The sequence below is a fragment of the Squalius cephalus genome (genome assembly GCF_949319135.1).
Source record: "Squalius cephalus genome assembly, chromosome: 8".
Classification (NCBI taxonomy): domain Eukaryota; kingdom Metazoa; phylum Chordata; class Actinopteri; order Cypriniformes; family Leuciscidae; genus Squalius; species Squalius cephalus.
In genome coordinates, this window is record NC_137129.1 from 30,188,454 (window position 1) to 30,320,121 (window position 131,668).

The 131,668-nt window shown below is 37.5% G+C and overlaps 5 protein-coding genes across 8 annotated transcripts in view; 2 read left to right on the plus strand and 3 right to left on the minus strand.

The window, feature by feature from the left end:
• creb5a (cAMP responsive element binding protein 5a) overlaps positions 1–2,203 on the minus strand; it is a 14,522-nt gene extending 12,319 nt beyond the window's left edge. For both annotated transcript variants that reach the window (XM_079878947.1, XM_079878946.1), the window contains exons 1-3: positions 2,108–2,203; positions 792–864; positions 439–532 (exon numbers count right to left, since the gene is read on the minus strand). In XM_079878947.1, coding sequence (XP_079735073.1) covers positions 439–532; positions 792–845 — 148 coding nt within the window. In that variant the 5' untranslated portion in view covers positions 846–864; positions 2,108–2,203. The remainder of the gene's footprint in view (positions 1–438; positions 533–791; positions 865–2,107) is intronic.
• A 3,921-nt stretch (positions 2,204–6,124) lies between these two features.
• On the plus strand, positions 6,125–24,962 carry jazf1a (JAZF zinc finger 1a). The gene is given in 6 exon segments (XM_079878464.1): positions 6,125–6,332; positions 6,335–6,523; positions 17,780–17,852; positions 18,667–18,863; positions 20,187–20,356; positions 22,328–24,962. Coding segments are annotated over 6 exon segments (912 nt in total). The 5' UTR covers positions 6,125–6,196; the 3' UTR covers positions 22,475–24,962.
• Positions 24,963–24,987: 25 nt separating this feature from the next.
• On the minus strand, positions 24,988–55,796 carry tax1bp1a (Tax1 (human T-cell leukemia virus type I) binding protein 1a). 3 transcript variants are annotated; one of them, XM_079878461.1, is made up of 18 exons: positions 55,664–55,790; positions 55,124–55,256; positions 53,754–53,980; positions 51,296–51,398; positions 50,604–50,794; positions 49,412–49,519; positions 42,499–42,620; positions 41,796–41,886; positions 41,551–41,706; positions 40,190–40,429; positions 39,880–40,056; positions 39,659–39,734; positions 38,692–38,927; positions 35,688–35,774; positions 34,761–34,941; positions 32,075–32,226; positions 30,194–30,279; positions 24,988–26,515 (listed from the first exon to the last, which is right to left on the minus strand). In XM_079878461.1, exons 3-18 carry the CDS (start codon positions 53,946–53,948, stop codon positions 26,305–26,307), a joined length of 2,412 nt encoding a protein of 803 aa, XP_079734587.1. In that variant the 5' UTR covers positions 53,949–53,980; positions 55,124–55,256; positions 55,664–55,790; the 3' UTR covers positions 24,988–26,304. The 3 variants fall into 3 exon arrangements, with proteins under 3 accessions (XP_079734587.1, XP_079734588.1, XP_079734586.1); XM_079878462.1 differs by lacking the exon at positions 55,124–55,256 and having other exon boundaries at positions 42,499–42,617; positions 55,664–55,796; XM_079878460.1 differs by lacking the exon at positions 55,124–55,256 and having other exon boundaries at positions 55,664–55,796.
• An 894-nt stretch (positions 55,797–56,690) lies between these two features.
• hibadha (3-hydroxyisobutyrate dehydrogenase a) lies at positions 56,691–94,245 on the plus strand. Its single transcript, XM_079878463.1, has 8 exons — positions 56,691–56,918; positions 57,606–57,769; positions 57,904–58,013; positions 59,018–59,139; positions 69,831–69,964; positions 72,818–72,894; positions 78,914–79,070; positions 91,816–94,245. The coding sequence occupies exons 1-8, from the start codon at positions 56,849–56,851 to the stop codon at positions 91,972–91,974; spliced, it is 993 nt and encodes a 330-aa protein (XP_079734589.1). The 5' UTR covers positions 56,691–56,848; the 3' UTR covers positions 91,975–94,245.
• A 27,127-nt stretch (positions 94,246–121,372) lies between these two features.
• Positions 121,373–125,176, minus strand: evx1 (even-skipped homeobox 1). Its single transcript, XM_079880041.1, has 3 exons — positions 124,457–125,176; positions 123,319–123,551; positions 121,373–122,990 (listed from the first exon to the last, which is right to left on the minus strand). Exons 1-3 carry the CDS (start codon positions 124,953–124,955, stop codon positions 122,454–122,456), a joined length of 1,269 nt encoding a protein of 422 aa, XP_079736167.1. The 5' UTR covers positions 124,956–125,176; the 3' UTR covers positions 121,373–122,453.
• Between the last annotated feature and the right edge of the window lie 6,492 nt (positions 125,177–131,668).

Sequence of the window (131,668 nt, forward strand, 5' to 3'; positions counted from 1 at the left end):
AATGTTAAAAATTAACCCTATGTCATAAACATGAGCCTGATTTTGCTCGTGTTGTTTTGGTAATTTAGAGGTAGTCTAAACGAAACTGCTTTTTCTAGACTACTATGAAAGGGGTCAGAAGGTAAAGTTCTTCTTTTGTTTTTTATGTAAATGTTTCTGTCGCTGCAATGATGGCTCACAGACCCCGGAGGTCAAGGGTCGGGCTGATGTTTATATATCAGACATTGGGTTTCCAGGGTAACAGACACTGTCTAAATCCTAAATTAAAGGAGATGGAGAGCATGACCTATCATTACACTCACACACACATTCACTTTTCACAGGCTATTATATTACTGACCTCGATCTGTAGATTGATACTGGTTGCTTAGAAAATGTTAATATTTGTTGATGATAAAACATGTGTTTTTGTGTGAATAATTGCGTACCCACCCTTACCTGAAAGCATATTGTCACACTTAATAGAAGGGAATTTAAGGGTCATCTCATGTTTGTGTCTGTGAATTATTAGGTGATCTTCTCTTTGAAAGCGCTATGAGAACAAGAAACATGGTAGGCCGTGACAATACTGAAAAAGCACAGCTGCTGTTTTACATGAAAGATATTACATAAAAGATACACATGTGTTTTCTGATATGAATTGTAATTCTTCAATTTACTGCACTCCAAGTGATGGCTAAAATTTATGACAGCATAAAACACATTGTTGTTGTGGCTCTTGTCTAGATGTCATATGGACTAGAGTCTAGACGACAAGACAACCACCAGCAAACTGGACGTTTGTCACTTACCTGCGAGCATCCAGGAGCAGTGCACACATATGGCCTGTCCTGATCAATATTCATCACTGTGATCTAAAAAAACCTAAACGTACATATACACACACATGCACACAGACATACAAACACATGCACACATGGGAGATGACATTATAAAATGCTCATGACAAATAGACAAACAAGCAAATAAAACGACACAAGATAAATATAGTGTCAAATACAGATCTATCTATCTATCTATCTATCTATCTATCTATCTATCTATCTATCTATCTATCTATCTATCTATCTATCAGCATACTTTCATGCAAATAAACGACAGATATACAGAAAGATGACACCTAGTTATTGAAATGTAGTTTTTAAAACGCACGAGCTATTTACATTTCTCTCAGTTCTCTATATTTTGCTCACATTTCCTTGTTTGGGTTTGAGTTCTTTTCTTTATGAGTTCTGCGTATGTAATACGTCTTACATCATAGTCGCGCCATATATATATATATCAAAACACCCGCTACTTGCCCAAACCCTCATAACGTGAGCATTCCTCCAGTCATGACATCATCATTTAGTTCAGCCGGGCCAGAGTTTGAATTGGCAAGACGGGTACGGTGCTAAAGCGTCTAACCGGCCTGCAGAATGACGTAATGTCGAAACCGGAGGACTCACGCGGTGTCAAGAATTTTACAAACCCAAACAACTGAGATCAGACATTCTAACCAGGGGCAATAATGTGACATTTTAGCGGTGAAAACATCGTGAAGTTGTCTGAATCACTTTGGAGTAGGCTATAGGCGACGTGTCGGCAGGTGTCATATTTGGAAAAAAATTATAGCTAATAATTATAATAGCCTAATAATAATTTGATTAACCCAAAGTAAATGCTAAGGCTTAGCCTCCTACTCCCTCAAAACATGCGCACGTGTCCGACCAAACATTTAAATATATTTAAAATTCAAACAGACTTTGAACAGTTAACTGTCAAACAGTCATTCCCCTCAAATGGGAATGTTGACAAGTTTGTTGACAATCTTTAGACTACTAAAGATTTACAAAGACACCCTTTTCGGATAGTCAAAACCTTTTTATTCTAATACTCGTTTTTAATCTGTTTTTGGTGGTGTCACACCCCCTCAAATAGACATTCACACAGTTTACGAACAACTCAATGAAACCGGCACTTTGACAGACACTAACTTGATAGTAAAACAACAACAACAGTAACAAACAAAAATACCAACGGCACTGTACAAGAAACGCGCTCCAATTGTGTTCGGAACTGTGGAATCATATTCACAAGCGAGTGTAAAACAGTAATACTAACTTACCTAAACGCACGCAGACTGAGACTAGCAACGCTCCTCGCGCTCAGACGAAGCACGCTGAAGTGAAACGCGATTACAATATGATCTATTTACAGAAGCATTACATCACCTCACGGTGACGTCACGTGGGATTCCTGAACTTCTAAATCATTGCGGTCCGCTTTTTAAAAAGAGGAGGGGTTTTCAGACCGCGCGCAGCCGCCCACCGTAGGATGTAGCGGGCGTCCGATGCGGACATTGGCGCGTTGAGAGAAAAAAGGGAAATGGGAGGCGCTTCGCTCGGTGCGTGCTGCGCCAACAGCTGTCTGGAGCTGTGCGCGGGACGGTCCCGATGAGCGAATGATAGAGAGGAGAGAGAGAGAAAGGGCATGTATGAGCGTGTTAGCTCTTGGCTTAACTCTTTTAATTCCAATTTATTTCCAGACAGTTGTTGTTTGGTTTTTGGATGGTCAATGAAATGAACTGCTTGCCTTTTTTTAATCGGTGGAAAACTAGTCATCATAGTCACACAAAAAAATAAAAAATAAAAAAAAAAAGTCAAAAAGACCCAACAGAAAGTTACAAATCATAAAATAACATACATTTTTTTTATATATCAGTACCATTGGTTAGCCTAATATTTCTTTAAATTTCTTTTTCATTTTATTTTGTTGCCTGTAGCAAAAATGTAGATTTGAGATATTGTTGTGAATTAATCGTTATTAATTCAAAATTGGGCTCTTTTTATTAATAAATTAATAACAGCAACATAGTGTCGGCCCAGATCCGGCCCACATCCGGTACATGTGGATTCTACGCGTACCAAATGTGGGCCGGATCATGGCCGACACTATGTTGCTGTCTGGGAAGACATATAGAACTTTGACACTGATATCAACTTTTAGAGGGGTAAACAAAAATCAAACAGCTCTGATCATGTGACAGTTTATTGTCATATTGTTTATTGACTTATGCTATAGTCAAAATGGCAGAACTTAAGGCTTCACAAACAATAAATGTAAAGCCACAAAGTGTGACCCCATCTGTCAGAGATGCTTTATATGATGACATTAGCCTGATAATGAAAACAGTTTTTACATTTAATAAAGGTTTTCAGTTTGACAGTGACTAGCCATGTTGTGTTAAAGATGTCATGTTTTCATTCGAAAGAATGTGGATTCATTCAGATTAGAGGGGTGTGTCTGATGTTTCAGAACAACGTGGTCCTTTCGTGGTTACCGCTAGGGAAAGAGTGCAAGGAAAAGGCAGAACAAGTGGGAGGGCGAGAAAGAGAGAGCGTGATTCATTAGCCTGCTGTAACTCAGAATGCTAGTAGCTGTTTCCTCAGCAACGCCACAAAACAGGAAGTGGTAATGATGTCACATCAAGCCTCAGCCTTAGCTGACTCCTACGTCTTTGAGTATGAATCATTCACACACAGAGACAATGCAGCGGAGGGCATGCACCCACAGGTCTCATATGACATCATCCCTGTTTCTCCCATGATATAATACACTGTAAAAAGGAACTGTGTCAAGTTCACCTTTTGTTTCACCATTTAAAGAATACAAATTGGGGATTTTTTTAGGGGCTAATTAACAAAACTATTATTAAAATGATAATAAAATGCCTTCCAATGTGACTTACAAAAGAGGAACAAAACCAGACAACAATAATAAACAAAAATAAACATTTGACTCTGATATCAGATGTTTATTCTTTTAATGTCTTCTTTAATGGTTGGACATGTGAATGTGTGTGTGTGTGTGTAGCAGGTCATATGTCTGTTTGTAATTTTTCCACATGATCCTTTGTAAGGTCTCAAGGTAGATCTTCAAAGGTCTTAAGGATTTACTGCATATTGCACTGAATCAGTCAAGAATTTGGAACTATATAAATCCTCAACTCTTTGATATTGTTCAATCATATTGTTTGACCTGGCATGTCCTCCTCACAGTTTCTAGCATCTGGCATCGGCTGCTTATGTGTATCTTGTGTGAAGCAGATGGTTGAATTTACTAACATCTGACTGGCTTTGCATTATGACATTATAAGGTACGTCCCAAACAGATGTCTGTACGTTAATGAGCTTTTCAGTACAATTTGAGCCTGTATTTGGGAGTTAATCAAATTATTAAACTGAAGAGAAAATATTGTATTTCATGAGCACGTGTTTATGCAAGTCTGTTTGTTTGAAAACAGTGCCGTGGAAAATATTTGGTCATTTAGTCTCTCAGGTATTTACATAGCCCAATGGCAGAGGACGTTTATAACAGGGAGATTTAACGGATGATTAACAAGTGTTGGTCAGCACACGGTCACTGTCACAGGCTGATCAAAAGGACATTCCTCCTGCTCTTTGTGAACACAGCACCTTACATGGGTGTATGTGTCACACCTGACACATTCTCAGTCTTTTCAGGGTTTGAGGAAGTCAAAACTTTTCTTCAGTAAAGAAATGCCAATTAGAGGTCTAATACTTATGTCACAATATAGAACATGATGCTGTTGTGTTTGATTCAAATATGCGTGTTTACAAAGTATTTTCTGTAATTGTGTTTTTGTATAGAGCTGAAAAAATTTACCAAAGTTACTGAAAAGATAAATATGCTGGTCATACATTTACACGTAGCAGACAGCATGAATCCAAAATAATTAGTGGCACAGAGAGCTGCATCTGAAAAGTGAATTTACAGTTTAATGCTGCAGAGAGAAGACATAAATGTAAATGATTTAGTTAACAAAAATATAAAATGAATGTATATGGAATTATGAATATAGAAAAATCAAATGAATGGGCCTGGTTTCACAGAGAGGGCTTAAAGCCATTGGAATAGGCCTTAGCCCTCGTGCATCAATTTAATATCCTTATAGAGGACATTTGGTCTCATTTTAAAGAAGACCCTTGACTGATTTTTGTTAAAGTAAAAAAAAAATAAAAAAAAAAAGTAAAAAAAGTGAAACAAAAAAAGTTATAGAGGTTTAAGTTTATGAAAATGATAAAGTTTATGAACATTATTTTATATAAAATTACATTTATATTTGATAAAACATGTTGAACTCAAAAACTGCTAGAAAATCAAAGTCATAAATCTAAACAAGTTTGAGGTTGATATCGAGCTTGCCAGCAAAGCTCTGCTAACACACAGTGGTTGGATTTGTGATTTGCAGTACAGTACAGTACAGTACAGTACAGTACAGTACAGTTTTTCTCTCTCAAATATTACATGCACACACACACATATTTTTTTTTTTATTGCACACATACAAACCACACTCTGACATCCATACTAACACAGGCACACAATTATAGCTGCATAATTTATCCAATCGGCTCTATAACAGAAAACAGGAATAAAGCGAGTATTTGCTTTATATAGGCCAAACCTGAGAAAATTGGCACCATCTGGTAAAAAAATATTAAAATTCAACAGAATGAAAGTTTTTTGGGTTTCAAAGGGGACATTTTTGTCCTTAAGGTCCTAACTATTTTGTGTATAGGCCTACTACCTATGTAAAATAGATTTATTAAAGGAAATAGGGGTGAAATAGTAAAATTCCAATAAAAATGCACACTTGTGCCAACAGTTGGCATAAACACGATACAGATACAAATGATAATAACAAAAATGACCATAAGGACACACAAGAGTTAGTTAAATTAGGACACTGACAGATATGGCAGTGCAAGTTGCTTTAAGTTAAGACAGCTCAAACATGTTGCTTATTTAAGTCTGAGAATAGGGTTTCAGCCATGTCTGTGAAACGGACATCATTTTTTTAAAGATAGGCTACAAAAGCTGTGAAATGAATGACCACTGCATTACAATTCCATTTGAAAAGATATGCAGAAGTAAAGTGCTTAATGTATGAACACTTGGAAGAATCACACAGCCCGTGTAATACCTGTGTAATGATCATTTTAAGTTTATTAAGTAAAAAGTTAATCGGGATTGTTTCTGCATTCCCAGGCAGCGGGACTATTAAACCTTAGACATTTAAAGACAGGGTAGCAAAAGATGCACTGAAATAATCTATAATATAGTAGCTTATGTGTCCCTTCTCAATAAAGCATTCCTCGTTTTTCTCCGCTCAGGTGAATTGAACAGCAGCATGTTTGTTTGGCCGGTTCCTCCTCCTCCTCCGTCATGCTGCTTTGCCCCCCATCCCCCTCCCATTGGCTGCCAGCCGTCTAAACAGCTCCAGCTGCAATCCCCGCTGCCGCTGCTGCTGCAACGAGCTGCCGGCTATTAGATCACCTCATCCCGCACAGCCTCTGCCTCCGCCGGTCTGCAAGCTCACGGACCATTGCCAACACATCCATTATGACGGGCGTCGCGGCTGCCTCCTTCTTCTCCAACGTTTGCCGGTTTGGCGGATGCGGGCTGCACTTCGAGTCCCTGGCCGAGCTCATCGTTCATATCGAAGATAACCACATCGGTGAGTAGCGCTCCGCTTTCGGCCTGCTGTCGCTCTCAAGCGGCGAGAAGGCGCGTCTGTGCGCTGAGCATTTGGCTGGGTTGTATGCAGTGACGCGCTAATTCACTTGCATGAACTCGCTGCAAATTTAAAAACATTAGCATCGACTCAGTTGAATTAAGTGTCGATAGATAGTCATAAGCAGGTTTCAGCGACGGGTGCACGGTTACTAGACGCTGCTCTGTTTAGATCTAGGCCTGTTTGTGTGTGGCAAGCTGTTTTAACATGTGTTGCTTGACAAACTAGCAGTGTTAGTAATTTTAGGGTTTTCAATAGGCATTTATATTATGAATAATCATAATTATAATTTTTGGTGTTACTAATTTATAGATTGACTACTAGTACTTTTTTCAAGAAGTGAATATGTATTCATCACATAATAGAACAGTTACTATCTGTTCCAGTTTTCTAGAACTAATTAAATGGACACTAATATCTATCGATCAAACTTTATTAAAGTGTATTCCAGCTAAATAGTTGCTGGTATGTAACATGAATACTAAATATATAAATAAATGGAATGAATATTTAACCACAGATGCAAATAGAATTTAAAAGCAAAGTTTTGCTATTTATTACCAGGTCAAAAGCACTCGGTTTCAAAGCTGCACTGTTCCGGTGTTAAATTAAACTTGACAGCGCTTAATGGTGCACGTTCACAGCTATCATTAAGGCCATTTCACACAGGACGCGGCAGTCTCAAGTGTCTTGTTCGTTTTCACAGAGAATGCGTTTTTGCATTCCACTGCAATGTTTTTCTATGTTAAGATGCGCTAGACAGACATGGTTGACCGTTTGGCTCGCGTCTTTGGCAGCATCTCGTGCAAGACGCAGGGTTATAAGCATGCGGTTAAAAAACTCAAGTTAAAATAAGTTCAACTTTTGAAAAACACGCCTCTAGAAGAATAGATTTAGCAGCAGAAATGGCCTGTTGAGGCATCTGTGCCTTTGTTCATATGGACATATGACTACTAAGTAGGGTTTGTGTTTTTCAGCAATAATGTACCCCTTTACTTTACTGAGAAAGAAGGTCAGGGAAACATCTGAAGATGGAAAATCTTAATATAAGTGCCATTTGTGCATTTTGTGTTTGTTTTTTCCTACTTGTTACTTTGCACAAGGTTTATTCAAGTTTTTTTATTTAGGATATTGAATTTTTTGGCACTTCAATTAAAGTATCTAAATATTCTTAAGAAGTAAACTTTCATGTCATTTGAAAGTGTGTTGGCCAACTTGCATTATTATGCAGTTATATATTATGATATGATTATATAATCAGTGGCATACAGTGGTCTTAAAATTACAATAATATTGTTTATCGCTGTTATTTCTGGGACAATATATCGCCCAACTAAAAGTAGTTATCGTGACAGGCCTATAAATGTATGCTAGTAACTAGTAAAAATACATTCTTGTTAATGGAATAAATGTAAAAATGGCTTGCCATGTCTATCGTAATTAGTGCTTGCTGTGGAGAGCTATTGTTTATGCTAATGTTGTGTATTCAAACTGTCTGTCAACTTCCACAGGAATGATTCTCTGTTTAGGTGCTTAACAGCTGCGTGAAGATTTACATGCAACATTTTTTTTTTTTTTATATTAATCTAAAGTTAGCGATCACTATATGAAACAGAATTAACTTTAGGTTTAAGCGGTGTGCACTGCAAAACTTGGTACACTAAAAGAAAATTCAAGTGCACTGTGATGCCAAAGTGATGCCAAAGTTACCACTTTGAATCGAATTATTGATGTAGAAATTCAAATTGAAACTCTGAAAGCACATATAGTTGTTATAACATGATGATGAAAAAGTATTGTCTCCGCATCAATGCAAGGAGTGATGTTAAATATATATTGTCTATGGTAATTATTGTTTTAGTATTTAGTGACCTTACTAATACCCCTACTAAGACCTTTCTTAAAATAATATTTTTATGCATTGCTAATCTGTGATGGAAAAATGCATGTTTATATTTAACAGATATGCAGGGTTTTTTGTTGTTGTTGTTGCTGTGCTTCTCTTATTTTGATGGCTGTGCCACACTTGTCTCCATAGTGACTGGCTGCAGACGTCACAATGGAAGGCCTCTGTCAGAATGAAACACACCTGCACCCCAGTCTGTGTCTGTCACTGTAGCCTCATAAAAGATCAGCTGGCCTGATTTCCCTCAGGGGTCACAGATCTGACATTTGGGGTTAGGGATTTGATCTCAGAGCTCTTGTTTTAATGAGCACAACAATGAGAGACCCCTAGCCTTCCACAAAGATCATTAATACTGCTAATCAATAATAATCCTATTGAGTGGAAACCCCATGCTGTGGCTTGGTTTGGCAGTTTGCCAGTCATGAAGGAGATTGTTAAAATTAAAATTAAAAATTGTATGTGTCATGTCATGATAAAATTATAACTTTAAATCATTAAGCAGCACCTTTATGCTTTAGTTAGTGTTAGTTTGTTCTTAACTATTAGTGTTGGGAGATTAATGTGAAAGCCTGACTGAGACAACCTATATTTTAGACAGCTGACATAAAAAGCAGGATACAGACTCCGTCTACATCTCCCGAATTACATCCCATGATTGTCTCCAAATCTCCAAATCCCGCTTTAGGAAAGCGCACACACATATTACAAATGAAGTGTTAGTGATGGTAGGTCATTGCTCATAATTTTACTGATATAAATGCATACAAAATGTGAATTGATAAAATAGCTACTAACAATAAAAAAAAAAAAAAAGGTTATTTGGAAAAGAACTTTGAGTGACTCTTGATCTTAAGTCACATCAAGAGCCCTGGTTCTGTTTAGTTCAGTTTTGTCTCAGCAGTGAAAGCTATTTAGACGCATTTTGCATAATATATCAGAACAATATCAGTTGACATGGCCCTAAACTTTTTTATTTTTTAACAAAATTTTTGTGATTTTTAAAACTGCATTTACTGTGTTAAAACTACTTAATACTGTGAATCAGTTATCGGTCTTGACAGTTTGGTTTTTTAAAACCAGTGCATTTCTAATATTAAATGTATTTCTTTTCAAAAAGTCTTCATGCTATATCCAATATAACTTTATTTAAATCATTTATTAATAAATAAAAAAACAACAAGGACTTAGTTGAACACTCTTTTTGTTGCAATAGTGTTTGTTGTGTGTATCATGTGTTCACCAGTATTGTCTTGACTATGTGCCATAGTTGTTAATGTGAATACACATGGATAGTTAAAAATAGTCAAAGTTTGTGTCTGCTTGTAAACATTTACATTTTGAATAATTTTACACTAATATTCTTCAGGGAAGCTGTTTGATATGTAGATGAGATTTTTTAATGTCTTTTTATTTATTTTTTGTCCTCAAGGTCATTTAAGTGATGTTAGGCAAACAGACAGATTTACATAATTGTAGTTATACTATGTAGTTATAATAATATGTAGTTATTGTTATTCCAGTGTTACAAGCAATATCATCTCAGATGTTAAGACGTCATGTTGGTGTTTGACCAACTTTTCTTGTTACACTAAGTACTGCAATTTGATTTTGCAATGTTGTTTCTATCAAAGTGAATGCACTTGATCTGAATGTGAATGTTTTTCTGCATTTTCATTCATTTTGTTATCAAGTAGACTGTAGATAAACTGCCTTGTCCTAGATGTTTTTCAGATTGACCACTTATCTGTGGGCTACAGTTTCAAGCAGTCATTCTTTCTTTACGCTTTGAGGGAGTACAAAGTTACATGAACTTATGTAATATTGCCTCCTTGTGGTAAAATTGTGGTGTTTTTACCACATGACACACAGGAGAGACGTTTGTTGACTGTCAGATCTGTGCACCTACATTAGGTAGCCTAATCAAATGGTACCAAGAAAGAGCTGTCATGTTGCCCCAAATAGAAAACTAAATTATATATTTGCTTTATTGACATATGGTTTGAGTAAAATATATGGATAATTTGATATGAGGATCAAAGCTTCCTCAAAACACAGCTGTGCGTCTTGATACTGGTCAGGGTGAGTTTGAGAAAGAGATGCATGCATACAAACAAACACAGAAAGAGAAAGTTCGTTGGGTATATCTGTGTTAGTTGCCTAGGCCGAAAGGAATTTTGCATTATGTCATACCCTCCCCGTGTCAGCGAGATGGTCCTCCGGGTACTCAGACATGTATTTTGGTAAGGTGTTGTTTAGTGTTGTGACTGTGGAAAATTGTTCAGACATGCCTGTCTCATTTGCTCTCTGTATTTACATGTCGTTGGTAACAGGTGACATAATTCTAAACAACTGAGAGCCGTACGGCCTGTGTTTGTTGTCGTCTCTTAAAGGGGACGGGAACCTATTATGCCCCTTTTTCCAAGATGTAATATAAGTCTCAATTGTCCCCAGAATGTGTCTGTGAAGTTTCAGCACAAATTACCCCACAGATCATTTATTATAACATGTTGTAAATACCCATTTTTAAAGTTGCTCTAAGCGATGTTGAGTGACGTCACTTCTTGTTGACGTTCGAAGTATTGTCAAACAAAACGGAGGCTAGCTCGACCCTCCCTCCCCTTTGCTATTTGTTCATCGGAACGTCGTCTCTTTGGTCGTGTGTCGGCCATATCAAAATTCAAGAGAATATAATTCCAACGTTAGTCGTTGTCGTTGTCTAGGACATCTCTCCTCTAGCTAACTTCCCTCTTCATGCTTCTCTCTCCTCCACTGCCCACACCCCCCTTCATGTGCACGCGCACTAACCCCCCCAACCCCCAACCCCAAATCATTCTTGTCAGTTATTGGCTGAAACACTGTTTATGTTTCGTGGTCCAGGCTGGGCCAATTTGTTTTTGTTGCCGTTTGTGGAGCCTGGGCTGTCTATAGAGACCGCGTTTTTTTACAGTGTGTTCAGGGGACAGGCAGCTAGCGGATAGTGAGGAGATGTTTGTTGTATGTGACAAAAAATGTTTCGGCCTAAAAAACGCATGACATCGCTTAGAGCACCTTTAAGTGGAAGGAAAAACATGCTGTCTTTGTGCATGTATCTTTAAATGCAAATGAGCTGCTGCCCCCCACCCTGCATTCCAGAAGAGGGCGAAGCCTCTACAGCCGTGCCTCCAATACTCTGTCAAAAACTAAAACATCTGTTTGGTTTTGGTTAGAGGTGGGAAAAACCTTGAAATTGATTTAGTTTTTCTTCCCATTTTAGTCAACCCAATATTATAAAACAAATGCCCTTTAAGCTGACTACAATCATTTTACACAGTCTTCTGTAATAAAGCAAGGCAGGCAATTTTATTTTATTTTTTATATTAATAGGAACAAAGAAGTAAATTACAAACAATAGGACAAATACAATAGAAAAAATATACAAATTAAATACACTTTTAAGTTTATTAAGTTATTTAACATGTAGTAAAAAATAATCAAATGTAAAAATAAAACACTGTATAGTCTTCACTGTATGAATTAAATATAAATTGATTAATATCAAAGATAAAAAAGTGATTCAGTCAAAAGCAGTGTTTTTTTTTATTAAAGCTGCAGTTGGCAAGTCTGGCAGATTGAGTGGACAGCCAAAATTTTGAATGTTTACAACTCTCATGCCCCTCCCCCACTACCAACGAGCACCCGCCCATCGTCAGTGCGTGTGTACCATAGACTGTAAAAAATAGGTGTGTACCTGATTTTCTGTGAACGCGTCCGTCTCTTCAGCATCGATCAACACCATGGACTCGGAGGTAGGCTGCCCTGTCTAATCTATCCATAGATGGCAATAACCGAGGAATTGGAAGCTTGTTAGTAGATTTTCTCTCCGCCATCACGCTTCGTACAATCTTCAGGCGAACTTCAGGCGTGTCGTGTGCATGTGATATTGTAATGTGCGCGTCTGCGCGAGGGAGAGGGGATCTGTGGCGTGTGCACGAACTGTGATTGATTGACAGTCAGATCTCACACCCCCCTGCGCTGATTGGACCCGATGAGACGGGAGCGGTGGATTTTTGCAAAACAAATAACACGCTCCAGGTGGAGTTAGAAGCTCGGGTTTTTTTCTAAAACCACCTTATTTATGTTGTTCTGTCGGATTATAGTGTCAATTTCACTGAATTTGATCAAAAAAATGTTGCCGACGGCAGCTTTAACATTAATGAAATGGATGGCAACAGTTTATGAGGCTGCTGTCCCTTTAAGAATGAATGCACAGATGTAGTTACACATCCGATTTTCTCCCATTTGTTTTCGTTCGCATAGGACATAACATACTCTGTTTACATTGAATACTCCACATTCCACAAGATGTGCATTTTGACATAATTGTGTGTGTAGCTGTGAAAGAGAACTGAATTCAAGATCGCATGCATGTGAAAAGGAATCTGTGTGCATACTTCAGCTGTGTGTCTTTAAGTAGTACTGCGAAGTTAAAGAAGTGTAACACTTTAGAAAATCGATTTGTGAAATTTGTGAATCGATGCAAATCGATAGAATTGCGATTCATATATTAATAAAAAAAATTCCCTGCACCCCTAGTTTTGGGTATCATCTCTATCGCGGTCACTCTCACGTGACATTGCAGTTCTTCATCATCACGAAAGATTATTATCTGCATGCGTTTTAAAGCCATATCAATCTAAACTTCTGATATATGGTTTTCTGAGCACACACATCCGAAGCACACACACAGAAAGCTAGATATCAGACAGCGCATCCTGTGAGTTTTAAACCAAGTTCTCTTTCACATCTTATTGCGCTTAAACACTTGTCAAATACACACAAGGTTATGTCAAAAACACACGAAGTTCAGGTAAACACAGTCGGTTATGTCTGTGAACGTAAATGGCAAGTAAAGAAATCACATGTGTATACTAAATCTGTGTATTAAAGTGAAAGCAGCGTAATATACAATACCTACTGCTATATATGCTGTTAATATGAATCAGAAAAAAAAAAAAAAAAACTAAAATCACTCTGCTCTTGATTGAATTAACTTTAGTAGCTTTAATAAGACTACATTTCTTACTTGAATGCTGCTGTTAAATGCTCTGGCGAGGAAATAAACATGGCGGACTATTTACAGCTCATTCAGGGCAGGGTCTAGGCATTTGCAATGTCACAAAAGCAAGAATCTGCAAACGGCTTGTTCTGAGACTGCTTATGATTTATGGGAATTAACAAAAGAGTGGGTGGATTTTTATCATTATAAGGTGGTTGTGTACACACACTGCCGACACACATTTATGTTCAAACACCATGTAAAAGTGAATTTTCCATAATAGGTCCCCTTTAATATTATCTGAGCATTGCGTCAATGCAGGTTACTAAGCATTTTCTGCTGACAGTGCAGCCATGGCAACAATGAAACTAAATTAAACTTTGGTGAAAGATGAAGGGTTTTAGTAAAACACTGGAAGAGATAAGTAACAAAACATCAGCCCGAGCAGTTTTTAATAGTCACCGCTAGCATAAACAAAACTCTTTCACAAGTCACTAAACCATTTAAAGCTAAACAATAAATCAGCACTGTTTGGAACTGTTTAAAGAAATTGTGTTACCCTAGCATACTACTTTAAATGCTAATGTTATTTTCTTAATATAACCCTAAATATAAAACTATAAGGAATTTGGAGTAGACAGAGTGAATTTTGAAACTTGGGCGTGTTTCTTTCAGTGACCAGAAGATGTCAGGCTTGTTACACAATATTTGTTTGCCCTAGTAGCTCCAAAAAAGTATGGAAAGGCTTGTAAATGTCCAAGTTTGATTCTTTTGAGGCCCAAAAAGTAGTATAACTAATTGCACAGTTCTCATATAGCTTTGAGGTTTGGTTGAGGTTGGTGATGAATAATCATGGCATATCCATATAAGGGAAGTGTTGCATCTTTATTACTCAGTATTGTTTCTGTTTACTGAGTGATATTATGGGGCGTCTGTCTGAAATAATAGTCGCAATAATTGCTATAGGCTAATAGTTTATGAAACTAATATCAAGAAATTACAACTATAATTTTAGAAGTAAATTCTGTTCTTCTCTGTTTAGATCATTATGATTTAATTGTGTGTGTGTCCTCAGGCCTCTTTATGAGGCAATTAGTGAGATCCAGTGGAAAATCCATTATACCAGCTTTCCTAGTCCCACCCAAAACACCCCCCAAAAAAGTGCATGATTTGTGTGTGAATGCTTATGTTTTTGTTTCCTTTCTCATATGTGTGCTCGTCCTTGAGCTTGCTTGTGTTTGCGTGTACATACGGAAGTGTTTGGAGCGTTGTATCCTGCTGAGCTCCGAGAAGTGTAATTACAGCCTCGTTTAGAGTTCTCTCCATCCCCTCCTTCCCGCCTGTCTTCCCCTCCTCCCCCCTTCCCTCCATCCGGAGACCTGCTGCTCTCCAGCGCATTAAAACACTCCCCTGCTTTTTAATTAGCCGTCTGGAAAACAAACCCAGCATTCCTGCAACGCCGCTCCACGCCAGGCTCCTCTGACTTAAGCACAGACTCACACTAACAGGGACACACATATTGCTTTCTGTTGGTTTTTGTGCTGTTCTCAACCACAGGGTGGCACATTTGCTCTTCTTGTGGTTTCAGCCCTCTTAAAAAGATTCCAGCTAATCCAAAATGCTCTTACAAGGATGCATTTCCGTCTAATTTAGATCCACCTGATCCCATATCAGTATTCAGGACAGCAGTAAATAGCCCTGTGAGGTTTGATAGGAGAGGATTTAATGATATGGCTGGGAATAAAAGGCATGTTTATGGGAGAAAGTTCTTTAATGTCCTCACAGAGGGCCCAGTATTATTAGCCCTACATAAAGATTTCATAGGGATTTAATACTGGTCATGGCCCATTAAAATGCAATATTACTGCTACTGGTTGTGACGAGTGGTGCTTTCAACTCAAGTTCCTGCTGCCTTAAGGATGGTTGTTGTTTGTACTGAATTATGACGGCCGCTATTGCTAAATGTGAAAATTAACTCCGGGGCGTTCAGTTTAAGAGGCACTGAATGTTAAGTGTGTGTGTTTCTTTCTGTATTTCCTTGCTACTTTTCCTGTGGAAAGACCTTGTGTGCCTCCATTTTCTAGGTGAAGGGAAATCATAAAATTGGAAAACATTAACTCTGCCCTCCCGTCACTGTTCTGCACCTGGCACACATAATTACACTTCCCCCACGCATAATACCAGAATAAAGTTACGAAGATTTAAAGGAGCAGCTCAACCCACAAAAAAAACTCATCATTTTCTCACCCTCATGTTTTTGAAACCTGTATGACTGACTTCTTCCATAAAACACAAAGGAAATATTAATAGCAGAACGTCCAGCAAAAAACAGCTCTTTTTCACATAATGACAGTGAAAGTGAACCAAGGCTGCCAAGTACCATTTAAGTATGTTCCTTAAACAAATCTATCACACCACTTAAAAGACTTGCAATATAGTGTTTTATCTTGTAATAAATGAAACGGTCAACTTTTAGGATACTTTTACAATGCTTTTAATATATTAATCAGATCTTGACAACTCTGGGGTTCCATCCACTGTTTTTGTAATGAAAACGAGCAGCATAAACATTCTTCAAAATGTCTCTTTTTATGTTCCATGAAAGAAAGGAAGTCATACTAGTTTGGAATGACATGAGGATGAGTAATTTCTTTTTATTGTAGCTCTCTAAACTCTTAGTTCAACTTTTCAACAAACCCCAATATACAATTGTGATGTTTTGCAAGGATGTCACTTTAGAAAACTCATTGAAGGTGAATTTGCGACTCTAATTTGTGTATCTTGTATGAAAATTTTAAGGGAAAATAAATATAGAATAGGGGAAAAAATGCTGATGTGTTGGTTAAACGAAAGATTCAAGGTTAAAACTATACTTTCATACCAGTAGAGTAATTTTTGATAGGTAGTCCACAGATAAGTATTTACTATTTGTTGTATTTCATTTGAACCATTTAGTTGAATTTTTCACTTATTTTTCATTTCTTAATTGCTAAATGTGAAGTATGTTTAAGATTGAAAGGGCACACCACACCAGCAGGTAAAATGATTCGGAAACGCTAATAAACCACTGATTAAGACCACCTCAGTGGACCACCTGAGATACACAGATGTGTGTGTGTGTGTGTGTGTGTGTGTGTGTGTGTGTGTGTGTCCTCTTTATGAGGTGAGGAAGGCCTAATCCATGCACTGCCGACACCAGAAAGCACTCTGATGAGATTAAGGCAGAAGCAGACACAGGTTGACTGGTTTTCTTTAAAGACGTCAAGGAAACTTAGCTACTCTTCTATTTTTACCATTCATTTGTCTTTTGGGATTCAAGTCATTCTTATTACAGATTGTGTGAAATGTGACAGAGCGCAAAATATATTTATTCACATGCAAAATCTGGCACATTCTACAAAGCATTAAGTGTGCGTAGAAGTTGCTCCATTTTAAAGGAGAATAATGGTTAAGTGAACATGTTGGAATGCTTTTAATGACTTTGAGGAATACCTCATTTAGACATATGGGACCTATTATATACACTGCCTGTTATACACAAATATAACTGTGCACACACATGCAATGCAACCCATTTGAACGTGAAAAACCCTGCTTTTCTTTTTCTTTTTTGAAACCTCTGTAAAATAATTGTGCAGAATGTGCCAGCTTCACTTACACACACTCAGCAGTGTCTCTATTTTTCTCTTTGTGAGGTCTTCTGTGCACCATTTGTGTTTTAATGAGCTCTAAGCAGCAATTAACATCCTACAATTCTCTCTCTCACACACACACACACACAAACACATACAGTGTATGGTAAACAATAGCTTCGTTAATTAACATTTTGTGTAAGTATGTGCACACATGTAGAAATAAGACACATACTGATCAGTCATCATAAGGGAGACTGCCACTTGAGGGCAGTCTCAGGCCATGAAACATACTATAACCACACACACACACACTTGGCAGAGGAACGTTTGAAGCATTGCCTGGTGTGCCTCAGGCACTGGAAGCTGCCTGCTGTCACAAGCAGAGTGGAAAAAGTGTGGTGGTGGTTGTGTTGGGCCTGCAGGGCATTAGGGGTACTTGTTTGACTAAACTTACAGTAAGCACAACGCAAAATAATGTTTCAGGATGTTGCAAGATGTGATCACCAATGTAATACTGCATACACAGTGTTTGCCTTGACCTATATGTGTACATCTTTAACTTCAGCTTTATCCTGTGTGTTTTACGGTGATATATGTTTGTATTTTCTCTCTTCTTCTCTCAGATACAGATCCCAGAGTTCTGGAGAGGCAGGAGCTGCAGCAGCCCACATACGTTGCTCTGAGCTATATTAATAGGTGTGTATATTGAAATATGTAGTATATACTAATTTGCGTAATAAAATATTGATAAAATTGTAATTATATTGTAAATTTTAAACTATATTATATTAATATAACATTCAGAAGTTTGGGGTCAGTAAGATTTCTTTCTTTTTTTTAAGAAATCAATAATTTTATTCATTCATAGTTACAAAATATTTCAATTTCAAATAAATGCTGTTCGTACTTTATATTTTTCAAAGAATCTTCAAAGTATCAAAGTTTCCACAAAAAAACTAAGCAGCACAACTGTTTTCATCATTTATAATAATAAGAAATGTTTCTTTAGCACTAAATCAGCATATTATAATGATTTCTGAAGGATCAAGTGACACTGAAGACTGAAGTAATAATGCTGAAAATTCAGCTTTGCCATCACAGGAATTTTAAAATATAGTCAAATATATGTGTTTTTAAAATTGTAATATGTATATTTAATTGTAATAATAATTACTGAAATTTTTGTTCAAATAAATTTAGCCTTGGTGAGTATAAGTGACTTCCAAACGCATTAAAAAAATCTTGTCGACCCTAAACTTTTGAATGGTAGTTTATTGCTTGCATATATAAATTCAAAATAACATGTATATGCATCAAATATAAATAAATAAATGAAGCACTTGGGAGGTTAGTACAGAAGGAGGCCATAGTATTTGACACCTACAATTGTAGTTTTTCTGTTTTGCATTAAAGATTTAAATCACTGTAATTCCATGAACATAGTCCTTAGGTACACCAGTACCTGCACATTCAATCTCTTAATGTTGCTTATTGTTTGTTTGTTTTTTAGATTCATGACTGAAGCAGCCCGCAGAGAGCAAGAAACTCAGAAGAAGAAGGTCCAACCCAAAATTGCTATATCAGTCACGGGAGGTGTATCGCGTAACAGTACAGCGACGCCTCCGCGGCATAGCAACGGCAGCCTAACTCCACCCGTCACCCCTCCCATCACACCCTCATCCTCCTTCCGCAGCAGCACACCTACAGGTTATTGGAGTTTGTGGGATTTTACATGATTCTAAAGTTAGATTTATATATGAATATACACTAATATGAATATGCACTAACTGAATGTCAGTGTGCATGCTCTCAAAAGTTCCCATTGGTTTAAATCCAAGCTTTTGGTGACATCCACACTTCCTGCACCTCAGCTGCTCCATTCCCTGTTTGTTTTATGCTGTTTAAATAAGCCAGCCATTATATCAGTTGATGCCTAGTGTCAGAAACATGTCCTAAATAGTAGACTGTCATTTAGTTTCAATTGCATTGAATCTATGATGCATAAAAAGTGGTTATTTTAGAAATATTAAAGGGGTCATGAACTGCATTATTTAAAAATCTTATGTTCTCTGAGGTCCACTTGTAATGTAAGCAACATTTTATATTTAAAAAATCATAATTTAGAAGCTATATGCTATGTTCTATCCAATTTTTGACCCTTTCTTTAAAACACTCTTAGGCGGGCCGCACTCAAGTCTTGGAAGTAAACACCCACTGCTATGATTGGGTAACAGTTTTGCATTTTAAAATAATTTTCAGTGCCATTACACGTTTCTGATGTTGAAAAATGGCAACTGGTGAAATTCAGCCTTACATTGTATATTGAGTTACAGTTACAGTTCACAAAGGATAACTTGTTTCATGTAAACGAATTATGAATGAATGTATCATCGTTTGTCTCACTGTTATTCTTTCATCGTTTTTTCAGTAAAGTGAAAATAAAGTGAGTACATATCAAACGATCTGTATCAGACAAATCAATAGTGACGCATGGTAAAAACATTGTTAGTCACACACACTTGTGAGTTGCGACATAACTGTCGAATCCAAATAGGGTAGTCTCTCTGAAAAGCCTGCGTCAAACTGTGTCTTGTTTAAAAACGAATCCACAGTAAAATGAAGTGAACAAACGAACTGTCTGCAGAGGCAGTCTTTCGTTGCACTAGGATGCCATACTGAGACAAATCTGAAACGAGTCATTTTGACAGCTTGGTTTATATAAAAGCTGTTTTTGGACTAATGAGGAAGTTTTGAGTTCTGAAACTTACAGGATATTTTTAAGAGGTCATTTTTGCTATGATCTATTATATGTCAAAAGGTCAAGGAATATTTGATTTCTTAATTCATGACCCATTTAAGTCTGAACTGAACTGTGGCAATAAAAACACATTAGAACCCTAATGAAGAAACATTGGATAATTGAAGCAAAGGGCACATTTACACTCTCAGTTCTCATTAGTTCTTTCATCAGCTAATATATGAAGCAAATAAATGACTAATTAAAGAGTTTAACTTTTTGGTGCGCCTCAGGCAGTGAGTGTGATGAGGAGGAAGTGGAGTATGAAGACTCTGACAGCGACGAGTCCTGGACTACAGAAAGTGCCATCAGCTCAGAGTCCATCCTCAGCTCCATGTGTATGAACGGAGGCGATGAGAAACCCTTCGCATGCCCTGTTCCAGGATGCAAGAAGAGATACAAGGTACTCCTCTCACAACTGTATACATACTGTATATATATATATACTATATGGACAAAAGAATTGGGACACACTTGAATTTTGGCTTTTCAATCAGACCCATTGCCACAGGTTTATAAAATCAATCACCTAGCCAGTGAATTCAAGCGTGGTACTATGACAGGATGCCACTCTAGGTCAGTCCATGAAATTTCATCCCTGCTAGATATTCGATGGTCAACTGCAAGTGGTATTATTGGAAAGTAGAAGCGTTTAGGAACAGCAGCAACTTATCCACGAATGAGAAGACGCATAAAGTCACAGAGCGGGGTCACGGAGTGCTGAGGCACATGGTGCGTAAAAGTTGCCAATGCTTCGCTGATTCCATGTCTGAAGAGTTCTAAACATCCATGGCATTAATATCAGCACAAAAACTACGCAGCGGGAGCTTCGTGGAATGTGTTTCAGGGGTTGGGCAAGGCTTCTTACTTCCAATGAAGAGAAATCTGAAAGTCCCCCTGTGGTGAAAATCAAGTTTTTAATGTTGTTTATATGTCTATGCGGTGTTTTTAATGTGCTTTAACACAAACCATGTGCAAATTCATAAGTCAACACCATTGCTGAGTGTTTTCTCAATTTCTCAAAAACGTGGTTTGAAATTGCTAGTGTTTCTGACGTCACAAACTACCTTGTAACCAATCACGTCAATGTGCCGGCGGGCTTTAGCATATCATTAACAGCGAAGTAGCAGGGGAGTCTCGAGAGATGTCAGGCTATCCCGTTATATATTTTCTGTTGATATGAAAAATCGGCTAGATTTAGCAATGTAGTGGGTGTATGATGTATATTACGATGTTATGATGAACTATATGCCTTTCTCCACTGACGTTCTGAGTTGTTCAAAGCGTTTCTGATGATTGTTTGAAGGCAGACTGAGATGGCGAACGGGAACATAGTTTGTGTAACAGTAGCAACACATTATAAGCTATTTGATAACAGTCAAGCAAAAGGCCAATCATATAAATTACCGTTATGTGTCCGACGTTGTAAAGAGCGACACCATTGTGCAGCGTTTACCTCAGTAAGTTGGCCGTGTGAATCTGTTAGCTGGCGTGAGTGGAGGCGTGGCTAATTAGCATATTCATGGCTTGCGTATACTAAATGAAGCAAGGGTGTCAAGTTACATTCAAGCTATTTTAAGGCATGAAGAATTTTCTTCACAGGAAAAAAACATTTAAATATGTCCTTTTGGTGATCAAAGATGAGTTTTAAGGGATACATTTATTGGCTACAGGGGGACTTTAATGCTTCAGCATAGCTAGTCATTTTGGACAAAGCTATGCTTCCAACTTTGTGGGAACAGTTTGGGGAAGAACCTTATCTATTCCAGCATGACTGTTCCCCAGTGCACAAAGCAAGGTGCATAAAGACTTGGTTGGATGAGCTTGGTGTGGAAGAACATGACTGGCCCGCACAGAGCCCTGACCTCAACCCCATCGAACACCTTTGGGATGAACTGGAACGGAGATTGCGAGCCAGGCCTTCTCGTCCAACATCTCACAAATGCTCTGTCTACTGGATGAATGGGCAAACCTTCCCACAGAAAAACTCAATGGCCCAAGTGTTATGATCAGGTGTCCCAATACTTTAGTCCATATATAGTGTGTGTGTGTGTGTGTGTGTGTCTATATATATATATATATATATATATATATATATATATATATATATATATATATATATATATATATATATATATATATATATATACACACACAGTAGTCAACATTTGAAGTGGATCAAAAAAGTTCATCAAAGTTGTCCTAAGACAAGAACGGGTATTGTTCAAAATTCATGTATAACCTTGATGAAAAGTATTGATCCACTTCAAATATTGACTACTGTATACATATACTCTAAATGTTCTTGATTTCTGGAAAGTTCCTTAGGCTTGGTCTCATTCTCGCTTTTCCCTCTAACTTCTCTTTCTTCCAGAATGTGAATGGTATTAAGTACCATGCTAAAAACGGACACAGGACACAGATCCGTGTGAGAAAGCCCTTCAAGTGTCGCTGTGGGAAAAGCTATAAAACCTCTCAAGGCCTTAGACATCACACCATCAACTTCCACCCACCCCTGTGATACACACAGCCATTTTCACGTTTACCTATTCATCATTTCATTTACATTTCTGGATCATGTTAACTGGGATCAAATGCTGATTTCGTTATTTTTATTCTCTCTTTCTTTCCTCTTTTATGTGTGTGATTTTATGTATGTAGATATACTTGTACATTTGCACATTCCATGTATATCATTTCTTTTTTAAAGTATCCTTTATTTTTATTTAATTTTTAAGTGGCACAGCCACTGATAAATGAAAATTACTCGGAAGATTAGGACAACAAACATTTGTTTCTGATTTTAAAGTCAATTCAGAGAAAATGGTTTTAAATCAGAAAAGAAGAGTTGAGAGATTCTAGGTAATTTCTTTTTGTTCATCACACCTACTTCAAGTGAAAACTACAGTAGGTACGCTGAAACGTGTACATATAAAATTATATAAAGACATTTATATATATTAGTAGCTAAGTTGTATTATCCAAATATTTTATTTTCCATTATATATTTTGCAGAACATTTATATTATGTTTTATACAAGAACGTTATCTCCTTTTTATGGACCATTTCATATTTTTATTTGCTTTGTAGAGAACAGTCTTTTATTGTCTGAATTGGAAGGACATTGATCTCAGGTCACAATACAGCTGCCAACTTTCTGACAAACAAACCAGGAAACCGGAGAAACTCACTTCCACTCACTTCGTTCCAGAACATTCCACACACAATATCAAAACGGCTGACATTACGCAGTGTAAAGTTACCTTCCCAGAGTTTGTTTTGCATGCGGCTAGCATGAAGACAGCACTTTCAGCGTAAAATTCAATTCTCTGCATGAGGCCTTTTCCAGACGACTGCAAGCAGTTATGTGACGTAGACGTGGTTTCTGGCTCATGCGTCTAGTTGTATTTGAGTTCTGAGCAATATTTTGTATCACGATCCCCGAATGAAATCACACTTTTGTTGAAGCCAACAATAATCGCATTGGAAATGCGGTGCAATGTCAGCCTAAAGAGAGACAAAGGGCAGATTTATTCTGCCCTGTTACCCTGCTGATATACCAGCATTGCAGAAGTGCCAAGTTATTCTTCTCCAACTGAAAAAGAAACATGGATGATCTGCCAAACACAACGGGTCACATCTGGCTATCCGGTTGGTGCCTGTTAGTGGAGGAGCCTTAAAGAGGACCTAAACTTCTGTTTGTGTACTCAGCCTTGCAGTATTTTTGTCAGTTTTTAGCTCGTAAGATCCTTATTTCGGTCGTTGCTGTTGATTCGCTTTTATTTTTGACACATTTGGGACTGTCTTGTGGTTGTTTTTGTGTAAATGTATTTGTTAGCCCTCTGCTTGCCTTGTATTCTAGGCTTGCTAGCATGACACGACTTCTGGCTTAGCTGCTCTGCTGTCTCTTGGCTTGTAGTCTTACTGTTACAATCTTTGTTGTCGAAAGTGTTAAATCTTTACTTTATATTGTTACTGCTAGTATTACAGTTCGATAGTGCCAGATGCATAGCTACGCCTGAATATATTTTCTCAACTTTAATTCTTGAACGCTTTTGCATCGGTCCTGTTGTCGGCCAAATAAAGCATACCACAGTTTACAATAGTCAAATGTCTTTAACAACTTTTAAGAGCTTCAACTTTTGGTGCAGAGAAGGACCAAGTAAGCTTTCCTATCCACTAGTCTGTTTTTCTCGGCAAGGGTCGGTCAAATTAAACAACACGGACCAAAAATGGCACTGCCAAATCTCCAGATATGAAGCTTGGAAAAACAAGGTGCTGTTCATGGTACACTGATGGTATCAGATTGTGTTACCATGGATCTTTGATATGTATACCTTGGTATTTAAATGGTACTTTAAGTTATTATCAGGGTACATGTCTAAAAACATGGTGATACATGGTACTTTTTTGTCAGAGGTGCTAAGATGGGACACAGAAAGAAAAATTGAATGAATGGATAGTTTCTATAATTCAGATGCCAAAAACTGGAGCTAGGTAATGAAGACAGTATTGGATGCCTATCTGTGAGTGACTCATTGTTGATGACTCACTGTCCTCTTATTTTCCAATTCATCCGGTGTCATGTTTGTTTGTATGTGTGTATTTTTGGACGCTGTACCAGTAACCACATTTGTACCTCTTTTTGGCTACAGAGTCATTTGGTCTCAGCTTTGACACACAAACTAGAACCTGTTAAACATGATTTTACTGGATAGGATCCGTGTGATTCCTCACACCTACAATGTAGTAATGTGACTGAGATGCATTTATTTTGGAGGGAGTTTGATATACTATATAGTGAATGTATTGTATTGCAAGTCTTTTGTAAAGTGCTTTTGAAATTATATTTTCGTACTGTATGTTTTTGTGGAAAATGTTTTGTGGAACCGAGGCAATTTGTATGCGAGATGATGTATAATGTGTGCGTGTTTGTGCGAGCGAGTGAGAGACTCTTTTGAGATGTCTTTATCCTTAAGCTGCAATGTAAACTTTAGGACAATGTTACAAAAAATAAAGAAAAGCAAACAAGTATGGTGCCTGTTTCTGCGTTTTATTGTCCATACAGTGTTGACGTGATGATTGGTGTGTAATGTCTTACAGTTGCAAGGAGAAACGTTCAGTTTAATGAACTGCTGCTTGTAGCATTCTTTATTAATAAACATACACTTGATACACACAGACACAGAGCAACCCTAGGTTAAACATCCTGGCATACTTACAGTGTGAAGCATCAGCGGTGTTGATAAATGGATTTTAAGCAGAAAATGTGCGATGGATAGAATGCTGAAACTGATAACTCCATCTAAATGTTTAAGTTGTTTAATGCAAGATGTTTGAACCAATGATGCACTGAAAAGTTGCTGCTGAATTCATAACTATAGTTTTAGCACAGTGGTTCTCTGGATTGAGCATTTTTGTTTTTGTTTTAGCTGAGCTTCAAGGAAGAGTTCACCTAAAAACTAATATTTCGTCATAATTATCATGTAAAAAAAAAAAAAAAAAGACATTTTAAAGGTCACTGAATTATTGAAAAAAGGTTCCAGTAGAATAAATGGAGACTGGCGCTTTCAAGCTTTATAAATGAAATTAATTCCTTCAAAACCGGTCTGAATGATTCATTCACAAATCTGACTGATTCAGTTCTTTGGCTCAACCTAAATATGTTTAGACCACTTTTATGATATTTTTATGGTGTTTTTGTGTCCTTTTTGAAGTTTAAAAGCTCCAGTTCATGTGTGCGTGGTAAAAAGCACAACATTTTGTTTCGCAGAAGAATTTCATATGGTTTTAGAACGACATGAGGATGATTAAATTACAATTTTCATTTGTAGGTGATCTGTGCCTTTAAATTAGTGTATTAGTAAATGGTGTTTCACACAGAAAGGCTTCAATGCCTCTGAGGTAACAGTTTTAGAGTCATTTTTAGTGATTAGGTTTATTAATTATTGCCATCTCTTTTTTTTTTTGGCCGAATAAACTTACATCATTACATCATTGGTCCTTTAAAATAAATACTTCATTTTCATAAACAATATCCTAAAGCTTTCTGCTCTCATTTTACAGTAGTACACAAAATTTACAAAAAAAAGTGCTTTTCATTTTTTTTTCACATCTATTACACCTGAAGACCATTAATGTAGTATTCTGTCCCTTAGAAGTTTAAATATCTAAATTAATGCTTGTTTATGTGCAAATCAAATATTCTGATGGCGAGTCCTCCTGACATGAGTTGTTCAGCAGTTACAACAAAGTGACAACATCAGCGTGTTTCGAACAAAACACTGAAGCCCCTGAATCACCTGAGGCGTTTTATATTGAACTAAAAGCAAATATCTATTTTTTCATCTCTAATCCAAGTTGTCAAAGTTGAGAACATTGGCATCAAAGTGTGTGTGCACATGCTTTTCGTAGAGATGCTGTTGGCAGTCAAGAGGAAACTGCTCGCTGCAGACGGGACACACCCTCCAGTGAGACTCGACGTGTCGCTCGAAACTGCTTTGCTCAAAGTGTGGTGGGAAGATCACCTCACAAAGGGGACACCGCTTATGAACGTCAGGTCTGAGTGAGGATGACAGAGAGAGGGCGTTTTAATCAATACCTACTAAGGTGAGAAGTGTTTGGAACGATTGCTTATCGTTTACTGCATACTACACAGTACTGTTTACTGCGTACTGCAAGTTTACAGTAGAAACTATGACAGAGTAAACAATTTCATCTAGTGCTGTCAAATTGATTCATCGCGATTAATCTTATCTTATTAAACACACACACACACACACACACATATATATATATATACACAGTCGTGCTCAGAATTAATCATACCCCTGGTAAATATGATCAAACATGGCTGTAAAAAATAAATCTGCATCATTTATCCTTTTGGTCTTTCATTAAAAAAATTGGCAAAAATATAACCTTTCATTGAAAGTGGGGGGGGGGGGGGATGGGGGGGGGTCCAAAACACGTTGGCCACAATTATTAATACCCCTAGAATTTTTTATGAATAAAATATCTATGAAGTATATTCCCATTAATATTTACCTTTTTTAGCACACCATAGTGACTAGGAACATGAAATTGTCCAGCTATGACTTCTTGTTTCACAGGAGTTTAAATATGAGGAAACACAAAGGCAAAATTCCCTTAATCATCCATCACAATGAATAAAACCAAAGAATATAGTTCTGATGTGCAGCAAAAGATTGTTGAGCATCACAAAATAGAAAGTGGCTGTAAGAAAATAGCTAAAGAATTGAAAATCCCCATTTTGACCATCAGGGCAATAATTAAGAAGTTATAATCAACTAAAAATGTTACGAATCTGCCAGGAAGAGGACGTGTGTCTATATTGTCTTAATGGACGGTGAGGATGAAAGTTTGAGTGGCCAAAGACTCTCCAAGGATCATAGATGGAGAATTGCAGGGATTAGTTGAGTCTTGAGGTCAGAAAGCCTATAAAAAAAAAACATCAAACAACCCCTACATCCCCACATGTTGTTTGGGAGGGTTTCAAGAAAAATGCTCCTCACTCCTCCAAAAACAAACTCCAGCATATTCAGTGGTCAGACACGACTGGAACTTCAAACGGCACAGGGTTCTGTGGTCAGATGAAACAAAAAAAAAGGGCTTTTTGGCAGCAAACATGCTAGATGGGTTTGGTGCACACAAGGATAAAAAGTACCCCATGTGTACAATTTAATATACCATTGGATCTTTAATGTTGTGGGCATATTTTTCTGCTGGAGGTCCTGGACTTCTTATTCAGATACATGGCATTGTGGATTCTATCAAATATCAACAGATAAAAAATCAAAACCTGACACCTTCTGCTAGAAATCTTATAATGGGCCGTGGTCGGATCTTCCATCAGGACAACTATCCAAAACAAACATCAAAATCAACACAAAAATGTGTTAGGGAGCACAAAAAGAAGCTTCTGCCATGACCGTCCCAGTTCCCTGACCTGATGAGTGGAGTGAACTGAAGAGAAGAAGCACCAACATGGTTCTGGGAATCTGAAGGATCTGGAGAGATTCTGCATGGAGGAATGGTCTCTGATCTCTTGACAGTTGTTCTCCAAACTCATCAGGCATTATAGAAGAAGACTCAGAGCAGTTATCTTGGCAAAAGGAGATTGCAAAAAAGTATTTAATAAAAGGGTATGAATAATTGTGGCCAACGTGTTTTGGAGAAAAACATTTATTTCATAATGTGATTTCCCCCCCACTTTCAATTCTTTTACTTAAATGAAAGGTTAGGATTTTGCAAATTTTTTGAATGAAAGATCAAAAGGATAAACGATGCAGATTTATTTTTTGCAACCAATTTTGATCATATTTAACAGGGGTATGATTAATTCTGAGCACGACTGTATATATATATATATATATATATATATACATACAGTATATACAGACACACACACACATATATTTACAAACTTTTATGTTCGATGCGATTAATCACAATTAATCGATTTGACAGCACTAGTTTAAACCATAGTATGCTAAACTGTCACATCTCACTATGTTGACTGTTTATTCAGCAAGTGGTACTCAGTTATTATCTCAGATGGGGGGAAAAAAAGCATTTTATCCCCATTTTGTTTATAAAATGTCTTAACTTTTAGCAGTCAGATAAAAAACTAAAAAAAAATATCAATACTCATCAATTCCAAGGCTGTTTCGAGTTACAAACTAAGCTAATTGGTTAATGCATTACATGGGTAATTATTATTAACTAAAACTAAAATAAAAACATTTTCATTACTTGAAATAAACTAAACATTAAGTGAAGAAACACTTCTTTTATTCAGTTACAGTGTAGTTGCCAAGGCAACATTTCTCATTTTCATTGATTTCCACAAAAACTGCTGCACACTACAAATAATATACTGTAGTATCTACAATATAATAAAGGAGTTAGAACAAACTATTCATCTGTAAAAATTATATGCTTCATTGTCACATGGCCTCAACCTGCATGTTTATTCAGCAAATGACCGTTCTCTGACAGTTTTCATCTTAGAAATAGGCATCTATCTAACATTTTTAGATTTTGGGTAAAAATATTTTAATACTAATTAAAACGTTCAATACTAATCAAACACACCTGAACCAGCTAATTAAAGGGTCAGTTCACCCAAAAGACGCATGTCTTTCCAAACCTGTAAGACTTTCGTTCATCTTCGAAACACAAATGAAGATACTTTAAAGGAAATCTTAAGACATTTGTGTCCCTTCATTGACAGTCTACACAACTACCAATTTGACGCTTCAAAAATTTCATAAAGAGATTGTAAAACTAATCCATATGAATTGAGCGGTTTAGTCCAAATTTTTCTGAAGAGACACGATCGTTTTATATGATGATTTGTATTAACAGATTGAACACAAATCAGTGAACACAAAAAGAAGCTCAACCAAACTTGCTTGACGTGCGAGAAAAAAAACAAATTTATTCTTGCGAAAGTTTTGAACACTTTGAGTTTGATCAGGATTGGAGCTGAACTCTGAAGGAAAGCAGATCTAAGGGACTGAGTTGCCCAGCCCTGACCTAAAGCTTTCTGCTCTCATTTTAAAGCACAATTTTAGTTTAATTTCAGTACACAAAATAAAATAAAACATTAAGTTTCAAAATAAAATAAAACAAAAACTGTTATTACTAGTCATTTGTCACTTTGGAAATGGAAAGTCAAGTCCATAGCATTGCAATGTTGGATACAGTAGTTCACGCAGCGTGCTTTGTTGTATACCACAGATTTCGGCAAATATAGTACTTCTAGGTAGTCTGGCTATCACCAGAACAAGCTCAATCTTTTAAGATTGAACATTAGTCTGGGTAGTCTGCTCTGTATTTTCTACTCCACAAGAGGCGTGATCAACAGGCATAGTTCAATTGACTCTGTACGCAATTGGATAGTCCTTCAACCAATCAGACCAACGATCCGGGTGACGTACATTGCTTCTCTATCGTCATTGTGTTAAACACGGCAATAGGGCGCCAGGTGGATAAGCTAGTTTGTGATTGGTCCCTGCAGATTTGTAACGGTAGCAGGATCGAAAAATGTACGGGTTTCCAGCCTGAGCTGCAGGGCGAAATCAAATCGCCGGCAGATCGGGCTGGCTTTACCCAGTCTAACTTCTAGGTATTCTGTGCATACGAACGCCATACAGTATACATACTGCAAACATAGTATGAGTAGTATGGTAACATGCAATTCTAAACATTTACCTGGTGTCAAAGCAGAAGCTTGTGTGGCTCTCATTAGATTCCAGGCTCTGATGATCACAGACTGCAGGGGCCTCACCATCACCTCCCTAAGACATAAAACCAAAATGAAATAATTTCTTCTTGACTGAGACATAACAATACTATGTTCTTCAGCGGACACATTTAGCTAGCTGTCGCCTCTCTATTAAGACATAACAGCTATGATCTCTCAGACACACACACACACCCACACTTTCGACGAAAAGCCACGCCTGTCTGCACACAGCCGGCTTCCTGCAAAGGTTAATGGGCTTTTAACGCAGCAAACGAGAAAGGAGGAGAAAGGGGTCAGTGCCGATCTGCACCCTCAAATATCACAGGCCGGCACCCCCAGCCAATTAGCATAGCCCTCGTCAACATCTCTCTCTAACGAGCCTCTACCCTCGTCACTCTAATCCACTAACGAGCTCAAAAGAGAAAAGCTTAATTGCCGTTTCATGCAAATTAACCACCTCTGTTTTCACCTATGAACTGAGGTCTGAGGGTGCGGGGAATGCAGAGGGCAGTGAGGAAGAGAAGACGGAAAAAGAAAAAGAAAGGGAGAGAGTTTGAATCAAAGGACGACAAGGTGCAAGTCAAGAGGAAGGGTTGAAAACGGAAAGAAAGGAAGAAGTAGTCACAAGTAGTTGCTGAAGAGTTACAAAAAAAGAATTGCCACATATCAATTGAAAGACTGACACAATAACACCCAGTTATTATCTCTGAAGCTTACATAAAGCTTCAACATCGATGTGGATAGATACGTTGATTAAATGACTAGTGATACAATGTATCGATGCTACAGTATAAAAATCGATGTTTATTTTTAAGATGCACCTTTATTTCTTTACATCTACAAACAATCTCTGTCAACTGTTACAACACATTTCTCTCAAAGTGCGTGTTCCAACAGGTTGTAAAATCTAATTGGCTGTGTAAAATAGGCACATAATATATATATATATACATATACAGTGGAGCAGGTATGACGTCAGATTCTGGAATTCTAGTTCCTTTTAGATTTTCTATGGGGTTTTTCAATTTATATGTAAAATAAAGCCTGTGGTAAACATAACTTGACTGTACTTTGACATTAAATTGAAAAACCCCATTATAAAACCCCGTAGGAAAAATCTCGAAGGAACCAGCGGCGAATTAGACTTCCGGGTTCGATCGTCATACCTGCACCACTCTATATCGTATCGCTGTCTAGGAGAATTAATGTTGGATCCTACTGTGAAAAAACATCTGATTTAAACCCTTATTAATTAAATTAAAAAAAATCTAAATAGTTAAAAAATTATAGTATAAATTTTAAAATACGTTTTTACTAAATTATAAAATTAAAATGAATTTAAAAACAAATCAAAATAAAACACTAAAAAAGATGAAACACTAAATGTCATATGGCCGATAACCAACGTAAGAAAACCACGAACATGCAAATGTATTGTCAAATTATTGAAATATTAATTTAAAGCAATTTATGTCAAATGGTAAAAACAACAGACAAAAAAGTTTGAGAATTCTTGCAGTACAATATTAGTAAAAAAAAACTTGAGTGTTATCAATGGGGCTGTAAAAAAAGAAAAGAAATCACTGATCTAAAGTTTTAACATCGCAAAAACATCTGCTAAATGTCATTCTAACATCTGACAGGATGTGTTTTAACAACGTACTGCAGATAATAAAAAAATATATGCTGTCCAGATTAAAACACGCTCTACCCATCAAGCTCTACTTATAGCAGTCTGAAGAGACATTAAAATCAGATCATGTCTATTGTACATATATGTAGCTGCCAAAATAATGTACTCAATAGAAGCTGTTGTGGTGCTTTCTAAATATTTCCACTGTCCTTACATTGGGCCGTTCTTCAAGGGGATTCTCCAGGCCATCAGGGGGGCTGAGACTGCGTGATGGCTGACTGCAGACCACAGGACCGCCCCAAGGTGGTGGAGCCAAGGGAGGGGGGCGACAGGTTTCTTCTGGGGATAATGCCCCATCTGCTCCATCTGAGGAACAAGAATTCAGCAAGTTTTGAACAGGGCTGTCACATTACATTACATAAGTAGTTAGATACTGATACCACTGAAACTTTCTGGTCAAAAACAATTATACTTCACTTATATAGACCACCGTTCAAACTATTGGTGTCAAAAAAATTTAAATGAAAACTTTTATTAAATTAAATTGATCAAAAGTGACAGTAAAGACATTTATCATGTTACAAAATATTTCTATTTCAAATATATAGTGTTCTTATACTTTCTTTTTAATCAAATAATCCTGAATACTGGTTTCTGAAACACCCACTGGTGCAATTTAGACACATCATCAGTGATAAACTTCTTATCAAATGTTTATTGAGTAGCAAATAAGCATATTAGAATGATTTCTGAAGGATCATGTTTATTGAGTAGAAAATAAGCATATTAGAATGATTTCTGAAGGATCATGTGACACTGAACACTGGAATAATGGCTGCTGAAAATTCAGCTTTCAAATAAATACAGCCTTGGTGTATTCAAAAACATAAAAAAAATCATACTGACCCTAAACTTGTGAACACTAGTGTATGAATAATTAGGGATGCACCAATTTATAGGCCAATAAGCGATATCGTCCGATAAAAGTAATTATTTTCGCAATTGTTGAAAATTCGTTTAAAAACAGCCAATCATCAGGGCCGACTATATTCTGTCAATCAAAAGGGGGCGGGGGAAAAAAAAACCGTGTCACACTGCAATTTATACTGTGTGTGAAGAAAATGTCTCATGTTGAATTCAGAGCTGTCGAAGTTAACGCAACAACAACGCATTAGCAGTTAAAAAATAGCGACAAAAAAGCAGGCTCCATTTGAACCTATGAATCACTCATAGTTCAAGCCAGGGTTGCCAGGTACCCAGTTTCCCCTACATAACACAATTATTTGTAACATCTAATAATCACCAAGAGCTTTGTGCTTTGTTACTTCTGATAAGAACGAAGTCTGAGATTTCAAATTCTGTCCATTTTATCACGAGATTTAAGCAATAAATAGTGTCTTGACGCCCTTAAAAGTGACACGACAGATTGCTGTAGCACCTCAGTTCAAGCGGCAGCACGGAGCACGAGTCTTTTCTACCACTTTAATACAAGTTATAGCATGAAAAAACATGCATGGATATCAAAAGGTGTGTTGAAAGTTACAGTACAACTTAGTGAAATGTATCATGTCTCATGTAATGTACAGTTACTCAGTTCTTATGTACAGTTAATTATAGTAATGTACCAAATGAGAGAGTTCTCTGTATAGTTTACAGCATTAGCTTTTTTCCCTTAAGTAAATATTATATACTTTAGAAATATATTTCCTAATATTAGGGCCCCCAGAAGTCTAGGACTGGCACTGAAGGTTAGATAATAAAAATGTTCTTGTTCATGTTAGTTGCAGTAACTAATGTTAACAGACGCAATTTTTGAATTTTTAAATGCTGTAGAAGTATTGTTCATTGTTTTTAACTAATTTAGTTCACTACTAGTAAACTAATGTGTTAATAAATTAAACATGTTATTATTTATTTACAACCCCATTTCCAGAATAGTTGGGACATTTTGTAAAATGCAATAAAATCAAGAATCTGTGATTTGTTAATTCTCTTGAACCTTTGTTTAATACGCAAGTCAATATTTCTAATGTTTTCACTGACCAACTTAATTTTATTTTGTAAATATAAACAAACTTTGATTTTGATGGCAGCAACACACTCCAAAAAAGTTGGGACAGAGGCATGATTACCATTGTCTTTGCCTAATCTCACCTAATATAAAACATCTGCTCAACAGTCCGTGGTCGTCGTTGTCTGATTCTGCTTTGGATGATAGGCCATACATTTTCAATAAGAGACCGATCTGGACTGCAGTCAAGCACATCCACTCTAGAGTGTCTAAGAAACCACTGTTGTAGAACATGCTGAATGAGGCCTGGCATTGTCTTGCTTCCCAGGAAAGATGTCATCTTGATGGCCAGAGGTCTCTGTACAATCCAAATATACGCCTCCACCACATCAATGTACATACAGTACCTTCACAATGGTGAAGTCAAAGTCAATGGTGAAAGACATAAATTCTTTGCAATCTTGCATTGAGAAATGTGATTTTTGAATTGTTTGACAATTCTCTCATGATATTTTTGCTTGCAAAGACTGAGAAGCTCTTTTACAGTCAACCACGATACCCTCACCTATTACCTGCTCATTGTGGACTGTTTTAAAAAGTTTAACTTGGATACATTCTATAATCTTTTCACTTTTATTTTGCCTCTGTCTCAACTTTTTTGTAGTGCGTTTCATCCATCAAAATCAAAAATTGTTTATATTTGCTAAATACAATTATGTTGGTCAGTGAAAACATTGGAAAACTTAATTGAAAAAAAAAAAAAAGTTCAACAAAATTTACAAAATCATTGATTGTGGGTTTCAATGCATTTTACAAAATGTCTGAACTTTTCTGGAAATGGGTTTATAAAATAAAAAAATAATAATAGCAGACTGAAGGGTGCACCCACCCCGGGTCTCTTGCTCTGAATAGGGGTTCCCGTACTGCAGTTCAGCAGGCTGTTGGGGCACCAGTGGAAGAGGAGGCGGGTCTTGTGGATACGGCAGTGGGTAACGCAGCACCACTGGCTCTCTGACCTTTGAATTCCGACTCCCTGCTGTCTCTCCTCTGTTTATACACTGCCGCAACTCCTGTAAGAGAAACAAAGAGTCAACAAAATGATTTGTAGAATGCATCTCATATGATCACAAAGAGAGTTCTCAACATACCCGACAGGAAACACTTATAACATCAGTAAAACTAGCTAATACAAATTTGTAACCACTAAGAAATGACTGAAATTGCAAAAGGTTTGCTGAAAACTGCAATAATCTCATTATGAATGTTACAAATGAGACACCGGCTATTTAAACACTACACGAAACTGAATAAAACTTCTTTTGGCCAATAAATTCCAACCAAAGAAACTGAAATGTTGAGTACTAATGTAATACATATTCAATATTACCAGTCTTTAAATACTACTTGCACAGAATATAACTCATTTTCCTTTTTTACTCTTTCTCGTTTTCTTTCTTCCCCTCTCCTTTGACCCCATATCCGTAAGCCATGATTAGAAGAATTATTCACACATTTAACATTTAACACAAGTGCTGATGGGTAATCAGGGAACCGAATGTGGCATTTAGCTATGACTCTTGGGGCTCAAACATTCACACTCAATCTGATTTCAGTGTCTTACCTGCTGAGAATCAAATTAAAGTATTTCATATTTAAATATACTCGTTAACATTTAGCCGATAGAGCTAATAATACCAGCTTTGGAAAATATTAGAGCTTTCTGGATTTTTGAATAGCAAATAAAGACAAGTATACAGCAACAAACTGTTCATAAGAACAAAAATGACAAGAACAGGTTTGTACTATAAATGCTTACCTTTTCCAGTCTCTCCTTCTCCCTGGTCACCACCACAAGACTTTCCCTCAGAGCGGACACCTCTCTGTCCTTCTCTGACACCTGAGTCTATGAAGGAATTTATATGATTTCATTTGTGTGACATCTGGACATATATTTTATAGCTGCACCTGAAAGTGAAGTGTGTAGTTCTAAATCACTAGAGGCACCAATTAGAGTTGCAAAAATTCATACATCAATAACTCATCATTGTTTGAGCCAATGTTGTTATGGTCGACCCGGTTGGCCAGCTCAAACATACAGGCTGCCGCGAGTGTTACAGAACTTAACCAACACACCTTTAAATTACAGAATTTGTGTAAACATGGACAAGAAGTCGTTATAGAAGTTTAACCTTGATATTTTATGTATCTCAGAATTTGGATGGCCTCTGACATTTTCTGACCAACAAATTTTGATTAATTTTCCATGTCTTTTGAAATGACTGGTTCAAGTTTTTTTAATAAACAATTTTATAGAGGTCACACTCAAAAAGTTCAAAAGCTGGGGGATGGCAACCCTCTCCGTACGGACACACTGAAGCTCGAGTCGCCATTGGCTAGTACATTTGTTTATCTTGCTCGGCAGAGTTTTTACATGAAATGCAAGAACAATGCAAATAAAAAAATTCTACATAAAAGTAATATTAAATATAAATATAAAATATATATTTAAAAAACTATTAAAGTAAACAGTAACAAAATAACATAAAATGAAGCTACAAGCAATAGCACAAATAAACACAACAGAACAAAGATGCAAAAAAATAAAGTTTTTTCAGGTAGATTTAACAGTAGTTAGAAACAGATTAGGTAGATTATGTAGAGAGATTTAATGAAGTAATCAAATGTAAAAAAAAAAAACACTGTCACTGCATAGTCTTCACTGTATAAATTAAATATAGATGAATCCTTGTTTTTTTGCAGTGAGTCTGTTGTTTGATTAACATTAAAAACACAGACAGCAGCAGGAATATTAGGCTGCTGTCACTTTAAGATATAATGCAGGGATCCAACATACTGATACTGTACACATGCGTTTTATTTCTCGACTGTATACGTTCAATTAACACGCAACCGACTATGTTTACTATGATACTCACCAAGGCTGGCATTTTGACATAATTCAGTGTGAAATTGTCCGATCAAGTGCAAGAAGACGTGAAAGAGAGCTCAATTCAGCATTTGCGTGATGTCATACGCTTTATTGGCACGTGCTCCAGATGTGCAGTTTGCTCACACAGCGTGCACAAGTTATCTTTTGTGTCTTCTTGCGCTTGAATGTTTAAATTGTCAAGGCTTAAAAACGCATGCATTTGATAAACTTTCATGACGACACAGCACTGTTCCGATCGGGACAGAGACAGTTCAGTCAACAAGCCCTGCATGTGGTCTCTCTATCTCTCACGGTGAGTGCGTGTGTGTGTGTGTGTGTGAGAAAGCGACAGAGGGCGCTCTCAGCCAAGCAATGGTGCGTAAAGCTCAGCAGGCAATGGAATTAAATCTGCGCTAAATTTATTTTTTGTCTCTAACTCAATTACAGGCAACTGTGCTTGTACAATTTACTAGCCATTGGTTACTTAAAGACATTTTTTAGTAGCCTCTCGTGAAATTTGGTCACATATGTGAGTAATTTACTGGCATTGTAGAGGGTTGGATGGTAAAGACATTTTTATGTTTTTGTTATGCTCAACAAGGCAGCATTTGTTTAATCAAAAATACAGTGCACACAGTTATTTTTAATATATTTTAAAATGTAATTTATCCCAGTCTTTAGTGGCATATGATCCTTAGGAAGTCATTCTAATATGCCTCTTAAAACATTTAATTATTATTAATGATGAAAACAAGTGTGCTGCTTAATATATTTGTGGAATCCTTTTTTTAGGATTATTGGATGAACAGAAAGTTCAAATGAACAGCATTTAAAATCAAATTTTTTGTTACAACTTTATTTTAAGGTGTCTTTGTTACGCTGTAATTATACATTTAAATACTTAGTAATATTAAGTAACTACATGTACTTACCAAAGGGTTAGGATTAGGGTTTGGTTTGGTTTAGGGTTAGTTGCATGTAATTATGTATAATTAATAGTTATTACTATAGTAAATACATGTAACATATGTAACAATGACACTGTAAAATAAAGTGTTACCTAATTTTTTTTGTAACGTTATAAATGTCTCTGCTGTCACTTTTTGATCAATTTAATGTGTCCTCGCAGAATAAAAGTATTCATTTCTTTAAAACACACTGACCCCAAACAAAAAGAGTCTGGACAATCTATTAAACATCTCTTTTTGCATTTTACAGAAAAAAAAAAAAAAAGAATTCATGGCTTGCGAATTAGGGTTCGTATTTAAAACATTTTTGGTGAACTGAGACGTCAGGTTTGAGCTGATAGTATGTATAACTGAGACAAATTGATAAATGGGCTGCCTGCAACCTCCTTACTATGTCTTTGTAACTAGAGATCTATCATCTAACGGAGAAAGAAAGCAAACACTACAAGCTTATTTTCTGCTGATCTCATTCTCTTTCTCTCTTTCTGAGTTATCATCTTGTAAATGCCTGTTTGGGTTTGAAGTTTAGTTGAAATGGCTTTACTAAGATCTTACCCTGCTCTGAAGTAAACAGTCATAAAGCATCCGGTGAGAAAGTGTGTACGCGTTTAAACACGCTGTAAATAAAAGACTTTCCTTTTGATGGTGTCTCCAGCTTTGTCTAAATACTCAGACAAGAAGAGACCTTTATGACCTCCTTTCCACTTGGCCAGCTCTGTCCTTTATGAGTTCCGTTGCGCACACACACGACTGACGGAAATGTGATACCTCAGTGAAACGGACCTAAAAAAAAAAATCACCCCGTGGAAGTTTTTCTTCTTACGCAAATGAATGTATGTATCTGTGGCTGGCTCTTCTCTGTGGGATTAAAGGAACCTGAATCATGTATGTGCCTCTGTGAGTGTGTGTGTGTGTTTACATACTTGAAACCGCTTCTCCTCATTGGCTAGCAGGAGCTTCAGGTTTTCATTGACGGTGCACTGCTCTCTCCATTTCTCCTCCATGCAGGCAAGCTCAGCTTCTACTGACACGCTGCACTCCTCCTCCTCTTCATCATCATCTTCCTCCTCCTCCTCTTCATCTTCCTTCTCCTCCTGTCCAGGTCTACCTTCATCATCCCTCTGTCTCTCAGCAGGTTTGATCTCAGCAGGATGTTGATCTTTCAAATATAAGATGTTAATTCAATAACAATAACAGCCAATAACAAACAATTCTGTACATTTTGAAGCCAATAACAGATATATTGGCCTATATTTGAAATGTACTTTACATTTTTTGAGACCAATTACAATAAAAATATCAATATGCTTCAGATGACACTACTATGAACTATTGGAATAAATATATATAATTAAAAAGTTATGTCGTAAAATATTATTACAATTTAAAATGACTGTTTTCTGTTTGATTATTTTAAAATGAAATTTATTCTTGTGTTGGCTGAGCTGAATTTTCAGCATCATTACTCCAGTCTTCAGTGTCACATGATCCTCCATAAATCATTCTAATATGCGGATTTGATACTCAAGAAACATTTCTTATTATTATCAACGTTGAAAATAGTGGTGCTGCTTAATATTTTTGCTGAAACTGTGATTTTCAGGGTTCCTTGATGAATATAAAGTTCAAAAGAACGCCATTTATTTGGAATAGAAATCTTTTGTAACATTATAAAATGTCTCTACTGTCACTTTTGATCTTTTGATTGGTTTAATGCACCCTTTAATGAATAAAATGATTTATTTCTTTATAAGACAAAATCTTACTGACCCGAAATCTTTTATTACTGACTTTGAATTCTTTGTAAATGAACTTCTACGAACGTTCGGTTATATATCGGAACTAGTTTGATGATGTGCGATGGAGATTAATTTCTGAGCATGTCAATACCTGTGGGAGGTGTCTCTGCATCTGGGGTGTGTAACTCCAGTGTGGTCTCTGTAGAGGCATCATTCCTGCTAGAGTCCTAAAACATGTGCAATATTTTTAGATTTCTCTCAGAACTTGATGTCAAGCTCTACGAGGTCTTTCGTCATTCTAAGAGCATAAGATTAATTGTTGCGTTTTCGTGAACAATACAACTGGGTGGAGCCATAACTGCAGTAACTCACCCCCTGCTGCGTCTCCTGTTGCTGAGTTAGTTTGGTGACTTGTCTTCGTAACCGTTGGCACTCTCTGTATTTCTCTTTGTAATGCTCTGCAGCCATATTCAGACGCAGCTTTAGTTCCTCAACTTCCTTTTGTAACTCCGCTTCCAGCTCTGACACCACACCCACTCCAGCCCTGTCCTGAAATTAAAATAAACCATAAGAGAGTTATCTCTCAGTTCACATTGGGTCTAAACAATCCATGAGTTCTTTATATTGTTATTAATAGATCTTCACAGTCAAATAAACATAAGGGAAGGTCAGTTGTGGTTACCACTTCCTGTGATGCCTGACTTCTCATCCTGTCCAGCTGATTCTGAGCATGCCTGCATTCTTCCTGGGCTTCAGCTAAAAGGGCTCGTAGGTCTTCAGCCTCCTGACGGGCACGGTACAGCTCAGCCATGGTGCGATCTCGCCCGCCGGAGGCGTCACGTAACTCAGAACCCAACATGGCCGCCTGTTGCCGCGTGGCCTGGAGCTGCTCCTCAGCTTGACGCAACCGCTCTTTGAGACCCTGGAGATGCACACAAATGGATTAGAAAGAGGACGCATGATTTACACTACCAGTCAAAAGTAGAAGTGGAATAATTCAGATGATAATTAATTGGAATAATTACGATTTTTGATATTTTTAAAAAAAGTCTCTTATGCTCACCAAAGCTGCATTTAATTTATTCAAAATACAGTAAAATAGTAATATTATGACAAATTCCTGTGATGGCAAAGCTGTATTTTCAGCATCATTACTCCAGTCTTCAGTGTCACATGATCCTTCACAAATCATTCTAATATGCTGATGGTGCTCAATTATTATTGGTACTTAATTATTATTAATGATTCTTATATCAATGTTGCAACAGTTTCTTCTACTTAATATTTTTGTGGAAATAATTTTTTCAAGATTCTTTGATGAATGGAAAGTTCAAAATAATCACATTTATTTTCAATATAAATATTTTATAACATTATAAATGTCACTTTTTATCAATTTAATGCATCCTTGTTGAATTCTTTTCTTACCTCAAACTTTTGAATGGAAATGTATCATGGTAACGTTTTCAACATTGATCAGCATATTAGAATGATTTCTGAAGGATCATGTGACACTGAAGACTTAAGTAATGACTGTTGAGAATTCAGCTTTTTCATCGCAGGAATAAATTACATTATAAAACATATTACAACAGAAAACCGTTCTTTTAAATTGTCAATATTTCAACAATATTACTGTTTTTTCTGTGTTTTTAAATAAATGCAGCCTCTGTGAGCAAAACTGACTTCTTTCAACAACAAAAAAAACACTTAATTATTCCAAACCGTTGACCGGTTGTGTATATGAATATACAGTCCATTTATTGTATTTGCATATGAAGACCTCAATTGCAAAAACCTCTCCAAGTCTGTCTGATATTTTTCTTTTAAATGAGCATTCTAATGTTTTTAATTATACTCTTATCAGTGACATTTTTTAAAACAAGGCATTTCAATAACTGACTAACAACCGTTTCATTGCCATTAAAGTGAAATTACTGAACCTAAACATAGGAGCCTGATAAAATGCTCATTTAAAAGAAAAATGTCAGATGGTTTTTGCACCTGAAGTCTTCATATATTCTTTAAACAGACATCTCTTACGACATCAGTGGGGTGTGTGTCTCTATCCGTGCGTAGTCTGTGCAGTTCCTCCTGGTACTGTGCGATGGTGACCTCTCTGTTCAGCTCCACTGCCTTCAGCATCTGCAGCTCTGCACTGAGTTTAGTGTTTTCCAGCTCGGCGCTGCGCACATGAGACTGCAAGTGTGCACACACAACGTGGATCAATGCATGACATACGACTGATTAATCACTTTATAACCGGCAGATACTACACACACACTCACTTTGTAAAGATCCCTCTCGTCTCTCTCATTCTTCAGTTGAGCTTGAAGACCGTCCCTCTCAGAAATCACCTTCTGCAGCCTGTTTTTTAAACTGGACGACACAAAAAAATAAATACAGCATATAAATCCTCCCCTTTCCATATATAGTGCATAGAGAATAAAAGTCTGGGATTCAAAATCAAATTCAAACCTGAAAATAACCCGAAACATTATGGAATAAAATTAAGATTTTTTGTGTGTGTCACAAATCAAGTAATCAAATTTGTGAGTGACATTGATCACATGAACTCTTTTGTACAAATGATCAGATGTTTTTGCCTCCGCTCATCTTTGGATGATCATCTCAAATCATTCTGGAGAACATGATCATCAGGCTTTATAAGTGCTGCTGTCATTAAAGCATTAAACCTTGTGAAATTCATGTTACTTCTTCAAATCAATTTTCCCTCAAATTGTCATGCTGATAATAGAAAAATCTATTTTTATAGCACTATTTTTATAGAAAATTCTTGTTTCAAATGTTACAATTTAGGAAGTATTCAGTCAGAGATAAATAAATTGCTAAAAATTGAAAAAAAATAAAATAAATAAAAATACACAATAAAAGCATTTTAACTAGTTGTCCCAGACGTTTGGAACCCACTGTAAATATGTAAATAACATTAATTATATTAATGTCAGGTAATGTGTGTATGGGCCTTACCAGTCCAGTTCGGTCTCTTTAAGAACAGCTTTTTGTGTGATTTCTTGCAGGTCTTGCTCAAGCTGTCTCACTCTGGCTTGAGCCTCCTCCTTCTCCTCACACAGGCCTTTCTGCAGCTCCTGCTATTGGACAGCAAATGCTATCAATCACACCTTCCAGCCAATCAAAATACTCAACAGCAAAAAGCTGCAACGGCCAATACTGATTCAAAAGTGTTCCAACCAATTATTTTAAACAATATATATATATATATATATATATACACACACACACAAAATTTAAAGATGTTATTTTAGAAGATTTACCTCTCCCTACCATTTTCTTCTAACAAACAGCTTATAGGTTATAAGTCTAGTAACAAAGGGTCATCTGTAGGGAATGACAGAATTCATAGACACTTTTAATAATGTGGTAGTTTACAGGACACTTAATTGGAAGAGAAGAAAACAATGATCAAAAAATTACAGGTATTAGCCTGAATCAGTCACTCTCCAAACTACATTTTTACAATAGTATGATGTCAGAATGAAAAGAAGGGGGCTTCGATTTCACTTTTGTTGCGGTGGCTCATATTTAACAGTCGTCATCAGTAAATCACAGTAACATCTGGTTCTGAAAGCACGCATACACGCCTTGTCCTCCGGCTAATCTGGTGACTAGTGGTGTTTTACGGCCGATGATGTTTCGGAATTGCAGCACAGGCAAATAAAATGTGCGGTCGTAAAATTAGCAGCCACAAAATATATACTTATGTTCTCACGATAAAGAGGAAGTCTATTTTCATATGTAAGTTCTGACAGTTTAACAGACACGCGCACACTTATGGCATATGAAAGGGTTTGTGTGACTGGGGTGTGAGAGAGAATTATAAAAGTGTTAATGTTTTATTTGTGGTGTTCTTTGTCCTTTGTGACACTCATAATTCACACTTACACACTTCAAAAGGGTCTCCAGAAGAAACACTAGGGGGCGCTGAAAGACCAAAAAACCAATCAAATCATATCCTGCTGTTTTCTGGGCCCTTTTTGAGTTGAATGTGCTTTGTTGTGCACTCAAATATCCGCACCACATCAGAACCAAATGGAATGACTTTTTTTTTGTGCAAATTCTTCGCTGATGTTGAGGGAAAATCCAATTTTGTGGACAGGATTTAAACATGGTATAAAGTAGTAAATGGATTAAATTAGCCAAACATATTTAAAGAGATAGTTCACCCAAAAAATTTTATTCTGATGTCGTTCCAAACCCGTAAGACTTTCGTTAAACTTTGGAACACAAATGAAGATCTTTTTGATGAAATCTGAGAGCTTTCTGTCCCTCCATAGACAGCTACACAACTGACACTTTGACGCATCAAAAAGTTCATAAAAAGATCGTAAAATTAATCCATATGTACAGAGCGGTTTAGTTCAAATTTTCTGAAGAGACACGATCGCTTTATATGATGAACAGATTGAATTTAGGCTTTAATTCACAAATAAACATTCATCAACTCACACATCAGTTCTGGTAAGCGTAAGCTCAAACATGTTCGCTTGAAAAACGAGAACCAATGAGGTTCATTCTCGTGTTACGCAGCATATTTGAGCTTCAGCAAAAGCCAATGAGGTTGATTCTCGTGTTATGCAACACGTTTGAGCTTCCGCAAGAGGTTTGTTTTCGTGCGACAGGTAGGTTCGGTTGAGCTTCTTTTCATGTTCGCTGATCAATGTTTATATGTGAATAAAAGCCTAAATTCAATCTGTTCATCATATAAAGCAATCGTGTCTCTTCAAAAAAAAATTACTAAACCGCTTGATTCATATGCATTAGTTTTATAATCTCTTTGTGAACTTTATGAAGCGTGAAAAAGTGCTAGTTGTGTAGACTGTCAATGGAGGGACAGAAATCTCTCAGATTTCTTTGAAAAGGTCTTCATTTGTGTTCGGAAGATAAAAGAATGTCTTACGAGTGGATGACATGAGGATGAGTAATTAATGACAGAATTTTCATTTTTGGGTGAACTGTTCCTTTAATAAAAAATGAAAGGTATGGGGAGCACCACAATATTTTTTGGTATTAATGGTACTTACATGCTTTTATTTATTTACTTGTTTTCTGCCATCAATAGAGCTATTTTCATGCAAGAAAAGGGGAAAAATCTGTTAAAAATAGGTAAATAAATAAACAATTAAAAAGGGATAAGAGATAGATAAACTAGATAAATTATTTTATACAATAAGATATAAATATAAGCATATAAATATTTTTTTCATTTGTGCATTTAAAATTGTATTTAAATGGTACATGAATATGGTAATCATTTAGTACAACGATACACTACTGTTCAAATGTTGGAGTAAGTACTTTTTTTTAAAAGAAAATAATGCTTTTATTTAGCAAGGTTTCATTACAGTTTTTCTCAATTGTTTACACACAAATACTAGTACTTGAGACACAACGACCACAACATGTAACTCATGCACCACCCCCCTGAACCAATTCTGCTAAACTACAAGCACAATTCCTGCTTTACACTCAAAATGCTGTTCTAAAACACACTTTTTTTTCAAAACACTACACACAATTCTCTGCATTTGGCACAATTTTCATGCAGAAAATCTCTTGTTTTCACAAGGAACACACTGCCATTCAAATATGCACACTGACTCATCACATGGGCAAACACCTGTCACACAGTTTTCCAAGTAGCAATCAGAGCTTTAGCATAAAAGGGCAACAGGTGAGCTCTTGTGTTTTGGAGCAATGGATGCCAACATTGGAAAGAGGAGGAGGACGGGGAGGACGAGGACGAGGGCGAGGAAGGCCAAGGACCGTAAATCTCTGATGCGATCCGAGCCACTTTGGTTGACCATGTGGTCAACCATGGTCTAACAATGAGGGAGGCTTGGCAAAGAGTACAGACAAATTTGAGCAGGAACACTGTAGCATCCATCATCCGGACTTTCCGAAATGAGAATAGGTAAGAAATGCATATCAATGCAAGAAATGCACTGCATATCAATACAGTACTCAATGAGTACAGTAGTACAGTATTGCCTGTGAACTGTTCTGTAGGACTGTAAAAATAAAGTATATTTCAAGTATTTGGGAAATGTATTCCTACTCTGTATTCCTGCACAGTATTTACAGTATTTTACTATTTGTTTGGCAGAACTGAAATATTACCAACACAAGGTGGTCAGGAACGTGTTCTGTCTCCTGAACAGGAAACTGAAAACATGAACATGGTCCTAGAAAATAACAGCATAACATTACGGCAAGTACAAAGAAAAATAATAGAAAACAATGAGATATTTCAAAATATTGATAGCTTATCAACACTGGACCGTGTCTTGTGCAGAAATAATCTGAGGATGAAGAAGGTCTACAGGGTGCCATTTGAACGCAATTCAGAAAGAGTCAAAGAACTATGTGCAAGTGAGTCCTATACAATCCCACAATTGATGCATACTCTCAACACTGTATAAATTATAAATATTTCAGTATTGTAATCATAATGATTGTGCTTCAAAGTAGTGACCACTCCATGTCTATTTCTGATATTGTCATGTGTGTTTCAGAGAGACCTTGAGCTAGAGGTGGCTGCAGTGGAGCACCAGTTCATCTTCATTGATGAGGTTGGATTCAACCTCAAAGAAAGACGAAAGAGGGGAAGGAATATCATTGGCCAGCGTGCTATTGTTGAAGTCCCTGGCCAGCGCGGAGGGAACATCACAATGTGTGCAGCGATTACCCACCACGGCGTCATCCATCACCATGCTACCCTTGGCCCCTATAACACAGCCCATCTGATCACAACACACTCATTCCACCAGATCAGATAGACGGCCCAGAGCAGCTCAGGTACCCGGGCTGCTCTGGTTCGTAACTCGTTCACTGCCCACCCACGCTTTTTAGTTGTTTATCTCCCTCCATATTCTCCATTCCTCAATCCTATTGAGGAATTTTTTTCTGCCTGGAGATGGAAAGTGTATGACCGAAATCCACAAACACGTACACCCCTTCTCCAAGCTATGGAAGATGTGGAGATATAGCAGTTGATGCTTTTCATGGCTGGAATCCCCATGCTAGGTGATATTTCCCACGCTGCTTGGCCAGGGAAAACTTTGCTCGTAATGTGGATGAGGCCATGTATGGCCAATGTGGATGTATGTACTGTCTGTAGTAAGTGTAACACTGAACCAAAAAAAGGCCTATGTCATTATGATGAATGGAGAAGAAGCGTTTTCCATTCATCATAGTGTTTTACACTACCAGTGTTCAACTGGTTCTTATAAATGTCTATTCATAAGATGGTTTGTGTGTCATTTGAAAACAAAATACCATTTTGAGAAGAAATAACATTGTTTTGAATGTAAAGTTTCATTTTGCAGGAGAATTGAGGGGTTTTGCCCATTGTGTGTGTTTTTTGATTTGTGTGTAGACTAGTTCTGATAGTGTGAGGCATGCTTTCAGAAAATGTGTGTAAACAATCGAGAAAAACTGTAAATTGATCAGATAAATAAATATATATTTTAAGCAGCACAACTGTTTTCAACATAATGATATTAATTTTTTTTTTTTATTGCATTACACCAAATCAGCATATTAGAATTAAGTGTGAAGGATCACATGACACTGAATATTGGAAATTCACCTTGACCATCACAGGAATTAATTACATTTTAAAGGCGTCATGACATGGATTTTTCTGTTATTTTAATAGGTTCAGGTTCACATTTAATGTTAATAAAGTTTTGCACCAAAAACAAATAAACAAATATATATGAAGAAAACCAATCATTTTTAACCTTCATTCTGATCCTCTCTCTGAAATGGATCTTTTTTTTTTTTTTTTTGGCAAGTTATGTTTTTGTTTTTTTTGTGCCTTTATTTGATAGGACAGTAGAGATTTTGACAGGAAAGCATGGGGTGGAGAGAGAGGGGAAGGGGATCGGCAAAGGACCTCGAGCTGGGAATCGAACTCGGGTCGCCGGAGGCGCAGTTGCGCTATATGTCGGCGCGTTAACCATGGGGCTATTGGCGCCGACAAATGGTTCATTTTTAAGGGGCAGCTCCTTTAAGGCTTAGTAAATGGCCACTGTTATGATTGGCTAACGTCACTGCATAGGAAACAGTATCAACGCCCACTCACTATTGTACGCGAGTAATGGTTCTGAAAACATAATCCTCAGACGCGATCTGTGGCCACATAAAATAAACCATCAACTTGCTGGGATCTTTCTGAAGTCTGTAAACGAGCTGTTTAAACTGGACGCGTCAAGCGAACATTCTTTCACTCTTTCATTTGTCCTGTTGTCGACAGACTCAAGGGCGTGGAATGTGTCAAAAACTGGACGCACATCTTTATACTGTATCCAGTGTTGACAGCGTCAGTGATTATAATGAGTTCTATTTGACGTGATGAGACACTCACATCCAGTGTAGGCAAATGTCCAAAAAGCAACTGGGCCTATGGTGTGATGATGTACTATTCCCTGATGTTGTATGCAAATGTATTTGAACGTGTGACATCACAGATCCCGCATTATCAAAACAAGCCATTTTCGGAGCTTGATTAAAAAAAATGCTTTGTTTATAATAAGGAGGACATTTTAAGCTATAAAACTTGCAGGATGTAGACCTCTAATATGTCAAAAGATCAAGGCAAATTTGATTTCTCATGTCATGACCACTTTAAAATATATTGGAAAAGAAAATGTTAAGAATATTTCACAATATTTTCAAAAACATAAATCTTACAGACCCCAAAACGTTTGAGCGGTAGTGTATATAGCCTACATTAAAAGTAACATGACCGTCACATTGCTGTCTTTTGTAAAGGGCAGTAAAGACTAATTTACAGGTACAACAAAGAAAACTAGGTTGAAAATTAATGTTTAGTTATTAATGGGAATGAATAAATATAGCGAAATCAACATTAACCAACTAAATGAAAAAGTTTTTTAAAAGACGTTAATGCATTTAACTTGACATTGACAATAATAAAAAAGATGTGTTCGTGTCTTCTGGAGCGTCTCGCACATGACACAGCATTCTAAGAACGTGGAGCTAGACCGTACGTTTTTTTTCTCTTCCACTACCCAACGTTTCTCTCTTTTAATAGCAAAAATGTGTTCTGTGTGAAAGACAATTGTTTTACTTTTCACAAAGCTGTCCAAAAGACAGTTGTGATTTCTCAGGACACCTTTCAGCAATGTGTATCAGGTAATACTATTGACATTTTATGTGTGGCATTTAAAAAAAGAAATCACTTACAGCACCTTTAAATATCATCAAAACAAGTATGAAAAACTGAAGATGAGAGAGAGAGAGAGAGAGAGAGAGAGGAAGAGAGAGAAAATCGCGTGACTGGCTGCTGTTGTCCCAGACTCCCAGTGAACGGGTAGGTCTCCTCCTTTCAGTTGAGTGGTTTTGGTGGACATTTACTCCTGGCTGTGTGTTCACGATTGACGTCATGTCTACCCTCTGTGGTTGACATGGCACCGCCGTGATAACAGTTGCCCAAGTCAGCTTTTCTCTGTCTCTCTCTGTTTCTCAAACTCCCAGTTCTCTTACTCTCAGTAAATCATCCACAGCACCGTCAGAATTGCATATGGATAAATCACATGACTTTACGGGGAAGGTCAGTAATGCACACAGAGACACACACAGCCATTATCTGATAAGATAAAGTGCTCTGTGGGAGTAAGTTCACCGTCAGTCAAACAGAAAGGCGTTTTACACTTGGAGACAGAAAGTCTTAAAGCACAAATGTGAACATACACACACAGGAGAGCGCTTTGATGTGCCGATAACTTGAACTTGTGATCTCTGGTGTGTTATATGCTGCGCAAACACTGTGTGTGTGTAAGCCATCTTTGCTGCTTCATTGGCTGCCCAACATTATACGCGAGTGTGTGTTTAGTACCTGGTTCTGTTGTCTCTGCCGCTCCTGTAGCTGATCTCTCTCCTGCGTGAGGAGGCGTAGTGCTTTCTGAAGCTCTATGCACTCCTGTTGAACTTCCTCCACACGCTGCTGCTCACAAACACACAGATAATAAGCCAAAAAATAACAGACATAAGATCTGTTCCAAAAACGAATGAGCTGACTTGCAATCTACATAGGCAGCTGCCTTCTAAGACAGCATCTGACTGTAATGGAAGTTGATAGATGACTGATTTGGACACTCAAAGGCGGCAATTTTGGATAATGTTTAAAACTTCCTTTTTGCTAAGATAAAAGTTTGATACTATAATAAACATTAAAACTCAGAACACACAAATATTGGCTAAAATTATCCATGTTAATTAATCGGAACTACTTTTTAGGGTGTGTTCACACTTGGCATGTTTGGTTCGATTGCCCTGTTAGTGCAGTTCATTGCAATTCAAGCGGGCCGAGATGGGCTGAATAGATGGGCCTCGGTCCACTTCCAAACGAACTCTGGTGCGGTTTGAATGAAATGTGAACTCAACACGGACCAAAGACATGTAAACGAACCAAAAACAAGAAGATGAGACCCTAAAAAGGACAGAATGCTCAAGCATACCTGCTTTTTCTTGTCATAGTCGTGATGTTGCCATCACAGTTGGATACAGGCATCAGAACCGTGTCTCCTCGCAGCAGATGTTTGTTTGTGTGTGTGACGGAGGGATTCCTGCTGCTGTTTTGACTCCTTTACTGGTCAAAATACCATCATATGTAGGCTACACACATACAACAAGATCATTTATCCCAGCACACAGCATCATTTGTTGTGGATGTTCAGTAAGTTCCATCGCGAAATATACATAATAAAAGCCGACCAATCAGGTTGTGAACATATCCCTATGCCATTAGGTTCGGTATCTTTAGGTTTGGTGTTAAAATGCCAAAGCTGACCAGGACTAAAAGGTTTTTTTTTTTTGCCCGGATTAAACGAACCAAGCGAACTGACCTACAAGTGTGAACACACCGTTAATCAATGCTTTTTACTACAGAACTAAATAAATGTTTAAATATTTATGAATGTATTCATTGTCGTCATGAATGTCATTTATTTTTATTCACTCTAATAAGTACCTAACTATGTATTGGAACAGGGCAAAGGTTTGCACTCTTGTGTGTGTGATTTGCATACCTCAAGTAGTCCGCTCTTTGTTGTCACAACCAGTATGTCCGAGTTCCCCTCATCCTCCACTGTCAGTAGCTCCTCCCCTGTGGGCGTAGCTGGGCGGAACTGGAACGGCGTGCTCGCACCTCTGATCTCACCCGTATGTGTGACGTAGCAGAACTGATAAAACTCCCCATCACTACGGGGAACATAATAACCTAGGAAACAGCATGCAGAGTATTTGATTACCCAGTTTTGTCTTTATCGAATGTATTATCTAACTAACAACAAAAAAGCCATTTGAAAATTAAGCGAAACATAAAACACTAAATGCCCCAACAAAACAAAACATCAAAGATTTAATTAGCAACAATTGTCTAACAAAGGTGCGGTATGTAGTATTGACTGCTAGTGGTTGAAATGGGTACTGCAGTCTAAATCCAAATATTGGAGAGAGTTCACCCAAAAATGAAAATTCTGTCATTTATTACTCACTCTCATGTCGTTCCAAACCCGTAAGACTTCCTCTCATCTTCGGAACACAAATTAAGATCTTTTTGGATTTAAGATCAAATTAACACCCATTTTCACAGTCCATTCAAATCATGATAGATAAAAGCAAGTTTGACCATCCAATCAATTCTCAAGAAAAATATGGAAGTAAAATGTGTTGTATAAGGCATTACATATTGACTTTAGGCATGTGTGTGAGTGCATACCCTGAAAGATGATGGTACAGTGAACAGTGGATCCCTCAGTGTAGTTTTCAGGCATGGGAGACCAGAGGAACGTATAGTAGTCCCGTGCACTGCTCCAGCCCACCTAACACACACACACACAGAAAACATGAAGTGAGTCAGAACTAAAGCTTCCGTGACCAGACCAATGAAGGCCTTTGAAAACAGTTACAGTAAAACATATAAATCAAAGAGTTTGGCCATAACAATACAAGTGAAACTACATAAACACAGAGACTATATAAAAGTTTAAGGAACACCCAGTCAAAACAGAGATGGAAAGAGAGGGAGAAAAAAGACAGAAACATTACTTACTATCAAAACATTAAACACAGGCAGTCTCAGCGAGAGATCTAAAGTCCTAATACTTTGTGTCATATCAATTTCATAGGTTATATATATCAATAAGATCAGGGAGGAATGGAAACACTTAGCCTCCCTTCTGCACTTCTTAGCCAGCAGCGAAAGGGGGGCACAGTGTGTGTGTGTGTGTGTGTGTGTGTGTGTGTGTGTAAGGTTGGAAAAGGAGGCGTAATGGAAAAAAAAGACCGGGAAAAAGGTGAAAATTTTACACTTGCTTCAAAGGCGCCTAAAATTGTGTGGTTACTCTAAAAAGTGTGTGTGCATGTGGATTTCATCATTTCTGCCTTTGAAGCAAGTGTAAAATCTTCACCTCCAAAACCACCCATTGTGGGTGCGCAAATGAGTGATTATATGCTTTTATGCTTTTTTAAATGAAATATGATGGAAATGAAGTACAGATTGTAATGCACCATCATAAACATGCCACATACAGTTACATCTTACAGTTACAAACAAGATACACTCACACACGCACAAAGTCAGCAATTTGTCTTCATAATTTTTCACAACTCTACCTGACATTTACTTTGATTACAATTTATCACATCTGTAATCTCTTTTTTTACGGAAAGTATTCCGCTTTCATCTGGCACACAGTCATCTGTGAAGAAATCACCTATTAATTACAGAGAAGAAAAGGGGAAAGAGAGAGAGAAGGCACCCGAGTGTGTTTCAAACAAGCCATGCTTGTACATACAGGACCGATAAATGATAAATTAAATAATAAGAGGGCTGACGTAACTATAAATCAAGTGCATAAGAACATGTTCGGCATGTGCGCGACAACTTAATTATATAGTACCTGTCTGAGTGTGTGTGTGTGTGTGTGTGTGTGTCTGCGCACAAACCTATATGTATGTGTATATGCATGATTACACAGCATTTTTGAGAATTGCTTAAAGGTAGCCTATTTTTTAACGTGCCTCAACATCCTCCTTGATAAAGAATACTATGTACGTTCAGCCTGAAATATTAAAGAACAGAGATTTCCATTTTTTTAAAACCACTGAACACTTTATAAAACATGCACAGGGAAATTACAAGCACAAATGAAAAAGCTGCAGCTTTCTATAACTATACAAATAAAAAGATCAAATACAATTATTTAGATATAATAATAACATATATTATAAAAAAATACTCTATTAAATGATATAAAACTGAAATTTTGCACTTTTTAATTGAAAAACGAGTTTCAATCATTTTAATTATATTTTAGCTAATTAAAAAAATCTGCACACAGAAAATGTGAGTAATTTTTAAACTGTTATGCAATTCATCCCTGTCTGTTCAGAGCAGTGCCTTCTCGATACCACCAGAGGGAGCCTGTTGTTCACTAAGCACAAAGCACAGGTTAAGGTGTGTATTAAATGTGTGTGTGTGTGTGTGTGTGCCTGAGAATAATTCCTATATTCCCTCATTGATTATTTGAATACGAGTCCATAGATATTGTCAGAATTTATCCATCCATTTATTATGGTCTATAATAAGTCTAACTTCTATTATCTAAATATGATTTATACATGGCAGGTAATACCTTTTATTTCACTAGATACAAATATGACAAAAGAAAATACTAAAGAAAATTCAATTGTCAAACGGCAACAGCATCCAGCACAACAGCACATGCACGCAAACAAACACACACACACACACACACACACACACACACACACACATATTCACACCGCAACCCTTTTCCCTCATAAACTAACCATCAAAAACGAGTGATATTGAGTGGATTAAACATCTTTTTTCCAATCCACATTTTCCCCTGCAGCCCACCACTCTAAATGCTGTCTGGAAAGATCTGGTTGATTTGAAGTGCTTTTAATACGAGTCATAAACTGTCATTGTATCTTAACAAGATGTAAAGTTTCCGTGCACTCATTTCCTCTTGATTAAGTGCGAGATTAAATTTCAACATAAAAGGAAGAGCGAGAGAATAAATCGGGATGGAAGGATATCGTTTTCTTACATAAAGCATTCCTGTGTTATGAAAACCTGAATGTTGTAGGCCATGCACAGACCAGATATTTGTGGACTTGGATGAAATAATATATATATATACACTAACCTTAAAGATGCCAACCCAGTCTTTGGGATGTGGGGTGATGAAAGAGGTGAGTGTGTAATGACATTCAAGCGCTGCCTGCGGGAGGAAGCTTTTCCCAACATTCTGGAAGATGACATGGGCGAAGTTAGATGTCTCCATGACAACACTTCCTCCTCCACCTGCAGATACTCCCGTATTACAGGCTGACGACATCATAAGTGCTCAAGGAAAGCCTGTGATTGGTCTATCTGAAACAAGAAGGAATAAAAACTCACAAAGAAATAATGAAGATTGAGATTTTCTCTTTCATAATATAGGGATAATGTTCAGTCAGATGGTCATTATTGCCAAATAAACCCCAACTGGGACCTGTATCACCTTGAAGGAGTTTTTTATTATTATTATTATTATTATTCTGCATTATTTACTTATCTATTTACCAAATAAATAACAAAATGGACTTGAAATATTGATTTGATTTGAAATTAATTATTAGTGCTGTCAAATTGATTAACTGATTAATTGCATCTAACATAAAAATTTGTGTATGCACAGTATTGTGCAAAAGTCGTTTGGCACGTTAGTATTTTCTTAAAAAAAATGGTTTTAAGTCAGTTATTTATGTATTTATTATATAAATAATTTATATATTATATATTTACTATGTCAGTAGGCCAAACATTTCTTTTGCCATTAATTGTAATAATCCAGTGATAGTTTTGTATGCACAAGGAGTCCGAAAACATCCATTATGCTCCACATGGAGATCTGATCTCACCATCATCGAGTCTGGGATTACATGAAGAAACAGAAAAAAACTGTGGCAACGTCTCCAAGACGCTTGAAGAAACCGACCTATATATATATATATAGGATTATTACAATATATATATGTGTGTGTGTGTTTGTAAATGTATATTTGTATATATATATATATATAATTTTTTTTTTTTTTTTTTTTTTTTACAAACTTTTATGTTAGATGCACTTAACCAAGATTAATCGATTTGACAGCACTTGAAATGATCTTATCTTACTTGTAGAGACCATGGAAAAAACCCATAACACAGGCACAGCTATGTAGAAAACATTGGTTTTAAAGAAACGTTGCCCTGGAATTTTTTGGAAACATTTGTTGTGATTAACCAATCAGAATCAAGTATTACATAAAGCTTACATAACATCTCACCTGATTCATTTTAATGTTCACATAAGTTTCTATTTAGTTCATGATGTTACCATGAAAGTTTAGTGATATTATAGGCTAGAGGAGTTTTTATTGAAGATTGCATGATGGTGTGTTTAAGCCATACACAAATTGCAATAAACTATATATCATTCTACTGAATAAAAATGTTATTAGATGCTTAAGTATTTCCTAGCTGACATACATTTGGTTTACGCCTAAGAGCAGCTGCATGAAGAAGACCTGGCCTGTTTCAGGCCGGATGGGGCGATGCCGAGAAGGCCTGTATAGATGCCAGTGCTGCTGATGCTGCTGTCATCACTGTTCAGGCCTTTCACCTCAATGACAGCGAGAATGAATGAATATAGAAAATGATATACGCGCACTGAACTCATTACACGTAACATTCATTCCAGGTCTTACTAAAACATGATATTCTTTAACCAAAAGCCACTTTCTAGATACATTTCACTTGCATCATGTTGCTAACTAACGTTACCAAGTCACTGCGGGTTTTAATGACAGTTAGAAGTATACTAGATGATACAGCATTTCTTCTATATATCATTCGACATAATCACTGCCGGTGTCCTTAAAGGATGAGCTGATAAAATGAGTTTTAATCACTGCACTGCAATCCCACCCCGAAATACATCGAGATGGGCCGCATGCAATTCCATCATATATTTCCAAGATTATCGCTATATGTAAATATTATAGCCGTCGCTCAATAAATCCGTTATACCTGTAATCCATGTTTACTTGAAGATCTGTAACTCTTGTTGGTTAGATTGCAAGACAACGCAGATTAAGCGAGTCTCTGTCATGTAGCTGAACCGGGTGTCAACATGTTTTGGGGATCTAGAAACGTCATTGCTACTTCCGGTCGGTTGCGCCCTGTGATTGGTTTATTTACTCTTGTCACAGAAATTCGCTGTTTACTATTGGTTAGTGAATAACCCCAACAAAATAGGGATGGGACTGGGAGGTCCGACTCTTTCCAGCAAATTCGGTTCTTTCGGACTGGAACCGGTTAAAAAAACTCGGTTCACTTCAAATTTTCTGTCTATTAGCTTACTGATTTCGTTCGATTCGTAAACAAATCCTTTCAATCCGACTCAAAAGGACGATTCGTTAGCGAATCGGGCATTGCTTCACCAAAACATACGTGGGAATTATGGAAAAATGCCAATCATTACCCAAGACGTTTTGGAATATAAAATGGTCATTATGCAACCTTTGATCATTTAATATATTTAGTGTGAAATTATATTTGGAAGTTAAAACTTCCTATATATGTACGGCTGTGTGTATCAAAAGTGCATAGTTTAATATAGATCGTTTTTTAGTACGTATAAAGTATGACTTTCTTGATACTGGAACAAATATTTTTAAATCATTTTTGAATATTAACCTCACAAACAATAGTTTGTAGTGAAGATATATTTTAGACATAACTAGTAAAAAATTACCACGTTTATAAAGGGAACCCTAAACTATTGGTGCACTCAGTGATTTGGAAAATGTATTTTGTTTTGTTTTATTAATTTATTGCACATTTTTTTCAAATATTCATGTATATAGCACCTAGAACACCGAAGAGATTAGCACAAACTGTCACTCTAGGATTTGGAAATGTGCAAGGACAAACACGATCATAAGTTCACTTAGAAGCTTAAAACGTCTAGCCATTCTTAATCTTTAAAGAAGTATTACCTGCAACGTTATTCAAAGAAATCTTTTTTTTTTTTGTTTTTTTTTCTTATTCAAAGAAATCACAGCAGGAGGAACTCGGGGAGAAACTGCCTGATATCTCGCCGACAAATCCTTATCAGTGATTGGAGGAATGGTGCTGTCAATCATAGAGCCCGCCCCCTGAGTTCCTGACTCGTTCACTGTCAATGAGGCGCTGAGGTCAAGAGAAATAAGCATGGCCGCTTTGTTAAGAGGGTGTCGGAATTTTTATAAAAGAAGCCATAAACATGTGGAGCTCACATTGGGTATGTTATTTCTGCATTAATTCTTAATTGACAGTCCAACGGGATTAAAGCACCGCTAATGTATTGCACAGAGCACTTTGGAAATTCCATTTTTTCATCTGATTTGTTTGTCAGTCTGCAAAATTTGTGAACATGTATAAATATACTTGAGCTTTTATGTCAAAATATATGAACAGACATTGTGCACAATAACCAAGTCACTGTTTGTTTTTATGCATCAGAAATGTAAGTTGTGGAATGCAGCTTGGGGTTTGAGAGCTTAACTGTAAACTAAACAATTAAGTGTTATGAAATTAAGACACTTCTCACCAACTTCAGATAATGGACTAAAGCTTTTTTGTCACCTCATTTAGTCAGTTTAAACATAATAAATATGTTTATTTTGAGTTTTCCTCCAAACATCTGGATCTGTATGGTTTTGAAAGTCTTTGAAAACTATTGCTATAATCTAAGACTTCTTAATGGTGCTCAATGTTGTATTATATGAATTTGATTGATTAGACCCCTGTAATACTGACATTACATTGATTATTACAGGATTGCTCTCACATGTTTACTCATTTATAGACCTATGTTAAAAACATCTTCTGTTGTCAGTTTTGGTGCACTCTTTGACTATTATGGCTTTCGGTTTAAATAGAGTAGATTGCATTATACATTTTTTTTTTTCTGTGTGTGGCTTTTCAGTATCCTGTAGTAGATCAATGGCCTCCAAGACCCCAGTGGGTTTTATTGGACTGGGTAACATGGGGACACCTATGGCTAGAAACTTACTGAAGCATGGATATCCTGTCATTGCTACTGATGTCTTCCCAGAGTCTTGCAAAGAGCTTCAGGATTCAGGAGCACAGGTATACGTGTATGTTTCTCTCAAAATGCCCTCAAAACAAAATAAATCACCATCATTCCCTTTTTTGATTTATGTCTAGACTGTACAGATCTGTGTATGAGTCTATGGAAATAATTGCCCTGCTTTTCCTCTCAGATCTTGGACACCCCCGCTGAAGTGGCCGATAAAGCTGACCGCATCATCACCATGCTACCATCCAGCCCCAATGTCATTGAGGTTTACACAGGTTCCAACGGCATTCTTAAGTATGTCCTCTCAGAATAAACTGTCAGCAGTGTTTACTCTTAAATCCATACTTACTGATTTTTAACAGATTGGAGAAAGTGCTGAAAAATTAGTTTCAATTGCATATATGAATCTGCACAGCACTTGTCTAGATCATTTATAATGATTAACATTAGGCTTAAATCTGGGGAAATCTGGTCTGTAGTGTTTTACAGGAGAATATGAGCTTGGAGGGGAGGCATGTAAAATGTAGTACTAAAGTAACATTATATGTTATAGTATTGGAGTAATAGTTTACAGCACTTTACACTAGTAGTTGGCCAATATTTGCTTTTTAATGGCTGATAGCTAATATAATGCTGGTTTATACGCTACCATTCAAAAGTTTGGGGTCAATACAGTTGTTTTTTTAAAGGATTTTATACTTTTATTTAGCAAGAACCTTAATTCTTTTCATCAAAGAATAAAAAAAATGTTTTGCATGTATCATTCCCCAAAAATATTAAATTGTTTTTAACATTGATAATAATAAATAATGTTCATTGAGCAACAAATCAGCATATTACACAATATTTATTTAGAATATTTGTTTATTATATATATATTGATAAGTAAATGTTTAGCTAATATTTTAAGTTAAGTTAATATTTTTGGTAAGAACGGTTCAGATAAAAAAAAAAATCCTAAACAACATCCATCCATCCATCCATCCATCCATCCATCCATCCATCCATCCATCCATCCATCCATCCATCCATCCATCCATCCATCCATCCATCCATCCATCCATCCATCCATCCATCCATCCATCCATCCATCCATCCATCCATCCATCCATCCATCCATCCATCCATCCATCCATCCATCCATCCATCCATCCATCCATCCATCCTAAAATGTAGGCCAACGTAACATGTCTAAATTTGGACTTCACAACACAATAGACCTGTTTGAATATTCCTAAGCTTCTTGTCTTTCCAATTATATTTAGCCTTCTGTTTCCTGATTTTGTCCTCTTCTTCAGGAAGATAAAAAAGGGCACCCTTCTCATTGACTCCAGCACCATCGACCCATCTGTGTCCAAGGAGATGGCTATTGCTGCTGAGAAGATGGGTGCAGTGTTCATGGATGCTCCAGTGTCAGGAGGTATGACCAATCTGGAAACAACCTCTTATTACCATCAACGTAATATTTTCTTTGAGTTTGAAAAGACCACGTTGTTTCGATTTCTTGGAAGTGCTCACTGTGGAGATGCAATTACAGTGTAAAGTGTTGTTTAATGATTGACCTGTGTTGTCATTTAGGATTTATTGTGATCAGTAGGTTCACAGATGTGCTGCATGTGTCTGGGTTCGTCTGTTCTATGATGTCATTTTGGATATTTGTGTTACTCATTTTGATTTCATGTACCTATAGATGCTTGTTCCTATGGCTAATGCTCTGTTTACAGATCAGTTACACTGAAGTTAACCTGTAAGCTCAGAAAGTTAAAATTTTGTAAATTTTTTTTTTAAATGTCTAAAGTAATTTCAGTCCCTTTTAATGTGCGTTTATGTTTGTAATTGTTTACCTTAAAAGTAGGGTAGGCAATTTCGGAGAGGCTAGCAATAGCAAGCTAGCTTTAAAAGCATAAGATCCCTTCAGAGCGTCTCCAAAGCCTTGCCTCCTCCAAAATACACGAATGCACACAGCAGAGTCTGCAAAGGATCACGAGAGACCGTGTTGAATTACCTCACGTCTCAAAGCACATAACATTACAATAATAATGAACGTAAACAATTTACAGAGCTCTTACTTGTACCACCTGACTGCTGCAGATTCATTTCGCCATTGCTAGTGTTGACACGAAAAATCCAAGTCTGAGGACGCAAACATCTCCGGGTAGACCGTCACGGCTGCCATCTCGTAATTACGGTTATGACATGGCATGAACACAGTGTAAGCTTGTTTTTTTTAGTTCAGGATGAACTGTAGAAGGTGGCTGCTGTTTGTTTGTGGCGGCTCTCAGTGAATGTGTGTCTATAACTCTGCATAGCCTTATGGAACGCGTTTGATGTCTGCGCGAGCAGGGTGCGTGGAGGAATGGATATACATATGTTGACAGGCAAGTAGTACATCGTATCATTACATTTGGTCCGAATGCAATGATACGATGTCCTACTTGCCTGTCAACAGACATTTTTTTGGTCCTGAGACTTCCACAGAAGATATATGGACATTTTTTATATATATATATATATGTAGACCACTTCTATTATTGATTGCTATCAGGATGTGAAGAGAGTTTCAACCAGTATAACAAAAAGTGTTTATAAAAAAATAGCCTACCCTACCTTTTAGGCATCCACACACTAGAATAGGAATGGACAATGTCGGTCCTGGAATGCCGCTCTCCTTCAGAGTAATAAATTAAAATGAATTAATTAAATGAATTAACTCACCTGCCTGTAGCCTTAGTAAACCTGAAGATATTGAGTTTGATTAGGGTTGGAGCTGAACTCTGCAGAACAGTGGCACTTTCCTGTGGTGTGATCTGTGTTAAGAGTGATTGAATCTGCTTGGAAGAATGTCGGCACCGCACTGATGTCAAATTGTGAATATCCAACATGTAGAATATTTACGATCAGAAATCCTGTTGTGTGGGGGGAACCCCAATGACAAATGCATGCAAACTCTGTAGATTGTCACGTGGAACAAAACGATACCCAATCAGAAAACGGGTTTAACGGAAACCCATTTCTTTTTTTCCCTGTGATAAAGAAGAATTTTTTCTTCTTTAAATCAGTCCAAATATCTTCACCATGTTTGTTTACTCTAAAGTCACGTTTGACCACAAGAGATTTTGCAAGATTTCCCGTGTTCACAGTTGTTTGTGAATGAATCTGTTATGTGTGTGATGTACTGGTCACATTACGGCACTCCACATACTATAGGAGCAAAACTGTTTTTGTTTTTGTTTGTTTATCGTCATGTTCGTGGTCTCTCACATTTTGAAAATCTGATGAGATTTTAAAAGTCTTTTAGTGTCAGTGCAGCGAAATCAATTTCTGTAGAGTTAATATAAAGAAACCTACAATTTTCCAGAAACGCAAGCACACTCCAGTTATATTATGCAGATTCTCTGGGAAGGCTCTGTGACAGGGCCTTTAATGGCCTGAGCCGTTATGGAGGACAGCGCTGTCAGTAGATTTCACTTTGATGGAGCCGTAATGTTGGCTCTCCCAGTGCCTGGGCCTTTCATGTAGATAAAAGGCCATAAAGAGCTGAGAAACTGCCCTGGACAAGCACATGTTTAAGATGCACAACTTGTGTGAGTGGGGAAACTCCTCAGGCATTAAAGGTTTGCTGGATGTATGTTTACTGATTGGCGTCTGTAGTGCAGACAAGATTTTAAAGAGCCTGTGTTTGGACTAGGCTATAAAAAAGTGAATGGGTGTATGTGTCCATGCCCTTGGACTAGACTGTGATCTAATCCCTCCTTAACATCTTAGCAGTTACGATTTGCCATTTTCCCCAGATTAAATCCTTCTTTCCTTTTGGTTGGAAGCCAAATGGAGGGGTCAGAGACAAAATAAAGCAATTATCATGATGCAAAAAAGTAGATTTTGTTTTTAAGACTATCATGGTCACTCTTAATTATAAAAAGTGAATGAGGACAATCATGCTCAAAGATGACAAAAAGAGTTAGCTATAAAAGTAGTCCGTACAACTCCTGCACCATAAAATAGCTTTTTGTGGAGAAAAGACCAAGTAATTCATTCTTTGGTAACACTTTATTTTAAGGCGACAGTTACACATTACTTATATGTATTACACATTACTTATTGCTACATTAATTATATGTAATTCCTATAGTAATTACAGTAAATTATGGATAATTACATGTAACTAACCCTAAACCAAACCTTAACCATAACTCTATAGTAAGTGACATGTAGTTAATTAATATTACTCTATTATTATATTATTTGATACATCATTTAAAAATTCTCTTTTTGTGTTCCACAGAAATTCAAACATTTGAACTGTCCCTTTTTTGGCCATTCATTTGACCAAAAAAACAAAACAAAGTCGTGTCAATAGACTTTTTTTATAGAGCACATTAAAAGTGCTTTCAGATCAAAAATACAACGCTACACATAGTATGAAGCAATCAGCATTCAATTAATCCAAACATAGTACAGATAAACAATAGATTATGAGCTGAACTTTAAGAGAGAATGGATACGCGTCAGTAGTGCGGGACAACAAATAGTTTTTTATGGCCTCCACACTTTTATCAGGTCTATGGGGGAACATTTATCAGACCACAAAACACAGCTGCACTAGCACTTCTAAACAGAGTGTCCAGAAGGTGGCACTCCAGCCATCATGACGCCATTGTGCCCGTTCACAGCAATCTCCCATCGCCTGTCCTCTCAGGTCTCTGTTGTGGAAAGGAGAATTTTCATGTGTGTGTGAGATCATGTTGTATTTTTTTTAAAGCTGATTTTCTTTTGATATAATTTTATACTCTTGGTTTTGTGTTCCTCTCTCTGTGCGTCACTAAGGTTTGGCACGTCAGACTATGTTTCTCAAATAATACACTCGTAAAATGACGAAGGAACTCTGTCTCTCTTTCTTTTTCTCTCTCTTTGTCCTCTTTTGCGTAGATTTGTAATAAACTCAAAGGCACAAACCTCACTGTCTGCTGTTGCAGAATTGGACCCACAACAAACCCCCGGCTAACGTCACACTCTCTGAAACGTGGGGTGTGTGGCCATTGCCGCGTCTAACAAGTGCTCGGCTAGTTAACAGTAATTACCCACATTCCTCGGTTTTTGCTGAGATTGCGGCCACACTGTTGCTCACTCTCACTATGAAGCTCACGTGGGAAAACTTCGACCCTCTGTGCGAGAGTGCGTTTGTGTCACAGTTTTGTGTGTGGTGGGACCGGGTTAAATCTGTTTATTTTGCATTTTGCAAGGCAGTGTTTGTGCTTTGCTCTCATGGTGTCTTAACCTCAAGTCAGTGTGGTATTTACTAACGTACGTAACTCATAATGTATATTTATCTAACGTGGTCACTAACGGTGCCATATTCACGTTTAACAGTTAAACTACCCCTTGTTTTCCTTGTCTCAAATTTAGGCCCTTACTGAATGTGTGAAGTTGTCTTCTTTTCTTCTCTCCTCTCATTTATTATCACTGATCTAACAGCCTGCATGCATGAGCTGTCTCAGTGGAACAGCCTTCACCCATCAGGCCAATATGTAGATCAGCGCTAATAAAGGAGAAAATAACAGTCTCAGGTTTTCAGATGGTCCTTTCAAAATGCATTACAAGTTTATGTGTTAATGTGTCAACTAAGTCCCTCATGTGACCAAACAGACATGAAGAGAATATTTACATACTGGTTTTATTAAATCAGTTCTTTAGTCAGACCAGTTTTGACTATTAAATGTGGGGGTTTTTTTGCATCAATTTTCTCATTTTCATACGTAGCAAACTGAGCAAATAAATACAAATTAAAATTAATATCAAATATGTTAATCAGACAGACTAATGATGATATTTATTTATTTACATAAATACGTTTTTGGTAGTCCCTACTCCCTAAATCTCTGCCAAATGAGATTTGAATGAATTAGCAAACCATTAAAAAAAAAAACATTTTTAAAATCATTTAAAAAATAATTTCCAGTATTTTCAGTGGTTTTTCTTGAAAGATACTTTTTATATATATTTTTCTAAATTGTTTAACAAAAATTATAATGGAACCTTAGAACCAATATTATACAAATATATTATTTATGCATGTGTTCCAGCATATGTAACACATCCTTTTATTTCAGTTTTTAAATATGTGTGAATCTGACAAGAGTTTTCACGTTTCATGGCATTCAGTGTTAATGGGGTCTGTTAAGCTGTTAGCTGATAGTATTAACATAACTCGCTCATAACGGTAGATTCGCTATCCTGATGGGACAGCAGATGCCCCTTCACAATAAAAAATCTGGTTTTCAGATTGACCAGAAACAAGATCACTCATGGAGAGGTGGGACCCCAGATACGTCCTAATGTAGATCAGCTTTCCCCGTGCCGGTTTTGGGCTCCGTGAGTGCACTCATTAATATCTCTGCCCTCTGTCGGCCGGAGCAGGAGGGGGAGGAAGAGGCTGGCTGATGGATAGGTGAGTGACAGAGGAATTAGCATAACAAGATCCTCGCTGGGAAGGCCAGGGACTGGGAGACGTGTGTGAAGGGGGTGGTCGGTGTCTGTCCTGAACTCCAGATGGAAACAGACCCATAGCAGCTGTCTAACCAGGACTTTTATAGCACTGTGTGTGTGTGTGTGTTTGTGTTATATTGTTGAGTCTGATTGAGCAGGAAAGAATAATCAGATATTACGATATCAAGCATTTTTAAGCCTAAGTCTCTCAATGTCTGTATATTCTGATGCATTATCTGTTCATGATTGCTACTAAGAAGTGAATTAATAGCTGTCCGTCATATTCTGGCGTCATCTGGTATGCACTCATGCCCCCTGTCGAGGAACTGTCATTCACCCCCCCCCCCCCCCCCACACACACACACACACACACTTAAACAGTCACTGTGGATCACAGAAGTGTGTGTTTTTGTGTGAGAGTGTGTAAAAGATGAGTGTTATTAAGCAGCTTTTAAGTCCTCAATTATGGATATTTTTAAAATGCTGATGATGGTACTATTAGAGGAACATGTGTGCATGTGTGAAGGGCCGCTAATCAGCATCCTTAGGAGCCGATACACTGATGGCTCCTGGCTTGGGAGAGCATTGATTCCAGATCATTCTTCACTTGTTGTTCACACTCAAAGGGGCCGTGCGGTCGCGTGCAGAGGATGTGGGTTACGATAGTGGTGATTAAAGTCCTGCTTATCTGAATGATGAAGATAATCCAATAGCTGCCTCTGTATGTGCAAGACTCTCTTGTGACCGTGTGAAGGTTTACATTTTTGTGCGGTGGCTTGTAAACTCTTTTGCCTCTGTGATTCTGTCAGTACGCCACAAGGGCTGCTGGCGTAGAAACTATTAATCCATGTGAAGTTCTCATGAGCGTGTTTTTATATACAAAAAGAAGTGTATTAAGTTTTCTTGGAGTTTTAATTTGTCTGAGAAAATATCTCCTCTTGGTTGTAATTTGCTTGTTTTAATTCGTCTGAGAAAATATCTCCTCTTGGTTGTAATTATAAGGTTTAGCCACATGAAGCTAGTAAATATGTTTGTTCCTGTTACGCTACTAGTGTTCCCACTGCATCAAAAGCCAAAAAATACAAAAAGGGATAAGTTTCTTAAAGGGATAATTCACTCAGGAACTATGCCAAAAACAATCTTATGCCATAATTTACTCACCCTCATAACGTGTATGACTTACTTTCTTCTGTGAAATACAACAGAAGATCAAGGTCAAGTAAAATGTATTTCTACAGAAATTCAATTTCAGGATGTTAATGTTTGTTATATCCTAATAACTTCATGCCTTTTAGTCACATTCAGCATATTAGAGCTGGACAATAATATTAAAAAGTGAGCAAGCCATTGAGATATTCTATATAGTATGTATCGCCCTATGCAAGTAACTGTATGCATGCTGAAAAATTATATATATATATATATATATATATATATATATATATGCACAAGTGGCTCAACTAATCAAGGGATATATATACACAGGACTAAACGAGTAAGTTAACAATGGGCAGGTGGACACAATAGGTTACTATGCTAACAGATAGGTGCACACTAGGAAACTAGGAGTGCATCTCAATCAGCTCCCTAGTAGTCAGGGCACTGATCAATTGCAGAATCCTTTCAGGGCAGTGAAACGTTCGCTCCCTAAAAAGTCCCACAATGCACCGTGAAAACCAGGGAGCATCTATGGTCACTATGTTTCCTTAACAGAAGTTATAAAGCAGGAAACTTAAATTACGTGAGCCAACTTACTACACATAACGATACGTGATAGAAGTTTTTAAAAATACAAACCATTATTTCATCATATTTCATATATCACTAGACGGGTAATGAACATAATCTAGCTAACATTTATAATTTGCTTAATGTAACACTTATATGTAACAAACAAAATATTTATCATTATGTACTTTAAATAACATTACAAGTAATGTCAGAAAGATATTACCTCTGCTGTTGTCCATAAATACAATGTAGACACTGTACTGTCCTTACCAGTGCCTGAATTCGTGAACACTATATAGTGATTCATGAGCTCGGGAGCTACAGTATAGGATGCTGATTGAGACGTGGAAGAAATGAACACAGGAACTGGGGGCACAAAATTAAGCCAAAACAGAACATACTGTATAATTTTAATATATCTCTGGACAATAATAGAGTTTAAAAAAAAAAATTCTAAAATGAAAAGCTTAAATTTAATCTGTTCATCATATAAATCGTGTCTCTTCAGAAAATTTGGACTGAACCGCTCAATTCATATGGATCACTTTTACAATCTCTTAATTAACTTTTTGAAGCGTCAAAGTGATAGTTTAACTAGAGTCTAGATTGTCAATGGAGGGACAGAAATCTCTCAGATTTCATTAAAAATATCTTGATTTGTGTTCTGAAGATGAACGAAAGCCTTACGGATTTTGAACGACATGAGTGGGAGTAAATGATGACAGAATTTTCTTTTTTGGGTGAACTATCCCTTTAAGTCACTTATAACATGCATTTAAGAATGCAACGTGACAACCATCTTCCCAAACTTGTAATGAGAAGCACTTATAAACGGTCGTCAACAAAAAAACTCACAAAAAATATTATTTCATACTTATATTGATACATTCGATATTATATTTATCTTCAAAATATATATTTATATTTATTTATTATTATTATTATTATTTTATATTTACAATAATTATATATAATCACAAAATTTGGGTTTTAAATCGGAATCCCAGTTTTTACTAGATATTTTTCCCAAATCCTGAAGCCCCATTTGTCAGTGGTGGTGGTGGTGGTGTTTTTTTCCTTCTTTTTTTCTTTATTTTTCTTCATACAGTATTGTTTTGGACCCCAATAGCCTTCATTATATGGACAAAAACAACTGAAACATTCTTCAAAATATCCTCTTTTATTGTTCCACGCAAGAAAGACAGTCATATAGTTTTGGAACATGCGAGAGAAGAAATTACAGATTTTTCATTGTAAAAAGTGCAGTATGAGAAAAACTAAACTGACTTTTGAAAACTCATTTTGAGGAGTTTAAGTGGCATGAGGACTGTATGCATTTATAGGCCTGATTATCCAATATGGACAAATATAGCTTTGATCGTAAAACTGAATGAATCATTGACATCCTCTGATTTAGCGTCTACTTTATCGAGGTTTGCCTAATGTTTTTACAGCAGTGTTTCTGGTATTGGAAACACAATAAGAGCAGTTCCTAGAATGTTCTCTCGAGATCTCTTTAATGCCCTGCCAGCGCAGTCGTTTAGAGAGACAATCACTTTCGAATCCCTTTTGTCTGTTTGCAATCAATGCTGGTCTTTTTACAGTCAAAAAGAAAAAGTTATTGATCAGCTCAGGAGGCTAGCTGATAGATCGCAAGTGTGTTTGTGTGTGTGTATGCGTCATTGCGTCTGTTGGGGTGGGCTGGAAAAATAAATGATTTAGTAATTTAGAGTCTTTATTACTCTCCGCAGTTCTAGAGGTTTGTTGAAAGATGACAAGAGGTTGCATTGAGGTTTTATTTACACACAATAAAAGATCAGAGATCTACACGCTCGTTGAGGTGGTTCAACGTCTCGTACTGCCTGGGAAAAGAGGCTCATATCCACAAATGTAGTTTAATGTAACTGTGGCACTAATTAAATGTTTTTGGTGTTTTAAAAAGTACTGAAAGCTTTAAGTGGCTTTTTTGGATGTTTAAGATGCTGGAAAGAGAGTTTTGGGTAACTAATACCACAAACAACTGTGTACGTCTCTGTCAGCGTTCATGTGGGTTTCTTCGTTATGTATTTGCTGTTATAGACTTTGATTTGACTTTCTACTTGTTTGAGTACTTTGGCTAACTAGATTATGTTTTAAGCTTCTAATAAGAGATGCTCAGTCAGTCAAGTTTAACACATTTTACCATTTTAAATATTAGTTAATTATACTTTTATCTCTCTTATTAAATGACTGGATGAATACACAAATGCAAAGAAATGTCATCAAATTAAATATAGATTTATTATGTGGCTTTAAGTCTCAATATGAAACTAGCATTGTCTGAGACAAATGCATAGTTTCAGTAACATAGTTTAGAAGACATTATGCATAATTGACAGCATAATGCAGAAAGTATGTCAAAGAGCCACGTAATAAACTACAATACGTTCCTCCTTTGGTTTGATTTTTGTATTTTTGTATGCCTCTGTCTGTGTTTGCATTTTGTTTCTGAATTGACTTTACATGGATTCTTATTAGCATTGTAAATATGCTAATGTGATGTCTTCATTTTATGTGATAAAGCAGTTTAATTTCAATAATGTGCACATTTTTAAAAAGGTAAAACTGCATATTAATGCTTGTTTATAGATAAACAAAGCACACAAATACACACACATTTACTCAGCATAAGGGAAATGACAGACACGCTGAGTTAATGAGAGAATTATTGATGACTGATAAGTACGGCAAAAATCAATACAGGGGAAGTCATAAACTCTCTCTTTTCCTTTCTCTCTCACTCTCTTGCTTTATCCCCATTTCACTCGATCTATCTTGCATCAGCTCTTTTCTCTTGGTCTTTAATAATTAACTTCAACATTATTAGCTTCTCAGTATAAACAGCCTATTCATTAGTGTTGACACACAAACAGACCACTCATCTCAAAGCACTGCATGCTTTTTTTCCCAGATCACATTGTATCCAGTGTTTGATATAAATTAGGATGAATTGGATTGTTTTATGTGGGTATTTAGGGTTTTAGTGCAGCAGATGAGGTTGTAATGTAAAAAAAAAAGAAACTGGCCAATTTTATTGCTTTAATTGCATTCTAATCGGGCAAATCCCTGGACACACATATCTATGTCAGTAGCATTAAAAGCACCCCTCCCATGTAGAACATGGCACGCTTTAACGTGATTGGCCACGCTTGGTCTTCTTAAGGCGTGGCGCTTAATTGAACATGATAAAGTGTAAAGTTAATTACCCCTTAGAGCTGTCACTCATACCCCAGGGGGCGTGTTCACTTAGGGGGAGGAGTGTCGCTTTAGGCACAGCTGTCGTACGCAAGTGTATGTGTTTGTGGGGAGGAGGACAATGGGTCCTTGTCCTTAGAGAGTTGTGAAGGATGATTTGGACAATCGGCTTTTAAAGGCAAACACTCAAATGCTGTCCCGCTGGTGCCAGACAGCTTATTAATACCCTCCTCTGCCCCAAAACACACACACACATACTGTGTTGACTGAATCCTGATCTGCTTTAGTTAAATTAGCAGGTTGCGCTAAGTTATAAAATAAGTGTACAAATTAAATGATGATTACATCATGAAAAAAATCTTTGGATCTTTGAACATGTCACATGTCTGTACTATTGTTTTTTTTTTTTTGTACCATGTTGTGTACCATGATTTTCTTAGAAGTACTTTGGAGTACATACCATGGTATATGAATATATTTATTTATTTATTTGTTCATTATTTTATTGTGTTTATTTTTGTTTTATTTTAATTTAGTATCTTGACATAACCGTCTTGATGCCATCATTATAATGATTCCACCACAGCACTGAATTAAATGGCAATCATTGATTTTGAGCAAATTTTGTAATGATTTTCAAAAGCGTGACTGTGTTCTGTCCAGGTGTTGGTGCAGCTAGTCTGGCTAAACTCACCTTCATGGTGGGCGGAGTCGAGGAGGAATTTAATGCTGCCCAGGAGCTGCTCACCTCTATGGGAGCAAAAGTAGTGTACTGTGGCCAAGTGGGAAGTGGACAGGTAAATGCACGCAAACATTAATGTCCTTTAGACTGTAATTGATTAGATAATGTAGTACAGTGATGGTGACATCAACTTTACTTCAAAGAATACCATGAAAAAAAAAATGTCTTGCTATCTTCTAAAATGCCAAAGACAGTGTAGTTTCTGCTAAAAGACATTAAAGGTAGGGTAGGCAACTTCAGAGAGGCTAGCAAAAGCAAGTTAGCTGTGAAAGCAAAAGATCCCACCCTCCCTTCAGAGTCAAAGTCTCCAAAGCCATGCCACCTCCAAAACACATGAATGTACACAGCCATAGCAGAGTATGCAAAGCATTACAAGAGATGGTGTTAAATTACCTCATGTCTCAACTCAAAGCACATAACATTACAATAATAATGAACATAAACAACTCTGACTTGTACCACCTGACTGCTGCAGATTCATTTCGCCGTTGATGGTGTCGAAATGAAAGGATTGCCTTGATTGGACATTTTTTGGTCCTGAGACTTCCACAGAAGATATACAGTACTGTGCAAAAGTCTTAGGCATGTTAATATCCCCACCCCCAAAATGTCCCCAAAAATGGTTTTAAGTCAGTTATTTATATCTTTTGCTGTAGTGTGTCATTACATTTGTTTACATTTCCAAACATTCTTTTTGCCATTAATTGTAATAATCCAGCAAGATTTGTGTATGCACAAGGATTCTGACAACAGCCGGTATGATCTGATCTCACCATCATCGAGTCCGTCTGTGATTACATGAAGAAACAGAAGAAACTGAGACAGACTAAATCCAGAAGAACTGCGGGAACGTCTCCGAGATGCTTGAAGAAACCTTCCTGCAAAGCTACCTGAAAAACTATGCGCAAGTGTACCTGGACAAAAGCCGTTTTAAACGCAAAGGGTCGTTACACCATATATTGATTTGAATTAGTTAATAGAAGTTAAATCATAAATAAATTCAATTTGTGATTTTATTTTTGAAAGCATTCTCACTTTACAGCATTTTAACACAAGTGCCAGTACTTTTCACAGTACTGTAGCTTTGCAGGAAGGTTTCTTCAAGCATCTCGGAGACGTTCCCGCAGTTCTTCTGGATTTAGTCTGTCTCAGTTTCTTCTGTTTCTTCATGTAATCACAGACGGACTCGATGATGGTGAGATCAGATCATACCGGCTGTTGTCAGACTCCTTGTGCATACAGAAATCTCACTGGATTATTACAATTAATGGCAAAAAGAATGTTTGGAAATGTAAACTTATATTTCCTACTGACACACTACAGCAAAAGATATAAATAACTGATTTACAACCATTTTTGGGGACATTTTTGGGGTGGGGATATTAACATGCCTAAGACTTTTGCACAGTACTGTATGTAATTTAAAAATATCTTTATATTTAGACCACTTCTATTATTGATTGTTATCAGGATGTGAAGAGAGTTTTAACCAGTATAACAAAAAGTGTTTATGAAAAACATTGCCTACCCTACTTTTAAGAGACATTGTTGTCTATTAATGGGGTCATTTCCCCCCCAAGAGATTTACTTTTTTATGCATTTAAAACATATTCTGTAATTTTTTTTGTACATTTCATTACCCTTTGCGACTAGATAATGAAACAATCAGTTAAGATCACTCTAAAATGGTCAGGAATCTGTTAAAAGTAAACTTCCGCAGCTCATTTCCAACTTTTCTCTAATTTTCCATTTTTATATTGTTAGTTTTTCTGCCGTTTAGAAATAAAAGCTTCTACTATGTCCTGTGTCAAGTTTATGAACACTCATTAGCAGTGATGGGGGTAACGCATTACAAGTAACAGGAGTTATGTAATCAGATTACTTTTTCAAGTAACTAGTTAAGAAACACATTACTTTTAAATTTACAACAATCAAATAAGTAATGCAGTTTTGTTTTTCCCATTTATTCACTGACACTTCTCCTGTCCCCATGTTGAGAGAAATTGAGAGTGATGTGCAGAGGCGTTGTGTGCACTGTGTAAACATGATTCTTATTGTGGTTCTAGACTAAATGTGAGCATGTTTTTACTCCTCTCACTTGCACAAAAACAGATTCACTATTCCTTAAAATGAATAAAAACAGTGAAATGCAATAATTAAATGTTAAATACAAATCTACTTTTATGTATTTAATCTCACTTTATTAACCAATGTCTTTGCTGCTTACCTCCGATGATCCAATTCAATCATATTAAGCAAAAATAATTTTAGATAAACATCACATTTGTGTTTCAATTTTTTGTTTTTATTACTGAAGAGTGTTGTACTTTCTTCTCCTGCGTCGTATTTTATTTTATTTATTATTTATTTATATTTATTTTATTTTTCTGCAATCCAGAAAGGTTTGTTTTGAGCTGTGCCCTCTACTGTACAACCGTAATTTGCATTTCATTCAGCCTGAGGCTTATCCATTTCACTTTTGATGGTAAAGGGCCTTTACATTTTCCAAAAATATAATTTTTGTTTTGTTTTTTTGTTATTAAAAAGCAAACGAGCAACCCCAGCCCAGGTGAGAAAAGTAACGTAATACATTACTTTTCATTATAAGTAACTAAGTAATGTAATTAGTTACATTTTTAGGGAGTAATGCAATATTGTAATGCATTACTTTTAAAAGTAACTTTCCCCAACACTGCCCATTTGGAATGTTTGATGTGAATGGTTTGTGTTGATCTGTGGTCTGATCTGTGGAGATGCATATTATTAGATGGCATTAGACTCCTCATGTGTTAATTGATGCATAACAAATTTCTAAAGTAATGACAATAACAGACCAAATGTTACTACAAAGCCTTTAAATGAAATGACTTCTATGGCTGAACTGATGTTTTGCAATTTTCTTTTTCAGGCAGCAAAAATCTGCAACAACATGCTGTTAGCAATTGGCATGATTGGTACAGCAGAGACCATGAACCTCGGAATTAGGTGAGAGAGAGAGAGAGAGTGTGTGTGTGTGTGTGTGTGTGTGAGAGAGAGAGAGAGAGAGAGAGAGAGCTGTCTAAAATGAGAAAAAAAGTTTTAAAAGTAGACCAAATGTTCTCTGCTCTAGATTCAAGCTGCTTTAAAGGAACACGCCAACTTTTTGGGACTTTAGCTTATTCACCGTATCCCCCAGAGTTAGATAAGTCCATACATACCTTTTTCATCTCCGTGCGTGCCGTAACTCTGTCTGATGCACCCTCTGCCGCTAGCCGCAAAGGCTAGCCGCAACCACTAGCCTAGCTTAGCACAAAGACTGGAGGTAAATGGCTCTAGCTAGCATACTGCTCCAAATAAGTGACAAAATAATGCCAACATTTTCCTATTTACATGTTGTGATTTCTATAGTCACAGCCTGTACAAATAACAAGGTCACATGAGACACAGCCATCTTCTAACTGTATACACACTGGGGACTATATTCTCAGAAGGCGAAGCACTGCTACTTGGTCGGAGTGATTTACTCCAACTCTGAGTGAACTCTCTGCTCCTCACCACGGGTCTTCTTAGGTGCTGCGAGCAAATCACTCCGCCCAAGTAGCAGTGCTTCGCCTTCTGAGAATATAGTTCCCAGTGTGTATACAGTTAGAAGATGGCTGTGTCTCATGTGACCTTGTTATTTGTACACGCTGTGACTATACAAATCACAACACGTAAATAGGAAAATGTTGGAGTTATTTTGTCACTTTTTGGGAGCAGTATGCTAGCTGGAGCCGTTTACCTCCAGTCTTTGTGCTAAGCTAGGCTAGCGGTGGGTGCGTCAGACAGAGTTACGGCACGCACGGAGATGAAAAGGGTATGTATGGACTTATCTAACTCTGGGGGGATACGGTGAATAAGCTAAAGTCCCAAAAAGTCGGCGTGTTCCTTTAAAATGCCACACGATAACTTTGTGTAAGAAACAGACTGAAATTTAAGGGGTCATGCCATGACTTTATTTAAATTAGGAACATTTTACCATGATGTTCACTTATAATGCTAGTGAAGTTTTTTGCCCCCAAAAAAAAAAAAACGTATTTGCAAAAAAATAATTATTTTGTTTTTTTTATATTGACCGTTTGTCGGAATCGCTCCATTTTAGTGCTGTGGCTCCTTTGAGGCTTTCACTGAAAATCTTGCCATCCGCTCTCAAATCTCATTTGCGTTCATTTAAATTCGGTTCGCCACGTTTGACAACAGTGATGACAGACACCATTGTTTGTTGTAACAGATCGCCATGCGCCGTGTGTTTTTAAGCTTAAAAGAGTTTGTTCTTAGTTTACTGCATTTAAAAGACATCCCGTGACAATGTGTAGGCAATATCTTTTCTTCTTAGTACTGATGAATGCAGAACATGATTTTTAAAAAATAAATATTTTTAGAGTGAGAAGAGGGTAAAATGATATTAGAAGATATTGGTAGGCAGTTTTGCTTGCATATACAGCTCAACAGATTCACTTGTATATGAGATGTGTTTTCATATTCACTTGAGTGCAGTCTTAAAATATAGCACACACCAAGTGATGTTATCCCTCTTTTCAGGGATATCAGGAGGGTGTAGGCATATGCACACTCATATACACTTAAGCAGGCTCATTTAGATGCCTTGGGTTCCTGGCTGTCATAAATCTCCCATGCTGCACTGCAGCCTGTCTTCTCATGCAGCAAACTGCACATAGAGAATGTAAAGAGGATGAATGTTTGACTGAGATATTATGATTTTTTTCTTTTTCCACCGGAAAGCAAAGGGGATGCACGGGAGGAATAATCAATCTCTCACTATGGAGAATTATTAAAGAAAAAATGTCCACCTTTCATGTTCTTTTCTTTTGTTCTTTCTGGGTTTTACCTTCATTTTTGGGATTATTATTATTTATTTATTTTTCCAGTTTTGCTGCCCTCTTGCCAAAATGGAGGACGTCTAAATTTGAAGTATTCATTTTAAATAAAATTAAAGTAATACAATTTAAAAATACATAAAATAGAAATGCAATGTAACAGGGTTGCAAACTTCCACAAAAATTCAAGAAAAATATTTGTTTTGTTGTAAATATTTCAGCAAGGCTAAATGCAGTCAACACTATTAGTTAACATTAACTAACAATAATCAATACATTTGTTAACATATTTATTAATCTTTGTCAACATTAGTTTATAGAAATACAACTGTTCATTGTTAGTTCAAGTTAGCTCAGTTCCAATAAATAACATTTACAGATACAACTTTTGATTTTAGTAATGCATTAGTCAATTTTTAAATTAACTAAGATTAATAAATGCTTTAGAAGCATTTTTCATTGTTAGTTAATTTTAACTAATTTAGTTAACAACTAATTAATGTTAACTCATGGAACCTTATTATAAAGTGTTACCCAATTGGGTCAGTAATTGAAAAGTGTTTACTGTGATTCACTCAATATTGAATTCATAATATGTCAACATTTTGGCCTATATGATTTTAATCAAACCCCCCCTCCCCCCAAAAACATTTGATTTGCCTCTAACACTTTAAAAGAGTAATGGGACACTGCTCCCTCTTTGTAGAAAAAGTCATTTTACTTAATTTTTTTCCCAACGAGTGCTGGGTGTCTCTAGTCATGCATGATGTTTAGTTTGGAAAAGAAGTGTCCCCAAATGACCGTTATCTCCCCTCTCGCTCACTCGCTCTCTCTCCATTTATCTTCACTTACGCATGCATATGCTGCTGTCTACACTTTACAAACAGTAGCAAAAACTGAGAATGAGCCCTATTTTTTAACGATGCCACATACACACTGAATTGAGAGGTTTTGAAAGTTCATCCACTACACAAACGCCCTCACACACACACACAGCCTGTGTACAGATGTTTAAAAAGATAATTGACATTTGGTAATAAACTAGTTTGTTGCCTCTTAAAGACATTAATAAAATTGTGGCCTGTGTGTGTTTGCTTATAAGACTATGTGTTTATAATCTTGAGAGCATCAGGGTTTGATGAAGATGAAATGAGAACAAGAGGCATAGTGTATAAACATAAGTCTTTAACAAAATGGGGCCCCCTTCTAATGCAGTGATCAAACATCAAACGCCTCTAGTTTATTTCCTCCTTTCCTTATTCTTAAACTGTAATTTACTCATCCTGTTTAACCAGACTCTCACATCTGTTTTCCTTTCCCTTGCTGCCATGGTATTAACCTGCCCACACTTTACACTCAGTTTCATCTGCCAAATCTGCCCGAGTGTCTTTTAGAAAGTGTCTCTTTCATGTAAATTTGATGTTTAAATGGTTTGGATAATATCCATAGGAGCAGAATGAGTGCTATACAAAGTGGCGTTTAGCATTTTAACTGTGAAGGTGCTTCCTCTTCACACACACACTCGTTTCTCGTGCAGAGAGAGTGATTTGTGTTGTAGCAGAGAAGCCAGGTTGCAGTTGAGGCGGTAACCTTTTCAGTCACTGACCCAGAACGTGTGTGTGTGTGTGTGTGTGTGTGTGTGTGTGTGTGTGTGTGAGTGTGTGTGAGCGTGTGTGTATGAGTGTGAGCTGGGGGAAGGAGGGGGACGATGTTGAACATATGTCACCGGTTGTCCCCAAGAGACCGAGAGACACAGACATAAAGGGAGAGTGAGAGAGAACAGGAGATTGATACGAGGTCAGTCAGTGGGCTGTTTACAGACATTAAAACCCCCCAAAAACAACTGTCAAATGACAACATAGCTCACAAACACACACATTATTGAGATTAAATTTTCCAAAACAGTCTGTAAAAACAGACAGAGTGAGACGGACGGATGGATGGAATAATAGAAAAGGGAAAGAAATAGACTTTTTATGCACAGATGTGTGCCCTTGTATCTTAATTATTGCATAGACTTATAAAAGTCTTGGTGCATGTGAGTGTGTGTGTGTATGAAGGCACGGCCCCCTGAATGAGAGACAGGTGGAGTTACTGTATAACTGCCCTTAAACACTCATCATAGTTTAATAGACATAAGAAAGCTAAAAAGCGCACTTTACTGTCTCGGCGTGAGTGTGCACACACACGCGTGTGTGTCGAGTTGCTCTTGATGTGGTCATATTTATGTTCTTGTTAAAGCAAGAGGCGGCAGCTCTTTGCCCAGTTACACATCATCCACAGATTTCCCTCTTTTATCCCTCTTCTCTTCATCCTTTTCTTTCAAAATGGCTTTTTGTCAACTACCACCTTTTTTTTTTTGTCTCAGTAAACAGTCTGCTAGTTGACAGGTTTTTTTTGTTGTTAGTTTATTAGTGGTGTTCTGGTCAATATTGTGATCCTCTTTTTTTTTTTCTAACTGTTAATTTATTCGAAAATACATAGTTTCTGGGATAAAGTTGAAAATGTCACAGTGAGACAACTGTCCTAATCTATCCTCATTGTTCCTATCATAAGGAAGAATATTTTGTCAAAATATTTGATTATTTCTTAGAAATTTTTTTTTTCAATATTTTAAAATCTATTAAAACGCCTATGTTATCAGATAATTTGACCTCTTTGTCACAAGCCAAGGTCATTTCATGTTGAGTGAATATGAATATGTGTGTGTGTGTGTGTGTATATATATATATAATATGTGTGTATGTATTAGGGATGCACAGAAATTAACGTTATGGGCCGAAATATAGGCACTTGGCCGAAAACTGAAACCAAAAATACTTTTGAAAAATGATTTATTAAATATATTAAATTAGTTTATTTTTTTTGGTATACTGGTATTAATATTAGACATTAATGAAATTCTATATTAATAAAAAATGAATGAAATTCAATCATTTTAATGATACTGAATTTTTAAAATACAAGCCAATAAAAAAACATACTTTTATTGAAAGTAACACACTAAAATTGTGCAGAAAATATATTAATATTAATATTTTTTTCTTTATTAAGTTCTATGCCACAGAATCAGATTTAACAGATTTATTTTTTGACCAATTATCCAAATATAGTGTAATTATCCATGTATAGTCCTACAAAGCTATTATTATCGGAGCATGTGAGCAGATAGCAGGGAGTGGATCAGTGAACGAGAGGGTGGCGTTGCCCTGCTCAGCTATACCACACCATGTTTACAGCACAGAAGGGCTATTACAAACAGAAACAAGTCTAATACATAGAAGTTTCATGTCGGCACGTTATTTGAGCGGGATTTGCTTTTCCGGTGAGCGGTTATGAGTGGAGCGTTCGCATGGGCCGTGAGCAACTGAGCCGAGTGTGTGTGTGTGGGTGTATTTATGATTTATTTTGTATAAAAATGAAATATAAATAAAAAAGTGTTTCATAATATATTCATAATATTCAAAGTGTAAGGTAAATATGCTATTATTTTTCAATTGATGGCTTGAACACATAATATATTTAGAGTAATTAGATCAAAAACCAACATGGATACAAAGAGTATATTTCTAAGAACTTGGCACATGTCATTTTCTTGAATCTTAGTGCTTTTTTCTTAATATCATAGCGACTTGAGGGTGAACACTTTTGACTTATCCAGTAAACAAGCACCTAACAATGCCCTAGCAACCACATACTAAGCCCTGGCAACCACACACTTATCATCATGACAACCGCTTTCTTTAGGAAATGTCACAAATAGTTGTGTTTGCTGTCTGTCAGTTTCTTTCTTTATTATTCAATGTTATTTAGGTGCACAATCATCTGTAAAGCAGCAAGGCCCATTTCACTCAGATCTACTTTAAATGCAGGACTGAAATCACCCCGGTTACTCTTATTGGGGGACAGATTGGTGGGGGTGAGTTAATAAGACAGCTGCTTGTGTCAGAGTTTTATTACCCCTGCATTTGTGTGGGGGACAACAAGCGAGAGAGTGGAAAATGATGAACTGCAGCTCCTGTTAAATATCAATACTGTATTATCCAGGCCCACTTTCCACTTAGGGATGATCTAGTCCTGAGCCTAAAGGTCAGCACTCTGTCTGACCTCTGTCCTTTGACCTTTTTCTCTGTCTCTCATTCAATCAGACTGGGTTTGGATCCGAAGCTGCTGGCGAAGATTCTGAACATGAGCTCAGGGCGATGTTGGTCCAGCGACACATATAACCCCGTCCCAGGTGTCATGGAAGGAGTGCCGTCCGCAAACAACTACCAGGGAGGCTTCGGCACATTGTTAATGGCTAAAGTAAGTGAAGGTTTTTTTTTTTCTTCTTCTTTCTTTTAAACACACATATATATAGGTTTGATATCGGTAAGCCCCCCCCCCCCCCCCCCCCCCCTTAGTTGCTGTTGCTAACTCGGACAAGCAAACAGAGTTGCTAACTGTCTTACAATGACAGCTGTCAGTGTGAAAAACTGAAATGTAGACCTTCGTTTATGTGTTTTTACCTACACTGTACATGACGTAAGAACAGTTAGCATGAACTTACTAACTTTAATTGTAACTTACTGAGATTTTGACAACCAGAAAATGAATGACATTTTCGACTTCATTGGGATTGGGGTTGAATCCTCAGGGAACACGGTTACTGTGCCCACATACCATCTTCTTCCGCTTATCCGGGGCCGGGTCGCGGGGGCAGCAGTCTAAGCAGAGATGCCCAGACTTCCATCTCCCTAGACACTTCCTCCAGCTCTTCCGGGGGGACACCGAGGCGTTCCCAGGCCAGCCGGGAGACATAATCTCTCCAGCGTGTCCTAGGTCTTCCCCGGGGTCTCCTCCCAGTGGGACGCGCCCGGAACACCTTACCGGGAAGGTGTCCAGGAGGCATCCGGAACAGATGCCCGAGCCACCTCAGCTGACCCCTCTCGATGTGAAGGAGCAGCGGCTCTACTCTGAGCTCCTCCCGAGTGACCGAGCTTCTCACCCTATCTCTTAAGGAATCGCCCAGCCACCCTGCGGAGAAATCTCATTTCGGCCGCCTAAATCCGGGATCTTGTCCTTTCGGTCATGACCCAAAGCTCATGACCGTAGGTGAGAGTAGGAACGTAGATTGACCGGTAAATCGAGAGCTTCACCTTGCGGCTCAGCTCTTTCTTCACCACGACAGACCAGTATATCGACCGCATTACTGCAGAAGCTGCACCGATCCATCTGTCAATCTCCCGTTCCATCCTTCCCTCACTCGTGAACAAAACCCGAAGATACTTAAACTCCTCCACTTGAGGCAGGAACTCTCCACCAACCTGAAGTGGGCAAGCCACCCTTTTCCGACTGAGGACCATGGCCTCGGATTTGGAGGTGCTGATTCTCATCCCAGCCGCTTCACACTCGGCTGCAAACTGTCTCAGTGCATGCTGAAGGTCCTGGTTTGAAGAGGCCAACACGACAACATCATCCGCAAAGAGCAGAGACGAAATCGTGTTGTCACCAAACCTGACACCCTCTGGCCCCTGACTGTGCCTAGAAATTCTGTCCATAAAAATTATGAACAGAACCGGCGACAAAGGGCAGCCCTGCCGGAGTCCAACATGCACCGGGAACAAGTCTGACTTACTGCCGGCAATGCGAACCAAGCTCCTGCTTCGGTCGTACAGGGACCCGACAGCCCTTAGCAAAGGACCCCGGACCCCATACTCCCGGAGCACCCTCCACAGGCCGCCGAGAGGGACACAGTCGAATGCCTTCTCCAAATCCACAAAGCACATGTGGACTGGTTGGGCAAACTCCCATGAACCCTCCAGCACCCTGTAGAGGGTATAGAGCTGGTCCAGTGTTCCACGACCCGGACGAAAACCACACTGTTCCTCCTGAATCCGAGGTTCTACTATCGGCTGTATTCTCCTCTCCAGTACCCTGGCATAGACTTTCCCAGAGAGGCTGAGAAGTGTGATCCCCCTGTAGTTGGAACACACCCTCCGGTCCCCCTTCTTAAAAAGAGGGACCACCACCCCGGTCTGCCATCCCAGAGGCACTGTCCCCGACCGCCACGCGATGCTGCAGAGGCGTGTCAGCCAAGACAGCCCCACAACATCCAGAGACTTGAGGTACTCAGGGCGGATCTCATCCACCCCCGGTGCCTTGCCACCGAGGAGTTTCTTGACTACCTCGGTGACTTCAGCTTGGGTGATGGACGAGTCCACCTCTGAGCCCTCAGCCTCTGCTTCCTCAATGGAAGACGTGAGAGTGGGATTGAGGAGATCCTCGAAGTATTCCTTCCACCGTCCAACGACATCCCCAGTTGAGGTCAACAGCTCCCCACCTCTACTGTAGACAGCGTTGGTAGGGCACTGCTTCCCTCTCCTGAGGCGCCAGACGGTTTGCCAGAATTTCTTCGAGGCCAGCCGATAGTCCTTCTCCATGGCCTCACCGAACTCCTCCCAGGCCCAAGTTTTTGCACAACCACCCGGGCTGCAGTTCGCTTGGCCTGCCGGTACCCGTCAGCTGCCTCAGGAGTCCCACAAGCCAACCAGGCCCGATAGGACTCCTTCTTCAGCTTGACGGCATCCTTTACTTCCGGTGTCCACCACCGGGTTCGGGGATTGCCGCCTCGACAGGCACCGGAGACCTTACGGCCACAGCTCCGAACGGCTGCTTCGACAATGGAGGTGGAGAACATGGCCCACTCGGACTCAATATCTCCAGCCTCCCTCGGGATCCTGTCGAAGCTCCGCCGGAGGTGGGAGTTGAAGATCTCTCTGACAGGAGACTCAGCCAAACGTTCCCAGCAGACCCTTACAGTACGCTTGGGTCTGCCGAGTCTGTCCAGCTTCCTCCCCCGCCATCGGATCCCGCCATCGGTCCTGGTGCCACGTGCACTGATGGACACCCTTATGCTTGAACATGGTGTTCGTTATGGACAAACTGTAACTAGCACAGAAGTCCAATAACTAACCACCGCTCGGGTTCAGATCAGGGGGGCCGTTCCTCCCAATCACGCCCCTCCAGGTGTCACTGTCGTTGCCCACGTGGGCATTGAAGTCCCCCAGTAGAACGACGGAGTCCCCAGTCGGAGCACTTTCCAGCACCCCTCCCAGAGACCGCAAGAAGGCCGGGTACTCTGCACTGCCGTTTGGCCCATAGGCACACACGACAGTGAGAGACCTATCCCCGACCCGTAGGTGCAGGGAAACGACCCTCTCGTTCACCGGAGTAAACTCCAACACATGGCGGCTGAGCTGGGGGGCTATAAGCAAACCCACACCAGCCCGCCACCTCTCACCATGGGCAACTCCAGAGTGGTGAAGAGTCCATCCTCTCTCAAGGAGTGTGGTTCCAGAGCCCAAGCCGTGCGTAGAGGTGATCTCGACTATCTCTAGTCAGAACCTCTCAACCTCACGCACAATCTCAGGCTCCTTCCCCGCCAGTGAGGTGACGTTCCACGTCCCTAGAGCTAGTTTCCGTGTCCAGGGATCGGGTTGTCGAGGCCTCCGCCTTCGACTGCCGCCCGATCCTCTCAGCAGCGGCCCCTTACAGTCCCTCCTGTAGGTGGTGAGCCCACGGGAAGGTGGCCCCACGTCGCTCCTTCGGGCTGAGCCCGGCCAGACCCCTGTGCCCACATCATTTATAAATTAACCGGGCTTCAGTCTTATTGCACAGATAATTGGTTCTTTAGCGCAAATCTTATCACGTTTGAATTATGTTTGAAACATGCTGGTGAACGTGCGCACAGTGTGGTGATTCAAAATCCTCTCAGGATACCTGGAATCATTGTTACAAGTACCCCAGGCACATAGTTTTACCATTTTTGTAGCATAAACACCATCAAAACGATGAGAGCATCGGATCTTCCAATGTTTCTCTTTGGTGCTGAAACTTAAAGGTGTCCGAGTTCCGGTCCCCGTGCAACTGATACTCAACTGCCATTGGCTCATCTGCGTTCTGGGAGGGGCTTACCGATAGGTCAATTATAACTGTTACCTTTGGATGCTGCCAACATCATCAGGCAAAGTTTACAGATTGCCTCATTAATGTTTGTAGGTTTCCTATTAGCATTGGGTTTAAATCCACAATATGGCCAAATAGATGCTTTTACATTTTGCTTTGAAACCAAATCTTCCGCCATCGCCTTGTCAGTCAGCTCCTCACTCTTGTCACGTGATAAATTAAATCTCCTGCTACTGATCTGTGCTGTGACCCACGTTCGGCTCATGCTGAATTGAGCAGACGCGTTCAGTTTTTAATTGCCATTGTGGGCAAGTGATATAATCCGTGTGCTTCTGAACACCGTGTAACACAACGGTAACACCGACTATCGCATCAGGCCTATACACTGTATTTCCTGCAAAAAAAAATGCATTGTTGCAAAAAATAAGTTGAATATCATTGAATATATCCCATTTTATTAATACATTCAGAAATAATGATAAATACCATTAAATAAAATGAAACCTTTACAAATATTAAAAACTCTATCAACATGCATTTTATTTTTTCCCTCACTACACAACAAATACTTTAAATTTAACAATATTGAGAACAGAAAAGCAATGAAAAATACAAGTATAAAACATACATATATACACTGTGTGTGTGTATATATATATATATATATATATATATATATATATATATATATATATATATATATATATATATATATATATATATATATATATATATATATATATATATTAGTGGTGGGCATAGATACGTTTTTTTAATCTAGATTAATCTCACTGTAATCTTGGAATTAATCTAGATTAATCTAGATTAAAATGGCTCATTTGAATTCTGCCGAAGACATTCAGAATATGTGTGCTACCCAAATAATGACTAAAGGGCACGTGTTTCTTAAATGCAAAGTGACATTTAAAAGAACTTGTGAAGAAATGCCAGAGATTTTTTTTATTATTATTAAAACTAACATAATAAAGTATTATTTTTTTATTTTTTTTACTTTGAGCAATGATGGAGTACTTATGAGAACATAAAACAAAACAGCTCCTTGGAAAAAAATGAAATGCCTAATATTGTAGTAGTTATAAACAAAGGTCTATTTTTAGTTCAGATTAACATTTGAGGGCAGCAATTTTATTCATAATGTCAAAATAAAACCAACGTAATGTTACTTGAAAGCATTAACTTATAGCCTACTATTCCTGCCAAACTTTCATGGTTGCAGTTAGTGTTACTACAGTAAATCCATGGTAAATGTTGCAGATCTGTGAACACCGGATAGTTCATTCATGGCACAATGTTTCTTCCTGGTTTCCACGTGCTGTTCGATCCGTTAATAAGGAGAAATGTTAATGTTTCTCACTAGATCTCGCAGCGATGTTATTACTTCAGTGGCGAATTAAAATGCTTTCTTTACTGGATCTCTTATTAGCGCTGTGTAGTAACAGTGTCGCATGATCACGATCGGCTCGCGCTGCTTTGGTCTTTGGAACGGTTCGATACGAATACGCGTATCGTTACACCCCTAATATATATATATATATATTGTTGTCTTTGGAGCTCCATCGATTGACTTATAATTCTTGATTTTCTCTTTAAACTCACTTACAACGAACATTTTCTACTTTTCCTCACCTCATAGTTACAACGCGGACTGTTGAGCAGATGTGTCTCAAGCCTATTAGTGATCCAATGCCGGATACTCTTAAAGGTTACTCCCTTGGATCACGGCTGAACCAGGGTTATTATAGTTTTGCATTTTTCATTAGTTTTTATTTTTATTTCGTTTTGACTTTTTGTTTTCAAATTCAGTTTAGTTTTAATTAGTTTTTAAAGTGGGTTTGCTAGTTTAGTTTAGTTTTTATTTTTTGAAAATGCTTAGTTTTAGTTTAGTTTTTATTAGTTTTAGTGTTAGTTTTAGTCTTTTTTTGTAATTTGGGTTATTTGTCAGGGGCAAGATTCAAAAAGGTCACCCTATACTAAATTTACCCTATACAGTAGGGTGACCACCATCAAACAAACCAAACGATTGTGGGACGATTATAAGTTTGTGTGGGACAATGTTGGACATGTTACCAACACTAAAACATAACCTGAAACTGTTATTTAATGCTTATCTAACTTAATAAAAAAACATTTGTATTCTGCCTTTCAGCTGATAAAAATGCTTTGTTCTTTAGTCCCTTCCAGAAAACACCATTATATCACAATGTAACATAACATGTCTTAATTTGACATGTCATTTAAATTCAACATCACTGAGCACAAAGGCAGCAGCATCATGCAGATAACTATTTTTGAAACAGTTCTGACCAAGTCCAATTAAAATCCAACAAAATAAATAATGAACTAATAAAATATAAAACATGAAATTAGAATAATTGACATGTCTTATATATAAAGAATATATTAAACCAAAAACTTTTATATTTTTAGAAAGAATGTGAATCAAAACAACCACAGCAGGCAACAAGTTGATAAATTCTGTTAAATTTAAATTTTAATTGACCGAATTATCCATTTGTTTTCTGACAGGGAACACATGGAACGAATCACCGCTCCACATTTTGATTGACAGCCGTCACAACCTACTAGTGACCGTGTTTACTCCTTTACTTTCAACCATTGGATAGGATTTTAAAGACGGCTTTTGTATTTGAACTTGTGACAAAGCGCTGTTAAATATAGGTGAAAAACTATGCCGCAATGCTGTGCGGTACAACGCAATGCGGGACGGGTGGTCACCCTACATAGTACAGTCAATAGCCTTACGTACTCATCTGGATTAAAGCAGCAAACATTCAGTGTAAAAGTAAAAAAAAATGACATAACATTATTTAATATTTGAATCACAGCTTATATAGTGTTTTGACATCGACAACCACAACCAAAAAGTGCATTTTACCTCAATGCGACTAGTTAATTTTCTAAAGAAGGCGCAATCGCATCTCGGGTCGACATTAACACACTGAAAAAATTATATTCAGAATTTAAAATATTTTTATACTACTTTTTAATGTGTGATTGTGTAAAGGTGTTCACGAGATAGAGATACCAACCTTTCGCGAACTTGCTTTCAACGTCGAACGAACACTCGTTCTCATGGAGACGCGGCGTGCACAGTGGGGAGAGGCTGTGTGTGCGCGCTCGCGCATGTGAGAGACGCATGAGTGACAGAAAGATGGAGGGAGAGCAGGGAAAGGAAATGCAGCTGAACGAATACGCTGCGTGTTTTAAATAGCGTTAAAAAATGAAAGACCTTTACAAAGACGAAAACTAAGGACATTTACTCTATAATTTTATTTTATTTTAGTTAGTTTTGCCAAACACACATTACAGTTTTAGTTAGTTATCGTTTTTTTGTAATGCCTCGTTTTTATTTTTATTTCAGTTAACGACAATGTTTTTTCCCACCTAGTTTTCGTTTTTTCGTTCGTTTTCGTTAACGATTATAACCTTGGGCTGAACGCGTCTTCTCCACACTCACTTACAAACAAAAATTTTTTCGCCTATCGTGCGTCTACTCTACACCCGTACCACTAAAAAGACGGATTATATCCAAGACTTCAGCCATAAATTAGTATTAATATTAATAGCATCACTGGTAGCGTTGTTGCTAACTTAACGTTACTGTCCATCTGTTAAAATGGCGAATATATCAGATGTAAGTAGTCTACCTTTTGGTGCAGGTGAAGACACATTTGAACTTCACGCACTGCAGTCTGAGCTGGAAGCTGTTGAGAAACAGATCCACGACCTTTTAGTGAGACAGGCCGAGCTGATAGACCGGCGTTTGGCTCTTGAAACATCACGCGCCGATGCACACAAATCAGTGATTAACGTTACTAACCCGCTGACTCCGACCTTGTCTACTCCGTGCGTTTCTCAACATCGGTCCCGAGCGTCGAGGTCGCGATCAGCCATGGTCTCGTTCACTCCGGCTCCAACACGCCACCACGAAGCCTAGATGGTTCCGCAGCGGAAGACCCGAGTCAGGTCTAGACCAAGAAAACTCTCTCCGACCCTCCCGGTTTTCGAGATATCCACACAAAACCGCTTCTCACCTCTTCGCGAAACAGAACGCGATGCTGTGATCATCGGCGATTCCATCGTTCGACACGTACACGCTACGTTAAGTAAAAGTAAGGTGCTTTCCTGGTGCTCGTGTTTCTGAAATCGCTGCTCGCGTTCCCGAGATTCTGAACGAGCGCGTCGGAACTGTGGTCCTGCACGCGGGAGTGAACGACATCTAGTCTAGATGGAAATAGGGGTCCACGCGTTTTTTTTTATGCCACCTGATTTTTTCAAATCTTTAAAGTGTCTATTTTCAGAATCTGCCAGGTGCCAAGCTGAAATAATGTCCCAAAGGCTTCATTTTTAACCCTTTGCTGCACCCGACCGGAACCCGAAAAATCAAAAAATTATATAGAAAGTGGCATAACATTTGAAGTAAACAACATACAGACACAAATGAACATATTTTTTCATACAATTCTGACCCCAGGAATTGAATGGAATGGTTATTTTTGACATTTGAAAACATATTGACCCTATTTCTGGACAAAAATAGCAAAAAATGGCCAAAAATGTGTAGAGGATCAACTATATTTTCATTTTCTCAAGCGCATAGGGTGATTTTTTTTTTTTTTTTTCACAAACTGTTATTTCTTTATCATTCAAGTGTCTATTTTAAAATTAAATTGGGTACCAAGCTGAAATAATGTCCAAAATGCTTTATTTTTAACCCTTTGCTGCACCCGACCGGAACCCCAAAAATCCCAAAATTATATAGAAAGTGGCATAACATTTGAAGTAAACAACATACAGAGACAAATTAACATATTTTCCCATACAATTCTGACCCCAGGAATTGAATGGAATGGTTATTTTTGACATTTGAAAACATATTGACCCTATTTCTGGACAAAAATAGCAAAAAATGGCCAAAAATGTGTAGAGGATCAACTATATATTTTCGTTTTCTCAAGCGCATAGGGTGATTTTTTTTTTTTTTTTTTTTTTTTTTTTTTTTTCACAAACTGTTATTTCTTTATCATTCAGGTGTCTATTTTAAAATTAAATTGGGTACCAAGCTGAAATAATGTCCAAAATGCTTTATTTTTAAACCTTTGCACCAAACCCGAAAAATCTAATGTGATATAAAGTGCCATAACGGAGGTTCTGAAGAAAGACTTCAGGAATCTGATCGATACGGTACGCAGCACATCGCCTGAAATAACGATCATTGTGTCAGGACCGCTTCCCACGTACCGACTAGGTCATGAAAAGTTTAGTAGATTATTCGCGCTAAATGAATGGTTAATGTCATGGTGCAATGAGCAGAAACTGCTCTTTGTAAATAATTGGAATCTGTTTTGGGAGCATCCTAGGCTTTACCGTGCTGATGGCTTACACCCAAGCAGATTCGGATCGGATCTTCTGTCAGATAACATCTCCAAAATGTTAAATACCTTTTGACTAGTAACCAAAAGTCCAAATCATAGTCTCTGCTGCACCAATTTAACTGATATAAATACTAGTGTTGAACATTGCATAGAAACTGTGTCTATTCCTCGTTTAGTGAGATCAAATAATAAATCTACTGCAGGATCTAGAAAAAATCTAATTGTTATTAAACCAGAAAATGTTGCTATTAGTAATCAAAAACAATTTCTAAAGCTAGGTCTTCTAAACATTAGATCACTCACACCTAAGGCAGTTATTGTAAATGAAATAGTCACAGATAATAGCTTCGATGTACTTTGCCTTACTGAAACCTGGCTTAAACCAAATGATTATTTCGGTCTAAATGAGTCTACTCCATCAGGATACTGTTATAAGCATGAGCCCCGTCTGATTGGTCGTGGCGGTGTTGCAACAATCTATAGAGATATTCTCAATGTTACTCAGAAAACGGGCTATAAGTTTATTTAGTTTGAAGTACTTGTACTAAATGTTACGCTCTTAGATGTTCGAAAAACATCCCTATTATCTCTAGCCTTGGCTACCGTATATAGACCGCCTGGGCCTTACGCTGATTTCCTAAAAGAGTTTGCAGATTTTCTCTCAGACCTATTAGTTAATGTCGATAAAGCATTAATTGTTGGAGACTTTAATATCCACGTAGATAATTCAAATGATGCGTTAGGGGCTGCGTTTACAGATTTATTAAACTCCTTTGGGGTCAAGCAAAACGTTACCGGACCAACTCATCGTTTTAATCATACACTCGATTTAATTATATCACATGGAACCGATCCAACCGATATAGATATCATTCCACAAAGTGACGATGTCACTGACCATTACATGGTAACTTGTATATTACGTACTCCTGTAATATATCATGCCGTGCCGCGTTATCGATTAGGCAGAACAATCCTTCCATCCACCATAGATCATTTTTCAAATTGCTTATCTGATCTGTCTCAGCTGCTCAGTGAACCCAAACAAACAGATGAACTTGAGGAATTAACTAGCACTATGAGCACCATTCTCTCTGGAACATTGGATATTGTTGCACCCATTAGATTAAAAAAGGTCAGAGAGAAAAGTAAAGCACCATGGTACAACAATACTACACATGTTCTAAAGAGAGAAACCCGTAATTTAGAGCGTAAATGGAAAAAAACTAACTTAGAGGTCTTTAGAATCGCATGGAAAGACAGTATGTCACGTTATAAAAAGGCCCTAAAAGCGGCCAGGGCTGAGCACCTCCGCAAACTAATAGAAAACAACCAAAACAATCCTAGGTTCTGATTTAACACCGTGGCTAAACTAACAAATAAACAGATGTCACCTGAACAAAATGTTCCGTTACAGTTTAGTAGCAATGATTTCATGAAGTTCTTCACTGAGAAAATAGAAAACATCAGAACCACAATTGTAAACGTTCAATCCTCAATCGCGCCTTATAATTCAGCCTCAATTATCACCCCGCAAGAACAATTACAGTGCTTTACAACTATAGAACAAAAAGAGTTAAATAAACTTATCACTTCATCTAAAACAACAACATGTTTATTAGATCCTATACCAACTAAACTACTGAAAGAAGTGTTACCTGTAGTGGAAGAGCCTCTCCTCAATATTATTAACTCATCTTTATCTTTAGGTCATGTTCCAAGAACATTTAAACTGGCAGTTATAAAACCTCTCATTAAAAAAACACAATTAGATCCACATAATCTAGCAAATTATAGACCCATTTCAAATCTACCTTTTATGTCTAAAATACTAGAAAAAGTTGTGTCTGCCCAACTGGGCTCTTTCTTGCATGAAAATTACATCTATGAAAAGTTTCAGTCAGGATTCAGGCCGCATCATAGCACTGAAACTGCGCTCGTTAAAATCACAAATGATTTACTTTTAGCTTCTGACCAAGGCTGTATCTCAATATTAGTTTGACTTGATCTTAGTGCTGCGTTCGATACTATAGATCACACAATACTCTTAGATCGACTACAAAATTATACTGGTGTTCAAGGACAAGTATTAAGCTGGTTTAGATCGTATTTATCTGACCGCTACCATTTTGTCTATTTAAATGGAGAAAAATCGATCATAACTCCAGTAAACTATGGAGTGCCGCAGGGATCTGTGTTAGGCCCTCTGTTATTTTCAATATATATGCTGCCACTTGGAAATATTATAAGGAAACATGGAATTAGTTTCCATTGTTATGCTGATGACACTCAAATCTATATTTCATCACGGCCAGATGAAAACGCTAAATTATCCAAATTGACAGAGTGTGTTAAAGATATAAAAGATTGGATGACGCGCAATTTTCTTTTATTAAATCCAGACAAGACAGAGGTACTAATCATCGGTTCAAAAAACCACCAACAAAACCTCTCACAATACAACTTTAACATAGTAGGATGTCTTGTTATTTTATCCTCTACAGTAAAAGACCAGGGTGTTATATTAGACTGCAACCTGTCTTTTGAAAATCATATTTCATATGTTACAAGAACAGCCTTTTTCCACCTTAGAAACATTGCTAAGCTACGTAACATGCTATCAGTTTCTGACACAGAAAAGTTAGTTCATGCATTCATGACCTCGAGACTAGATTACTGTAATGCTTTATTAGCTGGTTGTCCTGCAACCTCAATAAACAAGCTACAGTTAGTCCAAAATGCCGCCGCTAGAGTTCTAACTAGATCAAGAAAATATGATCATATAACACCAATTTTATCATCACTACATTGGTTACCTATAAAGTTCCGTATTAATTACAAGGTATTGCTACTGACTTATAAAGCCCTAAACGGCTTAGCTCCAGTCTATTTAACCGATCTTCTATCGCCCTATAATCCATCGCGCTCTTTAAGATCACTAAATTTGAGGCTTTTGGTCATACCTAGGATATCCAGATCCACCAAAGGAGGGAGAGCATTTTCACATTTAGCTCCAAAACTCTGGAATAGTCTTCCTGATACTGTTCGTTGCTCAGACTCGCTCTCCCAGTTTAAAACTAGATTAAAGACGCATCTCTTCAGCCAGGCATTCATATAACACTTTTAATCTTACAGTTAAATCCGGCCTCTAGTTCATAAACGCCAGAGGAGAACTGGTCCCCGACTGAGCCTGGGTTCTCCCAAGGTTTTTTTTTTTCTCCATTAGGTCACCTGATGGAGTTTTTCGGTTCCTTGCCACTGTTGCCTTTGGCTTGCTCAGTTGGGGATATTTGGGGATATTTAATTTAATTAATCAATCAACGATACAATTGATCAGCATTACCAAACGTGGACGTTCCACTAGAAACAAACATTGATGTATTGTTTTAATTTAATACTGTGAAGCTGCTTTGATACAACCTACGTTGTGAAAAGCGCTATATAAATAAACTTGACTTGACTTGACTGACTTGATATATATATATATATATATATATATATACTGTGTATATATATGTGTATATGTATATATATGTGTGTATATATATATACTGTGTATATATATATATTGTGTATATATATATATATACTGTGTATATGTGTGTGTGTATATATGTATATAAAATTGTTTTTTTGTTTTTGTTTTGTTTTTTTAACAAAAGATTATAACAATCTTGTGTTCACAGGATCTTGGTTTTGCTCAGAACACCGCGACCAGCACTCGGACCCCCATTCCTCTTGGTTCTTTGGCACACCAGATCTACCGCGCCATGTGTGCTGGTGGCTACTCTAACAAAGACTTTTCCTCCGTCTTCCAGTTCTTACGAGAGGAGGGGGTACAATAGGTCTGTGTAATCCGGTTCAAGTGGATGTGACCCAGACTCTGTGTGGGTTAAAACAGACACTATGATAAGCCGGTTTAGTATTGATATGCTTGTGTGTCTGTTTTGAAAGGGATGTTGTATGTTGAAGCTAATGAGTGTGACATTGAGAGTCTGATAACTCTGTTAGGTTGTAGACTGATGTTGACATTCAAAACTTTTCAGAACCATTTTTAACTAGTTCTGTATGACCGGTTCAAACTGTTACTCAGATACCTAAGCTTGCTTACACCACACATTTACGTGCAATCGTTTACAATAATGCACTTTCATTTCATTTTACTTTGACCCAGTTCTGAGCCAAAATTGATTTTAGGTCCTGATCAGACGCTGCTAAAAATGCTTAAGGATCCATAAGACATACCTCATCCGTGCCAGTTTTGCTTAAACTGAATCTAAACTGTGAAAAGTGTTACAGAAAAGTTGTAGGTCCCTCTTTTTTTTCTGGATTTTGCGCACTTCACATTAAAACTGACCTATTTTACATTGAATAGCCTTGTTTATATATTTACATCTCTATATTATTTTTACTTGATTCCGACCATAATTTATCTCGTTCTCCATTTCTTTTCCACTAAACAAAAGGCTTTAAGCCACCCTGGTGTGTATGTACATATGTATAGCCTTTTTGTAAAGGTGCTGTATTGAGAATGAGCAGTGTTAATTGTCTCTGCTTTATAGAGGTCCTGTTGAGACTCGCACTAAGAAGAGACAGATGCCATCTGTGCTCGGCACATACACTCGCCCATGTCCTCTATACAAAAATGTTCTTGTTTATATTTTGTCCTCAATAAAGAAGTTAATTAAGTTATTAACTTGACGAAGGTTATAATACTGTATCTGCATTATCAAACAGATTTTCAACAATAATGAATGAAACTTTTTCTGCCATTGATCTGGAAAACACATCGTCCCGCCTCAAACTCACACTGTTTGGATGCATGAATGTGACTGTGTTAGGCTGGTCGGAATGGTCAAACGAAAAGAACAAAGTTTTGATAGCACTGCAGTGTTTATGGGTTGGTTCGATGAAATCAGCCTAAAAATGGCTTATTTATAGTTGTCCCTGCAATTTAATCTGAGAGTATTTTAACATTTAAACATGACCTTTATGCTGTCTCGCTGATATATTGCTATTTATAACTTTCGCCTATATATGAGTGTTTAACAAGGCTGCGTTTGTGTTTGATGTCTGTTTAACTAAAGGGCTGGTGTGTATCGGTTAGGTAAGGACAAGGGACTTGACATCACTTTTAGGTTTAGATGTTAACATAAGTTAGCTATAACAAGAAAATCAAAGATTTACAGTTCTTCATGTAAAAATGATCACTGTTTATAGCTTATGATTTTTACAAAAGGAGAAGTAAGGTTAAAGTAACAGTACAAATGCCCTTTGACTTCCTGTCCTGATGCTGGTCCTCCGATGTCTGCGGCTTTTCCATTGTTCTTTCCACGTGCTCGCATGCACTCATGCTCCACAAATGATTCCCTTATTTCCATCATGACAATCAGAAAGCCAACAAAACAAGACATCACCCGTGGGCTCTTTCTTTAATAGTGTTTTTGGTCTTTCGTTCTTGTGTTTTTATTATTTCGGCAGTGCTGTTTGTGTCTGTAGACAGCCTCAGACAGGCCAACCCAGTCTGAACTAGTGTAGAGGTCGTTAAAACCGCTCTTATCCTCAACTTTTAATTGTAGGACTTAATTTTATGACCAATGCTCGTGATGTGCAGTTATGTGGCTGTAGTCTCAGACAGTCCTACACACTATAAGTGCACTAATTGTTTAACTGAGACTGCCGGTTGTTAACTGGGAGCTTAAAGACTGTAGCTGGAGAAGCGTGTTTTAAACTGAAATGCAGATATTATAGCTTTACAAAATGGTGAGTTTTAATGAATAGTGATGCTTTACTGAATGTTTTAAAAAGAAAATGTATTAATTTAGTGTTTAATAGGAGCAATAGACCTCTGGTTTGCATGATCTAATTATAGATCACAAAGTTCATAGTCCACACCCTTTTTTAACTTAGCAGTAATGTGTAAACATCTAGGCCATGCTGTTGAGAAATTCTCTACAAATTCAAAGGGGCTATAAACTATAAGTCTCATATAGCCAGATATATGTATATCTATAGCCTCAAACATACTTTATATTCAAAGTATCACAACAGTGTAATTTTAGGGTGTGTTCATCACACTTGGCATGTTTGGTTCTATTAAAACGAACCCTGGTGTGATTGCTCTGTTAGTGCGATTTATTTGAACGTGTGAACGCTGCCATCCGAACTCTGGTATGCACCAAACAAGTGGACAGAGACCGCTGAAAAAATGGGTCTTGGCCCGCTTCCAAACGAACTTTGGTTCAGTTCGAATTATATGTGAACGCAAGACAGACCAAAGACATGTAAACAAACCAAAAACAGGAAGATGAGACCCTAAAAATGGCAGAATGCTCATGCGTATCATTTTTTTTCTCATCATAGTCGTGATGTTGCCATCACAGTTCGGTACAGGCATCAGAACCGCGTCTCCTCGCAGCAGATGTTGTGTTTGTGTGTGTGACAGAGGGATTCTTGCTGCTGTTTTGATCCCTTACACACATAATGTAATAAGCACTTCATGAGTTCTTAGCTGTTCAAAATACGATCATATTCAGGATACATACGCACATACAACAAGAGCTTTTATCCCAGCACACAACATGTTTGGATGTTCAGTAAGTTCCTTCTCAAAATGAGAACACATTTTCTCACATGTGAACACACCCTTAATTACCTCATTTGTCGGTGAATCGCAGAAACTCTCCAATTGAATTTCTCACCACTGTCATTTTTGTTATGCGTTTATTTTGTTATTGAGAGGAAAGCACACAGCACATACTTGCATATTCATTATCTAAACGTCGCTCTCAGCGTGGATAGCATGTTCGTTAACGGTATATCGCTGCAAAGGTATTTCCAACTTCTTTTTACTGCTAAGCAAAGAATGAAAAACAACTTCACCGTGAGTATATTGGGTATTGAATCACATTCAGCCTCTTGTATGTTACGTGGGGCACTAGTGTGAGCAAGATGAATAAGTGTCTGGCTGCAGTTCACTCAATGGCCACCGGTGTCGCTAACAACACGGGTCTGAAATCTACATAATAATAGCCCTTTTAAATGTAATTACAGTACCGTTCAAATGTTTAGTGACTGAAGAAATGTAAATGCTTTTGAAAGAATTCATAATAAGAATTCGTTACATTTATATATCATTTTTCTTGGCACTCAAAGCGCTTTACATAGAAGGGGGGAATCTCCTCAACCACCACTAATGTGCAGCATCCACCTGGATGATGCGACGGCAGCCAAATTGCGCTAGAACGCCCACCACACACCAGCTTATTGGTGGAGAGGAGACGTGATAAAGCCAATATATATATGGGGATGATTAGGAGTCCATGATGGACAGAGGCCAATGGGCAAATTTGGCCAGGATTTACCTTTGGCCAGGTTACACCCCTACTCTTTTTCAAAGGGCATCCTTGGAATTCTCTTATGCTCATCAAGACTGCATTTATTTGATCAAAAATACAGTTAAAATAATATTATTAATATGAAATACTATTAGAATTTAAAATAACTGTTCATGATCCTTCAGAAATCATTCTAATATGATGATTTGGTGCTAAAGAAACATTTCTTATTATCATCAATGTTAAAAACTCTTGTGTTGCTTAATATTTTTGTGGATACAGTTTTTGATGATTAGTAAGTTCCTTTTTGAATTTTTTTTTTTTTTTTAAACTGCATTGGTCCCAAATTTAGTGCATTTAATTTTGCCATCTACTTTTAAAACACTAGCTAAATTCATCAGGAATAGTTTCAAATGGAACCATATAACTTGTATTTATCTTAAAGACAAAGTTTTTTTTAATAGGTTATACTTATATTAAAGATATAACCAAACTGAGAAAGAGACATTTGCTAAGTTGCAGCAATAATTCAGACATGCCATGACTGTGTGTCATTAGCTGCCCAGACGATGTGCTGTCCAGTCTGACCTCGGAGAACATCTACAACTTTTGAGCGTCAGCCATGTTGAGTGTGATTCATATTTGGGGTTTAATTTGTCGTCGTTTACAAGGGGAATGCTGGGTGCTGTGGTTTTCTCATTAACAGGACATGAAAGGAGCTGTAAAGAGTGCAGCGGTGAAACCGGCCCACACTGACGTCTGTGCATTCACACACACACACGGACATGCAGACTCTTTAGACAGGCCTGGTCTCACATCCACTGCAGAGGTCATAACTATCTTAAGCATCTCAACCCACCCTGCAATCAAGATGTCATCCAGTTATAGACATGATAATTTAAAGGATCTTTTGATATGAGCTACTGTTCAAAAGTTTAATGTCAGTAACATATATACTTTATATATAATATATTTTCTGTATATTTAGAAAATATTACTTTGATTCCACAAAGATGCAATAAATTGATCAAAAGTGACAGTAAAGATTTCTCTTTCAAAAAATGCTTTGTATCCATCAAAGATAAAAAATGTATCACGTTAATGTTTCTATAAAAATATTAAGGGTTACACATTTATTTCGATGGTCCACTTTAGACATTCTAGTAACTTTCCAACTACACATCAACTGACTAAACTGACTTTCAGACAGAGTATTAGTAGACTGGTAGAGGGTTAGGGTTAGTAGAATAAGTTGACATTTAGTTGCAAAGTTACTCATATTCTGTAGAATGTCTGTTGGGGGACCATCAAAATAAAGAGTTTGCATATATTAAGTAGGCAAGTCTAGTAATACTCTGAGTTAGTTGACTAGTTGCAAAGTTAATTATAGTTCTTTGAATGTCTAAAGTGGACAAGCAGCACAACTGTTTTCAACATTTATAATAGCAAGAAATGCTATATTGAGCAGCAAATCAGAATGATTTCTGAAGGGTCATGTGACACTGAAGAATGGAGTAATGTCTGATGAAAAGCTTTGCCATCACAGAAACAAATAACATTTGTATTTAAAAAGAAAACAGTAATTTTTACCGTTTGAACTGAACGTTAATACATGTCATGTACAGTTGCTGCCTCTTCAAAGATACACTTAGACAAGGATTGTTTAAGTGAGTTTCAGACCAGTTGAGATAAACTGTCACTTGTGCTTTTGGGCTAATACTGCAATGTCACTAAATGTTACTTTTTAAAACTTGCACACCTAAACATTATCCAGTTGGCTAATGATCACTTGTAATAGACTTGGAAGCATCCGTAAGAATGGTTTGAAATGATAAACAATCAGTAATGTTTTGATGTAACATTTTATGTTTTGCTCGATACATACAGTGGGGAGAACAAGTATTTGATACACTGCCGATTTTGCAGGTTTTCACACTTACAAAGCATGTAGAAGTCTGTAATTTTTATCATAGGTACTCTTCAACTGTGAGTGACGGAATCTAAAACAAAAATCCAGAAAATCACATTGTATGATTTTTAAGTAATTAATTTGCATTTTATTGCATGACATAAGTATTTGATACATCAGAAAAGCAGAACTTAATATGTGGTACAGAAACCTTTGTTTGCAATTACAGAGATCATACATTTCCTGTAGTTCTTGACCAGGTTTGCCCACACTGCAGCAGGGATTTTGGCCCACTCCTCCATACAGACCTTCTCCAGATCCTTCAGGTTTCGGGGCTGTCGCGGGGCAATACAGACTTTCAGCTCCCTCCAAAGATTTTCTCTTGGGTTCAGGTCTGGAGACTGGCTAGGCCACTCCAGGACCTTGAGATGCTTCTTACGGAGCCACTCCTTAGTTGCCCTGGCTGTGTGTTTTGGGTCGTTGTCATGCTGGAAGACACAGCCACGACCCATCTTCAATGCTCTTACTGAGGGAAGGAGGTTGTTGGCCAAGATCTCGCGATACATGGCCCCATCCATCCTCCCCTCAATACGGTGCAGTCATCCTGTCCCCTTTGCAGAAAAGCACCCCAAAGAATGTTTCCACCTCCATGCTTCACGGTTGGGATGGTGTTCTTGGGGTTGTACTCATCTTTCTTCTTCCTCCAAACATGGCGAGTGGAGTTTAGACCAAAAAGCTCTATTTTTGTCTCATCAGACCACATGACCTTCTCCCATTCCTCATCTGGATCATCCAGATGGTCATTGGCAAACTTCAGATGGGCCTGGACATGCGCTGGCTTGAGCAGGGGGACCTTGCGTGCGCTGCAGGATTTTAATCCATGACGGCGTAGTGTGTTACTAATGGTTTTTTTTGAGACTGTGGTCCCAGCTCTCCTTAGGTCATTTACCAGGTCCTGCGTGTAGTTCTGGGCTGATCCCTCACCTTCCTCATGATCATTGATGCCCCACGAGGTGAGATCTTGCATGGTGCCCCAGACCAAGGGAGATTGACCGTCATCTTGAACTTCTTCCATTTTCTAATAATTGCGCCAACAGTTGTTGCCTTCTCACTAAGCTGCTTGCCTATTGTCCTGTAGCCCATCCCAGCCTTAAGCAGGTCTACAATTTTATCGCTGATGTCCTTACACAGCTCTCTGGTCTTGGCCATTGTGGAGAGGTTGGAGTCTGTTTGATTGAGTGTGTGGACACTAGGTGTCTTTTATACAGGTAATGAGTTCAAACAGGTGCAGTTAATACAGGTAATGAGTGGAGAACAGGAGGGCTTCTTAAAGAAAAACTAACAGGTCTGTGAGAGCCGGAATTCTTACTGGTTGGTAGGTGATCAAATACTTATGTCATGCAATAAAATGCTAATGAATTATTTAAAAATCATACAATGTGATTTTCTGGATTTTTGTTTTAGATTCCGTCTCTCACAGTTAAAGTGTACCTATGATAAAAATTACAGACCTCTACATGCTTTGTAAGTAAGAAAACCTGTAAAATCGGCAGTGTATCAAATACTTGTTCTCTCCACTGTACGTACATTGTACAGAGCACAAAAAAAGGTAAATGAGGCTGATAATGAATAATTTTCAGGTTTTATATAGTTTGTATCTTATATTATACATAACACTTTAGTTTTAGTTTATCATTCCAAATATTTTCAAAAATAACTTCAAGAATCAAGTAATGGACAGTTTCAATGTGCATTCATATATTTCAGGATATTTTATTTGTGAGTTTCTGCCTTTAAATTCCAGACTATTTAATACTGGGAAGTTTTGATTGTGGCTGATTGTACAATATGTATTCCTGTATCTCTCCAGCTTAATAAATAACTGAAATATAGAGTTTCCCTTTACAACAAAGACAGCAACAATATACCACAGATAGGCCTATCATCTTCTGAGGATGGATACCTTTTAAAGAATGTACAAGGGGAGAAGGCTACTTAAGCAGTGTACAACAGGAAGCCTGTCAAAAATGGACAGATGGGAAACAATTGTGGATTAACAATTGCGTTTAAGAATCGCTGATTAATGGTGGAAAAAAGGGATGAAAAATAGAGAGAGAGCAGAACGAAAGAGGATGAGACATTCTGCTCCACTGGTAGTCTGCGGTTTTCTCTCATTACATTCCTGTTGCCCAGCCCTTTAAAAGTGCTTAAGATGATTAAGTGTGTGAGAGGCACTAGATTAGCCAATTAGTCACATCCCACGACATATCTGCATATGTACTCATGTTGTGCAGTGGGAGGTCCCTCTCTGTCTTCTTGTGTGTGTGTGTGTGTGTGTGTGTGTGTGTGTGTGTGTGTGTGTGTGTTATGGGGGTCAGGTAAAAAAAGGCCTACACTAATTGCCCTTTCCCCAGTGAGTGTATGTATGTAGACTCATTTAGAGTCCTCTGTGGTGAGCCCTCAGTTCATTCCACTGTGTTCATTATCATACTCTAATAACTAGAACTGCGGCTTTTACAGATAGAGAGATGCATGCGTAAGTGCCCTAGGGGTAGGAGGTGGGGAGGGCTGTTCAGGCTAGTATATCAAGGGCCCTTGATTCATTTCCAGTGTCTTGAAAGGGCAATCTGTAATTTCAGACACTACATCACTTTGTGCTTCCTAATGCGTCTTGTGTTTTGGTACACAGCGGTGGCATCTCCAAAGAAGCGTGCATGCTGTTAATCAATAATTATATAATATAATATAATATAATATAATATAATATAATATAATATAATATAATATAATATAATATAATATAATATAATGGCACTTTTTTGGGCTAGTGAGCTTTTTAAAAATTTTTTTTGCTGTATTATAAATATATCGTGCCTTTCCTGAGTTTTTTTTTTTGGAGCATGTGCTTGTTTTGTGTATTATGTGAATCTTTTCCCATTGCTCTCTCTCTCTGTATAATGTCATATATGAGTAACGAGCGACGTGCACCGAAATTCATCACCCGCTCTTGCACGTGTTCGGAGGGTCTTCATTATATTAATTACTCTTATTGGAAGAGTGATCATCGACCCAATCAGAATCCATCACATGCTGGTTCCCGTGGTGATCAGAATCCATCGCCAGCCGGTTCCCATGACGATTGGCTTGGTAAATGATGACAGTAGTGTAAGGGCTGATGGCACACTGTACCCCACGGGGTGGGTATTGTACATTTATTTATGTTAGCACAGGCTAGGCTAACAGCAGTCCGCTGCTAGCCGATACTTCTCTGCCAAATTTTATAGTGCAACTTATTACTCTGACAGGTTTATTAAAATTTCCCAGTGCTTTTGTGTGGAAATAACCCATTTTTTTAATTGTGTGCAGCTGTATGTACCTTATTGTGATACCTGGGCCTTCAGAAGCAAACATATCTGACACTAAAATGCTCCCACAAATGCTTTATTGTTCCACATCATAATTCTATAAACCAGTGATATGCATTCTTCAGATCACATTTTATATTTTCATGTCAATTGTAGTACCCTAGTGGGCTTTCTTTCTGTCAATATTTGGTTTATTTTTCTCCTCTTTATGTTTCAAAATTGACTTTGACAGCCTCTAAACACTTCTTCAGGGATTGTTTGGCGACACTAATTGGGTTGGATGAACCAGGGCAATCAAGTTGTATAAATTAGGCAATATAACAATGTAATCAATACACCTAAGCATGCCACTTTAACAGCGGAATTCGCATTATGGAGATAAAGCTCTTAAAGCCATCATGTCGTAATGAAAGAACAACTGTTTCCAATACCACTGCTGCTGCACTTGATGTTTGCTTCATGGTCAATTGACTTGGCAGTTCAACCATGCCTCTGTTAATTGAACGAGGTAAGAAGGCAAGAGATAGAGAGACTGAGAGGGGGAGTTGGTGTTGAAAAGATGGTAGAAAAATGTGTGCAAGAGAGAGAAAGTGATTTAGCACTAAAGCACCATTGATTTGCTGTTCAGCTTTGCAGTGTTTCTCGGCCAACTCAGCCTCATCACAGCAACACAAACACATAAACACCCATAATTGGCTCATTTAGAGATGGGAGGAGCCTGTGGATAATGGACCCGGGAATTAGCCATTGTTCTTCAGCAGGGATAGCCAATGAAAAGCTTTTAACTGTGCGTGTGTGTGTGTGTTTGCGTCTATACAAAAGCAAAAGAGAGTGTGTGTGTTTTGAATAACAGAGAGAAAAGATACGGAGGACAAAGGTGGTCACAGTGTATCATTTTCCCTCCCTTTTCCCACAGCTCCAAACATTCATCACCCCATCATGCCCTCTCGATGGGGTGGAACTGGCCAGGGGCTTCTGGGATATGGTGCTGGACAGGGAATGATGGGATAGCGCAGTCGCAATGTCATCACTAATCTGGCGCTCTCATCCACTGAGCTAAATCTTCATCTATCAGCGAGACCCTGTGCCATTAAAGCTGCTGCACACACTTACACACGCACACATACAGCTCAATGAAGCATTGGGCTGGGCAGATGGAGTATATATAGATAGAATTGGTTTGATTGGAATAGAAAAGGCCAGTGAGTTCCTGTGTGGCTGTCAGAGGGTAAAGATAATAAATGGACATGGGGTTGCCCTCTCACTGCCTTTCTAACACAAACACACACACACACACACATACACACACACACACACACACACACACACACACATATATACAAATACACACGAAACGTTTTCCTTGCACATAAAAACAGCTCTTGTTATTATTAGCTAACAGGTCATTTTTAAACAAGCATTCACACACTGGAAATTCTGTGCTTCTATTTTGCATTTGTAATATCTGATGCAGAATTTCTGTTTCTGCAATGTATGGTGCATGAAGTGTAAATACAATAGGCCTACGAGCCAAACTCTTGACTGGATGAAAGGTTGAGATGGGTGAGATGGACCAGACAGTGAAAGCAAAGTACATGAGAACAGAACACAAAACATGGCCAAATATCCAGAAAAGTTGGATGTGGCGCAAGTTGTCACAACAGAACCATGCCTTAATAACGGAAGTAGCGGCGATTCTTCTGTATTGTGATGTACATCCAAGTAAAATGAAGTATCGAAATAGAAAAAGACTGGGGTCAAAAGATTGCTGGTGTCACATCATAAAAACAGATTTTTCATGTAATCTTTTGATATTAAAAAAAGTGTGCTGTACTTTTACACCATGGCCAAACGTATTGGCAGTGACATAAGTTTTGCGTTTCACAAAGCTTACTGCTTCAGTTTTTGTGGTGTTGATTCACATTGCTTCTAGATTATTGTGCAGAGTAATCAGTAAGTCAGTCATATTTATTAATAAAGCACATTTAAAAACAACAGCTGTTGGCCAAAGTGCTGTACAAAGTTTAAACAAATAACATTAAAACTAAAACACAAAATACAAAACAGTCCAAAAAAAAGTACAAGATATACACCTGTTAATGAACAAATCTGATGACAAATAAATGAGTTTTAAGAAGCAATGTAAAACCATCAGGCACGAAAAGGTACGATCACCTTTCAGTTTGAGAGGTGTCCTGCAACACTCAACTGTAAGCTATTGGATGAACAGAGGTGTGTAGATGTATGATGGATAATAAAAATTAGACCAGCACCCGGGACCAGTTGCATAAAAACATAGCCATTATTTCAAGACTGTGTCTTAAAGGGGTCATATAATGGTACATGCACTTTTACAAGTTGATTGTACTGAAATGTGTGTTGGCAGTGCCTGTACACAACCATCATAAAATGATAAAAATCCATCCAGTGTTTTTTTTTTTAAATCTTCTTATATGTTTTCCCCCATCTCAAATCAAGCCGTTCGATTTTGTGACGTCACAAAATCGACGCCCCTTCCACGATTGTTGATTGACAGCAGCGTTTCAACACAGACCCGCCCTCGCTCGTGAGCGAGCTGTCAATCATCATAGTCCGCGCGTCATTGTTCATACGCTGGAGCACTGTCTATGAGCAGAATGGCATCTAAGCGATTGTATTGTTCTGTTCTTGGGTGCAATAAGGAACACAGCAGTCATTTTGATGTTCCTAAATCCAAACCGCTGAAGGCGCAGTGGCTGAGTTTGTTTTCGAAGGGAATATCCCCCACGATCAACGTCAATGCTTTCATGTTTGCGCAAATCATTTCACACACCAGACTGCTTTACAAACGAGGGTCAGTAGCTGGTTTTGCTAAGAAGCTGCTCCTGAAAAAAGGATCTGTACCAACTATTCGTGTTCCTGCTGCACCTCCAGAAGAACTGAAGTGAGTGTAACGTTTTATTAACCTTTATATTAATATTTATATTAATCTTTGCAAATCACTTGCTGCACGCTTCACGATGAATGCGGCTGTTTACACTCAGGGTACATTACGGCATGTTTTCTATGTATGACGTTCTCAATATAATTCATAATCCCACTTTTATAATGAACAACGCGTTATGGTTATTGTGTTATTATTAAAAACAGTGTTAGCACAGAACAGAGGGGCGGGGTGAGCAAAGCTCATTATCATTTAAAGACACATGCACTTAAACGTGTGCTGAAAACAGAGCTGTTTTTGACCAGGTAAAATGAGTGTTTTCTTACAATACTAATGAGAATTTTTAATTAAAGTATATTACAAACTTATAATTTAGACCCTAAAGAATCATATTAGCTTGTTCAAAAATGGCATTATATGACCCCTTTAAGAACTAGTATGGGTTAATCGGTTTTACTTTTTGGTATCAAATTAGACCAATACATTTTTATGTAACTGACTTAACTGAAAAGTTATGAACAGTCTTAAAGAAAACAAAATTGATGACTATAGCTTGTATTATTTTAGCAGTCTATGCAAAATTGCAGAATTGACAGAAATAAGTTGTTCAAGATTTTGAGCAAAGCAGACTAAAGCCAGATTGATATTTATCCAAAATACCAATACTTTAACATTTAAGAAAGCTGTAAAAAAGAAAGCTGTAGATCTTTTACAGTTTTTCCCCTGCATAGTACGGGAACTTATACTGTTCACCTATTAACAGGTTTTTTCCATAGCGTTTTATTTTACACTATTTTACAGTTAACATTTAAAAACAGTTAAAAACACTTTTTTGACAGTGTACCTTCATCAGAACTTTTGATAACACTGGATACTATTACAAACATTATGGATTTTGTCAATTACGCAAGTTAGCTAATGTAAGTGCATTTTATAATGTGGCGTGTGTTGCCTGTATTACTGTAATTATTTAAGCTATATGGGCGATTTGAAACATTTATCCTAGTTTGATATTGTATGAACTATGGTATAATGCCCTTTTCACAAGATGTAAAATAAATCTCTGATGTCCCCAGAGTCTGTATGTGAAGTTTTAGCTCAAAATACCCCAAAAAGTTGTCACTTTTTGAGGGTGGGCAAAAACGCACCATTTTTGTGTCTGTCCCTTTAAATGCAAATGAGCTGTGGCACCAAGGGCGGAGCTTCAACAGCTTGTGTCCTTTTACCTTACAGACATGCACTGAAAATTTCAAAAACTTTTAGCCTTTTGTGTTCAAACCGGAGTCAGACAAAGATGGAGAGACTCAAGAAGAGGTGACAACATTTCTGAATGGTTTGTTGATGAATTTATGTAGCTTAGTTATCTTCAAGTCATTGATTAGCATATTCTGTCTTGGGCTGCGTTTCCCGAAACCTTAACCAGGGGGCCAATGTTTCGGAAAACATTGAAGCTTCCCCGGGCGCTGCCATTGATTAGCGGACCCCCACCTGCTGTTAGCAATCCATTGACTCCCATTCATTTTGGCTCCATTACCTTGTATCTTACATTATGGCCCCGTAGAAGCCGTTTTTATAAAAATAGGCTAACGATTGCGTCATAACCACGCGACTCTCTGTCGCACAGTAGAGAGATTACTGTATGGACAGGAGGAGAAGCTCGCGGGCAATCGGGGGGACGTGGAGGCAAAATGACAAAATAATTCATCAGAATACTTAGCAAAAGTTGCTCCTGCTCCTAGCTCATGGACACCTCCCACTCACACTCTCCGCCTCTGCAAGTTTCGGAAGGGAATGATTCAGATTTCTCTTGGCACAGCTACTAGAAGACAGACGGGTTGCTCACGTCACATCTACGTCGTCAAGCTCAGTTTGAGTCTGCGCAGTACGGTCAGCCATCAGGAAATGAGTGCTTCTGATTGACTTCACTTTTCTCTGTTGAATCCAATGGGGTTGGTCGCTGTGTCCATTTCTTTTACTGTCTATGACCTTAACGCTACGTCGTTCTTAAGTTACACCTTAAGCTGTACCTTATTGTTAATACGTGTTTCCCGAAACATTCTTAGTTAAGTATACCTTCTGTAAGCCATACGTTCGGAAGGTTGGTCTGAACCACTCTTAGCTTTACCTTATCACTGATGCAGGTCTATACGAATATAATTCTGAAGTTTAAATACACCCAGACAGTGTTCAGTTAGGCTTCAGTTAATTCAAGTGTTTTCATGCAAAGAATAAAATTGTCATTACACTGATTGTTGTCAGATTTTTAATTATATTATTATATATATTATATTATCCATTTAATTAAAGAGCGCTTTTAAAGGCCAGTGAAAGCATAGGCTACTGTCAGTTAAGTCCTAGGCCTATTCGGATGCTAATTGTTTCTCATGGGCTCGTACGGTATTTTAAACATTTAAAGGGGTAAGTCGGTGATTTTAGTGCCGTCCGAATCCATAATAGGCTATCAGTGTTTTTTCTCACCCAACCCGCGTAAAAATCCCTGGCCAAATTAGTACCTACTGTTTTTTGACAAACAGGCTGTGTGGTAATTTAATTGCCGTCTGAATCCACATCTCTGAATTTACAAGAAGAGATTCAAAATCCACTGTTTAAATCCTTTTTGATCACTGCCGAGCACCATACGTAAGATGCACACTTTTATTACTGAAATGGGAAAGAGAAGAAAGCATGTAAAAATTTGAAATGGTTATTATGGCAGCAATATATGATACAATTTAAAAATTTGTAGGCTAGGCTATTATAGGCTATTATAGTTTGGATTAATTTTTATAATATCCCATAAAGGGTCCTAATAAATGCAATTTCAACTATTTCTGAAGTGCTTCTTTTATAAAGAACACCGCTTTCTCACATAATGCAGTGAAGCAGCCCCTGCACGAGAGAATAATTGATTCTGGAGCCATCGATATCAACCAATTCAGCACCATGGCCACGGACAGCACCAGGTAACGTCGCACATAAGAAGGTATATCTTAAGCAGCTTCCTAATGGTTCGGGGAACACGCCTAGCAATGGTATACCTGTAGTTAAGTTATACCTTAAGAGTCTTCGTAGCGCGCTAAGAGACAACGTTATCGGGAAACGCAGCCTTGATAATCTTTTAATGTGTTCCCGGGGGCGGGGTTTATGTAAATTTTAGGGTTTGTGATGTCACTAACCCGGGAGGAAGCTAGTGTAGTTCCTACCAGACGTTTGTTGTAGTCCTTAAAAAGCTAATTCTTTCAAATAAAATATCTCCCTTTGCTTTTAACTTTGAGCGTTGTAACTTTGCAGATGTTGTTTATGCTCAAACAGCAACATTACACACTAACTAAAGTTAAATCATAATCAACCACCCCTTTAAAAGTACTAAATTGAAAGAAGATCATTTGAAGATCATTTTGAAACAATGGTCATGTGGACTGAAAATATGTCTAACTGTGAAGAATGAGATTAGGTTTTCAAAGAATAACTAGCTGTGTTACAAGTTTGATCAGTTTGGTTTTTGTAGAGTTTTGAAAATGCACACATTACTTGTGAAAATAGTACCAAAGTGAATAAAAAAGAAGTGGCTGCAAAAAAGAAAGGTTCCAAAAGGTTTTGGTTTTTTTCACATTGATGCCAAAGAACAATTTTGGGTTCCACAAAGAACCTTTCAGTGAACAGTTCTTAAAATAACTATATATATTTTTCTGAGTGTGAAGAACATTTGCATAATCTAAAGAATATTTTTCCACTATAAAGAACCTTTTGTGGAACATAAAAGTTCCATTGATGTTAAAGGTTCTTCAAGGTTGTTCATGGAACCATCAATGGCAATAAAGAACGTTTTATTTTTAAGAGTGTAGCATGTTTAAAATAAGATGGAACTGTTCCATTGATCAAACACCTGTTTAATTACTGATAATAAACTGGGGCAAATAATGTCAAGTGTATCCAGTAAAACGTGGGGAGAAACAACAACAATGTGAACAAAATGCGCTTCCAGTGTTGGAGAATTTACATCAAATTACTGTGAGATACATGAGAAAAATACACTATCTTATTCCTTCAATTTTATCCATAAAAACTTGAGACAATTTTCACAAACTGTGGGAGTAGGATCAGGAAATAGATTAAGTAGTATTTTGGGACTATGGATATTTTGTGATATGATCCAAAAAACATTTTGCTTTTGCAGTCTTAATGGCATGTTATTCATAAGAGACTGTCACTCGTTTATTTATTTTCCACCTTCCTGAATTTCTGTCTGGTAACATGAGTTTTATTATTGAGCCGAGGTTGTACTCAACTTTTTGATCTCTTCAATTTAAAAGGGGCAACAACATCCAGAATATTAGAACACACCATATTGAACATGCTCACTAGCTCATCAAAATGTACATTAAGATAGGATGACTTTATAACATAAGTGATGGGAGGAAGTAATGAGAATTTTCTAGCTGCAAAAGTGAGTTAAAAGAGCGAATGTGTCGACCTACAGACTCTGTCTAATTAAGGACTAGAAAGAACTATGTTGAAAATAATAGGCTTGTGATCAGACAATAGAATTTCTTCAATATCCACATTGAAGACCAGATATTAAAGATATTTCTTCAATATCAGGTAAAATAATTGCAAAGAGTATTAACTTTATCACAAAAACCCAAATTTCACTGTTTTCTGGCCCTTGCACCAAATGACCATCTTTCTTATTGGATTATAAGAGCAGACTGGTTGTTATAAAAGGAGGGAAGAAGTCCTTCCAATCCTTGTGTTCTTGTGTTAGTGATGATTCATACCAAAGAAAGACATGCAGCCATCATTGCTTTACATCAAAATGACCTCGCATCCTAGGAAATTGCTGCAAATTATTGCACCCGAAAGACCCATTTACCGGATCATCAAGAAGTTCAAGGAGAGAGGTTCAACTGCAGTGAGAAAAGCTTCAGGGCGTCCCAGAGAGTCCAGAAAGCAGGACCATCTCCTCCTGAAGAGTCCGCTATGGCATCATGTCACAACCAGTGCAGAGCTTGCTCAGTATTGGCAGCAAGTGGTTTCGCTATCTGCACACATAGTGAGGCGAAGACTTTTGGACAACGGCCTAGTGTCAAGCAGGGCAGCAAAAAAGCCACTTCTAAGCCACTTCTCTCCAAGAAAAACTTTAAAGACAGACTGAAATTCTGCACGAAGCAGAAGGATTGGACAGCAATCCAGTGTTTGGGACATCTGGAAAATCAATTGAAGAAAAGGTGAACACTAGCATGAGTCATGTCCAACAGTGAAGCATCCTGCGACCATCAATGTGTGGGGTTGCTTTTCATCCAAGGGAGTGGGCTCTCTCACAGTTCTTCCCAGAACCACCACAATGACTTGAGAATGGTATCAAAACGTCCTGCAAGAGCAACTTCTCCGAACTATCCAAGAGCGCCTTGGTTATGATCTGTGCATTTTCCAGCATGATGGAGCACCTTGACAGAAGGCAAGAGTAATAATGAAGTAGCTCAGAGATCATTACATTGAAATTTTGGATCCGTGGCCAGGCAATTCCCCGGATCTTAATTCCATAGAGAACCTGTGGTCAATCCTCAAAAGGCGAGTGGACAAGCCAAAGCCCAACTCTGAGCACTAATAAGGCAAGAATGGATCGGCATTGGTCAGGATTTGGCCCAGAAGCTGATATCCAGCATGCCAGAGCGAATTGCAGAGGTTATGAAGAAGGGTCAAAAACACTGTAAATATTGACTCTTTGCATATATTGAATATTTTTGCCAATAAAAGTCTTTAAAAGTTATGAAATACTTAGAATTGTCCAGTATACCATAAAAACATGAAAAAAGAATCTGCAAAAACCAAAGCAGCAAACTTTGCAAAGTACAAAGTTTATTATTCCGAAATCGTTTTTGCGATCAAATTTCTTATCGTTTCTCAAAAAGGTTTAATCTGGATGAGTGATCTGGATTTGGAAATTCCATGTTTTGCAAGCTAGGATCAGGTAATCTTTACTATAATCTATATATAGTAAACGGTAATATATTACTTTTGTGCCAGTTTTTTTCAAAACAACATTGTTTCGATCACCCTGATCCAGATTTATTTAATCATTACCAAATCTAGTGGGCTAGGCTACTATCTATGTAAAGAACAACAGGTAAAACATTCAGTGTAGGGTCACATTACGTGCTTTTATTTGAATAGGCAAAAACAGCACAATAAACAAACACCCCCTTCCATTTTCTTTTCTTTTTTGAAACAGTCCGACCGCTCATCTGACCAAATAAACGCGAACAAAAATATATATACAATAAGGGATGCAATTGTTAAAATCTAGGCCTACTTTTAAGTGGTTCATCGTTGATGTTGGAATGATGGAATGATGGATTCCTGCTTTGTATTTTAAAGGTTCCTGTAATGTTACTACAGGTTTTGAAAATATTCAGTAAACGTGATGAAAGGACCTAAATAGAACCAAAAAATAACAGGTTGGTTCCCTAAAGGTCCTGCAAACGTTATGGGAATGTAGTGTAGAGAACTACATGGAACGTCCTATAGTAATGGTCCCCTAAACATTCCCAGAACGTCCTGAATGTTCCCTGAAGGTCCGCCAAATTACGTCCCCCAACTCTTAAATGAACTCCACATCGTGACCATCTCTGAACATTCTGGGAACGTCACCAGACGGCGTCCTTGACATCATCGGGAATCTTCTGATAAAGTTCTGGGAACATCAAATTTCCAAATAAAATATGGCCCCTAAACGTTCCGAGAACATCCTGAATGCTCCATGAATGTCAGCCAAGTAACGTCCTAAAGGTCCACGCTAAAATTTCGAGCGGGGCTGTTACTCATTTTAAATGCAAAAAGCATGTTTATGTAGAGGTTTTAAAGGCACTGCAACCTAAAAAACATGTCTAACACTGTAATTGAAAAAACACAACTTAAGGCAAAAATCTTTATATTCTGAAATCTGTACATTCCAAATTCACTCTGCTGTTGGTTTAGGCGTTCATACTCTGTCGCTGTATTGAATTGCGTTGAATCACTGTCTGTATTCCCATTGGTAATCTTTGCATTGTGTTATTGCTCATTTACATACAGTTTACAGAATTCTCTCCTGAGATGATGGTGGTCCATGTGACCAGATATAGCTTTAGGGAGCAAATTGTTGTTAGTGTGAACAGATTACCCTGCAAACAAGCAACTTAATTTCACGTAAAAACATACATAAACTTACATAAATAAGGGATAAGGATTACAAATAAGGCTTTTTTTTACTTCTGCTTCAGCCTACAGCATGAGTTTCATATGACGGTCCACTTATGGTGCAAACTGAGCGGACTGACACACACACCCACACACACACACCTCTTTAACAGAGCACATTGAGGCTCTATCTATCCTCTAAAGCTCATTGATTCTGTCGAGCTTCAAATGGAGAGGAGTCCATTCAACCCTCTCTCTCTCTTTCTCTCGCCCTCCTGCCTTTACCACCCCAACATGCACACTTATTTTTCCTTTTCTACCTCTCCATGCATCCTTCTCCTTTGCTTTCCTCTATTATTCCCCCCTTTCATTCCCTCTCACTCACTAAAAATCAATATTGATTATTATTTTTTAAGAGTCATGTCTAGTCTGCAGCATAGAGAGAAGCGAGGCAGCATGGCTGTATTTTATTTCACATCATCATCATATCTACTGTGCAGGAGTTACTACTTATCAGTGCGCATAAATTCCAAGAGAAGAGAAAAGAAGGATGCGAGGGGAAATGAGAATGAGGAGGAGGAGAGAAAGAAAGACATACAACCTAAGGCAGCCCATATTGATTTCTTTTATGAATGGAGGAGAGGAAAGTGTATGTGTTCGAATCACACATTAACTTTATATGCTAAGTTACCATTTCAGCCTTATTGCATTCAATTAACATTTTCAAAGCCATGACAAGCATAATCTTAATATATATTAAATGTATTCCAGAGAACGTGTACTTTGAACTTGTGTGTGCTAACTTGAATGTGTGTGTGTGTGTGTGTGTGTGTGTGTGTGTGTGTGTGTGTGTGTGTGTGTGTGTGTGTGTGTGTGTGTGTGTGTGTGTGTGTGTGTGTCCTTTCATGGTTGGAGCTCCATCACACTGTTTCTGATTGGTCCATGATTACTATTGACACTCTGATGATGGACATGAATAAAAGTGACTGTGATGAGATAAGACTTTTACAAGGCTATCTCTCACCCACCTTTATCACCTGTGTGTATGTGCGTGTGTGAGTGAGTGAGTGAGTGTGTGTCTGAGTACTGGACAGGGCATTCAGAGAACAGGGAATGAGAATAGAGTGAAATGGTGAGAGAAAGAGAGTTGGGAGCTCATATTCAGTAGGTTTTTTTTCAGCTGTCGCTGATAAATCTAATGCCGTTGACACTTTCAAAATCTGCAAAATCCATCAAAGTGGAGGTCAGCCATTAATACCCATATACCTTATTGTTCGAAGTATTACTTTCTGTCATTTATGAATTTTGTGCATGTAAGGGAACTGTAAATCTGCTTGCAGTTTGTGGTATGTGTACCTGTCTGTAAAACTGACCCTGGATGTATTATTTGAAAGGGGATGATCTTGCAGTTTTTGTAACAACATTTTCCATTAGGTGAAAAAGACAGAATAGAGAGAGAGAGAGTAAAATAGACAGAGGGAAATTCAAGAGGTCAACTGATTGTAAGTGAGACCCATAAAAGTTCCATTAACCTGTTCAGAGTTAAGAGCTTGTTCAGCTTGGCTACAGACAACTAGCACAAACAGAACATCACCATAAAAACCAAACACGCATACAGGTTACACTGGAGTCCTGTTATCTTCAACATACTTGATCTGGTCGAGCTTAAAGCCGTGCATTTCCTCTGAATGAGTCACAACATAGAGACGCCAGTGTGTGTGTTGAAGTTTGTGCGTGATTTAATGTGCTTGACTCCTACTCTCAAAGTGAGTGGCTCAAACACAAACAATGAGTTATCTTTAAAGTTGTCCATTAAAGATGGAAACTCAGATCCACCTTCTGTGCTTCCATCCCTTTTTCTTTCATCCCTTCTTTCCTATTCTTCTTCCTTTTCAAAAAAACATATTCTTATTCCATTCGAACTTGGGTTTTGTAACACACACTGAAGTCAGGCCCTGTCCCAAATGGTACACTTTATGTGCACTTGATGTCCATCATAGAACATTCTTTCATAGTGTCACTGAAATAGCATATAGGTATGGCATATAAGTCTTGTCACCGCCATAACTGGCAAAGATTTACTTCAGAAAGTTATCGTCATGCTGCTATAAGAATAAATGCTGCTAAAACTATTGTATCATGAAGGGTTTTGGACCATTTAGTAGAGATAAGAAAGCCAGTTAAATTAAATTTAAATTCCTGAATTTGAATTTTACAAACAGCATGTGGAAATCCAATTCGAGTTTGATGAATAGAATGAAAATGAATTCAATTAAAAAGAAATTCAAAAATGTATGTTTTAAAGTGAAGATTGTCAAGGTAAACTTTAAAATCCTTGTTTGAGTATCACCTAGAAATTTGCATTTAGTTATTATATTTTATCATATTTATTTTTTTTTACCATGGGGTGCATTAGAATATGTTAGCAGAATACATGTGTAGAATTTGAATTGCAATTTAGTCAAATTCCTCTTCCTTTCATTCCAACTGAAATTTGAACTTCATGTGGAGTGAGGCCAGTTCAATTCAATTCAGTATGTTTTCAATGTGACACAGGGCTGTCCATGTGAAAATGACAATGTTATGCTGCTTGCTGAAATCTGTTATTCTTGCTTGATTCCATCTGAATATGAAGACAAAAGTGTATATACTATAATAAGTATAGCTTAATCTAATGAAAGCTTGAGCAAGCAGCTTAGCCAGTGCATATAGCTCATGTCTTGAATCTTTAACAGCAGCCAGCGTGTAGAGGGGGAAAACCAGGACACCCCTGTCATGCGCCAATGATTCTCCTGTCAGTGTGCGCGCCTTGTCCTGTTGCCTTCTGGGGGTTGGGGGTTGGAGCATATCGGACACAAGTAAAAGGGCCAGAGAGCTGTAATGAAAACACATCACTTGTTCCCAGGGTTACAGCATCACACGCATACAGTACTCGCATACACACTTCTCTATTCACCACTTCTTATCATACTTTCTAAAAGTTTAGGTAAAATATTCATCTTTATTAGCAATTGCCAGTAGAGTATAAATACTCACAAGCTTTGTTTTTGAGAACATTCATTGAACTGCACATTTTTACAATATACGGTATACATTGATATTCTTCAGCATGCATCAAGTTATTTTGATATTTCACAGTGCTATAGATTTCTCATTTCTCAGAACGGATGGGAAAACTCAGGGTTTGGCATGGTTGCCGTGCAGCTCGGCGGCATGGTTGCCGAGTAATAAAGCATAGTGCTGTAAAATAAAACGAGGTGTGGAGAGAGCTGGAGAGCACTGCAAAGCCATTGGCTGCCTTTGTCATCATAAAACAATAACTCACTCCCATAAAACAAAGTGCTTATTAAATTATTTTAGACAATATCGCATGATTTGGGCGCACTTCAGCTGTGCTTCACGCTTGCAGCTGCGTGAGAAAATAAATTGAAGAGTAACTTCAGCAGCATTGGCACTTACCAATGTACATGAACGTGAAAGCAATAGGACATTTACACATATTCTTAATCGTGATCACAAGGTATAATCTTTTTGAACTATGATTTTTGTGTTGTTGTTAAAAAAGTAATTTTATAAATAAAACATAAGAATATTATAAACTGAACTGATGTACTTGAATAGTACCATCCTTAATAAAAACCTAATTATAACTTTACACAAAACCGGTCAGATGGATGTTTGCAGTGTACTATTGTTACAATAGATATTTGGGTTCACACCATTCAATTTATTTGTGTTAGCCGACTAGTGCAGAGACATAAGAAAGGGGTGGAGTTACTAGATGAAAAAACAGACAACCATGACCTTGGCTATTGATTTTATATTGTTGATGGCACTAAATGATTTTTGTTTTAAATGTCCTTAGAGCCTCAAATAAAATGGGTTTATTTTAAAATGAAAATGTTTTACTATTTCTGTCTTCATAATTAATAATGACTTAACCAGTGCGCAATTACAAGTCCAGCTTATCCAAATAACAGTTTTTAAAGCATCGTAATACCATTCCATTTGTGCAGTGTTGGACTATAAGATTTCTTCAACTCTGTATTCACCAAGTCACCAAGGTGAATAAATAATATGAACCTTGTGCTCTTTATTTGTATGCTTTCTTTTAAAAATAAAGATTGAAATTAAATATAGCTATGGCTTAAATATATTTGATTCCATCTTTTATCTAATAAGATTGTTTTGACATTTGATAAACAAAATGTTTTCTCATAACTCAGGTATGCCTCTGGATCCAGAATTACATTACATCCATAAACTGCTTGGAAGGTGAAATTAACCATCATACTGTCACAGTGGATGGACCAAATTTGTATCTTCTACATCCTGAGCCAAAAATGTTAATGTACCATATGCTCATAATTCCTTTTTGTGGATTTTGTTTTTAGAAGCTACATAAGTGCTCATATCGAGATTGCGATAAAATTTATGTCAATAACTATCATAAGCTCTGGATATTTGACACATAAACAGACTATCACACATCAGAAATTATCGCGAAAAAAGCCAGTCAGTGCAATTCGCTAATATGTGCTTTTGCATGAATGAACAGTGTGGATTCGTCTGATACACAAACTCACACTTGTGACGCCCACTGTGTTTTCAGCGTCTGCCATCTCATGTGAACACATCTTCATCTCCAGAGCTGCTTATAGAGTCACTTCAGAAGCTTTTCACCGAGAAAAACAAGCGTCAAATACTCACTGAAACTGAAACTAAAACTGGAAGATTTACACGACAAACTGTCAAAGTAAAAGTTTAACTTCAACTAATTATGACAGACATATATCACTACTGTATACTAAAATGTTTACTGTAAAAAAATGCCAAGGACTTTACAGGATTAAAGAGAATTGTTTTACAATAAATTACTGTAGTCAGAAATGTACTGTGAAATCAATGCATGCTGGATCATTTTCTTACAAATTGCTGTGAATAAACTGCAGAATGATGCTGTAACTCACTGCTCTTGTTTTACTGTGATTTCAAATTATAATGTTGTCTTTAACCATGCCACTGTAGTAAATTTTATTCTTTACCACTGTAATTGTTTTGAAGTCACCATAGAGGTGATTAGTGTTCCATTGGCTTGGGATCTTGGGCCATCTGTATTCATATTCATATTTCTGTTCTAGCCAAGTCAGAAATGTGACAAATAAAAAAAAAACATTTGTTAAAAGGATGACAAACTAGAATATGAAATAGTTTAGTCAAACTATTCTTAGCAAGAATGTGAAGATTTTGTTTTAGTATTATTTAAGCATGAAGATTTACCAATAACTTTTTTCAAATTCATAACTGTTAAATGATCTTTTACAATAGTGAAGAAACTGCTGAGATTCATCTTTGAAAGAGGACATCATCTTATAAGCATCACCTAATGATGCACAGACATCAAACCTTAACATACAAAACACAACAATGGTGACACTGAACAAATAATGAAAACACTTATACAACATAAACCAACATTATCAAATCTACCAACAACACAAACTGCTAAAAGAGAAGCAAAAATAAGTTCAGCAGCACAAAACCAACAAGAATCAAGAAACTCCACTGCATAATCTATTAATGCCGCACTGCATGCTGGGTACCTTCATAGTACATATGCACTGTAGAAATACAGTATGATGCTGTTTGTTTAGAATAAATAGAGTTGTGTGTTTTCCAAACTCTTAGTAAACACAGTAAAATCATGTTTCATCACAGTAAAATCAACTTTTTTAGTGCAGTAAGATACAAGAAAAGTCCTACTGTGAAATTACTGTGAAAGTAATGCAATTATTAACCTATAGAATATATACTGTAATTTCACATTAAAATGTTTAACAGTGTATACTTCTCAAAGTAATAATAATACTATTATTATTTCTTAGGAATATTATACAACCCGGATATTTTTTCATACATTTTAAATGTATACAGTGATGTTGCGCAGTATCTTATTTGACAAAAAATAAAAATGCAATGTTTTGTTTTGTTGTAAATTAATTGTTATATTTTCATTTGATGACATTTTAAAAGCTTAATTAATTATTAAAGTTTATATACATTTGTATTAAATCATATAAAATGGAATCCCCCCCAAAAAATATAATGGAAAACACAGAATTTAGGGAAAAATAAAATGGATTTCATGGGGCCTTAAATTTAAATGTATATACTGTGGACTGTGCTGTAAAGTTTACATGTTTACATTCATTCTCAAGGTCTGACAAATATGTGTAAAGCAATTCCTTCCCCATTAATGGTAAATTAATATTGTGATAAATATCTATATCGAATGATATGGAAAAAAATATTGACATATCGCCCAGCCCTACTACACTGTTGTTTGTTAGTAGATACACATGGAATATGTCCACTAAGCAAGAGCCAATGATCCAGTGGTCCATCTTGCACCCTAACCAGCAGGAGAGATTCTGGCTTCATCTCAGCTCTGAGCATTGACCGGGTTAAACACATTGCTTGGCCTCTGTCTCTCTCTCACTCACTGGTAAATGAAGAATGTGGGGGCATCGACCGGCTGCTCTTTTGATATGGGAATCCATCAGTATAGGCAATGAAGAGCTGGACAGAGCCACTATTACTACTGCATCTACTGGAGATGGACACAGTAGATCTATATAGAACGAGAGAGAGAGAGAGAGAGAGAGAGAGAGAGAGAGAGAGAGAGAGAGAGAGAGAGAGAGAGAGAGAGAGAGAGAGAGAGAGAGAGAGAGAGAGAGAGAGAGAGAGAAATAACTCTACCGGGGGTTTATAGCTAAATATTATTTATGACTCTCTGTGGTGATATTGACCATACATCCTTAAGTGTGCATTGATAGCCATGGACAAAGCACTGAACAATAGTGTTCTAATACAGCACTGAATAATTTAATTGACTGTGTATATTTTACCAATATGATTTTGCTCCAAGCTTTAAAGATCACCAAAACACATACTGCAGTCTAACATTATGTAATCATCATTGGGATTTACAGTCTCCTTCTCAAAGTTAAAAAAAAAACAAAATCTACATTATAGATTTTATTCCAGAAAAATATTGCTCACTGTCAACAATTATGCTAAGAGGCTAACAAACAGTTAGATTTTGATAAATATTATCTGGAGTCTTTTATTATTATTTATTATTTGGAGTCTTATTTGGATCTCTTTCATTTAGTATCTACAACATATTTTACATACAACAATACGTTTTTTTTCTTTTTTGTTTACCTGCTTGATTCTTGTTTACATTTAAGGATGTTGTAAGATATAGGGTTTGGCTTCTGGTTCTGGAGTACCTTGGCACTGCACATTTTGGATATCTCCACCCATCTGGCACATCCAGTTCGGGTCTTGGAGCCTCAACTATCAAGTGTGTCAATTAAGGTATGCATCTAAAATGTGCAATGCTGGAGTACCCAGATTGAAAACCAATGTTTTAAATGATCATTTGGGTGCTCAGTGAGATTTGGATTTACATTCTGAAGGCAGGAAAACACCTCAGCAACATGATTTTATCTAATGCTTGAGAGCAAAAGCAAAGAACAAAGAAATGCTTGGTATATTAATGATTAATGATTACCTAATATATTAAATGAAATGCCACAAATGTTTTTCACCTTAGTGAACATATACCACAGCACTATTGTTTGAAATCATAATATTTATTCAGGTATTACTAATCAGAATGTTTAACTCCTTCTGGCCTTTGTGTTTCTACAACATTTTCCTCGAGCTCTCCAAGGTAACTAATGGTGTGAACCTATGTTTGAATGCTTTGTTACCAATATAACAGATCCATATAAAAAGATAAGGTTCTTTGAAGGACTGATTAGCCAGTACTGAATGCCTAATATTCAGTGATGTTTCTGAAATATTTTGTTTTTACTATTATCTCATTGCAAGATAACCCACATTTCAAATGAGGCTAGAAGAGTAAAGCAGAAGGTTTGGAAAATGATCAACCCATTCTAATTTCTTACAGTAAATGGTGCAGATCCATTTAATATTCCTCAAGACTTCAAGACTAAAAAAATCTTATTAAAATGATCTTGCTGTGAAAGATACGATTATTTTTTGGAAAATGTTCTCAGATATGTATGGAGGTTGCAAATTTGACGTATGACCAACAAAATCTGATTCTTGAGTTAGGTGATCAAGACTGCTTTTGAGACATGAGCTTCCCTCTTCACCTGGGAGGGGGGAATTTAATATGCTAAGCAGCCAATCTCAGGCCTAACTTGGCTACCTTGGTAAAAAAAAACAAAAAAAACAAACAAAAAAAAACAGAATAAGCTGTGCAGAAATGCTATAAATAAAGACATGCACTTCAATAACATATACGTTAAATAACCAGACCAGTTCTATAACAATAAAACGGTGTTCATCATGCTTGCTCCCTTTTGAGTAAATTACAACGGACATTTATTTTTCTTGGCGCAACTGACAGTGCTTTGTTTCTTCAGCATGGACGCACTGTCTTCGATACACCGTAAATAACGCGGATAGACGCCAGAGGAATATGACTTTCACACACCCGATTGATTTAATGTGACCTCTACTTTCTTAATACCACTGGATGCCTATTTAACCAGATGAAGGCTCAGATTGTCCCGTACACTTGTGCATTAATTCCCCATTCATCATCATTAGGCAGTGAGCGGTCCATTCACGCCTTGCTCTGCCTGCTGTAAATTAGAACGTAAACAGCCTTTTAAACAGTCGCCGCCTTGAGATGCGCTCTAACGGACAGATGCGCGGGACCGCCCCTGCCTAGAGTATTGTCGCTCCAGAAAAAAGGAAACGAGATGTCATATCTTATTCTCACAATTACAGTCATATGATCTTCAACACGCTCTTTTTCATAGATGTAGTACTGTTGTTGGTGTGTAGCCTACTATTATCATCTGACTATTTTCATTCATTATTAGCTACATTTTTAAGATGATGGATATGCAGAGAGGTGACATGCGCCGAGGTTACATCAGAGAACAGATTAATTATTCCGAGGGCTGAAAGTAAGCAATTCTACTTGTATAAGACTGAAAATAACTATATGAACGGACATAAGTTTTATTTTATTTATTATTATTATTAGGCCTATTTTTTATCCCATATGCCCATTGGCGCAGGTAAACCGGCGTTGGTTACGCGCATAAAATGTCACATTTTAAGTAGGCTATCAAACATGCTGAAATTTATTAGACGTTGGTGAACTATCAGCCCCATGTGGTATTTTTTCCCTTTTATTATTAATTGTCAGTTGAATCGTTGGCCATTTCTTACCTTTGCCTTTGGTAATTTAATGTAACAAGCGGACATAAATCCGACTTTGAGTTAACTGCTCTGGTTTAAATGGCGTATTATTCCAAACATATGCATTTTAATCAACTTGGTCACACTTACAAGAGCTGCTTCTAATAAGGCCATCAATCACGTGCGCAACCAGGACGTTCCGGTGGGGGCTCGAGTGTGGGAGGAGGTAAATTGTTTGGGCAAGCGATCACAAGCAATTGTTGACATTTTTGTTTGTAACATATCAGATGAAAAGAGCAAAATGGAAACAACTATTTTCAAATAATTATTTTAAAACATAAAGCCTAGTTAAAAGTGACTGAACATGCTATAACCCATACACGGTTAATTGAAAAACAAACAAGATTATTATTTTCTGTTTTTAAAATAATTAAATAGCTATGCAATAACTGCAATTCTGAAAATTGTAATGCATTTTAGTTTGTCTGTTTGTTTTTAATTCTGTAAACTGATACAGGGCAGTCACTTTTGCTCATTTTTATATTTTAATTTTTTAAAATTGTAGTTTTTGCTAGGCAGTTCGACATGTGATGTAGACACAATATCCAACCTTCTCTATTATGTCAAGAAAGCTTTAATTTGCCGCTCCAGGTGCCACAATTACGCAGACAACCCAGCTAATTAACGTGAGTTGATTGGTAAGGTGGAGCCATCATCGATCTTTCTGCATTCCAATATTTCCACTAGACATTCCATTCCAATCTTTCTATTAACATCGCCGGGATATTGCTTGTACTAACGGTGCCCGGCAGGGGACTACTTAACAGCTCCTTCAGATAAAGATGTTCAGTTATGTCCAAGCTATTAGATCATTTCAGTGTTTCAGATGAAAAAATAGAGGCCATATATAAGAGATAAAGGTGACAAACTGTCATTTGAAAGCAATACTTTGTGTCAAATTTAAGATTGCTGCTGTCCTACTTTTATTGTCATTTAATTGTCGGTTTTCATTAATTTTCATTCTCAGATTCTTCACATCTGAATGATTTGGCGCTTGTTCGTCTTTCAGAAAGTCTAGAAAGATACATTTGCGAATAAAATAAATTAATTCTACAAATCTTGGAAGAAAGTAGCTTATGACCTACAGTGTTCCATCACTAATAAAAAGATTTTCAAATTACACCTTTGGCGTTTTAAGAATAAACATTAGTCACTCGTCACTTTTCGTTTGAAATAGTTTATTATGAAATTCAACTTAACCAGAACACTACTGACCCATTTTTCGCGCATTTTCCACAACCCGAAATCAACCTAACTGAGCAGAATAGGAGTATGCAACTATACATAAAATAAAACTTGATGCAAGAGTTAAATTCAAAATACATAAATGGAAAAACATTATGGTCAATAAATCAATAAATAATGCCATCTGATTATGTCCATAAATATTAGCGTTATAAATGCGGGATTTACCATTTTACTTGTGTGTGTATTTAGGCAATTGTATTGTGTGTCTCAGAGTGAAGGTGAAGCCGACAGCAAGGCCGGGAAGAGGCGGTACGGGATGGTATTCAGCTGACGGTATGCGGGGAAGACAGACATCTCTGGCTCGCCCCAATTTGCCGCATCTGATTGTCCAATGGATCTCTAGCGCATGTTCTCCCGTCAAGCCAGCAAGCCTCGCATGGAGCTTCTTAATCCGCTCCCCTGGCGCCTTGTTACCGGTTTGGCAGACAAGTCTCTGAGCGTGCAGCATTATCATTAATTCAACATTCAAAATTTCTCCCTTCCGAATACATCACTCCTTAATTTCCCTCGCATCTGCACATTTCGGTGTGCTACCGGGACCGGGTGTTCGTGGAGGAGGAATAATGAGCCAACCGTGCTCGGTTAACAAATCCCCTTGTTAAAAAGCTAGATGAAAAACATCGTTTTAATGTGAAAAACTGCATGTGGGTCAATTTGGTTATGAAAGAGTATAAATTATCATAGATTCTTGCGCTATATCCTTCAGTCATTTTTTTACAAATACATTTCCTTGTCTCCTTTGTCACATTTTTGTATAGGGTGTAGCCTACTTAAAATGTATTTGAGTTAATATGATATCTCTGTTATCAGGATCTAATTTCTCCAAAGATTATTTAAAAGTCCGTGACCTGACAGTGTTAAAATAAGACTCTGCACAACATATAGCTTCTTAACTGGAAAACATCCACAGTTTCGAAACCTTAACTAAAGCAGATTGCTTTTGTGTTGTGAAAGCTGCTTTGAGTAGTTCATGCGTTGACTTGTTAAATACTGTCAAAGTGCCCAAAGCTGATCCGGATACCCGAAGAATCCATGGCCTCTTTCTGTCGTCTTATCTGGTAAGTGGCACTTCCTCCCTCTGGTCCAAAGACACTGAAGTTGATTTGCTGATGACTGCTGGCGAGAACGTGAGGAAGGCCTCAGTCCTGGTCGTGGGCGAACACGAGAAGTCTGCGTTATTGGACCTATGTGGGAGCCCGTTTGATTGACTGGCAGCGTGACAGGCAAGGCAAGAGCATGGGCTTCCCCCAGGACCAAGCCCGTGACCCGGGCTGGGGTACAGTGATGGGTGTCTGAAGGCGCACAGTAGCTCAGGACGTGGGTATGGATGCGAAAGCACTCGAAAGCTGTCCAGCGAGCGCAGAGGATTGGAGAATGGACTCCCAGTAGCAGAGGCTGAACCTGCAGTCACACCGCTGAGTGGAGAGTAGTAAGGTAGAGGAAGGTGAGATTGGAATGGATAGGGCAGGCTGCCCGTGGCTGCAGCATGGCTCATCATATAGGTGTAAAAGGCGGGGTCGGCAGGATGCGGCCATGTCATAGCCAGCCGCTGTCTCTTGTCCTTCATGCGACGGTTCTGAAACCAAACCTGTAACCAAAAGCAGCAAAGAAGGCGTAAAATAATAGTAATGACTGAGGCCTAGCGTATGTAAGCAAAGCCAATTTGGATAAGAAATAAACCAAGAGGAATGCTCCCATAATTAAGCAAAAAACAGGTATGATGCATATTTCATATAGAATTGTGATCGTTGTAGGCTATTTCTTATCGTAATTTTAAACCATTCTCATTGTTTGATGAATTGCCCGCATTGATTGATTGGAGCAATCTTGGCAGAGTTTTTATACTCATTGCTCGTTGGTAGCCTTATCAATCAGTTCACCTTTTTCAATGTAGAATCGGTGGCGCAATGCAATACCTTTATTGTTGTTTCCGGTAAATTTAGGGCAGCCGCCAACTCGCACCTACGTGGCCTGGACACGTAATTTTCCCGGTAAAACTCTTTCTCCAGTCGTGATATCTGATCCCTCGTGAAAGCTGTTCGATACCTTCGCATCTGGTCAGAAGCATAGTTGAGAGAACCGGGGCCTGAGCCCATCTTGTTGTCCACACTGACTTCTTTACCGTGGTTCGGCGAGCCCATCGCCAGTCCTTACAGAAAATAAACATTAGTAATTTTACTAGAAACCTTGCATTGGATGCATTAATTAAAATAATTCATACTACATCTCTTGCTAATGATTTTTGGTTGCATGATAACAGAAAAAAAATATAAGATGAGTCTGAATTCAGTTCCATATTTTAATATTACGGAATCATTTCGGACAAACGATAGCGCAAACAACAACTACTACTACAACAACAACAACAACAACAACAACAACAAAGCATAACAGCTTCAGAGATTAAGACTGCATGTTTTTATTAGCTTTTCTTTATCAAAATGCACTCTAAATCTCTAAACATATTATGATTTATTTTCGAAATATTTCGAAATATAATATAGGAAAATTATTTGAATCATTAATTTGTTGATTATATGCATATCCTACTTAAAAACAGCAAGATCATTCCTTAATATTTGCACTATTTCATTCAATAATGTTTAATAGTATGAAATAGTATGAATTGAGAGACTCCGTAAGAATTTTAAAGAACAAATTATGATACACTGAATAGTTAAATGCAACCGTATTTACAAAGAACATTCTTAAACAAAAAAATGAAAAAGAAAAAAAAGTTAACGAGTTGTTAGAGATTGGTGGAAGATGACTTAACATGTTAAAGCCCAGACAACACCCCAGATACACAGTGGCCTTATAATTGACTCGTTAATTCAAAAAGCTTGCAATAACGTTACAAGCGCTGACAATCTAACGCGCTCACAAGCAGTGAGCTACACTGCAGATCGATTAAACGTGATAATATGCTCGCGTGTATTCTCTCTCAGCGAGAATTTAAAAACACGAGAAGAAAATGTGAATAAATAAATGCAAATAAAACAAGAATACTATGAGTCGTTATAAAACATTTTTGTTGTTTTTGTTGTTTTTTACCTTGTCCACTCGGGTAATCCATGCTCTCTGGGGTACAGCTGACATCTATTTCCTCATAGAGGTCTGATTCCGCATCCGAGCTGCTGGCCTCTTTGTTGGGAATGTCTGACAGGTCTCTGTCCGGCGCGGAGGACTTGCTAGCAAGTGTCACATCTCCGTACTTTGCGCTACGGTGTCCCTTTGTCGCGTCATCCACTAGGTTTTGCGAATAAGGCACTGGGCTTAGTCTGTTCTGGTTAATCTGTTTGTCCGGTAACTTGCGCATGGTGTCTCCGGTAGCTTCCGTCAAATTAGAGCCAGTGTTGGCAGACAGTGTGCCAATCTGACCACCCTCGGCGCGCATCAGCATGTCCTTAGCGCTGTCCATAACCGTTAGACGAGAGCAGACGGCCAGATCTCTCGGAGATTGGTAAAACAGTTTGGAGCAGCAAACGCAGACGAGGAGCTGTGCGATGCGAGCGCTCGAGAGTGCTGCACGAACTCTGGGAGGGATCACCATTGCCCTCTCTCTCCTCACGCGCTGTCATTGTTAATAGGGCAGTCGTCATAATAGAAGGCTCAGTGACGCCACGCGTCGATTTAGAGTGAATAAACAGAGTGGGAGAGTAGTCTAGCAGAGACAGAGGTGAATTCAAGGCTACATCACCGAATACTAGAAGCATGAAAGATGCACCAGCTTTACCTTTTTTTTAACACGTTTAAATTACAAGATGTTCACACTTCATGATTGTGTCATAATAATAAAGTGTTTGACTCCCTTAGAAATGTAGTAATTGAATTGAATGTGTTTATTATTGTGTTAGGCTAATTAAAATGATCATAGTGGAGTGGACCCAATATAATAACCAGAATATCAATGGAATTTTTGTTTTACTGAACTCAGATAATCTTCTCACATAAGAGAAGAAAGTGTGGTTGAGGGCTTTTTGATGGATTAAAAAAACTAATGTCCATTAACGAGGACAGTCAAGGTTGGAATAATGTGATAGAACGTAGATATGGTAAAACCCTATCTATTATCTCCCTGTCTTAAGCCCACTTGGATAGGAAGGAGTCATAATGGCAGCCTTTCGGAATATATTAGCACATGTTCTTCGCCGATCAACACAGTCAGTGCGCGTTGGAGGACGTCAGACTGAATGGGAATATTCCAAAGATGAGGAGGGCTGTCTCTCTGCCAGTGGCGTAATTTGAAGTGTACAAGTTCCATCCTTTCTTCAACGCACCATCTCAGTCACGCTCTCTTCCCTTCGCTTTTCCTCCCGCCCTAACTCGATCTTCCAAAGTGGTGTCAAGTAAAGTGCAAAAAGGTCAGGCCCCCGTGACCAGGAGTAAGAATAACAGGCTATTTGACATTTAATTAGATTTGTTTGAGCCGCGCCAACAATGCATATACCCTCACCGCCTACTGGCGGAAAGCAGCTTTCCAGTTTTAGCCTACTTCTGGGATGTTTAAATTTGAACTCTAGGTTTAAGATGATTAGACTCTAGGCTATATTCACAATTATTAACACGTTATTTTTTTGGCTACACTTTATTTTAAGGTGACGTATTTACATTGAAACTACTCAAATAAGTAGCCTACTGAGTAGCCTAATATTGATTAACATGTAGCCTACTATAGAGTTATAGGGTTAGTTACTTGTAATTACGCATAATTTACTGTTATTACTATAGTAACATGTAATAACGTGTAATACGTCACCTTAAAATAAAGTATTAGCCTACCAATTTTTTCCAATAGTGTTATAAATTCACGTATTCTAATATTAAATGAACCACAAGGTAATAAACAAAGAAGAAATAGAAATTATTGGTCTTCAAATCCTGCCCATTATTACAATATGCAAATTAGTTATTTTCCCCATTACATTTTATGTTGTTTATGATGTTCTTCAAAGCGTTTTCTTACAAATCTTAGATTCCATTGTCTTGTTTTATTTTTGACTTGTTTTGATTTATTTTTATCTGCATGTCTCACATATAGCCTATAGTTGAAAGCATGAGCAGACTGAAATGGACAAAGTTCAAAATCCTGTTCTGTCTCTTGGTCGTTGACAAAACCAACCCTTTAATGATAGCGAGGCTTATGAGTTTCGGGCTCCAGGAGACGAGTCTGTCGGGTATATTATATAGACTGCAAAGATAACCTAGCGCACTGCTTGCTTTCAGGGAGGAGGCTTTGATGTCGGATTTCGGGCAGTAAAAATCGCAACAAAGCTGTGATGAAGTTCAATAGCTTTAAAGAATATGGCCTCAGTAGTTTTAAACTTGATATTGCTTCTCAAACCAAATGGCTTTCATCGTTTTGGTGGCGTAATATAACCTGCTACAACTGTGTGGCTTTTCCTTATAACCTTGTAACACTGTTGATACATCACATAGGCAGCAATAGAATCATAACCCACTGGGATGTAATTAGCTCGACTTCTGTATCTTAATTGCACACAAACCACCCATCTCACTTAAAGAAAACATGTAGCCTACAACATTTTCCAAAATTGCCCAAATGTTTTTTATTAAAAAAACATCATTTCATTTGAATTAAGTTAATTAAAATAATTCACGAGATCGTTAAAAATGCCAATAGAGTCACCATATCAGGTTAAGGGGTGGTTAGTAGAGTATTTTATGAAGTTTGCGTTTCAAAGGCTTTGTTGACAACAGTGATTATTGTCTCAGTGATTATTATCTTGTATGCAGTTCAACGATTCCGTCTTCTCATTTCTCATCAGCCTTCTTTCACGTCCTCTCCTGTAGTTTAGCGCATGGGAAATCCGGGGATGTTTCACGAGCGCTTCGGGTGCGCCTTGAGTGGATGGGGACGCGCATGTTGTGCAGTGACGCCAGACGCTGTTTGTGTGGCCGCGGTGACAGATCTCTGAATCATCAAAGCTGTCCTCGTGCGCCCTCGCCTGTTAGGAAAGATAAGAGCACTGCAACTCTCTCTCTCTCTCTCTCTCTCTCTCTCTCTCTCTCTCTCTCTCTCTCTCTCTCTGTATTCTGTGTGTTCTGTATTGACAAGGAAATATGTATAGCTGCTTACAATGAAATGTACAAATTTAACGTAAAATAATGATAATGCAAATAAAAAAGTAATGTTAGATAACCCTAGCAACCCTAGGGTACTGGTTTCAATTCTGCTAAAAGCGTATGTGAACTTTAAAAAAGAAAAAGAAAAAAAATTACTAATTTAAAGAAGAAATATGAATTGCCCAAATTAAGCAATGCAAACTTAAAAGACGAATTGCATTGTAATTGTTTAGTAATGGAGACAGATTCAGATCACTTACTGTCCCATATTGTGACAGACAGACACATACAATCACACAGCAGTGCTTGTGTTTCCCTTGAGAGTTTCTCACTAAGATTGTCAAATGTGCAGTGTATGTGTTTAAACATTTACTGGATGATTCTTTCATTTGTGAATTTTGGCAGAAAAGTGGGCGGTAACACTTTATTTTAAGGTGACTAGTTACATGTTACTACATGTACTTATTATAGTAATAACAGTAAATTATACATAATTACAAGTAACTAACCCTAAACCAAACCCTAACCCTTATTGTAACTCCAAAGTAAATATACATGTAGTTCATGAATATTACTCAGTACTTATTTGAGTACAATGTAACTAAGTCACCTTAAAATAAAGTGTAACCAATTGGGCTCTGTCTAATTTGATTGCAGTGTCCATTTCTAGTGTGGTTGTGTCTAGAGTTAGTGTGGTTAGTGAAACACCAGGACTTAAGTTGGCGTTGCATTCTCTCTCTTGGTATTGCAGAGCTTTATTTTTTTAATTTTAGACGGTTTCAGAATGTGATTGGCCTTTTTTAATTCCTTAATAATCTGTAGACTTGTGTATCTCTTCTTTTGTTGTCATGTTTTTACCTCAAACATGGACCTTTTTTTAGCTTGCAAAAATATATTTAAGTATTTGGCTGTACAAATACTTTGGGACAATAAGTAGCCTATCAAATCTCTTAACAAGAGGTGCCATCCGATCTTCAAGGTCATAAGGTAGAGAATAAAAGTCAAACTTAAATTGCTTAACATTATGTAAACAGAACAATTTTATTTGAATAAATGAATATGTTTGGCCTGACTATGGCTCACACAACATGGACCCTGATTTACATTCCTCATGTCTCATTTTGTGTACATTCCAATAAACCTTTTTGTGGGCAGTCCTTGCAGGCGTCCTTGAACTTTAAACAATCATATATTTGTAATTCTCTCCTGGAAAGCACAGGCTGCATCTTGTACTTTTTTTTTTTTTTTGCTCAACCAAGTCTTTAAATTCAATGGACAAATTCGCAAATTATTGTCAGTTATATAGAGGTTGCATAAATTCCTCACACACTTTAGGCTGCTAGTCAATATTTTGGAATTTTATCGCAACTAATTCTCCCCAGTTATCTAATAATAATAATAATGATTCTCACATTCTTAAATTAAGAATCTTTCTTATTCCTATTTTTTCCCTTCGAACGATTTAAATTTTAAATCGTATCTATAGCAAGTTTAAATTTACCATTATACTTTTGTAGTATATTCCCAATTCAACTTTTTTTTTTTTGCCACCAAGCTTAGGCTACTTAACAGTATCCGTGTTTTTTTTTTAAGTTTTTTTTTCGAAAGCATTAGCTTTCAGCTACGCGTGTGAAACTGATGTAGCCTACCATCACATGCTTAGGCCTAGTAAGTAATAAATCAGTAGCCTAATATTTAAACTCTTAGGCTATTTTATTGATTAGACGACAGTATATTTCTCTTTTTTTATGTCATCACTCCCTGGCCCCCATGCAACAGTGTTTCCTTTCTTTGGTTGATTGACACTTCAAGTGATCTATTAGTAGAATGGGAACACTGAACTCAACTTGCTCTCTAGTTTATCGTGGTTTCTTCTTGACAAGTCTCTTTCCTTGTCAATCCCATAATGTTAATTATGGGATTAAATAGCAAAATGGACTCATAAGATGTTGCGGTTTCTGTAATTCTGGTGTGAACGCAGATCAGAGGGAAATGTTAGGCCTTGTCGCGCGTTGACTGAACCAGGTCCGCCCATAGTGCTTCCCAAACTTCCGCTAGAAGTTTAACAACAGTGCCCAACTTGAACTTGACCATGACGCGCACAGAATAGTCTCCACTACAACTTCACTTTCCCACTTTCAAATATGTAGTAATTTAATACTTTTTAAGCAGACCTATTGCACAAAAAGTACATATTCTAAATTTTTTTTTTTTTTTTAAAAACTCTACATCTGCAGTGATCCAGTGGCCAACTAAAGGACGCTTACCAGAAGAGACGGATGTCAAAACACGTGCACATTGGTTTCCATTTATCATAATATCATTTACTTTGGGAGGATGTACAAATTTAAAGCGTATCCGAAATCTCACTGGCCTATACATGCGTTAAATTCATTTTAAGACGTTGATCGACTGTCTCTGATTTTTGTATCGCTTTTTGTTATGAACTTTGTATTTGATACATGCTTTGAATTTGTCTTTAACTCACACACTAATTTTGTTTAGGCCTATAAATGACTTTTGTAAATAAGCCATGTGGATAAATACATACAAGACTAATCGAATTTTACCGAATTGTCGTCTCTAATTTGAAAACTTTGAAGGAAATTAAATGCTGAGTTAAAAATGAGAGCGAGGGGAGTAGGAATAGCCTAATAATAGATCGTTTATAGCCTATCACAAAATGTGATAAACAAGTGATATATATATGCAATATAAACAATGTGATATATGTGTTGATTATATTACGCAATTTGATATCAACAAGGTTTATTTTCAAGGCCTTCCTTGAATTTGGGCCTGACAACGACAACGGTTAACTCGACGAACGAGTGTTAAACTGTTAAATGTCGTTTTAATTGTTCTCTGAGTCAAGGTGTCATACAAATGCATATTTAACGCAAATTTTAAATATGAAACAATATCAACAAACAAAACATGTATTTGCGAATTTGTAGTGTTCAGTTCATTCATAAGTCAGACAAAATTTAGCATTTACTGTGGAATTTATGTTGTGCATAATCGATTATTTCGTTTAAGGCATTCGTTAAAAACACTATTTGTTCATTCATGGGCAATAAAGCAACTGAGATACAACTTGTAAAAGTGAAGGCAGCATCTTTAGATTTTCTAATCGAGAAAATAAATGTTTTTGCCTTATGCAATGAACCATTATTTAACATTATGTTTGTGTGTTCATCTTTACTGAAAAGTTAGCCTATACACAAAAATAAATGTTAACTACCGATAATGTTTGATGATTGAGCAATGTCCAATGCTATGCATTGCACTTAACTTCTCAACGCGTTTGACTTCATGCAGCTAAATATTAAAATTTGGCTTTATTAAAATGTTCCCAGTACAATTGATGATAACCGCATGTCTTATTTCCATATTTTTATGGTTAAATATGTTGCTTGTGGCTACCTCTGTTATTTCGTAATAATCATTATACAAACATTCAACTTATTGTTTTTAAATATTCATTGCAGTAGACGTCGAGGCCAACAAGTTGAAATGCACGTTAAACAAATAATTTATTAAAATATTATTTTGGTTTTGCAGTGAAAATAAGCCTTTCGATGTTGTTATCTATTTAGTTTCCTAAACAAGAAATATCCCCTAACATGTGGTGGGAGTAGAATTCATTGTGTGATATAAAAGATACCTATATCTCAAGATACTCATAGGCTACTCTTCTTGCTTAGAATCACAAACGTGTCCTGCATTACCGTTATTTAACACAGTCTTGCTGCCCACAGATCACAACACGCGCTATAGGCACAGCGCTTCCCTTCCACCCCACAGTATTATTTAACTTAATTTTCTAAAAATGTATATATATATTTTAAATATCACTAGCGTTCACATCACATCACGTTCACTAGCCTGAAATCATAGTAAAATATTAGTTTTAAATACTAGTCTTACTGCTACTACTGCTACAAATAATAATAATAATAATAATAATTATAATAATAATAATATAATAATAATAATAATAATAATGTTGCCCGAGCTGTGTGTTTCTCTGGACAAAAAGTCTGAATGAGTATTCTGCAGGCTTTTGTAGTGTTGTTGAGGTTCAAAAGTCGTCCGATAAAGACAACAGATGCGTTTATTTTTAAATCTTTGCATTGTCATATTAATACATTCTAGTTGAGCATGTGGAATAATCAG

Bases quoted from the DNA above. Each gene is read 5' to 3' on its own strand.
- tax1bp1a (XM_079878460.1), bottom strand. From the start codon at position 53,948: ATGATGTCGTCAGCCTGTAATACGGGAGTATCTGCAGGTGGAGGAGGA. The intron at 41,887-42,498 runs GTAAGGCCCATA...TGTGTCGTCCAG, and splicing joins AAAGAGACCGAACTGGACTG to TTTAAAAAACAGGCTGCAGA. The intron at 26,516-30,193 runs GTAAATGTTTAG...ATCCTCACTCAG, and splicing joins AGCTTCTGCTTTGACACCAG to ACCTGACGTTCATAAGCGGT.
- evx1 (XM_079880041.1), bottom strand. From the start codon at position 124,955: ATGGTGATCCCTCCCAGAGTTCGTGCAGCACTCTCGAGCGCTCGCATC. The intron at 123,552-124,456 runs GTAAAAAACAAC...ATTTTCTGTAAG, and splicing joins GGATTACCCGAGTGGACAAG to GACTGGCGATGGGCTCGCCG. The intron at 122,991-123,318 runs GTATTGCATTGC...TTTTGGTTACAG, and splicing joins TACCGGAAACAACAATAAAG to GTTTGGTTTCAGAACCGTCG.
- hibadha (XM_079878463.1), top strand. From the start codon at position 56,849: ATGGCCGCTTTGTTAAGAGGGTGTCGGAATTTTTATAAAAGAAGCCAT. The intron at 59,140-69,830 runs GTATGACCAATC...TGTTCTGTCCAG, and splicing joins GGATGCTCCAGTGTCAGGAG to GTGTTGGTGCAGCTAGTCTG. The intron at 72,895-78,913 runs GTGAGAGAGAGA...TCATTCAATCAG, and splicing joins ACCATGAACCTCGGAATTAG to ACTGGGTTTGGATCCGAAGC.